General features: G+C 42.4%; 1 long non-coding RNA gene across 1 annotated transcript; it reads left to right on the forward strand.

Moving 5' to 3' along the window:
• Positions 1–15576: 15576 nt before the first annotated feature.
• On the forward strand, positions 15577–120442 carry LOC105499403 (uncharacterized). Its single transcript, XR_011624996.1, has 4 exons — positions 15577–16234; positions 65439–65595; positions 68100–68173; positions 120283–120442. It is a non-coding gene; the product is annotated as an uncharacterized lncRNA (long non-coding RNA).
• The last annotated feature ends 1454 nt before the right edge of the window (positions 120443–121896 follow it).

Below are 121896 nucleotides of genomic sequence, written 5' to 3' on the forward strand. Positions count from 1 at the left end.
ATGGAGGGGAGTATCTAATGTGGTTGAAGCTCTTGGCACCAGAAAGGCACTGAGCTGGTGCTTCCCACACCTCACCTGATGGAGTCCTCATTACAACAGCTCTGTGAAGCCAATCTTCATAGCCCTGTTTTACAGGGGAGAACCCACAACTAAGAGAGATAAAGCAAAATGGTTGGCTCTACTGGACTGATAAGAGGCAGAACCAGTATTTGAACCTGGGTTTGTTTGATTTGAAATCCCTTCACATCCAACTCTACAAAGCAGGGCATTATAGGAACCTTTTGTAACCTAAGGCAGGTGAACAGGGTGGCAGGCTGGCTGAGGTCCAGTACCAGCATTGCTTTGGGTTATAGTTTACGTTGTTTTAAAATCTGCTGCATTTGGTAAATACACATGCTGGTGGTTGAGAGACTAGTTTTGCAGAATCGAATTAAGTGCCCTTCTAGAATTCCATATGTACTCTGTGCAGAATTGGATTTCTAAATGCTACCTGACTGTGGCTTGTTACAACAGTACCTCCCAGGTGTTCCAGTGATAGTGCTGATGGCACATCCCTCAATGCTGGAGGCCAGAGGTTCCCCACGGGATGTTTCATAGAAGATCATAGAAGTCAGCTCAGCTTCTTTGTGGTCAAACCACAAAATGCTAAGGTTTCCTTAAACTCTCAGAATTCCAAAGGGTGTGGGCCCACCCTGAAAAAGAATGCTGAGCTCTGTAAAACCCTCAAGGGAGGAACAAATTCTACTTTTGGAAACTTGGGCATGAGTTGAACTCCTTACATGTTCATTATGGGGAATTGGAGATTTTAGGTGCAGGAGTTATCTATGCCAGTATGGGTGAGACTTTACTGTGCATAGGAATAAACTTGTTAAAATGCAGATTCTAGTTTCCTGGGTCTGGGGTGGGACCTGAGATGCTACATTTCCCAAGCTCCTTGGTGATGGTAATGGTGATGCTTCTGGTCTGTGGACCGCACTTTGAGTAGCAAGGGTCTACAGTATGGCACCTCTCCCCATCGTCCCTGTTCTCCTTCTCCAAGCTGAGCAGAGATTCATTTCCTTGGGGATAGTTTTATCAGGAAGAAGGGAACATGAAGAATCTTCTGAGTAAAGTATCTTAAGAAGCTTTATTGCAGCATGCTTTGGATGTGAAAAAGTGTTATAAAGACAACAACAAAAAATGTGGGGAAGGTTTGTAGTCAAATACACTTTGGAAGTGTTGGGTTTAAAAATTAAATAGGCTTCTGTGTTTCATGACTTTCCAGACCTTTAATTACCTAATGTGCATTGTGACTCTCACAGGGAAACTTTTCTTAAATTCATTTGACCAAAGAATACTACTTTTTGAGGACCCTCTTAAGAGCATAATGTTCACTGAGGCTGACTGTTTCAGACATTGACTTGGGTGGGCACATGAGAGAAGGAACTCTTCCCTAACATATTGTGTAATTGTGAATTTGCTCCCATTCTAAATAGGTTAAGAGTAATTCTGAAATAAATTGAACTTTAGAAATAAGAAAGAGTTGAGCTGTGGGATGGACTGACTGTGGAGTTACATGCACGTAGAATCCTGGGCACATATGACTTTGGAGGAAGAAAACTGATATAAATGGATGAAAAATAAGTAAAGAAAATGAAACTATTGGAACAGGGATATAGGGCAGGGAGGAGTCACCTAGAACATGCTTGCATGTGGAGAGCAGTCAATTAGGGAGCTTAGTCTATGAGGCTAGCAGGTGTGGAGTGAGGAAAGACTCGGGAAATAGGAGCCAGGCCCATTCCAGGGGATGGCGGGCAGTTGTCAGTGTTTTGGATGCCCAGTGACCGAATCCCTTTCCTTTTGGGGAGGAATTCCTGAGCTGATAAGGCAGAGTCTTCTCTTATAGAAAAGTTGAACGTGGCAGACCTGTGTTTCCTCAGCCTACTTTGCAGCGAGTTTATGGGCACATTAACCTGGGTGCCACCAGTCAGAAGTGCCTTTCCTAGATTTTTTTTATGTTTTATTTTTATTATTCATTTATTTAGTTTGTTGAGATGGAGTTTCCCTCTTGTTGCCCAGGCTGGAGTGCAATGGCATGATCTTGGCTCACCACAACCTCTGCCTCCTGAGTTCAAGCGATTCTCCTGCCTTGGCCTCCCAAGTAGCTGGGATTACAGGCATGTGCCACCACATCCAGCTAATTTTTTGTATTTTTAGTAGAAACGGGGTTTCTCCATGTTGGCCAGGATGGTCTCGATCTTCCGATCTCAGGTGATCTGCCTGCCTCAGCCTCCCAAAGTGCTGGGATTACAGGCGTGAGCCACCACGCCCAGCCCCTTTCCTAGACTTTGAAGCAGAGCCAAAACAGACACTACAGACAGACCTCCATTCTGGTGAGGGCAAGACACCAGTGACTATGCTTAGTTTCCAGAGGCAACAAGGACTGTGGTTCCATAGCCAGCATCCAGCATCCAGGGCCGACCACACACAGTACCTGGAGCTGGCCTGTGCCCAGTAGCAATTGCAGCAGCGTCTTTTGTGGCCTAGCTCTGTGGCCTGATGTGGGGCATCATTCTTGAGGGAGAGTCCTTGTACTTGGTTCTGCATCATTCTGGAAACTCTGAGCAGTCTATTTACTTTTGAGGACTTCCATTTCATCTTAGACGAAAGAGTTGGTTCCTGTTTCTTGCAGCTTAGAACCCTTACAGACACAGAGGGTAATGAAACCTCTCAACTCAGCTTCAGAGAGCTCCAGAAAGCATTTTCAATCTTGAATTAAAATTGTAGGGCAGACTTTGGCGTTTATGAAGGAAGGTCTGAGCGGCCTGAGAGTCAAGGTTCCCTGAGAACCATGGTGAGCCAATTCAGGTAATAAAGGAAGTAAAGCAACTAATATTACTGCATGAGCGCTCACAAAATGCCAACTAGATGTTCTTATCTATATGTTTCTCATAACAATCTTGTGAAATAAACATGATTATCCTCGTTTTGTAATAGGGGAAGCCGAGACACAGGGTGTGTAATCAGTTGTCCAAATAGTAGCTGTTGGAGCTGGCATTCCAACTAAGGTCTGTCTGACTCCAATTACTGCTACATCAGGCTGCCTCCCAATGGTTTGGTCTATATGTGGGGCACCTTCCATGTGTCAGACATGTGGATAATCGTCACGCATACATGCCTTTGTGGGAGTTAAGATCTGCTGCAGGAGATAGAAACTAACATGTCGCTACAAACTATGAAGGAGTGGTATAATGGGAATATATAGTAGAGAAACCTGCCCTAAATATGAGTGTGTGTGAAAGGAATTGGTTTCTCTGAAGGGATGCTCTTTGAGCTGAGTTTTGAGGGCTGAGTAAGAGAAAACTACTTTGGATGGGAGAAAGACAGAAGAGCTTTCCTAGCAGGGAGAACTAAGTACAAAATCAGACATACCCCATGCTTGGTTTGTACCCTGAGAGCTCCCTCAAGTACAGCATGCTGGCTTTGTGATTTAAATGGTCATCTGCTCTATTAAAGACAGATACAGAAGAGTAATGAAAGGAAAAGGCTCAGAGTTCCAAAGTCACAGAAGATGGAGGATAAACCTTGTTCTTGGGTAAAATGGTTCTGGAGCCACCTGTCTGCCCCAAGTCTTATCCTATCTTGGGAAACGAGCCCCCTCCTGATTTCTTTTTCTTTTTTTTTTTTTTTTTTATTATACTTGTGCCATGTTGGTGTGCTGCACCCATCAACTCGTCAGCACCCATCAACTCGTCATTTACATCAGGTATAACTCCCAGTGCAATCCCTCCCCGCTCCCCCCTCCCCATGATAGGCCCTGGTGTATGATGTTCCCCTTCCCGAGTCCAAGTGATCTCATTGTTCAGTTCCCACCTATGAGTGAGAACATGCTGTATTTGGTTTTCTGTTCTTACGATAGTTTGCTGAGAATGATGGGGGGTCAGCTGCATCCATGTCCCTGCAAAGGACACAAACTCATCCTTTTTTATGACTGCATAGTATTCCATGGTGTATATATGCCACATTTTCTTAATCCAGTCTGTCACTGATGGACATTTGGGTTGATTCCAAGTCTTTGCTATTGTGAATAGTGCCGCAATAAACATACGTGTGCATGTGTCTTTATAGCAGCATGATTTATAATCCTTTGGGTATATACCCAGTAATGGGATGGCTGGGTCATATGGTACTTCTAGTTCTAGATCTTTGAGGAATCGCCATGCTGTTTTCCATGGTTGAACTAGTTTACAGTCCCACCAACAGTGTAAAAGTGTTCCTATTTCTCCACATCCTCTCCAGCACCTGTTGTTTCCTGACTTTTGAATGATTGCCATTCTAACTGGTGTGAGATGGTATCTCATTGTGGTTTTGATTTGCATTTCTCTGATGGCTAGTGACGATGAGCATTTTTTCATGTGTCTGTTGGCTGTATGAATGTCTTCTTTTGAGAATTGTCTGTTCATATCCTTTGCCCACTTTTTGATGGGGTTGTTTGTTTTTTTCTTGTAAATTTGTTTGAGTTCTTTGTAGGTTCTGGATATTAGCCCTTTGTCAGATGAGTAGATTGCAAAAATTTTCTTCCATTCTGTCGGTTGCCTGTTCACTCTGATGGTAGTTTCTTTTGCTGTGCAGAAGCTCTTTAGTTTAATTAGATCCCATTTGTCAATTTTGGCTTTTGTTGCCATTGCTTTTGGTGTTTTAGACATGAAGTCCTTGCCCAAGCCTATGTCCTGAATGGTATTACCTAGGTTTTCTTCTAGGGTTTTTATGGTATTAGGTCTAACATTTAAGTCTCTAATCCATCTTGAATTAATTTTTGTATAAGGAGTAAGGAAAGGATCCACTTTCAGCTTTCTACTTATGGCTAGCCAATTTTCCCAGCACCATTTATTAAATAGGGAATCCTTTCCCCATTTTTTGTTTTTCTCAGGTTTGTCAAAGATCAGATGGCTGTAGATGTGTGGTATTATTTCTGAGGACTCTGCTGTGTTCCATTGGTCTATATCTCTGTTTTGGTACCAGTACCATGCTGTTTTGGTTACTGTAGCCTTGTAGTATAGTTTGAAGTCAGGTAGCGTGATGCCTCCAGCTTTGTTCTTTTGACTTAGGATTGTCTTGGCAATGCGGGCTCTTTTTCAGTTCCATATGAACTTTAAAGCAGTTTTTTCCAATTCTGTGAAGAAAGTCATTGGTAGCTTAATGGGGATGGCATTGAATCTATAAATTACCTTGGGCAGTATGGCCATTTTCACAATATTGATTCTTCCTATCCATGAGCATGGTATGTTCTTCCATTTGTTTGTGTCCTCTTTTATTTCACTGAGCAGTGGTTTGTAGTTCTCCTTGAAGAGGTCCTTTACATCCCTTGTCAGTTGGATTCCTAGGTATTTTATTCTCTTTGAAGCAATTGTGAATGGAAGTTCATTCATGATTTAGCTCGCTGTTTGTCTGTTACTGGTGTATAAGAATGCTTGTGATTTTTGCACATTAATTTTGTATCCTGAGACTTTGCTGAAGTTTCTTATCAGCTTAAGGAGATTTGGGGCTGAGACAATGGGGTTTTCTAAATATACAATCATGTCATCTGCAAACAGGGACAATTTGACTTCTTCTTTTCCTAACTGAATACCCTTGATTTCTTTCTCTTGCCTGATTGCCCTAGCCAGAACTTCCAACACTATGTTGAATAGGAGTGGTGAGAGAGGGCAGCCCTGTCTTGTGCCAGTTTTCAAAGGGAATTTTTCCAGTTTTTGCCCATTCAGTATGATATTGGCTGTGGGTTTGTCATAAATAGCTCTTATGATTTTGAGATACGTTCCATCAATACCAAATTTATTGAGAGTTTTTAGCATGAAGGGCTGTTGAATTTTTCAAAGGCCTTTTCTGCATCTATTGAGATAATCATGTGGTTTTTGTCTTTGGTTCTGTTTATATGCTGGATTACATTTATTGATTTGCATATGTTGAACCAGCCTTGCATCCCAGGGATGAAGCCCACTTGATCATGGTGGATAAGCTTTTTGATGTGATGCTGGATCTGGTTTGCCAGTATTTTATTGAGGATTTTTGCATCAATGTTCATCAGGGATATTGGTCTAAAATTCTCTTTGTTTGTTTTGTCTCTGCCAGGCTTTGGTATCAGGATGATGTTGGTCTCATAAAATGAGTTAGGGAGGATTCCCTCTTTTTCTATTGATTGGAATAGTTTCAGAAGGAATGGTACCAGCCCCTCCTTGTACCTCTGGTAGAATTCAGCTGTGAATCCATCTGGTCCTGGACTGTTTTTCGTTGGTAGGCTATTAATTATTGCCTCAATTTCAGAGCCTGCTATTGGTCTATTCAGGAATTCCGCTTCTTCCTGGTTTAGTCTTGGAAGAGTGTAAGTGTCCAGGAAATTATCCATTTCTTCTAGATTTTCTAGTTTATTTGCCTAGAGGTGTTTATAGTATTCTCTGATGGTAGTTTGTATTTCTGTGGGGTCGGTGGTGATATCCCCTTTATCATTTTTTATTGCGTCTATTTGATTCTTGTCTCTTTTCTTCTTTATTAGTCTTGCTAGTGGTCTATCAATTTTGTTGATCTTTTCAAAAAACCAACTCCTGGATTCATTGATTTTTTGGAGGGTTTTTTGTGTCTCTATCTCCTTCAGTTCTGCTCTGATCTTAGTTATTTCTTGCCTTCTGCTAGCTTTTGAATGTGTTTGCTCTTGCTTTTCTAGTTCCTGTAATTGTGATGTTAGAGTGTCAATTTTAGATCTTTCCAGCTTCCTCTTGTGGGCATTTAGTGCTATAAATTTCCCTCTACACACTGCTTTAAATGTGTCCCAGAGATTCTGGTATGTTGTATCTTTGTTCTCATTGATCAAAGAACATCTTTATTTCTGCCTTCATTTTGTTATGTACCCAGTAGTCATTCAGGAGCAGGTTATTCAGTTTCCATGTAGTTGAGCGGTTTTGATTGAGTTTCTTAGTCCTGAGTTCTAGTTTGATTGCACTGTGGTCTGAGAGACAGTTTGTTATAATTTCTGTTCTTGTATATTTGCTGAGGAGTGCTTTACTTCCAATTATGTGGTCAATTTTGGAACAAGTGTGATGTGGTGCTGAGTAGAATGTATATTTTGTTGATTTGGGGTGGAGAGTTCTGTAGATGTCTATTAGGTCTGCTTGCTGCAGAGATGAGTTCAATTCCTGGATATCCTTATTAACTTTCTGTCTTGTTGATCTGTCTAATGTTGACAGTGGGGTGTTGAAGTCTCCCATTATTATTGTATGGGAGTCTAAGTCTCTTTGTAAGTCTCTAAGGACTTGCTTTATGAATCTGGGTGCTCCTGTATTGGGTGCATATATATTTAGGATAGCTAGCTCTTCCTGTTGAATTGATCCCTTTACCATTATGTAATGGCCTTCTTTGTCTCTTTTGATCTTTGATAGTTTAAAGTCTGTTTTAACAGAGACTAGGATTGCAACCCCTGCTTTTTTTTGTTTTCCATTTGCTTGGTAGATCTTCCTCCATCCCTTTATTTTGAGCCTATGTATGTCTCTGCATGTGAGATGGGTCTCCTGAATACAGCAAACTGATGGGTCTTGACTCTTTATCCAATTTGCCAGTCTGTGTCTTTTAATTGGATGATTTAGTCCATTTACATTTAAGGTTAATATTGTTATGTGTGAACTTGATCCTGTCATTATGGTATTAGCTGGTTATTTTGCTCATTAGTTGATGCAGTGTCTTCCTAGCATCGATGGACTTTACATTTTGGCATGTTTTTGCAATGGCTGGTACCTGTTGTTCCTTTCCATGTTTAGTGCTTCCTTCAGGAGCTCTTGTAAGGCAGGCCTGGTGGTGACAAAATCTCTAAGCATTTGCTTATCTGTAAAGGATTTTATTTCTCCTTCACTTATGAAACTTAGTTTGGCTGGATATGAAATTCTGGGTTGAAAATTCTTTTCTTTAAGAATGTTGAATATTGGCCCCCACTCTCTTCTGGCTTGTAGAGTTTCTGCCGAGAGATCTGCTGTCAGTCTGATGGGCTTCCCTTTGTGGGTAACCCGACCTTTCTCTCTGGCTACCCTTAAGATTTTTTCCTTCATTTCAACTTTGGTGAATCTGGCAGTTATGTGTCTTGGAGTTGCTCTTCTCGAGGAGTATCTTTGTGGCCTTCTCTGTATTTCCTGAATTTGAATGTTGGCCTGCCCTACTAGGTTGGGGAAGTTCTCCTGGATGATATCCTGAAGAGTGTTTTCCAACTTGGTTCCATTTTCCCCCTCACTTTCAGGCACGCGAATCAGACGTAGATTTGGTCTTTTTACATAATCCCATACTTCTTGCAGGCTTTGTTCATTTCTTTTTCTTCTTTTTTCTTTAGGTTTCTCTTCTCGCTTCATTTCATTCATTTGATTCTCAATCGCTGATACTCTTTCTTCCAGTTGATCAAGTCGGTTACTGATGCTTGTGCATTTGTCATGTATTTCTCGTGTCATGGTTTTCATCTCTGTCAATTCGTTTATGGCCTTCTTTGCATTAATTATTCTAGTTATCAATTCTTCCACTCTTTTTTCAAGATTTTTGGTTTCTTTGCGCTGGGTACATAATTCCTCCTTTAGCTCTGAGAAGTTTGATGGACTGGAGCCTTCTCTCATCTCGTCAAAGTCATTCTCCATCGAGCTTTGATCCGTTGCTGGCGATGAGCTGCATTCCTTTGCAGGGGGCGATGCGCTCTTATTTTTTGAATTTCCAGCTTTTCTGCCCTGCTTTTTCCCCATCTTTGTGGTTTTATCTGCCTCTGGTCTTTGATGGTGGTGATGTACTGATGGGGTTTTGGTGTGGGTGTCCTTCCTGTTTGTTAGTTTTCCTTCTAACAGTCAGGATCCTCAGCTGTAGGTCTGTTGGAGATTGCTTGAGGTCCACTCCAGACCCTGTTTGCCTGGGTATCAGCAGCAGAGGCTGCAGAAGATAGAATATTGCTGAACAGCGAGTGTACCGGTCTGATTCTTGCTTTGGAAGCTTCCTCTCAGGGGTGTACTCCACCGTGTGAGGTGTGGGGTGTCGGTCTGCCCCTAGTGGAGGATGTCTCCCAGTTAGGCTACTCAGGGGTCAGGGACCCACTTGAGCAGGCAGTCTGTCTGTTCTCAGATCTCAACCTCCGTGTTGGGAGATCCACTGCTCTCTTCAAAGCTGTCAGACAGAGTCATTTGCATCTGCAGAGGTTTCAGCTGCTTTTTTTTTGTTGTTGTTGTTGTTTAGCTGTGCTCTGTCCCCAGAGGTGGAGTCTACAGAAACAGGCAGGACTCCTTGAGCTGCTCTGAGCTCCACCCAGTTCGAGCTTCCCAGCCGCTTTGTTTATCTACTTAAGCCTCAGCAATGGCAGGCGCCCCTCCCCCAGCCTCACTGCTGCCTTGCCGCGAGATCGCAGACTGCTGTGCTAGCAATGAGGGAGTCTCCATGGGCGTGGGACCCTCCTGGCCAGGTGTGGGATATAATCTCCTGGTGTGCCCGTTTGCTAAGATCCTTGGTAGAGCGCAGTATTGGGGTGGGAGTTACCTGATTTTCCAGGTGTGTGTGTCTCAGTTCCCCTGGCTAGGAAAAGGGATTCCCTTCCCCCTTGCGCTTCCCAGGTGAGGCCATGCCTCGCCCTGCTTCAGCTCTCGCTGGTCGGGCTGCAGCAGCTGACTAGCACCGACTGTCCCACACTCCCTAGTGAGATGAACCCAGTACCTCAGTTGAAAATGCAGAAATCACCTGTCTTCTGTGTGGCTCGCGCTGGGAGTTGGAGACTGGAGCTGTTCCTATTCGGCCATCTTGCTCCGCCCCACCTCCTGATTTCTGAATAAAGAATGAGAAATCGGCTGGGTGTGGTGGCTCACACCTGTAATCCCAGCACTTTGGGAGGCCAAGGTGAGTGGATCACCTGAGGTCAGGAATTTGAGACCAGCCTGGTCAACATGGCAAAACCCTGTCTCTACTAAAAATACAAAAATTAGCCAGGTGTGATGGTGTGCTTCTGCAATCCCAGCTACTTGGAAGCTGAGGCAGTAGACTTGGTTGAACGCAGGAGGCAAAGATTGCAGTGAGCTGAGATCCCACCACTGCACTCCAGCCTGGGTGGCAGAGAAAGACTCTGTCAAAACAAACAAACAAACAAACAAACAAACAAAACGAGAAATTGGGCTGAGGACAGCGTCACAGCAGTGTCAAACGTTTTGCTGGCTGCTGCAGGCACATGGCTACCAGTGAGGGAAGGGGGGCGCATAGCACACATGGAAGCCTGTCATCTATTTTATATGGGCTTAAGAGAGACTCAGGTGCAGCAGTCTGCTGGGTTCTATTTCTCTGGACATTGCCCTTTTTCTTTCTTGGTCTCCTTGGAGATGCACCTCATCAAGGTACATGTAGCAGGATGATGTTGTAAATATTATTCCTATTTTTATATAGAAATTTTAGGGGTAAAAATCCAAATATAAGGTCCAAATATATAGTTTTAAAAGCCAACATCCCCAATCTTTGTCTATTAAAATCCCATGTGACATTAAGGTCAAGCCTTAGAGTCACCCCCTCCAGGAAGTCTTCCTTGATTATGCCAAATAGAAGTGATGTCTCATCCTGTGGACTTCCTGACTCTACAGGGCACCACTGTTGGGGCATAGAGCATGTCTGCTTTGTATGGTAGTTATTTGGGTCTATGTCTTCTATGTCTGCTTTGTATGGTAGTTATTTGGGTCTATGTCTTCTTATCTTCGCAGCTCTAGTGAAAGTTTAATGAGTAGTGGCACTATGTACCATATGGCATTGTAATGATCAAAGGGTTTTGTACATAGGAAATGCTTTCTGAAAAAAAATTGCTAACAGAATGGCAGCTGAAAATCAATTTTTTCGCCAGGTACAGTGGCTCATGCCTGTAGTCTCAGCAATTTGGGAGGCTGAGGCGAGAGAATTCCTTGAGCCCAGGAGTTCAAGACCAGCTCCTGGGCAACATGATGAAACCCCATCTCTACAAAAAATACAAAAATTAGCAAAATTAGTTGAGCATGGTAGTATGCACTTATAGTCCCAACTACTCAGGAGGCTGAAGTGGGAGGATCCCTGGAGCCTGGGAGGCAGAGGTTGCAGTGAGCTGAGATTACACCACTGCGCTTCAGCCTGGGCAACAAGCAAGATCGTGTCTCAAAAAATAAAAATAAAAAGAAGAAAGACAACTAATTTTTAGTAAAAGCCTTCTTTTTTCATGATCATTTGAATGCCTACCATATTTATTTATATTGAGAATATTGTTATTATATTTTATTATTGAGGAGCTAAACCAGGCATTGAAAAGACAGGGCTTGGTATGTGTTATGGAGTGAATTGTATCTTCCCCCTCCAAATTCATATGTCCTAATCTCTGATACCTCAGAATGTGAGTGCATTTGAAGAGAGAGTCTTTAAAGAGGTAATTATGATTAAATGGAGTCACTGGAATGGTCCCGCTAGGATTACCAATGTGACTGGTGTCTTCATAAGAAGAGAGTAGGACATAGACATGTACAGAGGGAAGAGCATGTGGAGACCCAGGGAGGAGGCGACGGCCACTACAAGCCAAGGAGAGAGGCCTCAGAAGTAGCCAACCCTGCCCACTCCTTGATCTTGGCCTTCTAGCCTCCAGAATCGTGAGACAATAAACTCCTGTTGTTAGCCTCCCAGACTGTGATACTGTGTTATGGCAGCCCTGGCAAACTAATAGAGTACCTATGATTTTGTTTATTGCGTGGGATAATCAAGGAAACGAGCCCTTTAATAAAGACTTTAAATATGCCTCTGCAATATAATGTGAGATAGGAAATCTGGATTCAAATCCTGATCCTGCTGCTTGCTCACTGTGCAATCTCAGACAAGTCACTTAACCTCACTGAACTTTGATTTTCTCAGTTGCACACGTGTGGAAAATGCTATATTTAACTTGTGGGGTTGTGGAGATAGCTAAATAAAACAGCAGAGAGGTGCCCTCTTCCCTCACCCTCAAGGGTTACTCCTGTGGTGGATACTCACAGAATGGAGGGAAGGACCCTGGTGTCCTGTTTCCCAGCTCAGCACATGAAATTCTCTGGTTGCAACTTGAACAGCAACCTGAGAGATGAAACGTGAGCCAGCCCAGCACCCTACAGTTTGAGGCAGTGCGATATGGGTGCTTGCTTCAGAGCAAGGGCATCTCTGGTCCTGGATGTCCATTTGTAAGTTTACAGGCAGGGCAATTTGCCCATTTCCCAGTCATTTTCACAGCAGCTGGTGTCATAAATTACCACAATCACAAGTCCTCTCAAAGTGGGGCATTCCTGACACGGAATGAAGACCTACAGCCCCCGAGCATCTGATGAGATAGGATTTGTCAATAAGGGCAGTAGTCAGGCCCACGGGGGTTTGAGTACAAACTCTGGGGTCAGCAGCTGGGGCCACACCTTGGGAAACTGCCCACTTTACTTAGGTTGTTTGGAGTAAAGTAGCTCCGCAGTGGTTCTGAGGAGGAGGCTCCCGGCGCTCTCCCTAGGCGACATTCTGCTCCATGCCTGGATCTGGGCGTCCCACCCTCTCCCTGGGGTGCTGACAGGCAGAAACCCAGGCGTGTCAGGAAGAGCTCAGAGTTGGGCAAGCTGTGAGAACCGTTTCAGCTCAGGGAGAGAGGCCGGTTAAATTTTTGGTTTCAGAGGAGATACTTTCAGGGGGGTGAGAGAAAAGGGAAGAGGCCAAGATGCAAGGTCTGGCTGCCATTGGTCAGGGTCAGCCTGGGCTGTGGTGTTAAGGGGGTTTCGGCAGCCACTGTTGTTTCTGTTGCTCTGGCAACCAGAGGAGAAATACACAACGCCCAGTGCAGGTGCACAAGTGTTGAGTGCAGGCCCATTTCCTCCAATCGGCCCCAGCCAGCCCAGAGGCAGCGACCTCAGGGCTCCTCCCAGGATGGCTAGCTGAAAGTTTTGGTGTGTGGAGGCTGAAATGTGGAAACTAAATTTGGAGGGTGTTGACTACAGGGGCGGTGGGCAGCACCTGGTGGCACCCTCCCTCTGACGCAGGAAAGCCGGGCCTGGGGCTTGGATGGGTCACCTGGATCTCTTGCCTGTCCCCATTTGGCTTTCCTGCTTCTGGTGGCTGCAGCCCCAGCAGCTACATCCTGGATCCTGCTGAGGAAGCTTGGTGCTAGGTCAAACCCGTGACTTGCAGCTCCACCCTGGAGCTCTAGTGTGAATCTGCCGCTGCCTGGGAGGGTGTGAGGGTTCCCTTACTCTGGCGCCTCCCTTTGCTGAGCTTGCAGCGACCCCTGAGCCTCTCTGCTAGGCTCTCCCTCTGTAAGGGGCTCCGATTAACAGCCCTGGGGACTGGTAGACACAGGTTCAGATCTCTGTCCCTGACTGATTGACCTTCTTTGAGATTCTGGTTTCCTTACCCATGAAGTGGAAGTAGTCAAACCTGTCTCAGATTTGTGAGGAAGAAGTTTCTGTGAAAATACCTAAGGCAGCACCTGACACATAGTAGGTGCTAAATAAATGGGGTCTTTACCTCTTGCCTAAGAGCCAGAATCCAAGAGGCCTTGATTTCTGATGCATTTGCACCCTCTGAGCTGACAGCTGGGCCTATTGCCTTGCCAGGAGTTTCAGGACCAAGGCCATCCCGCAAGCCCAGTCCATCAGCACGTCCTGAAGCTCTCCTCAATATATCCAGAAACTCTCCACTCCCACCTCCCTCACTGCTACCTTATCCCAGCTCCATCACCTCTTACCTGGATTACTGCAGCTGCCTCCAAACTAGGCTCCCTGCTTCTGTCGCTGACTGCTCAACCTCTTCCTACTCAGCTGGCAAAGTGATCCTGCTATGCCAGTAGACGGTGCCTCTCCTCTGTTCAGAGCTTGCCAGAGTCTGCCTTTCTCATTCTGGGCCCCTCTCCTATTACCTCATTTCCTACTGCTCCCCTTTACTCTTTCTACTCCTGGCCTCTTTGTTGCTTCTTGAGAGTAAGAAGCACGCTCCCAAACAGGACATTTGCAAGTGCTTTTTCCTCTCCTAGGTGTCCACTCTGTTGTCCTTATGGCTCATGCTTGCTTCCTTCAGCTTTCCACTCAGCCGTCCCCTTCTGAGCAAGGGCCTCCCTGACCACCCATCTAAAACATCACCCTCAATCCCCATCACTTCCTACCTCCCTTCTTGCTTTTTCTTCATATCCCCTATCATAACCGGAAATATACATTTATGTGTTTATTTTTGTCTTACTCTACCAAATGTAGGATTACCAACATTTCCTATCAAAGTGCAGGAAATGTGGTTTGTTCCTGTTGAGTCTTCACTGCCTAGCCAGTGTTCACCTGGCTCTTTCTTCCTGTTGAGTCTTCACTACCTAGAACAGTGCTTGGCATACAGCAAACACTAAACGAATTTAAGCTGAATAAATGAATGAATGGATGGGATAGGGGAAAGAATATATATACATGTATCTACATGTATTTAAATCTACATTTGAGCTAAAGTTTTCATATATTTAGTTATATACATATATTTCTCTAGGGATACCTCCTTTGAAGAGGATATATGGATACACACACACACACACACACACACACACACACATCCTGAGTTGTTGCTTCTGTCAGTACAGTACAGTCACTACTGTATTTGGGTGGCCTGTCCTAGCCCTTCTCTCAGATGATGATAACATTCCTGGGGCACTAGCCCAGGTGTGGGGGTTGGTTGGTGTGGGGTCTGTGCAGGCCCTTCGTGAGAGACCTGTGGAGAGCTGTATTTGTGTTTGTTGTGGTGGGTGACTGAGGTAGGCTTGTCAGGGGAGGAATAGGGACATCGAGGCTATTGGAGGAGGCAGGAAGATGGAAGGGAAGTCACTGAAATAATCTTAAGGCCATGGGTTTGAAATTAGTATCTGCCCATGGAGAGGTAAATCAGAGGCATCCAACGGGGAGGAGAATAACTCTGATCAGGACGCGCTCACACAGGTTAGCGGCTTCCGGTCAGGCGCTCCCGGTGACACTCGGGTCCTTTATCCTCTCCCCCGGAATTTTCTTTAAAACACAGTGTAAAGATAAGGGTAAGAGTCACTTCAAGTAACATGAGAAAACTGTAAGGAAAGAGGAAAAATGAAAATGCTGCCAATGGCAGGAAACGGCACATTTTAATCTTCTCAAACTAAATGGACTCCACGTTGCATCTGGAATTGTGTGTGCTTGATAAACCTAATATGGAAGCCTTTTGCTAAACATCTGACAGGAATCAGCCTCTTCATGAAATGTGAAAAGATGCCCCCACCCAGTTGTTAAGAGGCTACATAAGAGAACAGAAAAAGTTTGCGCAGCTAACACAACACGGGGCTTGCCAAAATCATCCTGCCCTAATTCTCTTGTCAGCAGAGCCACTTTTCTGAAGAGCTAGTGACTCGTGACTTGGTTGCTGGATTCTGCCTGCCCCTCCTGCTGTGTATCCTCCACCCCACCCAAGACCCCTGTCCAGAGCACACCCTTTCTGTGTATTTTCACTTGTTGGGTATTCTTCAGGGCTTGAAGCCTCAGAAATTCCGTTGAGAACACAATGCTCTACGTTCAGGATGTGAATGGCTACAAATGTCGTATTGCTTATCTCGCTCTGTGCAACACCCAGCAGCTGCTGGCCTTTAACGAGGAGGCGGCACAGGGCTCAGAGAATCATCCTGTGTGTGCTTTGTTCGTGCATTTTGCAGCTGATTTAAGAGCAAGAAAGGAACAAACCCCATCTGATGTCTTTACTCCAGAGATCATCTCACATCCTTCCTAGGGCAGGAAGAGCAGGTGACTGGGACACCGGACATTTGGCAAGCTGGTGGCTTTCCTGCGTTGGCATGCTTTACCGGGGTTTTCGTGAAAAGACAATGACCTTTACAAAAAACAATGACCTTTGCAGAGATCTCCAAACCCTGGCAACTCAGCAGCAAGCTCAGTTCCAAAAGCGCTCCTATTGCCTTTCCCAGCAGAGTTGAATAATTGGAAAGTAAAGAAGGACTTTTTAAAAATCACCAAAGTTTTTGGCAAACTTTAGGAGCTCTTTCCCCCACCCTGTAATTAAAGCAGAAGTAAACAGTAAAAGAATATCAAATTGCAGCTCGCTTCAGGAATAGATGCCCAAATGGAGCTGCTGCTTGTCCTAACCTGTGCTTTGAGACAGAAGGACAACCTCTCTGGGGAGCACTCTAATGGGTCCCCAGATCTGACACAGCAAGATTAAGACCTGAAGATTTGGAGCTGAGAGAGGAGAAAGGGTGAGTCATCTGGGCATTATCCAAAGAAAGAAAAAATGTCTTCCTCTTTCAAAGTTGCCTTCTCTGCACTATCCCTGAACCCTTTCTTGTTGTTGGAGTTCATCTCCTGCGTGGTACTGCCTCACCTTGAAGGGGTTCGTAGGTCCAAGGGGCTCAAAGCAGTCCTGCTCCCTGCTACACAGTGTGTGTGAAGACTCTGTGTCAGACTGACTTGGTCTGTGTCTCACCCACTCATCAGCTGGGTAACCCCAGACAAATTACTGACCTTCTCCAATCTTCAGTTTTCTCAAGTCTACAAAGAGGAGAACAATAGTATTTACCTTACAGGGAAGACATGGGACTTAAATGAAACAGTGTAAAGTTCTTGAGGCATAAGAACCACTCAACCATTGATTTACATGTATCAATAGTTAATTTCTTTTTACTGTTGTCCCATTGTATGAACATATCACGATTTGTTTATTCATTCACCTGTTGATGGATGTTTGGATTGCTTCCAGTTTTTGGCTATTACAAATAAAGCTGCTACTATTTGTCTACAAGTGTGGTATAGACACATTTTCCCTTTTTTTTTCTTTTTTTTGGGGGGACAGAGTCTGGCTGTGTTGCCCAGGCTGGAGTGTAGTGGCACAATCTTGGCTCAACATGACCTCTGCCTCCCTGGTTCAAGTGATTCTCCTGCCTCAGCCTCCCGAGAAGCTGGAATTACAGGCGCACACCACCATGCCCGGCTAATTTTTGTATTTTTAGTAGAGACAGGGTTTCTCCACGTTGGTCAGGCTAGTCTCAAACTCCTGACCTCATGATCCACCCGCCTCGGCCTTCCAAAGTGCTGGGATTACAGGCATAAGCCACCACACCTGGCCATTTTCCCTTTTTTCTTGGCTAAGTACTTAGGGGTAGAATGGCTAGCCCAGATGGTAGCTGTATGTGTAACTTTTAAGGAAACTGTCAAGCAATTTTCCGAAGTAGTCACATCATCTGGTTGTTTCCATGAGTGGCTTATAAGAGTTCCAGTTCCTTCACATCCTTATCAGCACTTGGTATGGTCAGTCTTTTTGTTTTATCCATTCACATCGGCAAGTAGTGGTAGGTGATTCACATTTACTGTAGCTTGCAGTGAAGATATTTAGGTGAACATTCTGTGCAACTATATCATTCATTCATTGCATAGTGCACAGGCCTCAAAGCTCAAAAATTATCTGAAGACAACCTGTTGTGAACTTAAATCTTTGATGGACAGTTGGGTGCATCTGACTCTGAAGATTGAGTGAATTTCAAGTACGAGCAGTCTAACGATTCAGGGCCATAGACTGTTACAGGTAATTAGGCATGAGCCGGGCAGGAGAGGGTCCTCCCCCCACCCAGTAGAAATGTTGGGTGATGGTTTGGCAATTATTGCATTGCCTCTCTAAAAATATGTATTTGTCAGCTCCAGGGAGAGGCCATTTCCTGATGGTCCACACCTGTTAACATCAAAATGTTAATTGAATGCAGGCCCCAGGGAGAAGCAACTTCCTGGGCATGCGTGTTAAGAGACAAAAATGGTGAAGTATGATCTTCCGGGGGCACACTCCACCAGAAAAGGGAAGAAAGCCTCAGATGGGCATGTGTATGACTTCCTAAATACATTGTGCATGCTCAATTCCAAAGGGTAGGGAAAGCACTGGGCATGTGGAAAGCCCACCCTAAGGGAAGAATCTTGGGAAAGAGGTGAGCCTATAAAGTCCTAGGATCAAGGTTAAAGGCCCCTCTTTTTTGCTGTCTTCTTTTGCTCTCTTTTCTTTCTTGGACCTTCAAGCGCCTGCTTGGGTCTCCTTCAAATGAATTTTCCTCTCTTTCCTGTTCTAAAGCTTCTTAAATAAACTTCTACTCCTGCCTGGAAACTTGCCTTGGTCTCTTCTTCTGCTGTATGCCACTCAGTCAAATTCTTTCTTCTGAGGCAGCAAGGACTGAAGTTGCTGTGGATCCGTATGGATTCACTGCTGGTAACTCGGGTCTCTTCCACTGGTAACAAGACCACTTAATTTTCTTCTCATTACTTCTACTAACGCCAAATAACTGCCGTGATTTTATTGATTCACCTACAAAGCCAATAATGAGCCCTGGTTCATATCACCTTTAGCTCCTGTTACTAACAATAACAAACATCATAAGATTGGCAACGCTATTAGTTTTGCCCTATGTTTATAATAACGAGGTTAGGGAAGGTATTCTTCACTACTTTTGGGGACTCAAAAGAGAGAATCCATAGGAGAAATTTAACTCTGGTTTTAGTTCTAGAAGTAGCTTTGCTTGTCCTGAGCAAATGGTTTGTTTTTCCTGATGAACACTGGAAATTGTGCTGTTTCTTTCTTCACGCTGGTAACCAGAGACCTTTAGAGCCAAATTTGCCTTCTACTCCATAGCAAGTTTATCAGACTTTATGTTATGTGTTTAGTAAACTAACCTATGCCTGCCTCCACATTACTTTCCTATTTTAATTTTCTATTTGCTTTACTTTCCATACTAGTTAAAAGATTTTGAATTTAAATGATTTTTTTAAGCTATGTGTTTATAATCAGAATCCAAAAGGCATAATTTAAACTATCTCTCACTCTTGCTCCAAAAACATCTGTTCCCCTTTCCCAGGGGAAACTGCTTTTATCAGTTTGTACTGTGTCTTTGCAGAGAATCTAGGTGACTATAAGTATCCATGAGAATAGAAGTATAATGTATGTATGGGTGTGTGTAGTACATATTTGTAAGCAGTCTATTGAACAAGTTGAAGTCGGTAGGGTATACATAGAAAGCAACTTTATTCCCGCTCATTGTTGACTCTTGAAATACACTCTGTTGTTTCCTTGCCTGCCTGTGGATCAGTTCTGTGGCAGATACCTTGGCTTTTCTAGTTACTTTCAGATATAAATAGGTAGTCTAACTTTCCCTTAAAAAGTCTAGACTGCTGGTGAGGATGTGGAGAAAAGGGAACACTTATACATTGTTGGTGGGAGTGTAAATTAGTTCAACCATTGTGGAAAGCAGTATGGCAATTCCTCAAAGAGCTAAAAGCAGGACGACCATTTGACCCAGCAATCCTATACGGGGTATATACCCAGAGGAATGGAAATCATTCTACCATAAATACATATGCATGCAAATGTTCACTGCAGCACTTTTCATAGTAGCAAAGACATGGAATCAACCTAAATGCCCATCAGTGAAAGACTGGATAAAGAAAATGTGGTACATATAAACCATGAAATACTATGTACCCATACAAAAGATAGAAATTAGGCTAGGCAAGGTGGGTCACGCCTGTAATCCCAGCACTTTGGGAGACTGTGACGTGTGGATCACTTGAGGTCAGGAGTTTGAGACCAGCCTGACCAACATGGTGAAACACCATCTCTACTAAAAATACAAAAATTAGCTGGGTGTGGTGGCAGCTGCCTTTCTTTGAGGTTGGTGGAAGGTGAGTAGAGGGGAAAATTGGGCAGGGAATGAGGGCTCTACTGAAAAGAATAGGCCATGTTATGTATCAAAATATTTTTCCATTGGGAAAATGGGGCAAGTATTGTCTGACTGAGTTCTTGCAGAAATTTCTATAAATACCCAGAGATTTAATGTTGTGCTTGAAAGGAACTACAGAAAAGCAACACACTATTTTAACTCATTGTTTAGCATGAGCAGACTTTAAATTGCTCTAGAATGAGTTTTGTACTTTGACAGTTTTTTGGTGCACATATCATACACAAACAAAGCCAAAATGAAAAAGTGCAGAATCTGAAAAACTATATCATTTGGGTTTCTCCAGACTAAACAAATATTTCAAGTATGGCCAGATAAAAAGATTTTTCTAACCCTCCCTGTCCCTCACCCCACCTTCCTATGGGAGGACCAAATTTGCAACACAGTTCAAGAATGTTGAATTAAGAGCTTTGAATGGTTTCTATTCATGGTAAATCTCTTGGCTTTGGGCAGAGTGCAAGAACTCAACCATACCATTGGACAGGTTTGTTGGAATTCAGTCAGTGAGTGTTTCCTCTAGATTACAATTCTTTCCACAAAAATATTTTTCTAGGCAAGTAGTTCCATAATTTATTAGCTTCAAGAACCTACAAAGTCAAATGGAGATAAACTTTGATTGGGAGAAAATAAATAGTAGATTTTAGAAGATGCAGACCACAGCCATTTGGGAAAATATCCTTTGCCATCATTGCTGTCAATGCAGTGTTAGTGCTCTGAAAACCAGAACCTCTATTCTCTTTCCTTGCCACCTCACAATCTTACCTCCTGCAAGCCAGTGCACCAGTGTGACATGTAATCACAATCACGTGATCATCTACTGCTATCAAATCTTTAGTGACTTCTTTTCAGTATTGGGTCAACTGAGTCCTCAAGATCTATTTTAATGCCTTGTCTTTAAGCAGTCTGAAAAACTGATGAAAGTATCTTCACATCAGAAGCCTTGACCTTACTGAAGTTATTATCAATTTCTTCGGTGGGTCTAGAAACAACACTGCACACTCTTTGTTTCTACTCTGCAGGCTAGTTTCCTGAGGTTGGCCTTCAGTTCCCCCAAGCTTCTTGGCAATGCCTCTTCTTGTTCAGAGATTGACTTAGCCACTGAAGTTCTAGGTTTCTAGCAAGCAGGCTGGACAGAGGATCTTTGTGGAATATCACCTCTCCAGCTGATTTCTTCCTGCCTGTCTTCCTTGTTCCCACTCTGTGTTTTCTATTTTCTTGCTTTTCTCTGCTTCTACCCTCTCCTTCTTCTGCCCCTCTAGACATCAATTAAGCATTTGTAGGTGCTAAGGAAAACCCAAAGATAAACAAGACAAAGTTCCTGCCATTGAGATGCTCAATATAAAGGAGACAGTTTTATAACAGATAATGATCATATAGAATGCTTTCACCATGTGGGTGTCATTGTGCATGCCCTGTTTCTTGTTTCTAAATCCTATGAACAACCATGCCCTGTCAGACTTCAAGGGTTCCTCAAATCTCCATCTTTGTCTTTTCCTCTTCTTACTCTACATGTTCTGTCTTGGAGGCATTATTCCATCAATTACTATAGCCTTCACTACATCCTCATATCTCCTAAGTCTCCCTGTCGACCCAGATTCCACCCTTCTCTGCCTCAGATCCATAAAGTCGGTACCCAACTCAGTGACTGAGACACAGGGGACAGACATCAGCATGGCCAAAGGAATGCAAGAAGGTGGTAAAGAGAAATGCTTTTTCAATGAGTTTCATATGGATTTCCAGCAATATAGCTGGAGGAATTCAGATTCTGTGTACCTCAGTTGGCTTACAAGTACAATGGTTAGTGAATACACTTAATATTTGAACTTTAGGACTATGGCAGGTATTTGTCAAGAATGTTTTCTTTCTTACCTTGGTCCTCACAGGTAAACCTTGGGAAGAGTGAAGCTCTTTTTTTCAGGAGCCCAAAGATGGCAAGATTGCTTGGCTTTGGCCATGACCATGGCTATTGGATGAAAGGTTGCAGTGGCCCCCACTCTATAATCCAGAAGGGAAAGTTAATGGGTATCACCTCTTTTATTGTTTCACTCTTGCCAACTTCTCTGGAAAGACAAGTAACTTTTGGCTTGCTTTGCTTTGTGGGACATAGCTTTCTGAGCTGGAGAAGGCACTGCTTTTTAAATGATATGCTTAAGAATCCCTAATGCCAAAGCCACTCATATATTTGGAAACTATTACTTGAAGTCTGACTTGTAGACAGAATACTGTAACTTGATTTTTACCCTCACTATTCAGTTTCTACAAAACAAATATCATGGCTTCAGTAATGATCTTTCACGTTTTTCTAAATGTAATATCTCAACCAGCATGGCCATCTCAGCTTTATTCTAATCATTTTTAAGGTAATATACAAAACCCACCTTTAAAATGATTAATCTCTTGTGGTGGAATAATAGATGATCATATTTTCTTCTGTGTTTTCTGAACTCTTTAATTAATTTATAGCAATTTATTAATGGGAAAAATTTACAAAATGGTTTTTAAAAAATAAAAAGGGATCATTCATATTAAAAAATAAAAAGGGATCAAGAACAATGGCATGATACACAGTGTGCCCTCACCTGCAAAAGGAATGAACAACACAGTGAGATTCAGTGGGTTTTTCTTATTTTTTTTATTTTATTTCACAAAAGAGTCTTGTTATCAAAAATGACTACTGTCTCCTTCAAAGGACAAGTTTGAGAGAAAAGTTTGGGAGGCTTGTCACTTGTTTTTGTAATCCTCCATCACTTGCCACACTTTTTAAAAACATCACGCTTTTGAACTGCGTGTTTTACAATTGCCTCAGTGATGGCCAGTCATCCTTGTTAAGGGTGGTTTTGATTTTGATTGTAAGCTAGGCCAACATCTTTTTTAATTAAAGACAGTTGTAATTATAAAATAATGAGTTTCATTTTATCTGTTATTGTGTTACGTGCAGCTGTGAACTAGCTCTAGGGGCAATTGCAAAAGAGGAGTTTCTGTTGGATTAAGTACCTTCCTAGGTATTATTTTAAAGGAAATGATATTCACTTAGGGTTGGTGTGTGTTTTTAATCACTTTTAAAATAAACTCTTGAGTATTCTATGTACATTTGTTTAAGATTTTACTTTGTAACTCAAAACAATTTTTTGTGTTTGCCCTGAAAGCCTTAAATAGCAAAGTACCTAATTATAAAAATGGCATAAGTAAATAATTTTTTAAAAGTTGTTGATATTTCTTGGTGTAAGGTTACAAATATTTAAGGTAAGCGAGGATAACAGCATTCTTAGAAGTTGAGGATAACGAGACAGGGTACAAGGAACAGGAGAATGGGATTCACGCAAGTTGTACACATAACATGGCTTCTCTGCATTGGAGCCTGGAATTGCAGCAAAAAAAACATTGGCTGCTGTATCTTTAGAAACAATGAATGCAATTCTTGGTGAACACCAACGAGATGTGATTGTGCCTTTAGCACCTGGGTCTTATTCCCTTTTATAGAATAGAAAATGTGGAAAATATTTAGGAGAATTTCTCTGGAGAATGTGCTACCAGATGCTCTCAGCCAGCACAGACCCTGGAAATACATCAAGCCCCCTACCCACCCCATGTTCCCATGTGCATGGGAAACCTGTTTTCCTAACCTTCCTCCCTTCCTCCAAAGCTGGCTCTGACACCGCCCTCCGTTAGTCAACTACCGTACATCATTCCTTTGGTACTCCACAGAGAAGAAATGATTCCCATCAAATTATCGCAACTCCTTTGAAGGTGATTTGTCAGCCTTTTGTCTGTCAAGGTGAGCCTCCTCCCCAGCCCCCACCACACATTCTGTCAAGCAAGTCCATGAGAAAAAGGACAAGGGATTAAGCCAAGGCAAGGCTCTCCCACCTCCCCACTCATGCTCCTGTCCCTGTGTGAGGCACCTACCCCCGAATTTCTAGTTGAACCAGGAGTTTGGTTGTATGGTTGGGAGTTAGCTCCTCCTATGTTCCACTCAGGAGCCCAGGCTGCCAGCCCTGACCCAATTGTGGGGCAGATATGCTCTAGGGATAAAGTGGTTGTCCTCCATCTGTGGCTCCACAAATTCAACTCCACTCCGTGAAGTATATGGTGGATGCCTTCCAAGCTGTTAGATAAGTGAATTATTCAGTAATCTCAACAAAGAAGGATTAGCGGATATACTTCTCCAAACAGGACATAGTAGAATGTTGAAGGTTTTCTGGTGGGGATTCAGCAGAAGTGGAGTGGGGGTTTCTATCTGACTAGAAAAAGGAATTTCTAATACTATTTTGACTTTTTCAGTGTTTATTGACATACAATTTTTATATTATACAATGCAGAATTTGAAGTATACAGCTCAAATACTTTTTATGTATTTATATATTCATGTGACCATCACCCAGATCCAGACCTAAAACGTATTTCCATCATTGCTGAAAGTTAGCTCATGACCTTCTCCAGTCAATAACACCCCACTTTCCTAGCCCAGGATAACATTTATTCTTACTTCTATCTCCGATACTAGTTTTGCCTGTTCTTGAAATTCAAATATAATTTAAAAGTTGTCCTCCATAGTGGTTGATTTCTTTCAGTTAAAGTAATTTTTAAAAATTGTATCCATATTGTTATAGGCCAATGAGTTCATTTCTTTTTATTGCTGTATTGTATACCACAAATTGTAGGTAGTTCCATTGTATATACTACAATTTGCTTATCCATTCTCCTATTGATAAACATTTGCGCTATTTCTACCTTTTTAGTATTATAAATATAGTTTTCATGAGCATTGTTATACAAGTCTTTTGTGGGCATATGTATTCATGTATCATGATTATACAGCTAATAGTAGAATTGTCAGGTCAAGGAGTTGATGATGTTTATTTAACTCACTTAATTAGAAATCATCAGACATGTTTCCAAAGTAATTGCAACGTTCTCATTCTCACCAGCAATGTATTTGATTTCCACTTGCTTCACATCCTTGACAATAGTTGATATTGTCCTTTTTCCTTGACCATTCTGGAGTGTGTATTGTGATATCTCGTGTGGTTTTAATGTGCATTACGATGATGACTAATAATGTCAAGCATTTTTTTATACCTTTATTGGCTACTTATATACTATTTTTTGTGAAGTGCTTATTTGGGCATTTTACCTGTATTCAAGTTGGGTTGCTTGTCTTTTTATTATTAATTTAAAAAATATATTCCTGATATGTATCATGGAGAACTTAAACTACCGAATTTCAGATATCATATCTGGAATAATATGATAGATTTCAGATAGAAACGTGATCGATATAGTGGAATAGATAAACCTTTGTTAGATATTTTATTGCGCATGTTTTCTTAGTCAATGGCTTATCTTTTCATTCGTATCTTTTGATAAGCAGAAGTTGTGAATTTGTTTTAAGTACTATTTATCAATTTTTCTTTTGTAATTAATGTTTTAGTATCTAAGAACTCTGCCTGTTTCAAGTTAGTGAAGATATTTTCATGTTTTCTTTTACAAGTTTTATTGTTTTAGCTTTCATGTTTATGTCTATTCAAATTAATTTTTGATGTGATGTGAAAAAGAGGTCAACGTTCATTGTTTTCCATTTGAATATCCAGCTGTTCCCACAATCATTTATTTAGGTTAGTGCAAAAGTAATTGCAATTTTTGCCATTACTTTCCATCACAAAAACCACAATTACTTTTGCACCAACCTAATATAAAGACCTTCCTTTCTTCATTGAGTTTTATTAGTGACTTTGTTGAAAATCAATATCTGTATACAGTCATGCATCACTTGACAGGGATACGTCCTGAGACATGTATTGTTAGGTGATTTCATCCTTGTGCGAACATCATAGAGTGTACTTACGCGAACCTAGCCTACCACACACCTAGGCTATATGGAACAGCCTATTGCTCCTAGGCCACAAACCTGTACAGCATGGTACTCTACTGAATACTATAGGCAATTATAACACAATGCTAAATATTTGTGCATCTAAACATAGAAAATATACAGTAAAAACACAGTATAAAGATAAAAAATGGCACACTTGTACAGGGCACTTACAGGAATGGAGCTTGCAGAACTGAAAGTTGCTGTGAGTGAGTCAGTGAGTGAGTGGCGAGTGAATGTGCAGGCCCAGCTCATTACTGTACGTTATTATAGACTTTATAAACACTGTACACTTAGGCTAGGCTAAATTTCTTTAAACAATTTCTATCAATACTAAATTAACCTTAGCTTACTGTAACTTTTTACTTTATAAACTTTTGAATTTTTAGAAACTTTTTGACTCTTCTGTGAAAACCCTTAGCTTAAAACACAACACATTGTATAGCTGTACAAAAATGTTTTCTTTCTTTAGATCCTTATTCTATAAGCTTTTTTTCTATTTTAAAAAAAGCCTTTTTTTTTCTTTTTTTTTTTTTTTTTTTTTTGCTTTTTAAACTTTATTGTTACAAACTAAGATCCGAACACACACATTAGCCTAGGCCTACGCAGGGTCAGGATCATCAGTATCCCTGTCTTCCGCCTCCACATCTTGTCCCACTGGAAGGTCCTCAGGGGCAATAACATGCATGGAGCTGTCATCTCCCATTATAACAATATCTTCTGGAATACCTCCTGAAGGGCCTGCCTGAGGCTATCTTACAGTTAACTTTTTTAAATAAGTAGGAGTACACTCTGAATTAAAGATTAAAAATTTAGTATAGTAAACACTTATACCTGTAACACGGTCATTTATTATCATTATCAAGTATTATAAAGGGTACATAATTGTATGTACTATACTTTTTTTTTCTTTTTAGAGATAGGATCTCACTCTGCTGCCCAGGCTGTAGTACAGGGGTGCAATCACAGTTCACTGCATCCTCTACCTGCTGGGCTCAAGTGATTCTCCCACCTCAGCCTCCTGAATAGCTGGGACCACAGGTGTGCATCAGCACACTTGGCTACTTTAACAAATTTTTGTAGACAGGGTCTCACTATGTTTCCCCAGTTGCATTTGGAGTCCTGGACTCAAGCAGTCCTCCTGTCTCAGCCTCCCAAAGTTCTGGGATTACAGGTGTGAGCCACCTTGCCTGGCCTGTGCTATACTTTTGTAGGACTGGCAGTACAGTAGGTTTGTTTACACCAGCATCCCCACAAATCGGTGAGTGCTGCACTATGATGTTGCTAGGCAATAGGAATTTTTCAACTCCATTATAAACTTACGGGATCACTATCACATATCCAGTCTGTCATTGACCAAAATGTTTTTATGAGTGCATGACTGTATATGTGTTTCTATTTCTCTTTGATTTCTCTTTCTCTTTCTCTCTTCTTTTCCTCAGATCTTTTAGTCTATCTTGGTGACAACACCACAGCACCTTGATTACTATGGATTAGTTTGCAGTAAGTTTGGAAATCTGGTAGTTTAAATTCTCCAACTTTGTTTCTTTTATAAAGATTACTGTGGCCATTCTAGTTTTTATATTTCCATATAAATTTAGAAGCATCTGATGTAGTTTGGATATTTGTCCCTGCCCAAATCTCATGTTGAATTGTAATCCCCAGTGCTAGAGGTGGGGCTTGGTGGGAGGTGTTTGGATCATGGGGGTGAATTCCTCATGGCCTGATGCTTTCTTCATGATAGTGAATTCTCATGAGATCTAGTCATTTAAGAGTGTGTGGCACCTCCCTTCACTCTCACTGTCTCTCTCTCTCTTGCTCCTGCTTTTGCCATGTGATGTGCCTGTTCCCCCTTTGCCTTATGTCATTATTGGAAGCTTCCTGAGGCCTCCTCAGAGGCAGCTCTGCTATGCTTCCTGTATAGCTTGCAGAACTATCACCCAATTAAACCTCTTTTTAAAATAAATTACCCCATCTCAGGTATTTCTTTATAGCAATGCAAGAATGAATGACCTACTACAGAAAATTGGTACTGAGGAGTGGGGCATTGCTATAAAGATATCTGAAAATGTGTAAGCAGCCTTGGAACTGAGGTCGAAGAATTTGGATGTCTCAGCAGAAGACAGGAAGATGAGGAAAAGTTTGGAACTTCTTAGAGACTGGTTAAACAGTTGTGACCAAACTTCTGATAGTTATATCGACAGTGAAGTCCAGGGTGAGGAGGTCTCAGATGGAAATGAGGAACTTATTGGGAACTGGAGTAAAGGTCACACCTGTTATGCTTGAGTAAAGGGTTTGGCTGCATTCTGTTCATGCCCTAGGGGCCTATGGAAGTTTGAGCTTGAAAATGATGACCTAGGGTATCAGGTAGAGTAAATTTCTTGGTAGCAAGTGTTCAATATGTGGCCTGGCTGCTTCTTACAGCCTATGCCCGGATGTGGGAGTAAAGGAATGACTTAAAGTTGGAACTTATATTTAAATAGGAAACAGAGTGTATAAGGTTGGAAAATTTGTAGACTGGCCATATGGCAGAAAAAGAAAAAGCTTTTTTGAGGAGAGGGATTCAAGTAGGCTGTAGAACAACCACTTGCTAGAGAAATCTGCATTACTAAAAGAGAGCCAAGTGCTTCTAGCCAAGACAATGTGGAAAATAACCTCGAAAGCATTTCAGAGACCATGTGTCAGCCCCTCCCATCACAAGTCTGAAGGTGTAGGAGGGAAGAATGGTTTTGTTGTCCAGACCCAGGACCCCACTGCCCTGTGCAGCCTCAGGATATTGCTCCCTACATCCCAGCCACTCCAGCTTGAGCCTTGGCTCCAAGGGCCCCAGACACAGCTCAGGCTGCTGCTTCAGAGGGTGCAACCATACATTTTGGTGGCTTCCATGTGGTGTTAAGCCTGCAGGTGCACAGAATGCAAAAGTGAAGGAGGCTTGGGAGCTTCTGTCCAGATGTCAGAGGATGTATGGAAAAGCCTGGGTGTTCTGATCAGAAGCCTGTTGCAGGGGCAGAGCCCTCATAGAAAATCTCTACTAGGGCAATGCCAAGGGGGAATATGGGATTGGAGCCCCCACACAGGGTCCCCTCTGGGGTACTGCCTGGTGGAGCTGTGGGAAAGGGGCCACTGTCCTCTAGAACCAAGAATGATAAATCCACCAGTAACTTGCACACTCTACCTGGAAAAGCTGCAAACACTCAAGAACTGTGAGAACAGCTACCAGAGCTGAACCCTGCAGAGCCACAGGGATGGAGCTTCCCAAGGACTTGGGAGCTGACTTCTTGCACCAGTGTGCCCTGTACGTGAGACATGGAGTCAAAGGAGATTATTTTGGAGCTTTGAAGTGTAACAACTCTCCCGCTGGGTTTTGAACTTGCGTGGGGCCTGTAGCCCCTTTCTTTTGGCCAATTTCTCCCTTTTGGAATGAGAATGTTTACCCAATGCCTATATCCCATTGTATCTTGGAAGTAACTCACTTGCTTTTGATTTTAAAGGCTCATAGGTAGAAGGAATTTCCCTTGTCTCAGATGAGACTTTGGACTCTTGAGTTAATGCTGGAATGTGTTAAGATTTGCGGGGACTGTTGAGAAGGCATGATTGTATTTTGCAATGTGAGAAGGGCATGAGATTTGGGGCCAGGAATGGAATGATATAGTTAGGATATTTGTCCCTTCCCAAATCTCACATTGAAATATAATTCGCAGTGCTGGAGTTGGGGCCTGGTGGGAGGTGTTTGGATCATGAGTGTGAATTCCTCATGACTCAGGTACTGTCTTTATGATAGTGAGTTCTCGTGAGATATGGTCATTTAAAAGTGTGTGGTACCCCGTGACACACACCTCTCTTTCTCTCGTGCTCCTGCTTTTGCTATGTGATATACCTACTCCCCCTTTTCCTTCTGCCATGACTGGAAGCTTCCTGAGGCTTCCCCAGAAGCAGATGCTACTATGCCTACAGAACTGTGAGCCAATTAAAGTTTTTAAAATAAATTACCCAGACTCAGGTATTTCTTTATAGCAATTCAAGAATGGCCTACTACATTATCTTACCAACTTGTAGTTTTAAAAAGCTTGCAGGAATTTAGATTTGCACTGCACTGAATCTAATAAATCAATTAGGAGAGAAATTATCTGTTTTTTCACTCCATGAACACTTTTAATTTAGGTCATTGGAAAGGAAGAATAATATTTAATATTAAGTAGAATTTGTATGATTAGAAACAACATCACACAATTTTTAAAGCTGACTGCTTCTCTCAGAGTATGGAAGAATTTCTTTTAGGGAGAGATTTGCTTTCTTTCTTTTTTTTTTTTTTTTTTTTTTTGGTAGTATAAGGTGTGATCTGGAAAGAGAATTGAGAGACTCAGGAAGAATCAAATTGCTTTCTAAAATCAAGTAACAGAAAGTCTCTCTGGTACTTTGATGAGCGAAGAAAATAGGGGTACTCAAAACCTGGAGTGAATTGAGGATAAAACAGCCCTGGGACATTTAGGAACCAGAAGACAGTTAGAGACCAACTATGCCTTGGATGGACCCTACATGTGGGGTTACATTTCTTTGTGCTAAGAGGAAGGTGACTCTGAGAGCTTGATGGCATCTAATTCCTTCAAGAGTTGGCTGAGACATGTATTCAAGGGCACAGAGTTGGATTATATTTGGAAAACAAATGAAAACCCCTATTGCTTTTGTAATATAAGTACCAGACAAGATTTCTATAGCAGCAATCCCCAACATTTTTGGCGCCAGGGACAGGGTTTCATGGATGACAGTTTTTCCACGGACTGGAGTGGGGGATGGTTTCGGGATGATTCAAGTGTATTACATTTATTGAGCACTTTATTTATATTGTTATTACACTGTAATATATAATGAAATAATTATACAATTCACCATAATGTAGAATCAGTGGGAGCCCTGAGCTTGTTTTCCCGCAACTAGACAATCCCATCCGGGGGCAATGGGAGACAGTGACAGATGTTCAGGCATTGGTTTCTCATAAGGAGCATGCACCCTAGATCCCTTGCATGCACAGTTCACAATATGGTTCACACTCTTATGAGAATTCAGTGCCACTACTGATCTGATAGGAGGTGGAACTCAGGCAGTAATGTGAGTGGTCATCTTGTGAGTGACCAGTACCAGTCCATGGCCTGGGGCTTGGGGACCCCTATTCTATAGCACCCACTCTTTTGCTTACTGGGAGTTTCTCTGTGAACTACTTATCACCATATTGACATACATAATAATTCAGATAAAATGACCCATTAGCTCCAACTGGACACTTTGCAATTTGTTTGGATTTATAAAAGTCTATAAAATCATGTAACATAGTTCTCAAAATTTAGTATTTTCCTGTAAAACTTGGACAATGATGTGGTAGGGCATTTCTAAAATGGGTCCTGATGATTCCTACCCTCTTGGGTTCACTCCCTTGTGTAATCCCTTCCCATTATGTGTAGTCTGGGCTCAGTGACTTATTTCTAAGGAGTCAGATATGGCAAGTGTGATGTGTAGCCACATCCAAGATTTGGTTATGAAAGCTGTAATTTCTACTTTGTTTTTGTGCTCTTAACTCCTGGCTCACTTTGATGAAGCAGGCTTCCAAGGTGTGAGCTGCCATGTGGAGAGGCCCACAAGGCAAGGAACTGAGACCTCAGTCCAGCAGCCCAAAACGAACTGAGTCTTGCCAACTCCTCTTGACTGAGCTTGGAAGTTACCCATGATATGACTAGTCTAAGCTGATACCTTGATTGCAGCCTTGTGAGTGAACCAGAGCCAGAACATCCAGCTAAACCACCCCCAGATTCCTGACCTACAGAAACTAGAATAATTACACAATGGGTAATTAAAACAAATGATAATATTAACGAGTAGCATTCTTCAGAGTCAACTAAGTGTCAGGCACTGCGCTAAGTGCTTTACGTATGATTTCTCTTGTGATCTTCACAATAATCCTATGAAGAAGACAGTATATGCTCATTTTATAGATGGGGAAACTGAGGCTTAAAGTAATTGGCTAAAGTTAACATTGCAAGTTAACTGGTAAGTAAAATCAGAATTTAAATCCATGCAGTCTTGCTCTAGAACCTAGATGCTTCAACAGTATGCTCTGTTTTCTCTGCTATATTAAGTAATCTCTGTAGGACTGAACAGATTTTTTACTGAATTGACTGATTTTTTAAAAATTAGTAGACTGATTTTTTTAAAACAGCAGTTTTTCAAAAACTGCTGTTTTTGAACAAGGTGACCCCAGGCCTGGACCCTTGGTTGCTTCAGAGAAAGGCAGGCAAAAGCTAGAGAAGAGACTAGCAGCCTTGTGCAAAAAGCCTATTCCATGCAGTTAGGGTATTTGATTTAGAGCTGAAATTTGTCCTAGCAGTAGAAAAGTATTTGAAAAGGAAGCAAAAATTCCTAGGGAAGGATTAGGGGGAGGATGATTCATTAAGTTTTTGTTTCAGCTTTTATGTCAGCACGTCAGACTGTGAGGATGAAAACAAATCAAGCGCTCCCCAAGAGAATATTGTGTTGGAACAGTCTTGAATATGTCTCAGTTGGAATCTACTGAGAAAAAAAGAAGTCATACTTAAAATGTTGTGATGTAAAACAATCTTTGTGAGAAACAATATTGCTTTAAAAAAACAATTTTAGAAATACGTTTTATTTCTTTTAATGTAAAAGTAGTTATTATGATATACTTGCTATAATCAAAGCTTTAATAAACCAATTGAGAAAATTACAGAGAATAGCACCCCAAATCCCACCCACTAGCAATAACCAGATTGATATTTTTTACTGTATAGTGATTTTTGTTTTGTTTTCTAATTAAGGATATCTCTTCGTGTCAGTAACTATGTCTACATCATTGTTTTTAATGTCTCACTGTGTGTACATTCTATCACTTATGCAATTAATCCCCTGGATATTTAAGGTGTTTGCAATTTCCTGTCATAAACCACTTCATAAGAAATAAGTTCGTAGAGACATCTTGCACATTTGTCTCATTTCTTTAGAATAAATTTCTAAATTGGGGTGGTTGGGTCAAAGGGTTTGCATATTTTAGATTTTTGTAGGTCTTGCCAAATTGCCCTCCAGAAAGGTTGTACGAAAATTAATTCCCACCACAGTTTATGAGAGTGCCCACTTCCTACAGCCTTGCCAACAATGGGTATTAGCATTCTTTTAAACCTTTGCCCATCTGATAAATGAAAAATAGCATCTTATTTTAGTTTGCTCTCCTTTAATCACTGGGGAGATTAGGTATTCTTTTCTTATTGGTCACTTGTGTTTCTTCTCTGATAAATTATCTTTATATATGATTTTTTTCCATTGGATTGTTCATAATTTTTTACTTAAAAAATTATAAATTAAGGAATGTAACACTTTCTCTTTCCCATATGCTACATTTTATCCCAGTTTGTAATCTGTCTTTCTACTCTGCTTTAATTTATTTGCTTGGTTCTTGCTCTGTTGACATTCAGAATTTTCATGTCATCAAATCTATCCATCTTTATATTTATAGTTTCTAATCTTGTTATGCCCTAAAAGGCCTTTTTTTTTTGGCTAGATGATTTTACCAAGTCTAGATGGCCATTATTAAACACCCAACATTTTGAGGCAGCGTTTGGAAAGCAAAATGTGAAAGACAATAAATTATAAAAAAATGTGATTTATAGGTTTCCCCCTGGGACTTCTGTATTTGCCTTAACTCTGATGCATGACATTAAAGAAAACCCTTTAACAATTTTTATATATGTTGATTAGAATGCACATCCCTGTATAAAGTTCAGTGCGTTGAACTTGACTACATTTTTTAGTAATAACAATACAGTAAATAAGTTATAAACATATTGCTGATTCCATTGTGGTTCTAATAACAGAAATGTATTATTAAATTACTTCTATTCATGTCATGTTCTATACAAAGTTATTTCACATATTTCATTTCATTTAATTCTCGCAGCAACATTGCAAGTCAGCTATCATTATCTGCCTTTTAAGTGAGGATATTGAGGTTCAGAGTGGTGAAGTGACTTGCCAGTCACACAATCAAATGATGGCACAGCCAGGGACTCACACTTGTGTTTTTTAAACAAAAACATAGTGTTCCTTTCAGTTATCAAACTAGTAATTATGATCTTTCGGCTGCTGCATGAAGTCAGGGGGAAGTTCGAAGTTTAGTTGCCTTTTTGAAAGTTCAACAGGTTTGGTCTTACTCAAGGAACTTCTTTGGTTTTAATTTAAATTTGGTCATAAGAAGCAATTGATTACCATTTGTTACACTATAATAGCTTTCTTTTTCCTGAGCAAAGACTGCAATGCAGGACAGCTCCTTTATTTAACATATCTCATTCGATGGAAGCACGTGTCCTTTAGTGGGTGATTATCCACCTGCAGGTGGCTGTTCGCCTCTGCTTTCTCTGTGTCTTCCTCATTGCTAGAGCACCCCTCCCAGCAATGCTCGCCTCAGGAGAGCAGAAACTGTGCTCCTTTTACCAATTCACTTTAAGCAGGAACATAACTTTCACACAAACCCACATGCCTGATTGCTTCCTGGGTCAGCTTCCTGCCTAATCGCAGTGGCCAGAGTCAATTCAGCTCGATCCAGACATGCCTGAGTGTCTAGCCAATGTCTCCCAGCCCCTAGCATTCCCTTTCCCACTCTGGTGTGCTCCTTCCTCCCCCAGAAATTACCTACTCTCCGATGAATGACACTAGGAGCGTTTATTCCCTTCGGAGTGGCCTACCTCTTCTACCACAGGGGTGTGATATCCCCTTGACCTTAACAAAAAGCCTTTTTTAGGAAGGATGCATTTTTACCCAAGTCTTCATTATTTATTCTTATCCAGAGTCACCTGTCTATACTTCAATGCAGTGTGACACACGTCAGCAGAAATACCGTACATCCTTCACAGAGGAGATACTATTTAAGCTGACTCTTTAAGGACGAGTGGGTGTTTCCTCAGGCATACAAGGCAGAAAATGTCACTCTAGGCAGAAGAATGAGCACATTCCAGGAAGGGAGGAATAACACAGTCGGGGAAGATGTATAATTCCCTGTGATGGGAGCCTCAGGTGTACTTGGAAGCAGCAGGCAAGGAAAGCGGGGAGGCACACAAGAGCCGTGCAGGGCAAGGAGGGACCTGCAGCCAGTCAGGTACAGATATGATGTCTTTCTGTTGTCTCTCTACATCCTAACAGTGGGAACTGGGCCCTTCTGAAAAGAGGAGGCAGAGAAAAGGATATTGGATCACAGAACGCTCTTGGTCTTGCAGTCATACCTGAGCTTTGATCATTGGAATTGTGGTCATTATGACTTGTCATACTCTGCTCTGGTGGTCTCTTCTCCAGTTTGAACTTTGGCTCTCAGTCTTATTCTGTGGGTAGGACCACTGATAGTCACAAAGTTTTGCAATAGAGATGATATCTCGGCCATGCTCAAATGGCTTCCCATCCTCCTAGAATAAAATGCAAAGTCCATACCAGAGTCCCACATGATCAGGCACTTGCCTACTTCTCTGATACTATCTTTTATTATTTTCCCCATGGCTTCTCATGAGGACTGGTCTTGCTGTTCCTCCTGAATGCCAAGCATGTTCCCACCTGTTAGCCTTTGCATGTGCTATTTCCATTACCTGGGACATTCTTCTCCCAGGTGTCCACATGGCTTGCTCACATCATTAAGTCTGGGTTCTAATGTCATCTCCTTAGAGGGATTATCTCAGACCAATTTATCTAACAATAACTCTCTGTCCCTTCAGCTTGCTTTATTTTTCTGCATGCACTTATCACTGCCCAATATTAAACTATGCACTTCCTTATTTGTCTTTGTCTTTCTCTCTTGTTAGAATGTAAGCATCATGAAGGGAACAGTTTTGTCTGTCTCGTGCATTGCACCTAAATCAGTGCCTAACACGTAGCAAATAAAAATATTTGCTGAGTGAATGAGTGAATGAATGGTCTAGCCCCTAATCCCTTGAAGAAAAGAGCAGGGTGCAGGGCAGAGTGATCTTGGCAGAAGGAAGTGAAACCCAAGAGAATACATATTTGCAGCACCATCCCTCAGCCACAGAGTCAGAAATGATCATTTTGCTGGCTCTGAGACCTTTCCAACCACTATTACCAGGGCTCCAGGGAGCAGGTCATTGCACAGACCTTTGCTTTCTACAAAGTAGCCTTGGGTGTGCTCCACATAGTTTAAAGCCTAAGCATCAGTTTTTGCACTGTGTTTGTCAAGGAAGAAGACCTGAGTGGAAAGATTCAACCTGAAGTCATGGTGAGAAAAAAAAATGAGAGGAAAGGATTTAGATGTCTAGACCTTTTCCATTTGGAAGTGGGGCTTTTCTCTTGCTAGGTCTTTTCATCATAGAGTCAGAACTTCCTGAGCTATGCAGATTCCCCACTCAGGCCTCGCTGCTCCTCACTGGCGCTGCAAAGCTCCTAGGAGTCTGCCTGTCGCTCATTTATAGGAAAAGACCTGAGGCCATGCTTGCAGTTCATTACACACTAGCTGCGCTCTCTGAACTTGGGTTTCCCTGCAAGCCCTTTGCACAGCTCCACTCAGCTTTCCATGATTAGAAGTCCTGTTTGCTGCTTACACCCTTTCACTGTTTACAATAAATAGACAGAGGCACTTAAGGCTTCTCATGCTTCATTAGCTATGCAGATTTGACACAAGGATGGGTGAGACTGGTTGCATAGCATGGAGTTGGGTAATAGGAGAAAATGCACCCCTTCTCCTCCCCTGAGATGCAATTTCAGTTGTTCCCACAGTATGTTTTCATTGTACAGTAGATGCAAGAGCTCCAGCTAGTGTGAGAACCGAGCTCAGATAAGAGAAACACAGTGATGGCACGGTTCCTGCAGGGCTCCCATGCTATTTTCTCAGCATTACAGAAACCCAACAATGTCTAAACAGCTGACCTTGTGGTGTGTTGGTAGGTTTGCACAATTCCCAGGGGTCATATTAGCATATGCATTTCAAGGGAGAGATCAAGTCAACTCTGGAAAAAGCAAGACGTCGGTACATTTAAAACTCAACTTCCATCTACATTCCCCCTGAACCACAAGAGAGCAGTTACTAAAGTCTCCCCAGCCATAAGGCACGACTGGGTCACAGTGATGCAAGCAACTCAATTCACAGTAGCCCATAGAAGTCTTTTTTTTTTTTTTTTTTTTTTACTGTCATTAGTCTATTTGCTTTTGTATCTCCCAGAATTTGTTTGGAAATACCCCCTGGATGCTTCACTGTCTTGCATCAGCCTCTTTATTACCCTGGAAAATTTTAGTTAGAGTGGCTCAGTTGCTTGTCAGCAGGGAGCAACCATTCCTCATTAGCTGGGGTGGAGTTCCCTGGTGGTCTTTTTTACTTTTTTCCTATTCATGCACTATCCCCACATCTCCCATCTCATGTTGTAATCTCTCTGGTTACATTAAGCTTGTAGACATTTCCTAAGTTATTGCTTATAAAGACAGTATTCAGAAATTGTTTATAAAATTTTTAGTGGAACGTCATGCAATTAGCTCTAATTGTCACCTTTCCAAAATTCCCGGAGACTCAAAGGACATTCTGCTAAAATTCTAGAGACCAGAGCCAGGGCAACTCTTCTCTAGAGTGCCAGCACTACTGTCGGCACCATCACTAAGGCTGTTGACCACCACTATTATGGCTGTCAGCCACCACCAAGATCCCTGAGTAGTCTTCTTCTACTCTCTAAGCCACCTATTAGTTGATAAACTGGACCAAGTCTTAAGAGCGTTATAGAGGAGGAGCTCTGTCTGTTTTAACCAATGTTGAATAGCCAGTGCGTAGCACAATGCTTGTCACAGAGTAGATGCTCAATGAATATGTATCAAATGAATGAGTAGTTCTCTAGTCTACAGATTGCCTGTTTTTACTACTGATTTATTTGAGACCACCAAACGTGTTTGTTTCTTCTCTTGATTATAAGAATGTGATCTTCTAATACTGTCTTCAGGGATCTACAACATAGTGGTTAAAGTATAAGTTCTGCTAACCTATGGTGTTAGCAATCAGCATAGTGGTTATCCTTAGTTGGGATGGGGTGTCCAGTAACTGAATAGGGTCCTAATGAGGGCTTCTGGGATGCTGGTAATATTCTGGAAATGGTATGGGCACATTTACTTTATGAAAAGTAATCAAGCTGCACATTTTTGACTTGAACACTGCTCTGTATGTGTCCTTTTATTCATTAAGATTTTTACAAAATAAGATATGGAGTTCATTGTCTACGTTCATATCCTGGCTCATCCACTTTCTAGCTGGATGGCCTGAGACAAGTTATTTAACATTTCCTTTCCTCACTTTCTTCATCCATAAATCAAGAATAATAATATACTTATGTTATTTGGTTTTTGTGAAATAAGTCAGTTAATCTAGAGTAAGTACTCAAAAAATGTCGGTTTTTATTAGCTATTATTTTTCAGAAGTTGAGATAGTTCAAACCTCATTCATGTAAAGACTTAAAAAATACCACTGAAGGTCATTAGAGTACTCATCAGCCTCCAGGTAGCACACTCCTAGTTCCTCAAGATCCATGTTCTTCTTAAGGGTCTCTACAAATGTGCTTTTAGTTGTCTTCCAAAGTACACAGATCCTAAAGATCAGATAAGCTCTTAAGATCCATTGTAACAATACTGGTTTTCCTAGAGAAGTTCTGTCAAGCACAGAATGCTAGAATCAGAAAAGATCTTAGAAAATACTGTCTGTGCTGGGCCGGGCGCAGTGGCTCAAGCCTGTAATCCCAGCACTTTGGGAGGCCGAGGTAGGCGGAGCACGAGGTCAGTAGATCCAGACCATCCTGGCTAACATGGTGAAACCCTGACTCTACTAACAAAAAAAAAAATTAGCCGAGCGTGGTGGCAAGCGCCTGTAGTCCCAGCTGCTCCGGAGGCTGAGGCAGGAGAATGGTGTGAACCCGGGAGGCGGAGCTTGCAGTGAGCCAAGATCGCGCCACTGCACTCCTCCACCTGGGTGACAGAGCAAGACTGTCTCAAAAAAGAAAATACTGTCTGTACCGTCCCAATATAGCAGCCACTTGTTACATGTGGCTATGTAAGTTTACATCTAAATCAGTTAAAAATAAAAATTAAATTAAAAATGCAGTTCCTCAGTTGTATTCATCACACTTTAAGTGCTCGTATATCCCCATGTGACTAGTGGCTGCCATACCCAACAGTGCAGAGACAGAACATTTTCATCACAGTAGAAAATCCTATTGGATAGCACTGCTAGATCAATCTGCTCACTCTATGTATGAAAACATTGAGGTCCAGAAGTCCAGAGAGGTAAAATGATTATACCAAAATTGCATAGCTAGTTAAGGAAAGGACTAGACTACAGTTTAGGTGTTTTGATTTCTACGTCAAGATATTTTCCACTTGGTGACAAAGACACCTATGGATCCACAGGCTCTCCCCTGTCATCATTAGTATGCCACATCTACAATGTATATTAGCTTGGAGAAATAATTTTGATGGCTCCATATTATCTATGCTCTAATACCATTTTACTAACTGGAAACCGCATTTCCATTTCCATTCTAGGGTCCTTTTTTCTCAAAATCAGAGCGCCATTTTGTCACTCACACACATAGGGTAGCCAAGTTAGCCAAGTTGCAGTTAGTTAACAGTAATTGCCAATGTTTATTAAGCATTTACTATGCACCAGTCATCTCCTTTAAGTGATTTATTAGTTTGGTGCCAAAGTGATTGCCACTTTCAGTGGCAAAAACTGTGCTCACTTTGGCACCAACCTAATACATTCAACTGATGAATGTGAGGCACAGAAATGTTCTGGGGTGTGCTGAAGGAGATGGGGGGTTGGGATTTGAACTCACTCAGTCTTCTCCAGGGCCCTTGCTCTTATTCACTATTCTATAACGTGTAGAGCATTATACAAAGTTTGGTGAAAGCTAGAGCGTGAGAGCAATGAATGAGAATGCAATGTCCTCACTCAGGAAATAAATAATCCAGTTATGAGCTAAGAAGAAAGTAGCAGATCCACGTGGACAGTTTCTGTATACTTTTTAGTGTTTATAATCATACAAATACTTACGAATTTGGCAGTCTGCATCTCTAAATCTACTCTCTTTCTTCTCTTTCTTTCTTTTTGCTAAAAAACAAAACGGAAAAAGCAAAATCCTTTAATAACAAATGCCCTTCAAACAGTTGGTGATTATCCCTAAGCAGTCTACCTTTACACAGGTCTCCTGTCAGGGCCCTGGATTCATCTGGGTGTGCTCCTGAGAATCCATTTGTTGACTGGCTAGGGCTGTCGATGAATGGAGGAAGCGGAGTGGAGAGATCACTTACTGCTTTGATTATAGGTCTGAGCCCCCCCAACAGAGGTTTCTCACTAAGGCCATGGAGTTAAGTGTGTTTGTGACAAGATTTTTGCACAGATTCACTAAGTATAAATAGAGGATTTTTTTTTAAAAAAAGTAGATAGATTTAGCAGTTGATTTCATGCTTTGGAAGCAATCCTTTTCAGTTTTAAAAAAATATCCTTGCCTACACTTGCTGGTGAAACCACATTGGCACCCAGCTAGCAACAGTGATGTTTAAACATGCTGTGGCTGGCACCATTCAAACAACAACAGAAATGGCTTTAGGCTCTCAAAGCCTCTTACTGTGCTATGTAGAGTCCCTTCCAAGATTTCAAATAGATGAACAAATAATGTACCAAGATGCAATTATCACTCTGAATTGGTTCAATCATAAGATGCTATTATTGAATTATTAGTAGACTACGATTTCTATTATTCATGTTTCATCTGCTTTGGGATTTGAATTTGAGTTTTTGTGCTTAACATCTTCTGCATTTCACAAAAAGCCTCAGCCAAGGGCACTGATCATTTTTATAAGGTGTTCTGGGTCATGATCGAGTGGAATACAGCTTCTGAAGAGGCCACTTACCTGAACTTACCATTCTAGAGAATGTCACAATGTTAAGTTTACTGCTTAACACAAATCTTACTTTTTTTCTTTTCTGTTTTGGGCTAGACAGTAAATTTTGCTGAGTGTTATAAAGAAACTGAGGATTAGAATAGAGGCTTCATTAATTGACTTCCACTTTACCAACTCACCAGCTTAAGTGGTAGTACCCCATGCACAGGGTACTATCTCTCACCTTCTTGCTTGTTGCAAGAAAACTGCTCTCTGGTGGGTTCAGTACTTCAGCTCCCTCTGAGTTTTAATTAGCTGACCAATTACCTGATCCTGATTGCACTAAAGAAGAGAGCTCCAGCTGTTCTTTTATAAGTTCATAATCTTTTACTCTGAGTTTCATTTGTGAGGTCAGGAAGAAATCTGTTGAGTGTGGAAGATGGCACTGACCTAATAAGATCTTAAGCTACCAGGACATGCAAGACAGGCATTACTTAAGCAGTATGGCTATGGAAGAACCAGCCTAATTGATGGGCTGAACCAATGTGACACCCAGAAAGATGGTGCTGTGCATCAATTCTAAACAGTAGACAGAGGATGGGAACAGAGCATAGGTAGAAAAGATAAGAGTTGCAAGAATCAAGAGATGATGAAATTGAGTATCAAAACGTAGTCAAGGCAAGTGATTTAGAGCTGGACTATCTGAGTTGGAATGCCATTTGGAAGCCATGTTCCACATAGGAAAGCCTAAACAGAGTGAACTAGTACATTGGTCAAAAGGCCCATGTCAGACTGCCCTTCACGGCGTGCTGGTCAAGATGCCTCCATTACATGAATAAGTAGGCCTGAAGTAGCAGGCTGATGGTTTGGGGTTGTGTTCACTGTTTCTGGAATTAGGCTACAGAAAGTTCCATGGTGGGATATAGTGTTATAGTCCCACAGATGTTCAGGGGAGAGAGAATCTTGAAGAACATGGAGAACAGGAGTCATTGTTTCCAGAGAAGGAAACGGAGGGCAAGGAAAATGATTATGCAGAGATAAAGGGAATCAAAGTTGGGTCCTTCATCTTTGCTAAGGTTTTAGATTTCATAATAAAACAGGAAGCCCAACACATAACTGAGAAATTGCCTCAGGAAGAAAATCTGCACGAGGGTCTTGAAAAGACATAAGTTGAAATCCCATAGATAAGTCCCCAGGAGATCAGAAAGCCAGAGGTACCTCTGGAAAGAGCATAAAGGAGACATCAGAAGGAATCCAAACCAGGAGTATTTGCTACTTCTTTAGCTTCTCCAGATGAGATAAGGAGAATTTAAAAATTGGTACTGCATGGTGATTACAGCTTCCTTATAATCAGTTCCTCATGTTAGAATTACTAACTAGACATTGAGAGGACCATATTAGTTGTATAGTTTTGTGATTCCTCATAATTTTGGAAATAGATGACTATGCTAGAAAAATCACTATTGTTTAGAACTAAATATCCAGGAAATGTACAGAAGAAAGGAGTGATACCCATATAAATCCATATTCCCTTCTGATCAAATTCTGCACTAGCCACTACCAAACTGACAAACCAGTCTCATTTGTATTTCTTTGGCTAAAGTTAAGCATTAAATAATCAAGTTTTATTACAATCACTAGTTTCTCAAGTAAATATTAGGGTGTGAATTTCTACCTGAAAATATCTGAATTCATTTCTACTTCTAACACAATTCCCTGAATATGAGAAGAGTTGGGTATAATTTTATTGATGATAATTTCACACTAGGGACTCAGGTTCAAACAATGCTTTTTCCCTACTGATATCGGTAATAAAGTGTAATTTAAGTCAGTGATTAGTTTTTTTTCAATAGAAATTGGAATCGAATTATTCTTATTTTATGAACTGTTTTTCTTTGAGATATTAATTGGATTTAAATGGTTTTACTGGAAGCCTAGAAAATATTAAAAGCTCACTTTAGACTTAACCATTAAAAATGTAATTTAAAAATGTTGAAAACCTATGTGTATAAGTGATTCCAGTTCTTTGCTAGTTTCTTCTGATAGCATCCAAAACGTTTTTGCAAACCATGTGCTTCTATGTACTTATCACCTTATCTCATATCTTATGAAAGGGCAACCTGTGGGAACTATTAGGGACTCATGTTTTGCCTTCCAGTCCTCATTGAGATAATGAAATTTTTCTGGGGAAGAGAGCCCTATAGGACATTAAGCACTTATCTTTCTCCAGAGAGTAGAAAGCAGGCCTTCAAGATTGCAAGGGTAACTCATCATAGAAAAGAACAGTCTTAACTGCAGTTAGAATGGAAGAAACTGGAGAGAAAGATCAAACAGCCATGGAGGAGAATGGACATGCTTTCCTTGCCCAGCTGGAAGGTGTGATCAGGAAAAGCCACAGGTGAAGGAAGAAGGCATGGGAGGGGGATCCTGGGCCAGAAGTAAAACTCATATAAAGCTGTTACAGAGGGTGACACCCGTGCTGGTTCCCTGGCGGGATGGGAAAATCTCTGGCCCCTTCTGCTTTAGAGTGATGCTCAAGTGTGATTGCTTCTATATGCACAATGCGGGCTCATGCTTGGCTCAGTGGGGCTTTCTGTTCATTAAACCCCCTTCCACAATGCTGTTAGCTCCTGGGCTGACCAGGTAGCGGTGCTTTGGCAAATGAAGCCCCACCTAAAGATAAGGTCTGGAGGAAGGAGAGAGTAGCTTCAGCTCCTATGGCTTGATGGCTTTCTGAGAACTGTGGCTTCATCAAACACTCCATTAAGTTCTTTGGAGTCTTTCACATGACCTTTCTAAGGGGATGATTTTAACTAGACATGAGACTAAAACTAATTGGACTGTTTTAAAGTAATTACTCTGCAGTATCACTAAGGTTTATCTGGCAATTATGTCATTCAGACAACATGGCTGGTGAGCAACTGCTCAGAGTCCTGAGAAACGGAAGAGAGACTGTGCCTTCACAGAGGCTATTTTATGAGCTCAGACCACCCAGATACTCAAACACTCAGAGAATTAAAATATTTAGGGCAGATTTTGATTTAGTGAACCATGTTCAAGCATCACAATCTTACTTGTGTTTATACTGACCAAAGACCTCATTTTACTCCGTTTTCCCCCTATTTCCTAAAATGCATCATTAAAACAACGAAATTTGGCTTAGCTTGAAACCAAGACTAGACCATTAGAATCTGATTTTGAATCAAACTTGAATAAAGCATTTTTAACTTCCACTTAATGTAAACATGATGTTTTGCCTCTGCTCAAACTCAGATCTGTCTTCTCTTTCAAAAGTCTTCACGGACTAACTCTCACTAGCCCTATTCACAAATATTTAACACTTGAGCATCTGAGAACACCAAGTCCTACCATGTGTATGGATACAAGTTTACTATAAGGCTTTATTACACAAATTTAGATTTGTCTTATTACAATGCCAATTCATTAAGAGACTGGAGTCTTTCCTTTCCTTTGTGTCTACCCTAAAAATTACTTAAAGGGGAAGGAGGGAGCAAGTGAGAAAATAAGGCAAGTCAGTGTGACACTCTGAGTTTTTGACAGCTATCATCATTCTTCCCCTACTCCCTAGAAAGATAAAAACCAGCACTCCTGAAACACCTTCATTATTCCCAAGGCTAAAGACTGTCCAGGAACAGAGTGTCAGGGTTTCAAGGTAGGGGGAGAGTTGGTTGGAATAGCCTTCTGGTTCCTCCTCACAGAGCCAACTTGTAATTTTTTTTAAAAAAATCAAGACTCCATCATTCCTTGATATGTTTTACAGACTAACCTCTTCAGTAAGAACTTTCTTGAACAAAAAGTGTCCAAACGAACCAGGGCTCCAATCCTGGCTCAGAAACTATTACCATCTCCACGTTCCAGATAGGAATACACAGCAGCAAAAGAAAAAATGACTCAGCAGAACCCTTGTCTTTGTCTCCTTGTTCCTGAAGTGGTGAAGCATTAAGTAATGATAATGAGGTCAGTTCTCATTCTTATTAAACTAAATCTGAAGCGGATATAGGTAAATATTTAGGTAAAGTACATTTTTTAGAACCTAGAAAGATGTCATAAAAATATCATAGAACACTGTAAAAGAAAAATATTCTCATGGGTGCAGAATATTACAGTATCCATGGATTGGACAAAAATATTTCCCTGCATAAAATGAATCTTTTTTTTTTTTTTTTGGCAGAGTCTCGCTCTGTCACCCAGGCTGGAGTGCAATGGCGTGATCTCAGCTCACTGCAACCTCAGCCACCCAAGTAGCTGGGATTACAGGCAAGCACCTCCACACCCAGCTAATTTTTGTATTTTTAGTAGAGATGGAGTTTCTCCATGTTGGCCAGCCTGGTCTTGAACTCCTGACCTCAAGTGATCCACCCGTAGAGATGGGGTTTCTCCACGTTACCAGGCTGGTCTCGAACTCCTGACCTCAAGTGATCCACCCGCCTCTGCCTCCCAAAGTGCTGGGATTATAGGTGTGAGCCACCGTGCCCAAAAAAGTGAATTGTTTTTGTCTACATATCTAGACACAAACAAAAAACACCTCCTCTAAGGGTTTCTGATTTCATTGCTAACTTTTCTGCACTCCCACATTATCTCCCCAGTCCCTTCACCAGCATCCTTAGCACACCTATGTTGAATTACGGTTGCACATGTAGCTCTGTCTCAGCTACAGAATCAATATTCCTTAAGGGCTAGCATCTCATCTGTGAAAAGTCACTTCTATAGTCTCAATAGCAGCTAGTGCAGTCTAACGTACGCATAGTGGATGATGTCAAATTTTACTGAACTAAAGCAATAACTTCCTTGATAATGCTGTGGCTCATTGGCTAACAACTTCCTTGTTAATGCTGTGGCTCATTGGCAGCGTGGTCTCCTTCTGATGATGGACAATCAGATTGTCTATTCTAGGTATGTAGATAGTTGCCATCACTGTATATGAAAAATACCCTATTTGTTGACAACTTCTATAATCCCCTGAGGACAGCTTCAAGTGAATTCTGAAGATTAAGCACACATATTCTTTCACTCATACATTTATTTATCCGTTCACTAAAATAAATGCAGAATCAAAAAGAAGTAATAGCTGTAACTTACCTTTGTGTAATTTTATCATTCAAGCTTACTATTTTCTTTGATCATTTAACCTAAAGTTTTTTTTTTTCATAGAAGTAGTATATACTCTGATGAAGTATATACTCTGATGAAAAGGATATTTTACAAACATAGAAAATTGTAAAAATAGATACTAAAGGAATGATACCAAAGATAAATATTGCTTACAGTTCATTATATTTCTTTCCTTAGAGTATCTTTATGTGGACATGCAACATTTGAATGTCATACACACACGTAAACACACACACACACAATTTTTACATCCTAATCTTTTTTTTCTTTTCTTTTTTTTTTTTTTTTGAGAGAGTCTTGCACTGTCGCCCAGGCTGGAGTGCAATAGCAAGATCTTGGCTCACTGCAACCTCCGCCTCCCAGGTTCAAGCGATTCTCCTGCCTCAGCCTCCTGACTACCTGGGATTACAGGTGTGCATCACCACACCTGGCTAATTTTTTGTATTTTTAGTAGAGACAGGGTTTCACTATGTTGGCCAGGCTGGTCTTGAACTCCTGACCTCGTGATCCATCTGCCTCAGTCTCCCAAAGTGCTGGGATTACAGGCATGAGCCACCATGCCCGGCCCCTAATCTTTTTACTTAATGTTTCATCAGAAATATTTTTACATGTCATTAAAAATCTTATAAACATCACATTTAGTGCTGACCACTAAACATTTGTACCATAATTTGTTAGCTTTCTTCTTTGAGTGGACATTGAGATTGTTTCTAACTTCTGCCTACTATTAATTATATGCCAATAATATCTTTGGGCTTAAAACTTTGTTCAAATTTTGCTTAATTTCCTAAGATGGGATTCTCAGAAAGTGAAATTGCTGAATCAAGTTGCCTGAATTTTTTAGGGCTCTTGATATCTACTTCTAAATTGTTTTCTAAAATATATGTCAATTTATAGTGTTGTTAAGCAGAATATACTCTAAAACTACCCTCATAATATCAAACTTAGAAATTTTTTAAAGGTTACACTTGACTCCCATTATGGAACTGTGGGGTTCAATTTCACATGTAGGAACTGTGTCCTGAATTCTTTCAATAAGAGTCATTCCTGAAGCCCATTAGTTAGCTATTTAGTTAATCGATCTACTTGTTTTCATCCGTTATGTTAAACTGAAAAGGGAGGAATTTCCATGTTGATTGACAGGTTCACCAAATACCCAAGTTTACAAGAAAAACAATTCTTAGTAAAGATGTGTTTGGACCACTGTACAGAACTAGGCACATTGTAGGCATGTTTGTTTGTTCCCCTCCGATCATGGTAGAGATGCTGTTAACTCCCAGATTAAAAGCACAGAAAAAAAATTCTCTCTTAATAACATTCCACTTTGAGATCCTTGGAAGAACAATCCATCTTTACAAGTAATGAGTTTTATTTATTGTTGTTTTGATCCAATGAAGTCTTGAAACTATCCCTCAGGGCATGGAAGAGGGCCTAGAATTTTTTTCACTTCCACATTTTTGCCAAAGTAGTTAAGTTCATCAAAGGTGAATAGCCATTTCCAAGCACTCTCTCTGGAACATTATTCAAGTTCCTTTGAGAAAGACTTCAGTGTCTAAAAGATGAGGGTGATGGACCAACTGAATATTTAGCTTCTTCCTAACTATAGTAATATTCTGGGTCTTTGAAATTTTTTCTGAAGAGAGAGTTTCTGGAGGTTTAAGATTTGAGATTTAGATATGTGATTTTTGAGAGAACAAAGCAACCCAATTCTGGAAGACTCTTCGTTTACCTGCATCTTGACCTTCAAGAAAAACCTGGGCTCTGAGCACGGACCAAGTATTAAAATAGGTAGAAGAACTAGACTATCTTCTCTGGAGTTATAAAGGTGAATTCATCTCCTGAATCTAGTTGGAGTTGGAGGATAGCCATGCCAAAACCAAATGACAAGACAAGACATCGTGTGGTCAATGGCAGTTGGAATAGGACTGCAAAACCACCAACATTTATTTCTATGCAATGTAGAGGCAGCTAAGAATACTTTCAGGATGTGTAGAAGGGGCTCAGTGTCAATGGTTTCATCAGGGTCGTTGAACAAAAATCAGCCTTTGATACTCAAAATGTCAGTTGGAGAAAAGAGCACACCCTGGGATACCTGGCGACAGAACCAAATGTGAAAATCTGATGGCTTCTGACAGTGTGTACACAGACAACTTCACCAAGGCACTCTTTTGAAACTTGAAAGAGAATGGACTTCGAACGATTAAAGACAGTGCTGCTTTATCTGTGAAACTCCCTATTGCTGAGATGCAGCAGGGCAAAATTACTAGAATCAAAACAGGACAATAAAAGCATGGGCTATTCTAGGGAGGAATTAAGACATTGTGGTTTACAGCTTTTCCTTTGAGAATGATGTCTTTAGGGTCATCCTGCACTGCCTCCCTTTTCAAGCCCCACTCTTCCCCACCTGTGTTCTTTGTCCCTTTGAGGGACAAAGCATTAAAAACAGAGCCCTGATAAAGACAAACAGTCAGATCCAAAAGGATATATTCTTGTTTTCAAAACTCTTAAGCAAAAGGCCTCACACATAGTAAGTGCCTAACTGATATAATCTGGGGAAGAAAAACACAAGGAAGGTAATCTATCATGGCTGAGATTCAACATACAACAAAACTACTTATCAAAAATGAATGTAAGTACAAGCTTCTGCAAGAACTTAAAGTCTACTATTTAAAGACTTTAGTCTCAGATCCAAAATAATCAGACTTCTCTTGAAGTTATGAAAATTCCATTAACTAAAAGAACCACCTCCTTCCATTCAAGATATAGCTCTTTCTTATCCACCAAAGGACCCCACTGTGGAAGGAGAACATGATTTGCACAAACTGACTTTTCACCGCATGATTCTGAGTGGACCCTAGAAAGATTTGATGGGTGAGTATGCTGTAATTGGATACCAAGACATAAAGTTCACAAGTGAAGGATTGATTCAAGGTCAATGCCAACTTTACTGGGTGTGTTATGGATCTTGCAACATGAATGGATTCATACTGCAAAGTTTGACAGCTGTGGCGCCAGAAGATAAACAAAATTACAAGATCATTCATGAAGGCTGATCTTGCTGGAAAAATAGAACATGTGGCTGGCCAAGATCTTTCAAGATCAGGCAGGTACTGACAATGGCTTCATCTTGGAGGCTCTAAGATCCCCATCCCAAGTCACAGCAGCCTGCCACAGTCACAGCAGCAGCTTGGGCCAGCCAACTCTGTGACTGCAGGCTTGGCTTGCAGGTGTCCCAGGTCCAGTTCGCCAGAAGGCTGATGGTTCAAGGCACCACACTCCTGAGAAAAAAACACCATTAAGGAGAGTGAGGACCTACTATTAGTCCACTCCTCAAGAGAAGGGAGTGTTGGCCATGAACTAGCTTGAGAAATATGTTAGCTAATAGAAGGAAATTTTTTAGAGTAAGTCTCACAAAGGATTGGCATGGGTTACCAAGGAAGGCTACTCTGGGACAACCTGAAATAGATTTAAATTGGACAGAATTTCATAATGAAAAGATTTAAGTATTTGAAGTTTAAGGAAAGGAATCTTTCTTTTCTTCTGAATAATCTATACAGCTCTTGCTTTTTCAGGTCCATGAAGTTATTAATTTCAGATTTTCACATGAGTAACTCATATGAAACTCATGGTCCTCTTTTTTTCTTTTCTTGCTATCAAGCTGTAAAGAAGACTAATTATATATGTGTGGTCATCATAAATGTCTTTTTCTGATTAATTTGAGAAGGCCGGAATTTGAAAACTACTAATTTCACTCTAGATTTGTTTATATGAAAATGGGAGGGCTCTAATTTATCAAAATTTGGATTCTTAGGTTTTCTTGATAGCTTACTGCATCCTTAGAGTAGCTAATAAAGCCAAGGTCATGTAATCACAACCACCTGTTTGAAATTTCAGTGACCAGTTGAATGGCGTTTGACCTGACTTCCCTTGTGCGAGGAAAATCATAGCCCTAAGAGAGTCAGACTGGATCAACTTGTGGAGCTTCCTTGACAAGCCTGCACTTGGCTTCCAGGTCTACACTGCCCTTGGTCAGCACCTTGATTCTTCCCAGCACTGCACACTAGTGTGTAGTCTCTTCCCTTACTCACTATGTAAAGGGACAGCCTAGAAAGGTCAACAGAGCAAAGGATTGGGAGCCAGGAACCAGGGCTCAAGTTCTCGCCCTGGCACTAGTTGATTGTGTAACCATGAGCACATCAATTCTTGACGTGCCGTCTTCATTCACTTGCCTGTGAAATCAGGACGCTTGAATGCATCATTTCCAAGGACTTTTCAAGTGTAAATTTTCTTCAACCCAATGATTTCAAGTTTGTCTATATTGGTGGATTGTAGCCTGCTTCCTCCTTCTTCCCATCACTTTCACTATTGTAGAACTGACTTAACCTCACGGAAGAATTGCAGGAGCAGCAAAAAAGAAGGTGGAGGATCTGCTAGGGGGTTTTCTAGGTGTGCTAAAGAGACTGGACGTTTGGATGTGGAATCAATACAAATATCTTTCATCTAACTCAGAGGCTGGGAGGGCCGCTCTACATTTTCATGGTCATACTTCATGTGTCATTTTGCGACTTCTTTTCCTTTTCTTGTCTGCCCTGAATGACCAATCTAATTTGATTCCACATGGATAAAAATTTGAGGGAAGGCCAAGTTCACAGCAGGATATTAACCAAGCCTTGAACCCTTCCCAGGGATGACCCAAATTTCTGCTGAGGCTTGCGGGACAGTGCAAGAAGTATTACGTATGACTCCATTCTCAGGGGCTTACAGTTGAGTTGGGGCCATAAGACAGGTGCACGTGTAAGTTTTACCTTCATGTTTTACATAAAATTATAAATCATGATGTCTGGCTTTTTCAAGTTGATTTTGTTTTTAATGTATAGCAACCTTGGAGAGACCCTGCTGCTCCTCAGTTAGATTTATTCCAGAGTTGGCTCAGAAGAAATTGGTAAGGACAAATGTGGATTATAAGGATAGTATAGATGCTGACTTTCAGTTCTTTCACTTTTCTTCTGAAACAACAACAACAACAACAACTTCCTTCATTCATCAAATATTGGTGCATACTACACACCAGGTTTTTCTTTTTTCTTTTTCTGTTTTTTACAATAAAGCATTGAATATCTCATGTAATTTATTGAATACCATACTGAAAGTGAAAAACAGAACGGTTGTATGAGTACCCAAAGTAGTTTTTACTTAATATGTATTACTTTTGTGCTACTATAATGTTAATTTTTTGTAACTTTTTGGGCAATTTTTAAATTTTTTTTTATTTCCATGGGTTATTTGGAAACAGGTGGTGTCAGGTTTTTCTTTTTAAGGCCTGAGATATAAAATCTTTAGAGCCAGACACAAGCCTGGGCTCAAACCTGACCATTCTCGTGGTCTATGTGGACTTGAGCAAGTTATTTGTGTTCCTAAGCCTTAGGTATCATCTCTTCACAGTGTGGGGAATAGCAGTGCCTTCCTTAAACGTTGCGAATTTTAAATGAGATAAATTACATATATGCATGGCACTTGGAAAGCATTTACTAAAAGGGCTGTTGTTCGGAAGCATGTCCTTGGCTCCCAGGCAGCCTACGGTATAGTGACGGAGGCAGACATAGAAATTTATAATCTCATGGAAAGACTGGCCTGTTGACAGGTAATGTCAGGTGAACATTGGTCCTTGTTTTTCTGTATCTTTCATGTTAGGGGTCAACACTATTGGTGTTTACTGCCTGTGGGCGTTTGTGACAGGCTGGCCAGTGTCCACAGCAGGGCGTGGTAGCCTTTTCATCATCTTCCTGTATGCCTGCCAACAGGGAGAAGAGATGGAGAAGTACTTTTCCCCCCCTTAATGTGGAATCCACTCTAACAGACTCCTTTTAAGTGGCTATTTCAGGACACTTGCTTTCTTCCAGGAATGTACAAGTTCAGTTGACAGGCAAGATAAGAGAAAGTGGCACCTCCTCTTTCTAATGAATTTCCCAGCCCTCCACTGCACCTGCCAGTTCTTTCTGTCACTACAAACCTCACTTTGCAGGGGAATGGAGTGAACAGTCCCATGCAGAGGGTTTGGACTTGACATGAGCTAGTGAGTTCCAGGCTCATTTCTTTATATGCATCATATCATTTAATCTGTCATACGATTGTAATCCCCAGTCTGCAGACATGGAAACTGAAGCATAGAAAGAAAATACCATGTCCACGGTTGTATAGTTTAGAAGCTGGGAAGCCACGAATTAATACTGGGCCTAATTCAGTAAATTCTCACCCCTAGACTCAGCTGGAAAGCTTAGAAAACTCATATACACACAGACAAATATCTACCTATTTACATATGATTAGACCCAATCCCAGAGATTCTGATTTAATTGGTAGCCTGGGGTAGCCTGGTGTCAGCACTTTACACAAACTTCTTGTATGATTCTAAAGTATAGCCGGGGTGAGGACCTTTGGCTTCACTCCAAAGTCACACTCTACCACATTGCTACACAAATGGCTGATTTCGCTCCCCATCCCATCCCCATTAAAGTACCAGGAAGTGCTTCACAAACCACATGTTAGAAACAGGAAGTTTCTGGACAGGTTTGAACTCTTGGGAAATTTTTAATCATTTCCCTTACTTCTTTCAATGTACAAGCATTTCTATGCATCTGTGGCCCAAAGAGCTCAGAGAGAATAGTTACTACAAATTCCAGGGGAAGAAAAATATCTGTAAAGACTTTCCTGAATCCTCACGTTTTTGGATCTTGTTCATCAGTCAGAAACACTCTGACTGCCCATAATTTCTGGAGGAAACTTTAGCTGATAATTGGCCTTTCTTTTCATCCCTGGTTGCTGATTTCCTCTTGGATCACCTGAACTTTGGTTGAATTTCTGTGGTTCACTTGGTTACCACAGGGAATAGTGCGTGGTCCTTAGAGACCAGAACTGCAGCCTAAGTCCTAATGGTCATTTGATTTAGGGTTACATGCCTTTGGAAACAGATCAAGTGTTTGCCACTGTCCCATACAGTGAATGCCACTCTGCTTCTGTAGATACTGTAAAATTTAGTTCCAACAAAAATGTTGTATTGAGGTGGTCAGGCCCTGTCTCTCTTAGGAACTAGCCCTTAATGTGCATTAGGGCAGTCTATGTTCGTTACTTATGTCCTTTAACATTTCTTAGCACTTTTTTCTACATTTAAAAGCAGAATTTTGAAAATCCAAATGTTCCAATTGGAAGGCAACATTTTCAAATCTTTGGAAGATTATTAAGTGGTACACACTCTCGGGAATTAGAGGTAATTTCCAACTAGCTTGGCAAGTTACCATGGGCATCAACATTTCTATTAGGAAACATCTTGGAATTGAAAAACAATGTGTATAGTATTTTACTTCTATTTTAAAAAATTGATATAATGTGACCAAGACATTGTTAAAAGTTTTTGTCAATAAAGAATAGGATATGTGATTTTTTTGGCATATTTTCTCCTATAATAATAATAACAACCACAACACTATTGACAGCTACTATTTATTGAAGAGTTTCTTTATGCTTGATTGTGTACTATTTCTCTTACTGCATTTATCATTTACTATTCACAATAACTTATATAGTAAGTACTACTGTACCACTTTGGTTGCATTCAGGTTTAAGGAGCTTAAGATTGGCTTAAACAGCAAATAAGTTTATTGCCTTACATTATGAGACATTCCACAGTAACATGGCTACAGGGATGCCCAATTCAGTGGCATCAGGATCTGATATTTCTATATTTTTTCTCTGCCGTCATCAAAATGGTAGGTGGTTCTTAACCAAGCTCCCATCATGACCTCAAGCTCGCTGCTAAATCACATCCACAGGGGGCAACATCCAATCTCTTCCCTGATATGTCTCTCATTATAAACCTTTCCTAGAAGTCCCTTACTCCCCCAAACAGTACACACAATTGCCTCACATGCCCACGCCCCGAGCAGACATCACAAGAAGAAAGGAACCAACACGGTTGACTTCCAGACGAATCAAGGTTCATGGCCTCCCTGAGGCATACAGAGGAAGAAGGTTTTGAAAAAAGTCAGAGCCAGAGGGAAAACATTTTCAATCCCCTATCTAGTCAGGGCTATCAGTTAAAAGTATTTATAGGGAATTTGTACTAATATACATCAAAATTTCCCTAGGCTGCCTTAAGGACCATAGGCCAGGTAATCTGTCCCCTCATCCTTGTCACTAGGATCAGAGTTCTGTTACAAATAAGGAAGGAGAGGTTAGATTACTGTCTGCTGTATTATTATCATCCACATGTCTACAGATGAGGAAAGTGAGGGCCAGAGTGGTCTAAACAAAGGGCATATGGTTAATAGGTGGTAGAGCTGAGCCTTGAACTCAAGTCAGCTTGTCCTAAAGCTTATACTTTAGGACTATATTATCCTATTTCATGCTCTATACCACCTTTCTCTCTCTCTGTCTCTGTATTTCTACCTGTCTCTCTCTCAAGAAGTATTGTTTTACTAATAATTAAATAATGTGGATTTTTTGTTGTTGTCATTCTTCTTAAAGAACTGTCTTGCAGGATTCAATTTGTTCTAACCGTGGCTTGTCTACTCTGAGAGCCTGGGGAAAACACTTAACCTTTTTGGACTTTGTTTTCCTTATCATTAAAATGGAAGCCTCAATTAGATGAGAGCTGAGATCTTTTCAACCCTAAAATTCCATTAGTGCATGGTTTTCATGTGAATGACTATTTAAAGCAGATATTTTTAAAAAGCTTTAAGCATACAAATAATAACTTCCTCCACGAAGACAAATGTTACTCTTTCTGTAAAATGCACCTGCTTACTTACTTCTGGTGCAGACGGTGGTGTGCAAGCCTTCCCCATTGGGGCTTTGGCCCTAATATCCTAGGGTGGTGTGTCTTCTCTCTTCTCTCCATCCTTGTACTATCTGTCCCAAGGACTCAGCTCACCCAAGCGTGAATATGCCAAGAGGCCCATCTGCTAAGGGCTGAGACCTAACAGCTGCTTCACAAGGCTCACCAGTACCTCGGTTTCCATAGTGTGGAAGGAAGGACAACCCAGGTGAGCAGAGGAAGGAACTATTATCTAGGAAATTTGCCCTCTAGAACCAGTACAGACTGCTTACCTTCCTGTGACCTCCCACTGTGATCAACTTTCTCAAACCTAAGGGTTCGAAATCATGAGAGTGAGGACAACTTGGCCACCAGCACTAGTGGGACTAGTGAAGGCCCAGGCGGTAGGAGAGGCAAAGGGAAGAGGGGTGAGATATGTGTATGTGGGTGTTTTATTTTTTCTTGTTTCTAGAGAAATAAAAGGACTATTTAGATAAAAGGAGGGAAAGTTTTCACAGTTTTATTCAGACCAATATGAGAATGAGAAATTAAAATGGCAAACATCAGCAAGGCAATATTACCATTCACTTTCTTGTTGAAGTATCTGCAGACTTTACCATTAGACAAATATAATATTGTCCAACCTGTCTCCTCAAGTTCTAAGGAAGCTGAAGCGTGTTAATTGACAGCAAAGATGTCTGCAGAATCATCATTTACCCCCGAGTTAGATACACATTAACTCTATGCTAAAAGTAATTATAATATTAAATAGTTCATAACAAAAAATGAGTAAGACTTGATGAAACCTTATTGAATTTATTTGCCTCCCTCATATTAGGGCTAATAGGAGGCATGCATATGGCCCCAGAGTTAAACAAGAAAATTATCGATGCTTGTCCATTCTGCCAGGTATTATTGTGACCTGAGAGATGGAGACCTTATCCCTGGAGAGAACATTTTTTACAACATATAAACATTAGCAGACTACAATAAAATCAATACTGAAAATGCAACTTAAGGAGATGGCTTGCTCTCTCTCTCCCTCTCTCTCCCTTTCTCTCCCTCTCTCTCTCTCTCTCTCTCTCTCTCTCTGACAAAGAAGGAACTAGGGGTCCTTTATTCGGGGTGACTGGGAAGGTTCTGGTCACTTTGGATAAGAGTTGCAATTAGGCTTCCAACCCGATACCCTGAGCCAGGCACAGCTCTCCATGAGGTTTCTGGGGATAAGAGACAACACTTGCATCTGGAACCATTCATGAATAGTCAGTACAGGAAACTAAAGCAAATGTGTGCTTTTGGAGAAAATTATCCAGGTAATTGCTCTGATTTCCATTTTTCTTCCCAATACAAATTAAAACAACATTTCTGAGGCCATGGAAGAAACAAGGTCTGCACCGCATTGTCACCAAATCCTGTTTAAAAGTTGTCCCCATCCTGATGGATGGATCGAGACTTTGGATTCTGGCAGTCTTTGAAACTCACGCTGCATGATGCATGCAAAGTCTTCCTTCAGTCGAAGGATGATTCTTCAAAGGGTGATCCTTCAAAGACTGAGAAGGCAGCTGCCCCCCACAGAAGGCCCTTTTGGATTGCAGAATTCCAGGCGCTCACACCTCTGAATACAGCACGCAAGACAGCTTGGCTGCCTCCCCGCCTCTCCTGTGCTGGTACAGCTGCAGAAGGGCTAACTTTGGCAGCCATAGATCACCAAGGCTTTGTCTCAGCTTCTCTCAGAATAGCTTTTCATCAGGAGACTCACAGCATCTCTCAAAACACATGTAGGAAGAAGAAGTAAAGCAAAGACCAATGGTTTCTTTCAAGAAAGAGACTACTTGGAAGTTTTGGGTTTTGGTTTATGATTACAGTGTGTGGAACGGATCATTTCTGGTTTATGAGCAGCTTGCTGTGGTAGAAAGAGCTATGAATTTGGACTTGGAGCAATTTGGATTCTTGTTCCAGCTTTTTTCCAGCTACAGTTCGCGAGTAACTTAGTTTAGCTTCTTTGACCTTGGTTTCCTCATCTGTAAAATGAGAGGGTTTGCTCAGATGATCTTTGACCTAATGAGTCTATGAAAAGTGAATGTTGGAAGCACATGTTCACCTTCTCCAATTACCAGCTGTGATTATGTGACTGGACCAAATGGCACTAACTGTCGAAACCTTTTAGGCTGAAGGGGAAGCACTAACTGTTGAAACCTTTTAGGCTGAAGGGGAAGCATTCTGAAATGGGACAAGGGGCACCTCATGTTGAAACCTGGAGCTGGTCAACCCTCTGAGGCCGATGCCGACCTTTGCGTCTGCCTCCCATGCCCTGCTTGTTTTAGCTGGACTGGGAGAAACTAATATCAAGACAAAAAAATTCTGAAATCCATAACATTTTGATAGGTAGCTTTATGAACAGTTACAAATCAGATGTTTGCCCCCAAAATTTTAACTTTATTCTCTGAAACAGATCTAAAATTCCTATCTAGCTCACAGTTTCACAGATAACCCAGTCTCTTCCAGTTTATAACTGCCTCTTTGGGGTAAGTATTGGGTTAAGTATTTCAATGTCAGGGCCATATCTCTGTTCTCAAAGAAAATCATTTCTACCTTCTCCTCCTCGAAATGGCTTCTAGGAGGGGAAAGTTTACTCTTCTGGAACAAGGAAGCTGGGAGGGGGGTCTTTGGTGTGAGCTGTCCCGTGGATCTTCTGTGACCTCTTCCGGGATGTCCCTTGTCCTACCTTGTCCTTGGATAAGTGGCATCAGTTTCCACCAGATGTGGCTGATTCCACCTGGCCTTTGGGACCTCATGTTTGCATCTGACACTTTAATTCTGCCCCTCAATTCTGGATTTAAGATTCTGGCACTTTCTGAGTTTATTTGTTTGGACTCCAGGCCTTGTTGGGTCTACAAATCTTTCAGCCCATGTTCCCCAGCTTGGATAACAGGAAATTCTTAATCTCCGACAGGCCCCCGAAGACCGTGGGGAATTAGTGACACTATCTATATCAGGCTCTCACTTTCTGCCAAATTCTCCACATTGCAATTTCTAAATCTACTTCAGCCTTTCCCCACCCAACTCCACATTAGTGCAGGACACCTGGTGAGGTTTTCTCCTGCTAGACGGCCAAAGGCGCTGCTACCCTGACTCATTTTGAAAGATTGCAGTGATGGATTAGTGGCGACAGGCATGTATAGGGAAGATGGAAGTGGTTGCATTCCTGCCCTATATTTGCCATCATAACTTCTGCCCTTACAAGACAGTAGCTCTTGTCTTGGAATAGGCATCATTTCCCAAGCGAGGCTGGTGTGTGTGTGTGTGTGTGTGTGTGTGTGTGTGTGTGTGTATCATAACCTAGAGTAGTAGTTCTCAAATGTTAATATACAAATAATTACCTGGAGGGCTTGTTAAAACAGACTTGTGGGCCCCACACCCAGTTTCTGATTCTGTAATCCTAGGGTGGAGCGTAAGAGTTTGTGTTTCTACCAAGTTCTCAGGAAATGCTGATGTTACTGGTCCTGGGATCACACTGACCCAGAATCTCCAGGCTCTGGTGCTGTATGCAGATTGTGGTAAAAGCAATGCAATGTCTGAACACAATTTTGTGCCTGGAAACCTAAGGACGTATAGTTTTTCAATGTAAGAGATATTACTGGGGTCTGAATAAAGAATAGGCATGTAAAAATTCATGCATGAGTCACCTATTCAGATGATTACACTATTATTTTCTGATGATTCATTCTTTTCCCCTCATGCCTTTCCAGATTGCTAACCTGACCAATCCTGCATTGGAGGCAGTTATACCCAAGGTGTGATTTGGGATCACTAAAAGGAATTTCTCTAACTACTGAGTGTCTAAAATACCTAGGTTAGCTCTGAACTCAGATCCCAGTCCCTCATACTTGCTGTTTTCAAGAGCAGGAAGCAAGGGAGAACAAATCTAGTCTGTCGATGGCACAGGCTTAACAGATGAATTTCTTCTTGTATTGTTTTCTTTCTGTAATCTCCTGTTTCAAACACAAACTTGTATTGAATCTTTTTTAAAATTAACAATTTTATTTACCATAAAATTAACTTATTATAAATATACAATTCAACTATTTTTAGTATGTTTATAAAATTGTATAACAATCCCCATAATCTAATCTCAGAACATTTTTCTCACCCCCTAAAAAACATCATGCCCATACACAATCACTTCTCTTTCCACTCTCTATCCTAAGCAACCACTCATCTGCTTACTGACTCCATATTTTTGCCTTTTGCCTCTTCTGGACATTTCATATAAGCAGAACCATACACTCTGTGTTCTTTTGTGCCTGGCTTCTTTCACTGAGCATATGTTTTGGAGGTTCACCTTCATCCACGTTGCAGGATGTCTCAGTACTTCATCAAAGGCTAACTTCTACTGGGTCTTCCTTTGATGTATGCACCTCTGTCTCTCCATTTCTGCTGTAACTCTTAGTCTTGGTCCTTGTTACTCTAGTCCCCGATCAGTAGCATCAGCATCACCTGGGAGATACTCCTGGCAGAGACTCAATCAGGATCTGCATTTCAGCAAGGTCTCAGGGGATTTGTGTGCACCCTGCAGTGTGAGAAGCACTTCCCTAGAGAAGCTCTTCACCTCTGTCAGAAGCATTGTAGAGCAGCCTCTGCACCGGCCTCTCTGTCTCCTGCGGTCTCTCCACTAGGCCACCCAGCCTACGTACCATTGCCCATGTGGATGAGGAAACTGAGACTCAAAAAAGTTGTTCAGATTACCCATGAATAGCCCTCAAGTGACAATCTCCACATGCCCTCCATTTCTTAAAGAATCTATGTGACTTCTTATTAGCTGTTCTGAGTGCCAAGTCCCCATCACTCAAGTGTGATGCTCAAAGCTTGATAAAATAGCATTTTCTCTACTGATATGAGCTTCTCACCTGCAGTGTTCTAACACAAACTTTCAGTTCCTAACATGCCAGACCTTTAAATCCTGACCACACTTTAGTCAGCCTCAAATTCAAGTATCCTGTTGAGCTGTCCTTCCATGCATCTAGCGAATTCCACCCACCCTTCCATGGCTTCAGCCCCATTGCTGCCTGCCCACCCCACACAGGATCTTTCCCAACCTACAAGTTAACATTGAACTTTGCTTATTCTAAAGTCTAAAAATGTGTTTTTGTTTGTTTGTTTGTTTTTGAGATGGAGTCTCGTTCTTGTTGCCCAGATTGGAGTGCAGCGGTGTGATCTCAGCTCACTGTAACCTCAGCCTTCCAGGTTCAAGCAATTCTCCTGCTTCAGCCTCCTGAGTAGCTAGGATTACAGGTGCCCACCACCATACCCGGCTAATTTTTTTGTACTTTTAGTAGAGAAGGGGTTTCCGCGTGTTGGCCAGTTGGCCAGGCTGGTTTTGAACTCATGATCTCAGGTGATCCGCCTGCCTCAGCCTCCCAAAGTGCTGGGATTACAGGCGTGAGCCACCACACCCAGCCGAGAATGTACTTTTTTAAGAGACAGGGTGTCTCTCTGTCACCCAGGCTGGAGAACAGTGGCTTGATCACAGTTCACTGCAGCCTTGACCTCCTGGGCTCAGGCAATTCTCCCATCTCAGCCTCCCCAGTGGCAGGGACTACAGGCACATGCCACCATGCCTGGCTAATATTTTGTAGAGATAGGATCTCACTTTGTTGCCCAGGCTCATCTCAATCTCCTGGCTTCAAGTGATCCTCCTGCCTCGACTTTCCAAAGTACTGGGATTGCAGGCACGATTCACTGCACCTGGCCTAAGAATGCATATTAAACACTGAATCCTGTGGTTATTCTTCAGCTACTTATAGTAATAATAATAATTATGATGATGATAAATGATACCAAAGATTGCTGCAGCAATTTATGGTTGATTGATACTTTAACTTATTCCATTTTGATTATATAATTGGCATATCTTTTTAATATGAAAATATAAGCTCCTAGAGAAGACGGGTTATTTCTTATAGGTCATTTATAATATTTTAATTACCAGGAGAGCCCTGGCTATCCCAGTAGACACTCTGTAAATTCTTCAGGAATGAAGACCAGGTTAGAGGCAGAATGATAAAGTTCCCCTAGAATGGAAGAACTGCTTCCAATACGGAAACTGTTAAAGGTCAAATATGATAAAAATATAACTTCTACTACTATGATTGACATTTGTTGAATACTGTCTGAGATCTTTTATGCATGTGATCTTAGGCAATTTTCACTAGATCTCTATGAAGTGAGCACTATTATTCTTATTTAGGAAGGCATTCTTAGTCATCCCTGTGGATGAGGAAACTGAGGCTCAAAGAAGTTATACAACTAACCTAAGGCATACAGCTAATGAGTGGCAGGGATAAGATGCAAATCCAAGTTTCTAACTATTATGCTCTCTTTCCCTACTCTGAAGTAGTTCCACCAAGGAGTGTTGGGACCTGCCTGGGATAATTAGGGTCTTGAATAATTAGGGTCTTGGTCTTAATGATTTTTCTGAGTCAGGAAGTGTTTCCATAGGCAATATTCCTGTTTTCATTGAAACACTGGTGGCATTTAAAGTCACCATGAATTTCCTCCTTTGCATCAGAGGACACTCAAAGAGAACAACACAATGAATGCAGACGGACTCCACCAGGTTCCTTGGCCAAATTCTTCTCATTCTTTGCTTGGTGTAAGTGGCCTAGGTGGGCTGACTATTCTCTGAACATAATGCTTTGCTGTAATTTCATCTTGGGGTGGCCAGAACAAAGGAGACTCTGACATTCTGAGATTAGAGCTTTAGTTAGAAGGTAAACTGCCTCATTCAGTCAGCTGCCTACCCAAGGGTGACATGTAACTTGGTTCTACTGACTACCAATACATTTTCCATATTCTCTGACCAACCAAACCCTGAAAAATGTTTATTACCCTGTTCCATGTTATACAATTATTACTTAGCAATTCACACTTCTTTCTAATGGCCCACAGGTCACTAGGCAAGAAAACAAACAAAAAGTGGAGACTTTCTACAGCTCACATCTTCAAATATGATTTCCATCAAGCTATTCTCAGAACGACATGAAATGTTGGGGGGAATGTAGAAACTTGCAGCCATGAAAGATGGCAGAGGCAATCCAGTTCAAGAGTCTTTATGGGGATCCTCAGAGGTTGGCATTTTGTGGAGGTCCTTGCCAGCCACCATGGTATATGGGGAGTATATTGATGTTCTGTGGCTGTGAAACATATTATCATAAGTTTAGCAGCTTAAAACAGCCTCCATTTAGTGTCTCACTGTCCTATAGGTCAGAAGTCTGGCACAGCATGGTTGAGTTCTCTGTTCAGGGTCTCACAAGGCTGAGTTCTTGCCTAGAGGCTCTGGGGAAAAGCTGACTTCTGAGTTTCTTCTGTTGCACCCACAGGACTGAGGTCCTTGTTCTGGCTGGCTGCTGTGGGATGGGGGCTGCTCTCAGCTCCTCGAAACTACCACATTCCTTGCCACTTGGGCCCCTAGATCTTCAAGCCATCAATGATGTGTCAAATCCTTCTTGTGCTTCCAATCTCTGCCTTTCTGTTTGTTCATCAGCCAGAGTAAACTCTCTACTGTAAAAGGATTTGTATAATCAGGTCAGACCCACCTGGAAAAATATCCCCATCTTAAGCCCAATGAATTTGGACTTTTAAATACACCTCCAAAATTCCCGAATAGCAGTACTTAGATTAGTGTTTGAATAAGTGAGAGGAAGGAGGTATGCAGTGGGGCCGGGGCTCTTAGGGGCCACCTGAGGATTCCGCCTGTCATGGGAGAAATCACAGTGGGGCCCCAGACACCCCCACTTTGCCTCATTTTGATGGGTTTTTGTACCTTCTGGTCAATTTTTCAATGAACAGTTATTTGGCTTAAATAATTATCTGGCCACACCCTCTTCCTTCTCCACCCCATGACCTGTACTGACTCCTTCATTTCACAGATGAGGACACTGAAGCCCAGAGAGGCTATGCTGTGTCCAGGAGGCCAGTTGGTTAGTGGTAGACTTTCTCTTGCACACCAGGCCTTCTGGCTCCCAGTCTATTGCTCTTTCCACATCGTCTCGCCAGGAAGGCTGCCTTCATCCTTTCTCATCATCAAATGGCTCCGAATTTCACATTAATTACTCCTTTTTATGGTCCCTGAAAGATGAGCATTATTTATTATCCCCGTAGTTTCTGTCTAATTCAAATCAGTATGAATACTGATCTCTGAGTGGAGGTGCTGTGAGGAATCACCATTGGCGCCATTGGGAGAGCCCATTGCTTTTCTGCCAGGAGGGGAAGTCACAGGATGCTGCATGCTCCTGTGCTCCACAGGGTTCTTTTCCTACCCTGAGTCTTTCCTTCTATAGAGGAAGCGCTCAACACACAGCTCAGAAATGACAGAGACTGAACGGAGATGTGGTTTGCAGGGCAAGGAGTAAGCGGACGTTGTGTTCCGTGATATTTCTCTGAAGTCCAGCCTGCACCATACGTCTGGGCAGCGGAAGCACCCACAAGCAGTCACTGACATACCCCCACCAATGTAAACTCCCAAGCATCACTCACTCAATGGCTCTATTGCTTAAAATGTACCATTAACTCTGCTCCCTGAAGAAACAGGGGTTGACCTAGGCAGGCAGCTTGAGAACATGAGTCTTCCCCAAATCCTAGATTCTCATATTCACTCTCAGTGTTGCTCTGTTAAAACACACAGTCCAAAAATAGTCACAAGGTGGACAATCAACAGTAATTATTGTTCTATGAAAATTGGGCAAAGGCAATGTCTATACCAAGAACAGCGTCTTTGAAAATTTTTGGATTATAACCCAAAGTAGGAAATATATAGTACATTAAATTCAGTATGCTATACTCATGTATACATATAAATACCCAAACATAAATACAAATAAGTATAAATAAAATAATACATATAAATATTTATGTTTGTGTATTTATATGTGTACATGAGTACAGTACAGTGAATTTAATTTACTATAAATTAATTCACATATATTTATAGTAAATTACATTTTACTATATTTTAATTTAATATAAAAAAGCTTAAAAAAATACCCTTACTATTGGTATTTTCTATTCCAGCCTATCTTTTTTTTTTAATGCTGTTTGAGACCTGTTAATGGTTGTAGCCTGGTCAGGAAAAGGACTCCTGGAACCTCCTGGAGGCTTCATGATTTGTTACTGCTAATTCACATTCACCCACAATGAGCATCCATACACGGGTTCTGAAGATTGAAATCATCCCTGAGAAGGGAGAGTAGAATGCCAAAACTTTACTTGGATTCCAGAGCTCTGGTTCACGTCTGCAACATTGATGCAATGACATATCCTTATTTTCTGTATAATCCATTCAATTGTTGATCAAAGACTGTATTCAAGATGGCAGGCACAGTGAGCTCAATGATAACTCTAGTTTATTGAGAAACTACTCGGAATCATACATTATCTTAATTATTCCTCTTTACAATCCCAGAAAGGTGGGTATTCTTATTAATTCAGTTGTACAGATGAGAATATTAAGGCTCCAGAAGTTTGTGACCTGGCCAAGACAGTATGGGGGTTAGAGACCATTGGTCAGAGAGCAGAGCCCACGTTCTCCTCTAAGATTTGGTCATTAGAAATAAACAAATAAGCAATAAAACATGCATACATAACACTGGGCTATTGGCCTGAGCCTAAAACTTTATATTCTGGTGCCCCTGCAAATGTTTTAGGAAGATCTGTCCATTGAAAACTCTGGAAGAAGTGCCTCTGTTCCTGCCCTCCAACTTCTGGCATTCTAAGAATGACCTGGGCAAAGTTAATCAACTACTTGTAGAAGGGCTATGAGGGTGGGTGGGGCACAGAGAGGAGATGGTTTCTGGCTCCCTTCTCCCCTTCCCATCTGCCATTGGCCTCAGCTGCTGTCTCCTGACATCTGGGCCAGAGTGTGGAGTTGGAGGGAGAAGCAGAAAAATTGCAGGAAAAGGGATGAAGAGTGCAGGGTACATATGGGCTGAAAGGAGCAGTTCAGGTAGGCTAGGGTTCCCCAGAAGTAGCTCTCACCCTCTGGTCTCGCCAAGCTGAACTCTACAGTGGTATATCATATATCATATATATGATTGTGTCCAGTTTTTTATTAGCAGCCAATTTGTGCTGCTTATCATTTTGCAGACTTCTCTGTTGCTTTGTCTTTTCACAAGGTACCTTATCCTTTATCTTCAAGTACCCTAAGGTGCAAAGCACAGAAGGAGGGTTGGTTTAGAAAGACTGGGCTGTAGTCTTGGAACTTATCATTTAAAAGTTGTTTGTCTTCCTTTTTCTGAGACTGTCTCCCCATCTGTAGAGTAAGCATAATATTAACCATCCTCCTTGCCACACAAGGAGCAATTTTGCAAAATATATTAGCCCTTGAAGGAAGAAGTCATTCTAATAGTCCCTAGCTAGAACTTGAGTGACTTAAAGGTATTGGTTTAGTCAGTTTAAAGCTTTTTTTGTTGTGAGCTTTAAAAAAATCCATAAGGAGGTTAGGTTGCTTAGATAACATTTCTGTTTTCAAAGACAGCCTAAGCATTGTGGAAAGCAAGACTAACATATGTGGATTCATTAAGCCACTGCACATATGTCTTCTCAGCAAGCAGCACCAGAACAAAACAATGGCTGGTTCTGCTGAAATTGTGAGCATTCTCTTGTGTGCTGAAATTGTGAGCATGCTTGTGCGGCTAGAACATAGGGAGGAAGAAGGCATTGGCATGGGTCAAGGTGGGAAACGTGGCCAGGAGGCTCATCTTGCAGGGCCTTGTGAAGACCATGGGAGGAAACCGGACATGTTTCAAATGCAATGGGACACAAAATACATACGTAAAGCAAATAGGTGCTCTTTTTTCTGGCCATTGTAGGGGGGCAGTTTATAGGAAATAGGGGCCTCCTCCATATGAGAAAGGAGGTTGAAAAAGCTAATGTATCAGCCCCTAGGCCGCTGACCTCTCACTCTCCTGCCTCCACCCACACAGAAAAGAAGAGTGCACAGGAGCAAGGAGCGGCATGGGTGCATGTGCCCAGCGCCTCTGTGTGGGGTCTTCTCCTTCTACCATCTCATGACCCCTGGGTCTCTGCAGGCCTGCTTTCCACCCAAGGGGAAGAGAAAAGGACTGAGCAGAGGTGAAGGAGGTAACTCAAATGCATTTTCAACAACTATTTCTGTTTCTCAAGGTGAATGAGAAATCCCCTGTGGGAGGCTGAATAAATGCCTTCCAAAGGTATCCATTCCCTAATCCCCAGAACCTGTAACTATGTTACCTGATATGGCAAAAGGGCCTTTGGAGACATGACTAAGGAATGCAGACAGCCTGTAGAAGATAGAAAGGCGAGAAAATGGATTCTCCCCTAGAACCTCCAGAAGGAATGAGCCCTGCCGGCACCTTGACTTTAGCCCACTGAAATTTATTTTGAACTTCCAGCCTCCAAAACTCTAAAAGAATAAATCTGTGTTATTTAAAGCCACTAAATTTGTGGCAAATTCTTACGGCAGCAATAGGAAACAAATACATTTCCCTTCCTAGACTTTTCTTCAAACTTAATGGCTGAACCTTAAACTTATTTATTTCTGAGGACTCCAGTCTTCACAGAACCAGAGTATGGGTACCAAAGCCTCCCAGAGCTAGTTCTGGTCCCAGCTCAGCCATCTGTCTGCTTGGGTGACTATAATGGGGAGTCATGATCCCCACTCTTCTCATTGGTAAAGTAGGAAAGATAATAATACCTACCTTGTGGGGTGACCATGAGGCTCAGAGACAATGTGGTGAGGCATGAAATGGCCCCTGACACATGACTAGCCCTCATGCATGGTATTGGAAAACTCCAGGTTCAGGCAGGCAGGGTGAACAGTTTCTATTGCCAGGGGCTGGGGCATCTCGGTCTTAACTTAAGAGAGGCTAGCATCCCCCAGTTGTGGAGGGCGGGGGCGCAGGCAGAAGGTCCTGTTTTCAGTCTGTGAGCAGAGTGAGCTACACTCACTGTACAGGGTCATGCTGACCCAATCTCCCGTCTGGGAATATGACTGTACCCTCATTGTCCTTGTCCAGCCAGCATGGACACACCAAGCCTTTCTGCACTGCAGCAGCCCATGTGCCATAAGAAGAGAGAGAAGGAAGGGATGACCATATGCAGGGCATCTCCAAACCACCCTGGCAGAGCCACTGGCTACAGCAGGGCTCCAGTTATCTAGGCTCCTACCCTCATGGGGCCCTCTTCTCAGAGAACATGGGACTATTTGTGGGAGGAAGCAGGGCACACTATGCCCCTTGCTTTGGGCCCTGAATCTGAACTATTTCTGTGGCAGCTGAACATGTCCAGGGGGAAACTTCCTGGTGAAAAGGCTGTTAGCCTTGAGACAACATTTCGTGAAACAAAACACAGCAAATGTTCTCTGAATGTCACCTGAAGACCTGACTTAAGCTTCATTTCCAAGAACATATTGCCTGTCAGGAAAACAAGTGCCATATAAGGAATTCCATTAATCAGCCGAGGCAGGCAGGCGCCCGGACACACCTTTTCTGCTGAGTGACTCATCTGCAGGAGGGAGCTTGATTAGAAACAAGGGCAGCTTGCACTGTACTACCTAGTCTCGGGCTTTGGGAAGGGGAATACCCCTGTTCTATGAGACCTTCCTCATCACTCTAGAGATAATCTTGCTAATCCCTTCATGGCCAACGCAAACTGGCCAGTGCAATGGAAAACCTAATGCTACAATCTAGATTCTTGGAGTTGGGGATGACCTTGAAGTCCTTAGACTTATATAATGTTACATATGAAGAAATTGTGCCCCAGCAGGTGACTTATCCAAAGTTACCAGCTGCATGGTGACAGGTCAAAGTCTAGCTCTGACTTCTGCTAAATCCTGCCTTGTGCTTTTGCCCTGCAGCATGCTAAGCTATAATTTGAACTCTTTGGGCATCAACACTAAAATGTAGTGGTACTTAGTTGATCAGTTTAGCCAACTAGCAGAGAGTAGGCTGGAAGAGCTGAATATATTTTTTGAGGCTGGGGAAGGGTTTGGGAGGTGGGGTATAAGTGCAGGGGTAGGGAGAGACAAGATATGACTTTAATACAGTCAGAGCCTGCAAAGCACTAGGTCAAAGCAAACTTCTCCCCTTTCTCCAACTGTTCCACCAAGCTTGTTGCTAAACTTCTGTTGTCATTATTCTCTGGCCATTTGCTATTCTAATTATTCATCAACCAGTCATATTCTAGTGCTTTGAAGGGAATAGGTATGGATTCCAGACTTCCCAAAATTTTCAGAGAAAAGAACCTTGGGTACCATCTAATCCAAATGACAAATGAGTAAACTGAGATTTCAAAGATGCTAAGTGATTTGTCTGTGGCAGTGCTTGTCCAATAGAACTTTCAGCAATGTTGGAAATGTTCTATGTCTGTGCTGTCCAGTGTGGAAGCAATTAGCCTTATGTGGCCATTGAGCACTGAAAATGTGGTTAGTGCTACTGAGGAACGAGGCTTCTAATTGTATCTAATTTTATTTGATTTAGATTTAAATAGCCACATGTGGCTCGTGGCTACCATATTGGACAGCATAAGTCTAAGGTCATAGAGCTTAGATGCAACACAAGGTCTCTGATTTTAAAGCATTTTTTCTTTCCCCCACTACCCCCATGCAGAACTCCAGGTCCAGGTGGGCTTTTTCCATGGAGCCTGAGACTTACGATGCCAGGTGCCTGGACAAAGCTTCCAGGTAAGCAATAGTGGTTGCTGGTGTCCTGTGAGCTGTCCCAGAAGGCCAGGTAAGAAGGCACTTCATCCTAATATTTGGAAGTACGAGCTCCCCCATGGTGGGAGGGGAATAGAGAAGCCCATGCATTTATTCTTTCTTTAATGAAACACTGAGTGTCCACTATGGGTCGGGTGTGTGCTAGCCACTGGGGACTAAAATGGTTACTTGATATGTTTACTGATTTGGCTTCCTAAAGATGAGTGGTAAAAAGTGCCACATGAGCTCAGAGATGAGAAAGCCATTTGTCACTGGTTAAGAAGTCCCCAACTTCCTTTGGCAAATACTCTCTGTTGTGCCGCAGAAACAGATGCCTATGACAGGCTCACTGTGATCAGTACTGACAGAGCCTGTGCTCACTCAGCCCCTGCATGCAGCCTCTCAGACAACAGCTTGATTTCCTCTAGGTCCAGACTGGTTTCTTTCCATGAGGGAGTGTAGTTAAATCATTGCTGGGAGGATGATTACATGGGTTGTTTTCATTTAATTTAGAGGTCCAAGCTCCACAGAGAGTAAGCCACAACATTATTCTGACATCTGTGTAATGTAAACTTGCTCCATCCTTTCATGGCTGTCAATGAGTTCTCCGTAGAGTGCCTTGAGGAAAATTACTTACAGTCCTTGTTAAAGACTTTTAACTGCCTCTGTGTGTGCGTGTGTATGTGTCTGCACATATGCACACACGTGGGCATGGGGGCATTCATGCATTGAAGGAGTAACAATGGTTATGACATAGTTTTAAAAAAAATCCTCATAGAACTTGAATATGGTCTAAAAGAGACACAAGTATAGAAATAACTGAAATTCAAAGAAAAGTGAGATGAAAGATAGGCATGGCATTCAGTCATTCATGTTGGACAGAATCAAGGAAAAATGTATGAAACAGGGAGCCTTGGGAGTTCTTGATATATTGTCAGACAAAGATGGAGGAGGGCATTTCAGATGAAGAAAATGGCAGAAGCAAAGAATCAGAGGTAGGAAGGCTCAGAGGGGAATGACGAATATTGGATTAAAACATGGAGACTACAGATGGGGCAATAATAGAGGGCCAACCAGAAAGGTAACTTGGGGCCTGATTGTTAGGCTAAGGAATTTGGACTTTACTTTGTTGCCAAGAGGGAGCCACTATAGGTGTTTGAGCATTAGAAGAATACAATTAATCTGAGTAATGTCAACTAATATAGTGACAGAAGGATGGAGCATGGTGGGGAGAAGCTGAGGTCAGGAAATCAGTTAAGCGGCTATTTGTGTAATCCAGGAAAGAGGGGCTATGGTTCTGAAGAAGACCTGTGGCAGAGGATAATGCATAGCTAATATGTAGCTTTTTACCTGATTGAATGAAGGAAGAGGATTGGAGTAAAAAATGGTGCCGAGATTCCAAGCCTAAATGACTGAAGAAAGATACCATCAAGAGAAATATGGAAATCAGGAGGAAAAGCTGGCTTAGGGGAAAATGACCTTCCTGATGGAAATGTCCAGCAAGCACAATAAAATAGAAGATGGGCATTGAAGGTTGGATGTTGGGCCCTAGGGAGTAGGTGGGTAGAGATGTAGCTCTCAGCCTTCAACAGGAGGCTGCTGAGTTCACAGGAGTTCATGAACAAACCAAACAAGAAGAGGTGGGGTCAAGGTAAACCTTAAGAAATGGTGGAGGAGGCCAGTGAAGGAAAGAAGAAGTGGGGAAGAGCAGAAGAGCAAAACACTGCAGAGCCAAGGGAGGAGAACTTATATGGGGGGCCAGTCAATTCAGTCTATGTATTCGGCTCCTGTCGCTGAAGATTCATTGATGAACAGACAAATCTGGTCCTTCTCTCTGAGAAGCTTGCTGTCCAGTGGAAAAGACAGATGAGTCAAGTAAGAAACTAACAAATAATTGCAAATGACAATAATGGTTATGAAGGAAATAAGCTGGCTGCTGCAATAGAGGGTATTAACAATGGGTGACACGTCATTTTAGAGAGGTGGCCAGGGGAGACCTCTTTCAGCAGGTGCTGTTCCAGCTCAGATGTGCAGGTGAAGAAGCACCTGGCCAAGGAAGAAGAGTGGATGGGTTTTCCAGCAGAGGGAAAAGCAGGGCAAAGCCGCTGAGACAGGAAAGAGCTTGACACATGAGAGGGCAGCAGATGGCCAGGGTGATAGGCACACAGAGACCGGAGAGGAAGGGGACACGTGATAGAACTGGAAGGGTAAGATGGGGGCAGATGACATAGTCCATAGTAATAAAATTTGGACTTTATATTAAGAGTGAATTTCACAATTTCAGTATGAAACTGAAAACAGAACTTATGGAGAGTGAGGACAGGGAGAATACCATTGGATTCAGCCTTGAGGTGATCTTCAAGAAAGCACAGGAGAGAGATGGTGGCTGAAGTTAGTTTGCAGTGTTGAGAGACTTAAAGCATCTCTACAGCCCTTCCTGGAGAAGTTTGGCAGTCAGAGAGGGCAGGGAGATAGATATTCTTGGGAATCCCACCAAAGATCATACTCGTCTGGGACACCTAGGTGACCAGGCTGATAGGCACATGCCAGGGCTTGTTTGTATTGCTGTAGCTGAAATCATAAAGGAAAATGGGACACCCAGCCACTGCTCAAAGCCATTCCTTAAGTCCCTGGAAAGGCCTAGTAGAAAACCAGCATTCTGCATTGTACAAAGATAAGGCCAGAAGCCACCAGTAGGGTTGGCCCCTGTCTGGCTGAGTGGCTGGCTTTTGCCCTTCACAGCTGATGGCAAGGACCAGGCCATGGAGATGGATTAGGAAAGCCCCAGGCCTGGACAGCCAGTGGGGGAAGAAACTGTGCCATCCTGACTGTCACTTCACACAGTATGCTTGACTCATGGGTGTCGACAATTGCACTGTAATTGTAATTATACTAGGCAGTGTTTCATAATACCTCCTGTCAACTGATATTTCGTAAAAGGCCATGAAGTTTTAATAGTTGGCTCTCTCTTCAAGAGAGCGCTTAGCTTTTAAACCCGAGCTGAAGGAGGCTGAGTGGGATCCAGGTTATAATTATAAGGGTTGAGAAGTGGCTGGGAATACTATAAATGCCAAATAAAAAGGAAACTCACTAATATCCAGGGCCTGTTTGGGGAGAAGGGCTGATTCAACCCTCTGCCTGCTGCCCTAGCTCCATGAACTCCTGGGACAAAAAGCAGAACCAGGTCCCTAGTTGCAATGGCCTCCCAAGCAGGCAGAAAGACCAACATTTGCCTCCTTGACTCTCTTGGGAGGCCTCAGTTTGTGTGCTCGGGTTTTGAGTGGAAGTCCAGGGAGGAATCAGTGGAAGGGGCGGAGGGAGACCCTGTGCCAGTGTGCTCTGGCCTAGGGGGAGCAGCGTCTCTCAAGCCCCCTGTGCATAGTGCTGTCCTCAGCCCAGAGCCTCTGATAATACCTGGGCCTGGCCTTGCCCTAGACCAAACACACCGGGGTCTTTACCAAGGAACCTGAGTTTCAGAATTAAAAAAAAAAAAATTTCTCTGGTAGGCTGAAGAATGCATCCACCCCCAACAAAAATGTTCTAATTCCTGGAGCCTGTGATTTTTTTTTTTTTCTAATTTCCATAGGTTTGGGGGGAACAGGTGGTGTTTGGTCACATGAGTAGGTTCTTTAGTGGTGATTTGTGAGATTTTGGTGCATCCATCACTCAAGCAGTATACACTGAATCCAGTTTGTAGCCTTTTACCCCTCACCCGCTTCCCAACCTTTCTCCCCAAGTCACCAAAGTCCATTGTGTCATTCTTATGCCTTTGCATCCTCATAGCTTAGCTCCCACTTATGAGTGAGAACATACACTGTTTGGTTTTCCATTCCTGTGTCACTTCACTTAGAATAATAGTCTCCACTTCCATCCAGGTTGCTGCAAATGCCATTAATTCGCTCTTTTTTATGGCTGAGTAGTGTTCCATCATATATCTATCTCTATATATATGAATTATGATGTATTCCATCATATATATCTATATGAATATATGATGAAAAAATTGTGGTATACGTATATACACTATATATATACAAAAATACAAAAATATAATTATATATATATATACACCACAATTTCTTCATCCACATATTGATAGACATTTGGGCTGGTTCCATATTTTCTCAATAGCGAATCTTGCTGCTATAAACATGCTGTTATATGGTGAGAGGGACTTTGCAGGTGTGATTAAATTAAGGGTGTTGAGATGAGGGGATCACCCTGGATTATCTAGGTGAGCCTGATGTAACCCTTACTGGGGAGGAGTCAGAGGCCAGGGACAAGGGAAGCAGAGACGGGAGTGATGATGCCCTTTGCAAGTGGAGGAAGGGTCCATGAGCAGCCAAGGACCGTAAGTGCCCTCCAGAAACCAGAAAGGGCAAGGAAATGGATTTCTCCTACAGTCTTTAGAAGGAAGGCAGCCTTGCCGACAACTTGACTTTGGTCCAGTGGAACTGATTTTGGACTTCTGACTTCCAAAACTGTAAGAGAATAAATGCGTGCTATTTGAAGCCAGCAAGTTTGTGGTATTTGTTTCAGCAGCCGTAAGAAACCAATGCAATCTCCACAGGTGATCCTAGTGATCCGTCAGGGTTAAAGATCTACAATGGAGAATGTTGCCACTCAAAGCAGGACCAGCAGCCTCTGCTGCACCACAGAGATTATTAGAAATGCAGAGTCGCAGGACCTGCCCCAGACGTACAGGATCAGTATCTGCGTTTAACAAGATTCCCAGATGATTTGAATGCACGCTTGTTTGAGAAGCACTGAATTCTAGAAAAATGGTTTTCCACACTAGCTTTACTTTAGAATCTCCCTGGAGGTGGGCAGGAATGGGTGGGACAAAGAACTTTAAAAATGCAGATTTCCAGGCCAGGACATGCTGCTTTTGGAAGTTTCTCAGGGGCGGGGTGGGGGGCGGCACGGTGGCTCACTCCTGTAATCCTAGCACTTTGGGAGGCTGAGGCAGGCAGATCGCCTGAGCCCACGAGTTCGAGACCAACCAGGGCTACGTGGCGCTACAAAAAAAATACAAAAATTAGCCAGGAGTGGTGGCATGTGCCTGTAGTCTCAGCTACTTGAGAGGTTGATGTAGGAGGATTGTTGAGCCTGGGAAGTCGAGGCTGCAGTGAGCCAAGTTCGTATTACTGCACGCCAGCCTGGGTGACAGAGTGAAACCCTGTTTCAAAAAAAAAAAAAAGTTTCTCAGGTGGTTTTAATTTTTAATGTGAAATCAGGGGTAAGAACTAGTGATCTGGGACAAAAGGTTTTCAGATTGAATCACCAAGAGAGGTAGTTAAAAATTGAGGATTTCTGAGTTTTATCCCTGAGTGTCTGATTCAGTAAGTCTGGGTTGGGGCCTGGGAGGATACACTTTTTAACAAGGGAACTGTAATATCAGAAGTGACCTCTGGGATGGGTGCGGTGGCTCCCTGCCTGCCTGTAGCCTTGTTCTGCTCTGAGAGAGTCTGCCCTCCCTCTCTGCAATCTGCCCCACCCCAGCTAATGGCTCATCTGTTAGGACTTCCCTTTACCTACCCTAAGCAGAAAAGTTATATGATAGGCCCTCAGGAGGATGTAGTCCTGAGGAGGTGGCTGGGGAGCGGCCAGGAAGTGCTTCTTGGGAAGGCGGCATCATTCTTGATTAGATTATTCATCCCAGGTCCTGAGAAATAGCTTTCGTGGTAGCAGAGGAAGTGAACCAGCCATGCAGCCAGGTGCCAAGGAGCAGCCGGAGGTGGGGAGTGTGAGCCGACCCTGCCTTGCCCAGCCCTGCCCAGCCCTGCCCTCACTGTGCTCCTGTGGTTCCAGGCCCTAAAATTGCAGCCTGGAATGCCACAGTGTCTGTCCCATAGCAAACTGCTCCCTCCTTGCCTCCCCACTCTTTTTCAATCAAGTATTATTCTATTTTTAACATAGGTTCTGAAAACAATGCTCTCATCCAAAGGACCTGCAAATGTTAAGCACTGTGAAAAAAAATCTTACAAATCATACTGATCCCAAACCCAACCCATTCTTGTTTAATATTAAGGCCTCACATTCATTTGCTAATTACTTATTGTTTTCATAATAATATTACTGTGTTGAATCCTGGCTGTGCCAGTAGTTGCATGGTTTTGGGCAACTCATCTAACCTGCCTGAGATTATTTCTTCAACTGTCAAGGAGGAATATTTGTACTTACTTCAAAGGCTGATGTGAAGACTTAGACAATGTACCTAAAACACTGATTGAGGTAGTCTAGTACCTCAATCAATGACAGATGCTATTACTAATAATCATTTCATCTGGGAATGAGAGCCAATCAGGTAAATTAGGAAGGTTCACTTCCTAAAGTACCTTTAGAGCTAGTTGAAGTGAAGGGGGATCTTCTTCCATCTTGCAATAATTTTCTGGAGACTGGGTGTGAAATCAGAAAATTTATCTGCAACTTGAAAATAAGTGAAAGAGGTTACCAGGGGTTTAGTGCTAGGCTGACTTTCTATTGTTTGAGCTACCTTACAGCTCTAGAGATCCAGTTCTTAACATATAGGTTTTATCTGCTGGAGATGCAAATAATTTCTGTCCCTTAGAAAAGATAACCCAAAAGTTATGTTACAGTTTATGGCTCGGTTGGACATTGACCAGCTTTGTGTTTGACCTGGCAATCTTATCCTAACATTGCCTCTAAATACGTAGCTTCTCAAATGCTCTTCCATCAGTGCTAATTGGATAAAGTATTTGGTACACATTCATTTTATATTTACATGAGAATCATGATTTCACCTTTTTGAAAGCGTCAGCTTATATGCAGTTTGTACAGGGCTTGAATTCTTGGAAATATCAGTTTTGAGAGAGGTCTGAACTGGGTTCCACGTTACAGGTGTTTTTCATGTTGGAGCATGCACAGGATAAAAAAAGGCAGAGGTAGGTAGAGATAGGAGCATTTGTACATTGATTGTAAGTTATAATTTTATCTCTCACTTCTTTCTTTGGTGCCAAAGGACTGTATTCATATTGTAATTATAGCAATTATCATGTATACCATAGCTAAATATTTATGTGTCTACCTCTTCATTAAATAGTGAGCTCTTCGAGGAAAGCAATTGTCTCATGCATCTTTGTATTCCCAGCACCTAGCACAGAAGTCAGCACTTGGAAGCAAATAAACATCTAATTGAAATGAACAAAGTTGTCTAGGTCCTTGCTACTCCAAATGCAGTTGTGGACCATAAGCACCCACATCAGCTGGGAGCAGTCAGAAGGCAGAATCGTAGGCCCACTCCCAGCTCACTGAGTCGGGATTATCATTTCACCAAGATCCCTAGGTGATTCTGCACACTGTTCTAGCCGATTGTTAGTTTGGGGGCAGTGGCTCTGCTATTATGGAGAAATGAGATTTGAGTAAAGAAGGCTGTAAAGTGATTGTCCCCAGTTTTACATCAATTTAGCTATGATTGCAAAATTGAGATCATTGCCTCTAGCATATTGTTGCTGAGATCAAAGTGGGATAGATTGTGCGTCTCACAGTAGAATACCAGTTCGTTGATAAAAGCTGTGACTTTTGGAGGGCAGAGCCAGTAAGTTTGGCTTGGCAGGAGGAGTGTTATGTTCTTTGAGTTCAGCTCTACAACCGAGGGCCCCTCTGCCCTGCTTGGTTCTAAGTTGAGCCCGCGAGCCTTTACTCACTAGGAGTGTCTGACTCAATTTCTGTTGGCTCCAAGCCCAAACCAAATGAAGTCTCAGGTTGTCCCTTTGTGGAATCATGATGGTTTAATCATAAATGTGAAATCTCTATTTGTCACATCAAGGTTTAAGTTGTCAGGCATATTTGCCCAATATCCCTAAGGAAAGCCAAAGACAAAGGAAGAAAAACCAGCAGACACTTTTGGGAGTGTCTCAGATATAACATCTTTACAAGGAGAGGTGGTTATTAACTGGCTGAAATCAGTGATACCTTGCAGATAAGAATGTAGAGTTACAGAACAGGGATCTTCCAAAATATCTGCAAAGAAATTTAAAAATTGAAGAATAATAAGAAATTGACTTTTTTTTTTCCTTTTTGTCTGAGCATGCTTCATTTCTTCCTAATAAATCTGCAAGCCTATCTGTAAAAGAATGAGAGTTTTACTTACTCTCCCAACAAAGAGATTCAACAACTCAGGAACTCAGTAAGAATCAGGAGAGCAGAGTCTGGAAGTTAGAGGAAGCCTAAATCATCTCATGCAGGCTCTGCAAGCCCAAATGCTTCCAGGGACCAAGAAGAGAAGGAAATGTGAGAAGCAGGCAGCTGGGTGACATTAGGGAACTAGGAAGTGAGTGCTTAGAAAAGTCACTGACATTCACATTTTTAAAACACCACTAGATGAATAAAATAATCTGTAAGCATAATTAGGTACATTTATTTATATTTCAAAAGCCCAGGACCCAGGGAAGGAAAATTTTCTGTCTACGTTCATACAATTCTAACTTACCCATAGTAATGAATATGCCAACTGTTTCAGCTCCTGTTTACCTACTGAGGGGACATTTAGATTGTATTTGTGTACACAACTCCATGTGTGTGTGTGTGTGTGTGTGTGTGTGTGTGTGTGTGTGTGTGTGATAAACCAAACAGCTTCGATTCTTAGAACTGGTTGGAAATTATCTAGTTGCTAAAAACCAAATGCAGTAACTCTAAACCACACAGTGCTGCAGTGAGAGAGTAAAAACAAATGAACAAAACCAGCCATCTTTTCTATTCATCTGGCCCATATTTTTACAAGGCTATAAATAATTGCATTTAGGCTATAAATAATTGTCTTAGATGTTTTTGAAATTGTAATAAAAATCTGTATTTTGAAGAGAAAGATTCCTGAGTTTAAAATTTTAATTGGTTGATTATTTTAAAAAGGGTGGGCGTTCCTAAGAGGAGATGATAATTGGTGGCTGGATCATGATCTTGGCCAGTTGCTCTTCCCTAGTCCAAGCCAGAATGCACCACCAGACTTCCCTCAAACTTGAGTTTAGCAGAACGTACAGGGATTGCTGTTTCTAGCTTCCTGCTCAGTTATATCTGGAAGCTGTCCCCTGTCAGCTGTTTCCAAGCCATGTCGGACATTAGGAGTTACTCTTCTATAAGAAGGTGGAGAAGGAGGCAAGCAACCAGCCACTTAAGAGGCCATTTGAGTCTGCGTGGTACAGTAGCACCTGCATTCAGTAGACACAAGAATCCTCTGTTTAGCATGGTTCTGTGTCTATACAATATGATTTTATTATTTCCCCTATGTCAGGTGTTTTGTGTGAATTTTTAAAAATGTAATCCTCATAACAAATATATGTTAGTACAATTGACATCTTCATTTTACAGATGGGAAACTAAGGTTTATAAAGTTTAAATAACTTGCCCATGTGGTTGGGATTGAAACCCAGACCTGTCTCCACAGTCCAAGTTTTTAGGCACTAAGTTATACTCTCTATTCTAGGCCAGGCATCTAAAGGCAACCTTGATTTGCATGGTCTTTGTTTGTTTGTTTGCTTCTATATCTTCTATCAAATTGGCCATTATCCATGGGTGAATCAAAACAGCATCTTTGACCAGGACTTTGACCTTCAAATGTGGAGGATGCAGACCTTTTTTTCTAGTTACTGGGGAGAGGCGGGGTGTGTTATTCACCTGAGAACTGAGTGTTTTAAAAAAGTTTTAAGAGCTCTGCTGGTGAGCCAGTAGAAATAGGTGTTTTGCAGTACTGGTGTCTGAAAAGCAATTTTTCAAAAGGCAAATCCCATTGTTCTGTGGACTTCAGTTATAAAATCAGAGCCACATTCCCACAGGCTAGAATGGAAAAGTCCAGTTCCTGAGTCACTGGGTTGAAAAGTTTTGGCAAGAATTGGCCAAGTGACCTGGCCTGGCCCAGGGACGGCAGAACTCAGAAAGTTACACAATTTTCTCCTGACCCTGGAATCTCCTTTCCAGGGCAAACCCCATTCTTTTTCTTCCCCTTTCCCCTGCATTTTATCAAACTTGTAAAGGCCTCCAACTACCCTTTAGTAACTGTTAGCACTGCTTCCTGTGATTCCATCTACCCTATTTACAGAGTTGAATAATGGAGCAAGGGCTGCAATAGCAGTTTCATGTAGGAATAGTCATCGAATGCAGGTTTATTCTATAGGGAAAATCCCAGATTCCAGACTTAATGCCTCATTTTATGACTCCTGGTAATTTCAGATGCCTGTATATCAAATCTGCCTGAAATATATCTTTGAAGTAATGGAGAATTTAGAATGATGAATTAAAATTTGCCATTTTATTAATTGCATTCTGAGGCCATTTTCCTAAATGCAAGATTTGGGGAATTAATTCTAAGCATGTTTTGGAGTTCCAGCCAATTCAATAATAATCCAAGCAAAATAAAATAATGAAAATCCAAAGACTTTGATTATCTTTAAATTGACCTATCATATCCTTATAATTCAATTTGAATGCTTTCACTCTCTTCCCCATTCCTTATCCCAGAACAACTAAATATACTTCTTTTTAAAAAAGGTAGGCAGTATACATTTTGTCCTTGTCTATTCTACCTGAGATAAGAGTCATTATGATGAAGGGACCACATACAGAACTGAATCTCTCTGTTATGGCTAAGGTCTGCAGCATAAAATTGAGAGGACTATTGTGCAGTGTATAAGGCACAGATTTCAAAGCCAAGAGACCTGGCTCGGAGCTACCTCTTACTAGTGTGCGCTCTTGGGGAACTGTTTTAAGGTCTGTGGGCCATGTGTCCACATCCGTAAAGTGAGGGCCACAGTGCCTGCTCATATGGTGATTATGTAGGTTAGGAACTGCTGGGACAAAGTAATTGTTCAATAATTACTAGTTTTAGGAGGATTTAAACAAATATAATGGTAATTCTCAAAGTTGAGGTGGGGGCACAATACAGGCAGACTCTTTTTCTTTTTTTCTTTTTTTTTTTTTGAGATGGAGTTTTGCTCTGTCACCCAGGCTGGAGTGCAGTGGTACGATCTTGGCTCACTGCAATCTCCGCCTTCTGGTTTCAAGTGATTCTCCTGCCTCAGCCTCCTGAGTAGCTGGAATTACAGGCGCCTGCCACCACGCCCGGCTAATTTTTGTATTTTTAGTAGAGATGAGGTTTCACCATGTTGGCCAGGCTGGTCTTGAACTCCTGACCTCCTGATCTGCCCACCTTGACCTCCAAAAGTGCTGGGATTACAGGCGTGAGCCGCCATGCCCTGCACTATAGGGAGACTTTAAAGAGTGTATTTGAGCCCCTCAGTGGGCACTTTTGTACCCGCTCCTCCATTATCTCTGTCATGTATACAGGGTAACTTGGTCCTGGTTTCTTTCTCCCTTTCACCCTGCTTCTAGGAGGTTCATATGGTGGGCTAGCTCAAGGCCATACATGATGGTGAAATAAAAGAACTGAAGGGAATTTCCTTTAAATGGCAATACATTATCAAATGCCAGAATAAATGTGTTCACACTCTAAGGCACACACCCACAGATTCTCTCGTAATGATGCAAATGACTAAGAATCATGTTAACTCAATATGCTTTCTGAAAGCAGAAAGAAGTTTTTATTTCCATTGCCAGTCTATGGGAAGTTAGCATTCTGACACTTGAACCCCCTCATAAGGGCTTGATTCTGAGGGGTACAGGAAGTTGAGGGTCTGACCAGAGGCAAGAGAAAGCTCTTTAGGTGTCAGAGTGGGAGCCAGCCAGGGCTGCTGAGCCTGCCTTGCCTCATCTCAGAATTGGCATGACCTCTTGTAGGGAGGGCAAATGGTGGTTACTGAGACAGGGTGGGTGGGGTGTTATAAACCAATGCCAAGAGTTTCTAAAACCCCAAACAGTTGTCAAATAAGAATGATGAGCACCGCAAAATGCCACCACCTCTCCCACCCACACGGAGCACGGCTGCCATGTCCCTGCAGAGCTCCTGGCAAAGCAGCCAACAGCCGCTCTGAGCCTCAGGCATGGCAGGCAGTGAAGCGCTGTTCTCCCTTCTCTTTCTTAGTGGCTGGATGCTTCCCTAGGTGAACCATAACAGCAAAGCAGGCTGATGAGAACAAACTAAAATTACAAGTGACGTCTCTACAGCTGAAGGCAACATAGCCACAGCCCATAGAGGAGATAGATGAAGAAGAAAATTTATTTCTTGGGCTCACTGTTGAGTCTCCCCAGTGACCAATGCTATCTGGGTTATGGGTTGAATGACTGCACATTTAGTTAACTCTTATTGTGCCCTTTCAGTCTCAAAAAGTAATGATTTAGATAATGAATTACATAATCACCTTAGTTATGGTCATAAGCCATGGGACTTATTGTACAGTATATAAGGCACAGATTTCAAAGCCATCCTTTGCTGGCTGATGGGAAGATGTGAATAAGGCGGAAAAAGGCAGAACTTGGGCTTAGGAGCTAGGACAACTTCATAGGTGAAGAGCAATCAAATCAAAATTACATCCAGACAATGCAATGAGCTTGGATCCATGGGTATCAGCATACATCTCCAGCAGGGGCTGACATGGTGGTGGAGAGGGGCTGGAGTGTGGGCAAATGGCAGCATCGTGGCCTCCAGGGATCCCCTGGGTTTGCAGCAGGGCACCAGGCAATGGCTGGGGCTTGGGAGCAGGGCCTTCCTCAGCGTGAAGAATGCGGCAGGAACCAGGCTGGGTTAGAGCAAGGAACTAAGGCAGATTCCAGATATACATAGTGGGAAGCACAGCAGGGGTCCGCTGTGGGGAAAGCTGCAGTCCAGTGGGCTTGTGGGTCCAGCAGGTTCACTCCAGGTGCAGTCTGCTGTGTTCATGCCACACACTTACCTCTGTTATTGCATTTAATCCTCACAGTAGCCTCGAAAAGTGGGTGTTATGTCCCTTAGAGAGGTTTGGCAGCCAAAGCTCAGAGTTTCAGTGGCCTGCTGAACATTACAGAGCCAGGAAGTGGCAGAACCAGGACTATACCCCTGATCAATCCGGATGTAAAATCTGTGCTCTTTTCTCTCCACCATACTGCCTGAAAGATAAGGACTTACTCAGGCTGGCAATTTGGAGAAGAGCATTTGTGCAGAGTAATCCGAAAGTGTGGTGTATTTGGGGTGGGGCCAGCGATGGGGTATGTCTGCAACAGCAGAAGCACGTGGCAGAGACTGAGCAGGCAGGAGAGAGGCTGGACAGAAAGGGAGTGGAAACTGGGCTCTCACATGGAGGCAATGGGAAGAAGCAGAAGAGAGACAGCATCCAATGTGGGTTTCAGAAGGATCATTTTGGCAGCCGGGTGAGGACTGGACTCTCAGGGAGGGGTACAGATGCTGTAGAAGAGGAAACCCCTTAAGAGGCTAGTCCAGAGAAATCTTTCAAACGTGTGGCTAATACCAAGTGAGTCCCCAACTTTAAATGCATGAAACCTTTGGGATGAAGTAGAAGCTCCCCAGCAAACCCCATAAGCACCTTCATGACAGTCCTGCTGCCTCTCCAGACACCTGTCCCAGAGCTTCCAGCCCACTCAGCCACCCACGGTTCTGTGAATGCCTGCTGTTTTCTTTGCTGACAGTGGCTTTCTCAGGTTTGGCAAACTTACTCTTAAGCTTCAAATTTCAGGTCGAATATTCTCCCATGCGGGAAGCCTTTCTTTCCCTGTTATCTGGCGGGGATTGACCCTGCCACCCCACACAGCTCTTCAAACATGCCTTTATGAAAATGGCTTTCATCTCATTTTATAATGGCTCCCCTTCTTGTCCGTTTCTGAGCTTCTGGAGGGCAATGAGTATGTCTGGTTCATCTTTAATTCCTATTATTTAGCTTTGTACTTGGTGTGTAAAAGATGCTTCATAACCAGAACCCTCTTCCCCAGCATTCATGGAGCTGAGAGAAAGACGAAAATTAGTCACAGCTTACCCCTGTTTTCCCTCTGCCTGACACCCCCGCTCCATCTAGAACCACAGGAAATTCTGCACACATATGCATATAAACTATCTGACCCCTCTGTCCAGCCTCTGTCCCTCCCCACTGCAAACAGCCACCTGTTGCTACCTTCAAGCCTACAGGCAGGCACTCCAGCAATGCAGCACACACGTGGGGGCATGGATCTGTGGGAGAGTCCCACATCAGCCCTGGAAGCAGGCTCAGGCCATTTGGACAGGGAATCCACAGTTCTAGGTATGGAAACATGGCCTGGAATTGGGGTGTTTGGGCCCACGATGGCAATGTCCTGTAGGTCCTATGGACTTCTTGACTTGTGGTTAGCAGTGTAACCAGAGAAAGGACAGAGCCAAGCCCTCCACAGTGTGAAGCACAGATCACTCAGCTCTAAATGCTGTTTATTATGCTATAAAATATGTAAGACAGTGAAGATCCGAGATGAAATATTAAGGTGGGAGAAGTAGGGCTACTTTGAGAGAATACACTCTTTAAGAGGATGATACCACAATCCCTAGTGACCAGTTGGCTGAGTTGAGAAAAAGAGAGAGAGAGAGCATGGCAGAGGAGGTGGGGTGGGGGTGGGGAATTGAAGATCACTGCAGGTTCTGTTGGTGGGAAGAATGTATTGTGTTATTAGCTCAGAAGGGAGGAACATGTGTGAGGGTGAATTCAGTATTAGACAAGATAAAACATTTAGGGAGAAATCTTCAATAGTTGGCAATATAGCAGTCAGAGCCCAGGACAGAGGTTGAGGTTAGAAATAAGGATTTGGTAGCCTTTAAGCACTAGGTGATCTTTGAAATTACAGATGTGGCCAAATAGCCCATGGAGAGTGTAGAGTAGAAAGAGTCTGACAAAGGGAGCTACTAAACAGCTGACAAAGGGAGTCCATGAAGAAGACTGAAGGGAAGCAGCCAGGGAGATATATGGGAATCCAGTGCAGAGGGGGTGATGGAGGCTATTGGAGCCAGACAACAATTTCATAAAAGCAAAAGAAAATCACATTGCCAATCACCAAGTCAAGTATGGAAAGGCTGAAGAGTGTCATGGGATTTTAATAAATAAGAGGTTGCTGGTGACCTTCTTGAGAACAATCTCAGGGAGTGATGGCGGCTGAGGAAAGCCATACTGTATTGAGGAGTAAGTGGAAGGCAAAGATGAGACCGTGTCCGGTTAGTTCCTCAAGAAGTTGGGATATGGAAAAAACAAACAAACAAACAAACAAAAAACAGCCACAACTTGAGAATGACACATTTAGGAATGGTTATTATGTTTCCTGGTTGTGTTTCTTTTTAATATGAGAGAGCCTAGAGCATTTACATGTGGCAAGGAGAAAGAGATGAATGAGAAGGGAAAGTCAAAGATGCAGGAAATAGATGGAAACGCAGTGGAGCAAGGTTCCTGGTACAGATGGGGTTTCCAGGGGAGCAGATGGGGATTCGTGGGCAGGCGGTTTATCAGGCAGTGCTCTGGGAATCAACGCCTGGGTAAGAAGGGAAGGAAGGAGGGTGGGGTGAAGGGAGCAGTGGGGCTGTGATGCAGCCACAATAAAGGCCTCAGCCAAGTGCATGGGGAGCTCTAAAGCTGAGGCAGTCCTCAGGTTTACCCAGAGTTGGGGCCAAGGGCCCAGCCTTCCTATCCCCACATCAGCCAGTCATTGAAGCTTTGCTGCCCTGGGAAGGGAATGTGACCTGGGGCAAGGGGACTCTGCTCAGTCAAAGCACTCGCTAAGGACAGCTGGCAGCTGAGGGCCTCTGCCACAGCCAGGCTTCCAGCAGCTGAAGCCACAAATTCTCATGTCTGGAAGGGGACTCCAGGCTGCAAATGTGCATCAGTCAAGTTTTAACCAGTAAAACCGCATCAGAAGGAGACAGATATTAAGAGATTTATTGCACAGAATTGGTTCACGTGATTATGGGGACTGGATAGGCAAGTCTGAAATCCACAGGGCAGGCTGTCAGAAAAGACAGACTTGAACTCTTGGGCACGGGCCAAAGTTGCTCTGCACAGTCAGAATTTCTTCATCAGGAAGCCGCGGTTCTGCTCTGAAGGTCATTCAATAGAGTGAACCAGGCCCCCAGATAATCTGGAACAATCTCCCTTACTTAAAGTAAGCTTTAAAGTCTCAACATCCATGGCTTCCTCATTCATGTTTTCTCTTCAGGAGCAGGGGAAATGTTTCATTGCCTTTACACCTTCTCTTTCCAATCTTCCCAACTTCCCCATCTCCACCTGTTGGAGCTCCCTGGACTTCCCTCACCTTACTCCCTACCCCCTCTCTCTGCCACTACCCATCACGCACCTTGACTAGCCAGGACAGACAGCCCACCACTAAACCGCTGTCTCTACAGCTCCAGCTCCACTTCCTTCTGCCCTCAGTCCACCCTCAGAGCTGAGCGGAGGTGAGACAGGAGGTGTAGAGCTGTGGGTTGGCCTCCACCCAGAGTCCCAGACGGCTGCCCCTCCATGAGGATTCAGCTTCCACTGGAGCCTCATGAGGAGCAGAGCACTGTCACTTCTGGGGCAATGAAGAGCCTATCGAGTGTCTGTTTCAGGCTTCAGTTTAAGAGCATTAAAATTTGTCAAATGCGATCTGCTGTAGGCTGTCATTTGGAGAATAAATAAAGTCACTGTATAGCAAAGCTTGTGTTGTTTAATCACCGAGTGTGAGACTCACCTATTTTGCTTCTTTTAGACCAGAAAGTAGGCCTCTGGTAATGCACAATGAAGAAGAAAGTGCCCCCTCAACCCTCAAAATAATTAAAATGGCAAGCAAGGCAGATTGTGAATGACTTAGTTATTCTGGGCAGTTTTCCAAGATCAAAGGTAAAACTGCTGTGATGCCAAACTCTTAAATGTCATCATCTTCATAAGCAACTTCCCATACAGATGATTATTCTGCATGTAGAAGCAAGTTTGCATCATGTAGAAGCAAGTGCTATTACTGGCATAAACCTATTTTTGGCAGTTTAATGAAATCAGTCCCTTTCTCCCTCCCCATAACCCATTTCTTGACTCTTCCTCCATCTAAGAGAAACCCACCCAAGTCCAGAGCATACAGAAAAGGAATCAGGCAAAATTAGCTCTAATGGATTAGGATCAAGATTTGAGAAGCAAAGAATAAAACCTAATCTTGGTCATCTCTGGCTTGTTCTTGGTTTTAAAACAATGTCTCCTTGGAGAGCCAAGTTCCCCACAGTGGTGGAGGAGTTTAATTTTTCTCCCTACCGTGGATTTTCCTCGAGTCACATCTTAACAGGACTTCACGACTTCATGACTTCAAAACTCCTCTTTTAACAGCTGAATTATCACAGTATAATTTGAAAAGGGCCAGTAGGATGAAACAAGTCAAGGATCTGGAGGTTAGGTGGGAAGAGAAAAAACATAAAGTTAATATGGTTTTGATCACTTTGTTTTTTTGAACATGTGCTTTTGTCTACAAGTATTTTTTGCTTAGAGTAATTATAATTTTTTTTTCAATTAAAGTACAAGTTCAGCTACCTTGTTTTTCTATCATCCCCTTTATCTCTCTTTCCCCATTTTTTGGAGATGAGTTCTGGGGTAGATAAAATGTAAGATAAACACAGAATTTGAAAAGTTGATGGTTCCCTGTTTAACCTGCCAATTTGGCAGTGCTTGAAGTTAATGCGGATGGCCGTGTCAAGGGCACCAACAGAGCTAGCAGCTTCTCTCTGGCAGCCTACTCTGGAGGTGAAGCATGCGAACGCTGGGCCTCCAAAGAACAAGCCCTAGAGGCCAGAGGTGGTGGCAAAGGGATCCATCTAATTCCAGTACAGACCACTGAGTCAAACACTTGCACAAAGATGATGATCTCCGGGAACTATCCGTGCTACTGAAGCCAGGAACAGGTGGGCCAGAAAGCCTCATCCTGCCGAGCAGTCAGCTTAATGACTTAATTACACCCCCGCCTACACTGCTCTGCCTTGGAATCTAGGCTACTTAAAAGGGCTCAGCAGGGAGGTGCTCCGGCCTGGGGTGGCCAGAATGCTGCTCTGGCCACAGGTAAAGTGGAATCTAGAGGCACGTGCCAACCCTGCTTCTGTTCTGCCCTGCTGTGTGACCTGGAGTAGGTTCTGGACCCACTCTGGGCCTAGTTTCCCCCAGCGAAACAGGCTGTTCTGAGGATAAATGAAATAATGCATGTACAGTGCCTCTCTTGATGCCATTCGTCTTCCTCTGTCATGCTGTCCTCCAAAATGGTTCTGGGTTTTGCGGGGCCTGGAGACACAAGAATATTCCAGGGACCATGGAGGAGAACATCGCTGTAGAAAGACAGGCAAAGAGCAGGGAATGCCAACCCTCACATCCTACCACAGGCCCCAAACACAACTCATAATTATGCTCAGATAGTGTTTCCATTCACCTGTGTTGCTGGCAAGGAATACCAGAGGCTGGGGAATTTATAAAGAAAAGAGGCTACTTGGCTCCTGGTTCTGCAGGCTGCACACCTGCATGGCACCAGCACCTGCTTTTGGTGAAGGCCTCAGGCTGCTTCCACTCATGGGGGAAGGGGAAGGGGAGCCAGCATGCGCAGAGATCACAGGGCTAGACAGGAAGCCAGAGACAGGGGAAGGTGCCAGGATTTTTCTAACAACCAGCTCTATCTAGCTAGGATCTAATAGAGCGAGAACTCACTTACCTCCAAGGGAGGGCATTAATCTCCTCATGAGAGATCTGCCTTCCTGACACAAACGCCCTCCATTTGCCCCTCCTCTCACATTGGGGATCAGATTTCTGCACGTGGTGTGGAGAGGTCAAGTATCCAAACCATAGCAAACAGTCTTAATCTGTGTCCTTTTACATATTCGAGGAACAACCAAGCTGTTAAAAAACCCATCTAGAGAAGCGTGTCAGAGCCAACATAGCCAAATGAGGGCTGGGAAATGCAGTTTTCCCGGGATACTGAGTTTTCCAAAAATATTTCAGAAATTTTACTCTTGGAATTGTTTCCAGAACTGGTTTACCAGCCCCCTAAAAACATTAATCATACCTTAATTTTAGCCCAAAAGAGTATTACCCAATTGAGTTATTCATCCTGACAATAAATGACTTTTTAAAAATGCTGATAATGTATTTTTGAAAAGAAGAAGTTTTGCCAGTGCTCAGGAAATCCTGAACACAATCATCAAGTTCTGAAGGAAATTCCCAAAGAAGAATTTTGACTATTTCAAGTGATGGTAGCAGGTCCCAGAGGAGGGAAAGCATGGCATTGTGGGAGCACAGGGCCAGGAGCACCTGGGTTTGAATGTCAGCTCCCCATTTTCCAGCCCTTGGACATGTTACTTGTCTGGACATCAACCTCAGAATAACAATAGCCCTGAGCTTCAGGTTAAGGTAAGGATTCAATAAAGTCATGTATATAGAAGACACAGCACACAAAACATTTGCACGATCCATTTTTCCTCTTCTTATTGATGCTTTGAATACAACTGCACTCAATTAGATGTATGAAAATATTAAAAATTATAATAGCTAATGTTATTGAGTGATGACTGCGTGCTGGTTCCTACCTTAAGCGCTTTATGTGTATCAACCCACGTAGTCCTCACAACGTCCTATGTAGTAGATACTATTATTGTCCTACTGAGGGACTGAGAGGTTGAGGAATGTGTCTAAGGTCATACAGCGAGCAAACTGCAGAGTCAGGATTTCCAAACCTGGGAGTCTAGGTCCACTACTGACACGACATTTTACATACTGCCCTTGTTAGGCATTAGTCATTACTTCATTATTACACTTTATGCATTTCTCAGGGGTGTGTGGATGGGAGTGTGAGTGTGTGTGTGTCTGTGTGTGTGTGCGTGCATGCATGCACACATGATATGGAAAAGAGAATCCAAGCAGGTGGGGTGGATGACCAGGCTGGATGAGAGCTCCTCTCGATGCCTGTGTTCTGATTACACCAACCAATCTGAACACAGAAGAGTTTTTCTTTAAGAACCTTCTTGGATGCAAACAAAGCCAAGAGCCACAACAGAAGATTATCGGCTGTCGTCACCAGCAGCTTGAGTTGCAATCATTCCTAAGTATCACTTAGGACTGAAGAATATAGTTTTTGAACTAACCTAGTTGTAGGTAGTTGTTCTTTTTAGTATGCTATAATTTCATATGAGTTGTCTCATATCATCCCATTTTACTGATGATGATTTGAAGGGAAAAATCACTTGCCAAAGATCACCCAGATAATAGCTAGAGAAAGCTATTGAATCAGTTTCTACCATATTGCATAATCCCTTTCCTTCTTGGAGGAGTGAAGCTGTCTCCTAATTCCTTCCCCCTAGTTTTGTTTTCACTTTCACCCTCTTTCTGGAGGCCATATTGACACCTAGAAAGGTGAAGAATGTGATGCAGAGAGCTGCATGGCGTGAAAGAGAAAGGTGGAGGAGCAGCAGGGCCCTGGGACTGGATGGCTGTTATGGGTGGAGGCCCTGGCTGTTGGCCTTCTATATCCCATAACCAGCCAAGTGACCCATTTTTTTCCAACTCTGCCCACACAGCATTCACTGTTAATCCTGAGTGGCCATTGGCTGACTGCAGGAGCGGAGCTCTCAAATGCCCTGTGCAGCAGTGACCTTGACACAGCATAGGAAAAGCACTCAACTCTTGGCTCTGCATAGGCCTTTACCACGGCGTGGCTTAGCACTGCCCTTCCCCAGGGACAGAAGTGACCACACAATGCAGAAGAGTGATGATGGATTTCCCAGAACTCCAGGCTCGCTCATTCTCTTTCCCTCTGACTCCAGGTCAAAACCTATACCCAATTACCAATTTCATGCCATTGTTTCTGATTCTTCAGACTTAATATCTGTCTCATATATATGTATTTATTATTATTATTTTAATTACAGATGGCTCAGTCCTGAGCACCATGCATCTTGTTGGGCAATCAAGGAGCTTGCCTTTGTGCAAATAAGCTTGGAAAATGAAGCTGGGTGGATGTGTGGAAATATTCTAGGTGCAAACAGGACTTGTTTACATAAATTTCGCCCTAGAAAAACATCTGTTGGAAAAGCAATGGCTTGGAGCTGTAACATATAAATATACTTTCTCTAACTCTGTTGATTATGTTCAACATAATGTTAGTATCTTTTAATTAAGCAATTCTTATTTATTACATTATTATTATTATATGTTATCTTATTTTTAAATCATCTCATCTGTTTATCTTGTCTACTTAGCTAGACTGTAAACTCCCTTGGGGGCATTAAAAAAGTCTTTCTCTTGTGTTTCTCAATAATCCATGACATAACAATATAGACAATTTTCATTCTTTTTGACCACTCATCATCTGAAACTTCTTCCTCTCTTCAGGAAATCCTTTCATGTGACAGAGCCCAGCTCCTCCTGTAGAAGCTGAAATTCCAGACACTGGACTTCTCAGTCTCGCTTTTCATTAGATATGGACATGTGATCAAAGTTCCACCAATCAGATGGTCTTTGAATCTGCTAGTGACATAAAGAAAGGAACATGCAGAATCCATTCTGGTGGATTTGAGACACAATGGCAGCTACATCCAGTTTCCAGAGGCAGTAGGGCCAGTGGTTCTAGCATCAGCATCCAAGAACACTTGATAGTGCAGATAGTTTGAGCTGCAGTGTCCAGGCGCAGTATGGCTGCTATGGTGTCCTCAATGAATGAATCCTGCAGCAGAATTTACAGTGTTGTTCCTGGCTGCACAGTCTTCAAGCCTTTTTCTCTGGACACTCTAGGAATTATTTGAGTTTCCCAGTGTCCTTTCAATAAGTAGAGCCTATTTCTGTTGCTTGCAACAAAGCATCCCAAGAGATACAATGTTAAATGACTAAGAACTTTTGACACTTTATGAAATTTCAGAAACCCCTCCCCCAAAGAATATGTGTGCAAATAGAGAGGCACAAATGGACACAGACTATTTAGGGAACAAGGAATAGGAAAGTTTTGTTGAAGCAGAAAGTTCATATAGAAGAATAATGGGAAATGAGTCTTCCAAACTAGACTGTAGATACTGTGGAGGACCTTAAAAAGCAGGACTAAAGAATTTGGGGTTAGCCTACAGGATTGGGGAAATGTGTGCAAAATTAGAGAATTTGGAGTTGGGGCTATTAGCAGTCACTTCAGAGTGTCTTTAGCACAATATTCCACCCCCCCCCCCAATGATGGGTAGAACCTGCATATACAGAATATTAACATGGAATACGGGATTGGAAGTCATATATGTTTGGGAAATAGTGGCTTGATTGATATTTAACGATTTCTCTATCCTGATGAACAAAGTGAATTTCCTAGAGGACACATTCAGCAGGCAACCCTTCTTTAACTTATTGGATCCTGGGATTTATACTCTTTGAGCACGTGGGCCCAAGAGGCCAAAGAAGCCATCCTTGGAAAGGCTGTTTTTTCCTCGGGGACTGCTGGTTAAGAGAATGAAAGGGATGCAGAATGAGCAAGGGGGGCAGGGAAAGGTTCAGAACTTGAAGAGGCCTTAAAAGAGTATATGCGCTGAGACACAGGCAGTTAGGAGAAGGGGAAACTGGAGGAAACAAGTTTGAAGGAGAGAGGACAAGTTACCAAAGACCCTCTTAATTTTATAGAGAATCAGCCTGGTTTCCAGCTCCTGGCCTAATTTTAACAATTCAGCCTAATGCTTTGTCAGCCTCATGTGAGTAGGTCAGATACTTAGGGATTCTCTCAGAGATACTCTTGGGGCATGAAAAATGTAGATAATAGACCCTCTGCCTTGAGCCACTAGGCAGCTTCCAGGAAATAAAGGCAAGGGGGCAAAGTTAAACTAGATGCAACCTGTGCCATCCAGCAAACTTTCTTACACCCTGGTCACTCCCCAAAGCTACCTGAAGGTTCCATGAAATACTTCCACCAACTGCCTGCTATTGCCAGGGTTTGCAGGATCTAGGCATATTTGAACAAAGTTAAAATGATGACTGCAAAGACCACAACAGTTAGGAAAGCTTTTCGTTGTAAGAAACAGAATACTTGACAGGCTTATACCATAAGGACATTTCTTAGTTGCAAAACAAAAAGTCCAGAGGTGGGAGGTCCTGGGGTTAGTCTAAACACTTTCTAACATTTACATGTGCCATCCCTAGCATCTTGGCATTTGGTCTGCACACTTATCTCCTCATGACTACCATATGGCTGCCAAAACTCCAGGCATGATGACCCAATTCAAGGCACAAAGAAAGGAAAAGAAGAGTTATTTCAGCACCTCTCCTTCTTTTTTGTCTGTCCCTTTCATCTGGAAAATAAAATCCTTCTCTAAAGTCTCTCAGTAGACGTCTCTTCATGTTTCCTTGGCCTTTTAGTACGTGAGCACTCCTGGCACCAGGGCGTTTAGAAACACTGGGGTTTTGTTTTAATCTATAATGGAAGATAAGCAAGGGAGCAGGGGAGTAGAAATGGGTGCCTGATCAGCCAAATAATAACAGTCACTATGAAGGCTATGTAGAAAACAACTATAACAAAAAAGCCTATGATAAGCCACTAAGTAAATAAAAAGCAGGGTTAAACCATTGTATATACACTATGGTTACAATCAAGCAATAGTATAGATGAATGAAGGGAAAAGACTAGAAGAAATTAGTTAAAAAAAACACATGAAATTTTACCCTTCTAAAAATGTTGATGGAAAGAGGCCAGAGGCCCCATGCAGGGGAATTAATCCTGATTTCCATGATCAATCCAATGGCTTACTTGAGTGAACTTTGAGTAAGTCAGCCCAAATGCAGAGCATGTGAGCTGCAGGAATACAACTGCAAGAGCTGATCATTGCTGCTGCTTGTGGCTGCTTCCTGACCTCATGCTGAGCCCCTCTATTGGCTTTTATGTAACTGTTCCCATGCACTGTATGACCTCAAGGTGAACACTGGTCATAGCAACTGTCTCAGGGGTGTGCAGTGGTCAGCTTCAATACAGGAAGAAGTTTGACAAGTCTCTGAGCATTATTTTTTTATTAGTCTAATAGTACAAAACTTGGAAACACAAACAGATTGGACCAGAGAACCAGCGAAGGGGTGCCAACCTTTTCTCAGTTAGCAAAATATGTGAGAAAAAAAAAAAACAGACGCATATTACCCATGATAGTAATTTGTCAATGTACTATTTTAACTGGTCACTTCTCTGTGATTTATTTTGGATGGCCAAAGTTATCCTTAAGAAATAACCGGATAGTAGCCTGGACAATTCAAGGCCCAGTGGTGACTGGATACCTATAAAGAAAGGGGAGAGTCTCAAAGAGTCTCAAAAGGGAAATGACCTTTGGCCCAGCGCCATGCCCTTGCCCTTGCCCTGAAATCCTGCTTGGAGCAGGGTCCAGGACTGAACACACTTCCAGATGTAGCTGACCTGCTAAGAAAAGTGTGGGATGAAGGCACTAAACAATGCATTAGAGGACATCTAATTTCAGCAAGTCTTTAGAAAAGGGCTTGTAGCACGTTATTGTGGCTCAACTGGGTGGCATCTGAATTCAGGAGAGAAAATTCTTCAAGTTAGGAGATTAGGGTCACATTCTGATGTTGCCAACTGTATGACCTGAACGTGGCTGAATCTCAGTTTCATTAACCAACCACATATAGGATGTGTAATACACACCTCACAGGCTGGTCTTAAGTATGAAGTTTGATCGCTGACAAGAGTGAGAAGAAAATGATTACTACCTCAGTTTCCTTATCTGTAAAACGGGGATAATAATGTTATAATACTTACATTAGAAGGCTGCTATGAGGACTACATGAGTTAATACGTGAAAAGTGCCTAGAATAGGGAAAGAAAGAATGTAAGTAGACAGGATGTAAATACCTAGAATATAAGTGCTCAGAAATGTTAGCTGTCATTCTTCTTTTATTTCTATCATCATATATTAACTTTTAACTATTTTTTCTTAAGCAGGAAACAAGTTTATCTAACAATCTTTCTTATTATTCCCTCCAAATCTCCTTAAAATCTAAAACCCAACTTTCAAAACAACATTATTTTTCTATTTAGTTGTTGAGGTTTACATTGGTCTAGTAGCAGGTTGCTTGATCCTTATAAACCCATTTGTTAAGTCTTTCTCAGAACATACATTTGGAAAACTATTAAATGAAAACATAAGCCTTTTTCCCCCACTGCAACTATACATCTATTTTTTTCATAATTACTCAAACCTGGAATTAGCCATCGAGTTTCAATAGTCTAGTATATTAAATCCTGGGACAGATTTTGATCCTTCCTGCTTATACACCTCTGTAAGTGAATCACTGAAAGAGTGCTCTACTGCCCTTGCGTCTCTGTTATGCCTGTGTTTCTAACCAGCCTTTTATGTATTACTGAGTTTTCTTTTATCTTCACTTTTTTGTGTGTGTGATTTAGTCAAGACCAATGGTCACTATCTCTATTCCAGGTATCAGAAAATAAGTGACAGAGAGGTGGAGGCCTTAAGTGACTCGCCCAAGGTGCCACGTGTTGCTTCAGTAGTGGAGTTTGGACTCAAGCTGATCCTAGGGGTGGGTCCTCTGAAGTACACCAGTCAATCAGAAGGGACTCCTCTGTGAGTTTTGTTCTTTAAGTTTTAGGAAATAAGGGCCGGGAGTGGTGGCTCAAGCCTGTAATCCCAGCACTTTGGGAGGCTGAGGTGGGTGGATCACGAGGTCAGGAGTTCGAGACCAGCCTGACCAACATGGTGAAACCCTGTCTCTACTAAAAGTACAAAAAAAAAAAAAAAAAAAAAAATTAGCCAGGCATGGTGGTGCGCGCCTGTAATCCCAGCTACTCAGGAGGCTGAGGCAGGAGAATCGCTTGAACCTGGGAGGTGGAGGTTGCAGTGAGCCGAGATAACGCCATTGCACTCCAGCCTGGGCAACAGAGCGAGACTCCGTCTAAAAAAAAAAAAAAATTTAGGAAGTAAGTCTATAGTCTGGGTTGGAGCTGGCCCAAGGAAAGGGTCAAACTCTGTCTTGAAACAGGAGGTCACAGGAGCTGTGTACAAGTGACACAGGCCATTCACACACACTTGGCTCACAGTGTAATACTACAGACTTTCAGAAGAGTGGAAGAGCTGTTCAGATAAAAATCTTGGAAGGAATGACACATAACATATTAGAAGATTCCTCAGTATTTGACATATGTGAGTTTCATCTGCAATGATTTGGCAACCATCATTAATTTTCTTTCCCATCAGTAAATGGTAACCTCATAGGGATGGCATTTTTCTTTGCTGCTGCTAGGAAGGGCCAAGGTCACATTCCAGAGAAGGATGCTTGCCTTGCAAAGCATGCCATTCTTGAGGCAAGATAAAGAGAGAGTTAATATTTGAAGACATTGTCAACTTCATTGACAGCTAATAAACTTACCTATCTTTTATTGTTGCTGTAACTTGTCCCCTTTCCCAGAAAAGTGTGATAAGAAGAGGAGTAAGACTGCTCAGACTAATGAAGGAACAACAGTTTGATAGTATTCAATTTAGGTTTTCACAACTACTGTTTGTATTCTGGGGCTGTGCGAGTTTTAGATGGCATCTATTGAGTGTCTATTTTTGAAATGCAGTGTGATTTATTCAAATTTTGGACATTCTTTCTGCTTGACAATGCTGGGGGGTAAGGGAGATGGCAAAAAAGAATCAGGAAGGATGTCACTTGTGGTTCCTTCTAGTTTTGCTCACGCTGCTTAAGTTAAGGAATCCTCGCTCAAGTCAAGGAATCCTTGACTTTTAGAGCCAAATGAAAGTTGAAGTGCCATAACCCAACTCACTCCATTCTTTATCCAGCTCAGAAACTAATTACACTACAACCCTAACAGATAGCTCTACAACTCTGCTTGGTGTCTGCAGTGACAGGGAGATGAATATTACAAGTGACTATCAATTCAATTATTGGAACCATCCTACTGTAAAAAAAAAAAAAAAAGTTATTTTCTTTTTTTGACCTAATTTGACTCTTTGCAATATGCCCCCATTAACTCTAATACTGCCCCTAGAGTGAGAGAGAGCAGTATAGCAGAATAGCAATGATCATTCTGGCTCTGGAGCCAGATGGCCTGAGTTCAAATTCAAGTTATTCCACTTCTTTGCTGGGCGCCTGTGCCTCATTGTCCCCACCAGCAAAATGTTAATTCTGTTGGTGCCTACTTGATAGGGTGGTCATGAGGAAGAAATGGGTTCATATATGTAAAGAATTTAAACAATGTATAGGACTTGGTAGGCACACAATTAATGCTAGCTATTGGCAACATTATTTCATCTCATATACCTTTTTTTGTTTTGAGACGGAGTCTCGCACTGTCGCCAGGCTGGAGGCTGGAGTGCAGTGGCACAATCTCGGCTCACTGTAATCTCTGCCTCCTGGGTTCAAGTAATTCTCCTGCCTCAGTCTCCCAAGTAGCTGGGACTACAGGCAAATGCCACCACACCCAGCTAATTTTTGTATTTTTAATAGAGACAGGGTTTCACCATGTTGGCTAGGATGGTCTCAATTTCTTGACCTCATGATCCGCCTGCCTCAGCCTCCCAAAGTCATATACCCTTTCTTAAAAAAAAAAAAAAAATGCTATTTGAAGCACTGCACTGAGTGTATTCTGAAGCTCTGTTCAGTGAATGCCATGATTGGTAAGTAACATCTGCCACTGGTAGAAGGTAAAATGATGTCGCATATGTCACATACTTGCCATCTGTCATCCAATCCTGTTTTCTCATGACAGTTTTAAAAATGTTAAATAAAATAGGAAAATTTCCTGTCTCAGCCTCTTCTCATCCAGGCTAAAGCACCTAGTAGAAATACTGAAGTCTGTAACTTCTGGCTGATATCAAAAGATGACCCCTCCAGGCATCCTTGAAGTGGGCTTAAAATCAGAGCAAGAGAGAGCATTTTATTTTTTCATTTATTACCCTCTATTAAATACCTCTCAATACCCAAGAGTGCCATCATTATTTGAAATCTCTCTAAAACACTGATTTTTCACAACTTAATAATGAAATTAGTTTTCTCCTACCACCCATTGCACACACATTGCTGTTGGCATGTAGTGTGTTGCTGTGGAGAGAACATTAGATGGGGAGTTAGGGAGTGTTATGGCCTGAATTATGTCTCACCAAAGTTCATATGTTGAAGCCCTAACGCCTAGTTGGACTCTATTTAGAGACAGAGTCTTTAAGGAGGTAATTAAGCTTGAATGAGGTGATAAGGATGGCACTCTTCTTCAAGAAAACTGAATACCTTGTCAAAGGGGAAGAAACCTTATGAGGGCATGCATGCAGAGGAAAGACTAGGTGAGAACACAGCAATAAGGTGGGAATTAACAAGCCAAGGGGAAAGCCTCACCAGAAACCAACCCTGCTGACACCTTGATCTTGGACTTCTAGCCTCCACAACTATGTGAAAAGTACTCTCTTGTGTAAGCTGCCCATCTGTGGTGTTTTGCTGTGGCAGCCCTAGCAGACTAATAACAAGATGAGATCTAGAGCTCATTTTGCCACCAAGAAAGTACGTGACCTTCAAGTATTCAAGCTTTCCAAATTTCAATACTGGAAAGTGTTTTATCCCTTGAGAATTAATATCATATGCTTCATCTGAGTTCCTGCCTTGAGGTGGGTGGTGTGCTTTGGATGGTGGGAAAATAAAAGTTTTGTAGCAGATTATCTTGTAGCCTCAATTCTGAATCCTGTGCAGCTCCTCCAGCCTAGAAACAGTCCAGGGGAAAATATGTCCTTGATCCTTGAATCCACAACTTCAGTCCTTTCCACATTAAACAAGTCATCTCACTTTCTTCCATGGAATTAGGAGATCTCGGCCCCCATCACAAAAACTCTGCCCAGACTCCTCATTTTTCCTCTTGCCCCATACCAATCCCCAAAACAATCTAATTTTCTAAAACAAGGAGAGAAGGATATGAAAGAGAAGTAAAGACAGATAACTTTTTCCTAAAGACCCTGATCTTAACTTGTTTAAACTTTGTCCAAAAAGAATCTTAGGATCATGAGAAATCCTTGGTTAAAAAGAGCCTCAGAGGTGTTCTGGTCCAACAACTCAGCCAATTTAACACACCTAATGTTGACTGAGGACTTATGGGTAATAGTCATAATTATTATGTATTTATACCCACTGGGAAGTCAAGAAGGATTTAGGGTAGCTGGAATCACAATAACAATGGCTCCCAACTAGCAATCTGATGTTTTCTACAACATCTCAACCCAGCAGTCTAATAGTACAAACACAAATACCCAAGCATTAAATGTTCTTCCATCTGTGGACCTGTCTGACTACAGTCAGAAACTCAGGACCTTCCCAAATCATATGATTTCGGTCCTACTTTGAAAGCAAAGGAAATGAAGTCTAGAACAATGCAGTGATTGTCTTAGGTGTTGCTGCTAGTGAGTGGCAGAGTTTGTGTTCAGATTCTTGTCTTGCCCCCACCCTAGGGCTCCGTGGGACCCTCCAGTCTATAAGGTCATCTAGTCTGTGATCATCCCTGGGTCGCATCTGCACATTCCCATCTGGTGTTTCAGGTCATGCCTTTGTAGCCATATTTAGGCAGCATGGACCAGCCACCTCACTCAGAGCCACCCCAATTTGACTGTCTCACCAGGACAAATGGTGAAGAGTGGGTCTAGTTCATAGCCTTGGACTCTGTTTTTGATACAGAAGATATTTTTATCTTCTTTTCCCTGATTTTGTTCCCAGTTTCAGGATACTAGAAAGTCCCTCCCCACCCCACCCCAATCTAGCAGTCTTTTCAATTAATAGGACTTGGTCGCTCCTAAGTCTAGTATTTAGATCTCTATTTTAATACACTCTTCACCTGTATATTCTCATAAGCCATTCAAGTACCACAAATTTTAGGATTACTCAGAGATTGTTTGACTTAACTAATTTATAGAAATATTTTCCCAAATAAACAAGAGTGAGTTTCTTCCAAAATAAAAACAGACTTTACTTAGAAGTCAACCAGAGTTTCTAGAACAGGATTAAAGTCAAATGATGCTTTTGACTTTGGCACTTGGTTGCTTTCTTGTCTCTCTGACCCTTTCCCACCCCCACTCCCTCACTGAACACTCCCATTGGCTCTTCCTGCTGATAGTGACTTTAAAAGAATCAACCACAGTATTGTTATCAGCCCTGTGGTTTCAGTTCTCATTTGTGCCTATATTTAGACTGGAAGAAAATAATCTCTTTCCAGTGCCCTGGAAATAAGAGACTGTTTTTAAGTGAGTTAATGGATCACCTACATTTGGAAATCCCCTGTAAATGATGTCTTTTTGCTATGAAGGAAGACATGCTAAAGCTTATGAAGTGAGGAAGTTGCTATCTGGTGGAGTGATTATGACTTTGATAGTCAGATCATAGGTATATGACCACTTAGTCTCCATATGCATTGGGCCAGGCCATAGGGCAAGGGCAGGAGCTTGGGTGCACGACTGTATGTGGGAATAAGCATCCCATTTGTACCCTAATAAGAACACAGGTCCCTGCTGCTCGAGAAGAGTGTTGATAAGCACAGTTCCAAAGAACAAGTACCAAAGGATGTCTCCCCTAAATAAGAACCAAAGTCTGATATTGGACTTAGAAAAAAAAAAACATGAATTAGAAAGAATCATAGGTTGTAACAGATACCTAACCCAAACGTATCATTTTCGTATTTTCCTGTACTGGCTTTGAAGAATTATTTTTTTTCTTCCTTTATACCATTTTCGCTGAACAAAATTCTTCCAACAATTGGAATCGGAACAGTTGGAATTTTTCTCTAAGAAAATTCTTCCCATTCTCAACCATTCTTGAGTGGAAGGGAGAGAGGGTGTCTATCTTTTTACCTTATGAATGGGAAAATCCATGTAATAATTCAGAGTAGAATAAATCTGAGTATGTGGTGGGGAGGAAGCATCATAAGGTGTTTTCAGGGTCAGCCTTCAGTGAACATGCAAAGAATGCAATTTGTCCTTCCTTTCTTATACTCTATGCTCTTAATTCACTTAAAGGCTGTCCAGGACTCCATATGGAAAACCTCGTTATCCCTCCATTCTGCTTCCAGGAGCCCCTGGTGTGATTGGAGGGAATCTGGAGAAGACACAATGTCCCCAACTCCAAAAATCTTGACTCCTCTCAAAATTGGTGACACTGAAAATCACTTATTTGGGAAGGGTTCCTTAATGGCTTACCTTTTGTTCAAAATGTAAGTCCTTAGAGGCCTGGGGCATTAGGCCATTAGCAGTAAAAAAAAAAAAAAAAATTGGAGGGAAGGGGAAGTGGAAAAAACTAGTGCTGACTTTAAAAATTGTAAATATTGGATCTTGCCTGAGACTTTAGGTACTGATTGCTGGCTTCTTGACCTGATTCACCTTTCAGATATTTCGGCTTTATCTATCTCCAACAGTCTGACTCTCAAATTTAACGAATCTTACACTTCAGGGCCACTCACTTACAGGGGTGCCTTCCCAAGACCTTGGGAGAAGCCCTAGCTATGTGTTCATGTGGTTGTGCGTTTTTGTCGAATTTGCAAATACAGTATATTTTTACTTTACTTGGCTAATACTGCTGTCTGTTTCCACTCCAGTGTCCCCTCCCTTATACTTGATGTCCTGTGAGGGATTGATATGGAGGGAAGGATGAGGAATTATAAACACATATTCACTTGTAATTGAATTAATGTCTAAACAAATCTTTATTTTGATGCCTGTCTACCTTCTTGCAATTTTAAATTATTTTTCTTATTGAGGTCCCCAAATTCTTCAGGCTCCACAAAACCTGAAGGCAGATGTCCCTGAATTCTAGGCTTCCTGCCATCACATAGTTATTGGTCTCATTTCATCTTCGCCTTCTATGCTGATATTCAATAACTTCTACCTGTTAAACAAATAATGTTTGGTTTTCCTGGTCCCCCACCATGGCCTGACAAAAGTACATCATAGAAAAGGGACAGCAAATGAGAGAGATGCTGAGAAAATAGTTAATTGAGTGAAGAGGAAGAGAAAAGAGAATCCAGAACATAGATAAACTGACAAGTTTTCTCATACATCCTGGTGTTGGTGGCAATGGTCAAAGGAGAGGGTCTTCATGCCTGGAGGATCAGAGGAGCAGACTCATCAACTTCTGTTTGTTTGGAAGGCCGAAATGAAACATTGCCACGCTGGTTGAGAACTGAGTGATATTCCAGCCTGAGATGGAGGTGGGGGGAAAAAGGGAGGAGGCAGGATAGGGAGCTGAAATGAATTAAGGAAAACACATGCTCTTCCGGAAAGGAAATGGAGTTATGAAAAGAGATGGAAAAAACAGTTCTTCCAGGATAATGTCTTTTGTTGGTCCCCAACGGGAAGCTCAGTTGAGACATGAGGAAGCTGGAAGAATACGATGGAAGCCCAGGTTACCTGACACAAGGAAAGAGGGCCGAAGGGAAAGGCGAACAGTAGGGGACAGGGACCAGGGGTCACGTTTTTCTTGGCATTGAAATATTTTCAAACAAGTTATTTTTCAAAAGTTTCCAAGGAGGATCCTCTACCAGTTTCCAACCTCCATTTGGGATTTGAAACCTACAGGAAACAAAGACCCTTCCCATGACCTCTTTTCTTCCTCTCTAAATTAAATTTGGATGCAGAGAGCTGGTTAAGCGGAGGCTGGAGCCTTCTGCTGTGCCCGAAAGGGTGGCCTCTCCCTGATACAGTCTTAGGGGCTGCTTCTGCTCCCAATTAACAGTTGTTTTGGCAAGTTTGGGGACATCATTTTGATTTTTGGCAAGTCGTTTAAAGATCTGGCTTTCAAGTTCTTCCATCTGTAAAATAAGGAATTTGGACTAAAATCATTGGTTCTTAACATTGTGAGGGGTGGGGAAGGAATGGTTAATGACTCTTTTTGGAAGAGGCTGAAAGCTACAGAATTACTCCCCTGAAGCATGCACATATGTCTGCTCACATATAATTCTGCCTACAATTTTAAGGGTTTGTGGACCTCACAGTAAACAGTTCTCCAGTGTAGTTATCCTCCTGGCAGAAGGGCTATACTTCTTTACCCCCACTGAACTCAGGCATTGGCCAATGGGATGCAAACGGCCCCCCTTCTGTGTTGAAGAATTAAGAGCTTAGCTCTCTTTTCCTTCTGCATTGAGGCCAGCAATATTCCCGATATTGCATTTCTATCATGTCCAGGAGTGAGTATGTTGATGGTGCAGGAGCACCGTCCCAGCCAACCCTGTATTATCATGTGGTATGAGTAAAAAATGAGGCTTTGTTGCTTTGAAGCCACTGAGATTCTCGAAGTGTTTGTTACCACAGCATATCCTAGCCCAACAGGACTGAGAGAATCCTTGAGTCCATTCGTGCACTCTAGAGCTTTCTATGAGCCTCAGGTTATCAATTCTGAGTCTAAATCATTTCTAACATCTTTTTATTTCTGAAAATTTTTGAGTCTGTGAGACAAAACTTAAACATGCAATTTCAGGTTTTTGAATTACCTGAACTTCCACTCTGCCTGGTTCATAAGGAATGTCCATTTGGTTGAATGGAATGTCTCATTTTGGAGTCAAGCGATCAAATTCGCAATTCAAATGGAAGACTCACCTGGCTCATCTTCACAAGGCAGTGAGATATTAAGGGGTGGCCCAAGGTCTCACAGGGGGTCTCCTAGTGACAGATAATGGAGGGGATCCTTTCAGCCCCAGGCCTGCTGTGGGTGCTCCCTAACTGTAGTCTCATTTGCAGTAGAAGGAAAGAGATAAATCAAGAAAACAAATAAAAGCATACTTCTGAAAGCTTCAGATGACAAAAGAAGCCAAGTTAAGAGGCAGGATGTCTGCACTTTGTTTCTATTTATGGAAGACAAAGTTTAAACAGAGCTCTCCATTCAGAATCCCTCTGGCTATTAAAATTGCCTTCCAAGTTATTATCAGCAAGGAAACGGACAGCATTTAAATCTTTCCCTGTAGTGGGTTTGTATTTGGAGATGTTTCACATGTGTTTAATTCACTGATCAATTTTACCTTGTCAAAACAGAGAATGGTCTGTCAAAAACAGGATGAAGCTCATTAGTGAGATGCAGGAGATAGCACAATGGAGGGAGAATAAACAGACTACCCAGAAAGGAGGAAACAAGACCCTATTCAGGAAGCAAGTGGGAATAGTAGAAAATGATACAGTAGCCAAGGCAGACCAAAGGCTAATGGACTGTACTGCTACTTACTAAGTGATACTGAACAGGGGAGAAAAATGTCCATGATTTGCCATGTGATGGTAGTTCATGGTGTGGGGCCTGATAAGTCAGCAAAGCAGATTAACGGATTTTCTCCATTCTAGATGGCATGTGATTTTCCTAGTTAAACATTTCTAAAGTCAGGTCTTATCATAATTGATGTGTAGATCTTATAAGGTAGAATTTTTCCTACTCTTCACAGATGTAATTGACGATGGGATGGTTTATGACAAAGTGTATGAGAGAGAGAGAAATATGAAAGTGGAGTCCAAATAATAATTAAGAAGTCAAGATATTACATAGCACAGAAAATCCAGGCTTAAGATTTTAAATGTCATTTATTTTTGGACTGGATTATACCTTCGTGTAATTCAAAATTCAAGTTTCAAAAGAAATATGGCAAAAGTCTCCCTCCCAATCTTGTCCCCCAAATGTTCAGTTCTCCCACCTGAAAGCTATTGTTACCAGTTTCTTGTATATTCTTCCAGAGATGGTTTATTTATATGTCAGTGAGGATATATATAATTCTCCCTTTACCTATTCAAATGATAGAATACTACATACACTTTTCTTTCTATACTTTGCTTTTCTTTCAATGCAACAATATATCTTGGAGATTATTCTGCAGAACATCAAGAGTTTCCAATTCCTCTTTTACAGTCGTATAGTGTTCCATTTTATAGAACTACAAAGATTTATTTAGCCTGCCTCCTTAAAATGGACATCTAGATTGTTTCTCATCTTTTGCTATTACCAACACTACATTACAGAATGACATTGTATTCATATCATTTTGTACATGTGTGAGTAGGAGAAATTTTAGAAGCGGAATTGCTGTGTCAAAAGGTATGTGCATTGGTATATTTGATAGATATTGTCTATTTGCCCTCCACAGAAACTGTACCATTTATATTCCTGTTAACAATGTATGAGAGTGTGTATTTCTTCACATCCTTTTCAATATTGTGTTATAAGTTTTATCTATGAGAGTATCTATTTTTCTACATCCATTTCAGTATCATGTGTTATCATGTTTATCTTTGACACTCTCTCAGGTAAAAAATGTAATTCCAACGTACTTTAAAAATTTTTAAAATTGAAATATATTTACAAAGGTATGTTGGTCCTAAGTGTGTAGCTCAATGTCTTCACAAATAAGTGTGACCAGCACCCAGGACAAGAAACAGGACAGGACTGACAGCCCAGTAACCTCCCTTTTATACTTCTTTCCAGTTCATGTAGTTTTTGCTTTTCTTTCATTATGAGTGAAAGTAGCCACCTTTTAAAACTCATCTATTTTGAAATAACTGTAAATTGATTTCACAGGAGTCAAACATCTTTTCTTGTTTTTAACAGCCATTTATATTTCCTTTTCTATGAATTGTATGTTCCTATCTTTTGGGCATTCTTTGATTTTTCTCCTTAATTTGTAGAGGTTATTTTAGAGATAAGGGCATTTCAGTCCTCGGTAGGAAAGATCTGAGCATTATGCTGAAATTCATCAATCGTGGTTGACCCCTTAGAATGGATATTAAGCATTTGGAATTTTAGAAAGTCAGTACTGGGTAAAGCAGTTCAATGATCACTATAATCAGCCCAGACAATCTTTCCCTGCAGTTGACCAGAGCCTATGCAGCCATTTCCACTCTCCCTTTTAACTTACAAGCTTGACCCTCTCCACCTCCATCCCCAGCCCTTCCCTCTGTCACCTCCCACCCCAAAAGCCTTGTGTAAGTGGGTTCTTCTGTCAAGTGAGTGATGGCTCAAGTATCAAGCAAATATTTTTCAGGTTACCAATAGAAAACGCGAACAGATTAAAGGAAAAACCCCATTAAACAGGAGTATCTGAGAAGACTCTGGGGGAACATTTGGAAAAGAGACTCTTCTAGGAGACAGTTGCCTGCTCCCAGATCACTGGTGTCTTTCCAGGCTGTCCCATCCAGCTCAGTCCCCCACATAAAACCACAGCATCCCTCCTTGCCTGGTTCAGAAAGGGCCTCCCAGGGACTGTCCTCACAGGAAGAGAGTTTCCCTTAAAAACAAAAGCAAGTAGGAGTTTTCTGCTGCATGTTTGTGCCTTTTTTCCCCCACTCCCTCTGACTGGACAGTCACCTCACGCCACATGCTTTCCAGCAAACACTCATCACCCGATAAATCATGTGACCCCTTCTGTTGATTTAGAGGTGCTGGCTGACTGGGGCCTCTCATCCAGCCCCTGCTCTGTAACCAATTGCAGAGTGGTTTTCATCAGAAAGGGGAACTTCTGAGGACCAGATAAGGCAAACTATTCATTTGCATAGAAGAGCTCCCTAGGCCGTTCCCTGGGATGCCAGGAGAATTAGGGAAACCTTAACACAGTTTATGAAGCTGCCAAAAAGTGTGTGCTAGAGAACACCAGCTCTGGTTAGTTCCTGCACAGGATGGAGTAACTGTAGGAAGTCTTCTCTCAAACGTAACTTGAGGTTCATTTTTGACCCTCATTTAGCATTTTAGATTCTGGAATCAACAAACATTTTTGCTGAGTGCTTTGGCAAAACCACAGGCTGAACTATTTTAACTCTGGTTTGTTTTTTTTTTTTTCTTTTCTTTTCTTTTCTTTTATTAAGAGGCTACTTATAATGAGAAGAAGGTGGAGTCTGCTTTTGACCAAATGAAATGCCTGGCTCCAAGGGCAGGACAGCATATCTCAGAGTGGACTCAGGAACTACTCAGTCAGTATGGCCATAAAGCAAGTTCTCCAGGCCCCGTCCCAGACCTGAGGAATTAGAATCGCAAGAAGTTAGGCTCCAGAAACATGCTTTTAAACCAAAAAAGTTCTTCAGGTGAATGTTATGCTTATTGACATGTAACAGCTCTGCTTCTAAAAGCACCGTTCTGATGAACCAGAAGTGGCTCATAGCTTCTTGAGCCATGAACCATCAACTGTAACATGACAAAGTTCCCGTGTGGAGAGGAAAGAATCCTTCACCTTTGATTTGCCTTTCTAGGTCTTTCAATCTCCCTTTAATCCACTCGATGGCTAGTTTTTCAAGATAAATGGAAACTTTATTCAGTTCGTTGTTGCTTTTAAGTCCTTGGCCACTAGGAGAGTCCATGAAGGGCAGATATCTTGTGATAGAAGGAGTGAGCACTGAAAATGCGTCCACATAACAGATTTGTGACCTGCAGATCCTGAATGGAGTAGGGTGGGTGGGGTAGGTAGAGGGAGAGAACCAAGTGTTTTTCTAGGCAGTTATTCAACCAAACCATCACTTCAAATATCCAGACGTCATTTTAAAGCCTGCTCCGACTCTTGCCTCAGGATCCAGTTTCTTAGCTTTGAGTGAATGAATTGAGGACAGAGAATCTGTTACGAGTGACAGCTGCCTATTACTAAAAGCCTTAGGAAGACCTGACAGCATCAAAACCTCTTCACCCGAGCTGATCTTGGAGGCAAGGTCACCGCAGCATTACTGCCGCGCAGGAGCTTTCCTGTGGGCTCCTGAATGCAGCCCAGGATGGTGACCGAGCAGTGGCTGTGTGGTGCCCCAGGGACACTGAACACTAGGCTTTGGGGGGACAATCTTCAGCAGAGATCCAGCACCTTGTTCACTTTTGGCATCAAAACAGTGAAGCACATTTGCACAGGGACGATGAGGGCTCAGACACTATCAGTGGTGACCAGCATGGATAGAAGACCACAGGGTGGATCACAGGAAGACCACACTGTCCTCAGTGTTCAGGACTTCAAAGACTGTATAATGGAAGCTGCTTTTAGTTAGTGAGTAACAGAATACCCAATTAGAACAGCTTTGAACATCAAGGGTTCATCGTGGTACACATCAAGAGGTTCCAGAGAGGTAACCTCAGCAACATAACGCTGTCAGGAGGCCACGGCTCTTGGTGATGCTCTCTTTTCCCCTCATAACAACAAGACGGCTGCCGCTGCAGGTCCAAGCATCGTGCCTCACATGGATGTGCTCAAGAGGCAGGAAAGAATGGGGTTTTGCCTCACATGCCTTTGTTTTAATTAAATAGGAAATTCCCTTCTCACACTCTCCTCCTGAGGTAGGAGGTGAGGCTTGGACACTGGACCAAACTGAGGACGAGCTAAAACAAGGACAAGGCAGAAGCAGCTTTCCATAAAACAGCCCACCAGCATGCCATGTAAGTTTACCATCGCCATGGCAACAACAGGGCATTACCACTTCTTTCCATGCCAATGGCCTGATGGTCCAAAAGTTAGCACCCCTTCCCTGGAAATTTCTGCATAAACCACCCCTTAGTCTACATGTAATTAAAAGCAGGTATAAATGTGACTGCAAGACTGAACTGAGCTGCTACTCTGGACACACTGCCTATAAGATAACCCTGCTTTGCAGGGGCAGTCACAGAGCTGTGACGCCACCACTTCAACAAAGCTGTTTTCTTCTACCCTACCACCAGCTCACCCTTGACTTCTTTCCTGGGCAAAGCCAAGAACTCTTATAGGCTAAGCGCCACTTGGGGACTCACTTGCCGTGCGTCACTCTCGCCCTATGGAAGATCCCAGAAATCCACAGTCACATACCCATCCCACACTCCAGGTGAAAGGAAGGGTAGGTTTGCTGCACAGTTTCAGCTTAAACTAACCACGTTCCATTTGCCTGGGCTTGGGGAAGGATCCACCTTCCCTGAGTATGTTGCTGTCCCACAGTTGAATAAAATCAGGATTTGAGCAGCAAAACAGAAAAGTTCAATGACTTCTAAACAGGCCATGGAAGATGGACAAGAACCTGCCAGAAGGATCTAGCATTATCTTTGGTAAGGACTTCCTTCCTAATGACCAAGAATAAATTTCCTGCCCTGGAGAAAAGGGGATGCAAAGTAAGATTTAATTTGATTTTAGAAAATTGAGAAGTGGCATTTTTCATCTGAGTGTTTTGTTTGGTTTGGTTTTCCGGGGATAAAATTTGGTTTATGTCTCAGAACTTGGGATGTCTGAGTAAACTCTTTGGCTTGTCGAGAGGTCCTGTCCCTCCAGCTCCCCAACAGGCCTTCCCTGCTCATATTTCTCCATCAGCCCTTGTGCTGCAAGAAGCGTGGGTCTGGGTCAGACATGTGTGCATGCATTGGCATTTTCCACTGACGGGTTCCTAGTAATTTTTTAGTGAGTTTCTGAAACCTCCAAGCTGGACTTTTTTGTTGTCGTTGTTTTACTTTTTTGAAGTTAATAAAGCCTGAGTAGTGAATGAGGCCATCTTTAAAGAGTCATGTGTACTCAGCAACTTTGGTGTGTTAGTTTGTCTTCCAATCTGTCTCACTCGGGGTGCTTATCTCTTAGAAAGGGAGATTATTACCACAGAGACTGGGCTGGAAACCGCTTCGCTGACAGGTTTAAGAGTCTTAGCAAAATAAACAGCCGAAAAGGCAAAACTGTGTGCAAAATGGCAGGCTTCATTCTCTCTATGTGGCTCAGCTGGGTAGAGAGGGAGCTGGAATCAAAACAAAACAGAGAGCATCTCAACAACACTCTGAGAGGTTGAGCTTCATGTGGGAGGGTGGTGGGGTGGGGGCGAGCGTTGGCATTTCCTTCTGACCAAGTAGTTCTCTCCTTTTATAGAGACAATTGCTAAACTGGCAAGCCCGTCACCATACCTGTTGATCTGGTTTATGATTCATGCCTTAAAAAACCCTAGAGTTGTGATGGTTCCTCTTCCTGTTTTTCATACCCAGAAAGCTGTGTAAGTAATGGAATTCTGCTGTTGAGTTTCTCTGGAGCTTGCTTTGCAGGACCAGCTGAAGATCCTTTTCCTTGGATTTGGCAAAATCCAAACTAAGACCAATGCATGCAAATTTGCAAGCAACTTGAGAACAAAAGAGTATCATTTATTTTTCTCTCTCTCTTCCCAGCACCTCTAGCACAGTATTGGGAAAATACTAGGCACTCCATAAATGTTAATTAAATGATCAGATGAATAAACGGATAACTTTGCTGTCTCCTTGTAACAGTACTCTAGAGTATTGGGAAGTAAAAGTGTTTCCACATATAAATTTATTCTTCTTGTTTTAATGCTGGTGGCAAAATTTCCAGCTAACTCAGAACAAAAGAGCAAATTAGAATGCTTGACTCTTACCCCAGGATCTATTAGGAAGGAGAGAACCTATTTAGGTGGGACTTTGTTGATTGACGAGCGTTCAAGAACAATTAGAACATTTGTCAGTAATTGAGGTTTTGCTATAATTCTTCCACTTTTAAAACTGTTTGGGAGATTCAGGTAGAACCTGCCATCTCTCCCAAAGTTCAAGAATTCAAGGCAGAACTCAAGTGACTTTTGCAGTTGAGGGAATAGATGGCTCCATCTCTTTTTGGGACATCTAGAGTTTGCGTGTTTCTTTTTGACTCAGGTCAAGAAAGACCCTTTTCAAAGAGTGCATAGCCCATGTAACCTTAGGAGTTTAAGGTAGGAGTTCAGCAGGAATTTGAATCCTGACTCCACATGTCACTATGCAACCTGAACGAGGGACTGTCCTTCTCTAAGTCTTAATTTCATCGTCCATAAAAGGGGGCTCTAAAAGACAGTTGTGAGAATTAAATGGGATAGTATGTGTAAAGCATGTAGCACAATGCCTGGCCCTCCATAAGCTCTCATAAGGGAGCCATCTGTCATTTTTATTATTGCCATCACTATCATCATCGCCAGTTTCCTGTACCAGAACATTGTACAACAAACAGGTTTGGATCAAGATCATTTTAAACCTCTTTTCTGAGAGCATGGATCCTGAATCCATGAAAATGTATTTAACTTGGTCATCAACCTCAATTTGCTTGGTTGCTGTACATGTGGGCTGAGGTTAAGTCAGTCCAGGATAGATTCCCAGGAAGGGGATGCACATCCCAGCATGGTCACTGTCTGGCCTCAGCAGCAACTACTAAATGACAATGCTACTCCACCTATTAATTTTGTTTTCAAAGGGGCAACTTAGAGAACATCTGATTACAGTCACACTGCTTACTTTTTTTTTTTTTTTTTTTTGAGACGGAGTCTTACTCTGTCACCCAGGCTGGAGTGCAGTGGCACGATCTAGGCTCACTGCAAGCTCCACCTCCCGGGTTCATGCCATTCTCCTGCCTCAGCCTCCCGAGTAGCTGGAACTACAGGTGCCCACCACCATGCCCGGTTAATTTATTTTTGTATTTTTAGTAGAGACGGGGTTTCACCGTGGTCTCAATCTCCTGACCTCGTGATCTGCCCGCCTCAGCCTCCCAAAGTGCTGGAATTATAAGAGTGAGTCACCGCGCCTGGCCACACACTGCTTACTTTTTAACTATCAGTCCCACCCATTTCTACCAAAAAATTAAAAAATACAATGAAAACTAATAAAAGACATTATATTTAAAGATAGCCGTTGCTGGAAACCACCAACCCAGCATTGGAGAAGTAGCTGAGCCAGAGGAGAGACCCTGTAGCCTGACTGATGTAGATTCAGACACCAGCTTGGCATCTTCTGGTCATGTGAGCTGGTGCAAGTCACTTGACTTTTCGATGCCTCCATTTCCTTATTTGTAGAATGGTGATAATAATGCTTATCTAACATCTCTAAGGGTTAGACATGGTACATAGAAAGCATTCCTAATAAAGAGATTAGGTGCTCAATAAAAGTGGTAGCTGGTTCCAGGATTCTGGTTATTATTCAGTCCCTGGTTGTTATTAAATCCAAGACTTAGGGAAAATGGCTCCTGGAAGCATATTCATAATGATGCTCAAATCTACTTATGGTAAGCCAGGCAATCCTCTACACCCTTTACATATATTAACTGGTTAAATTCTCTCAACAATCCTATGAGGCAGGTAATATTATTACCCCATTTTACAGATAAGGGAAATGAGGCACAGAAAGTCCAAATGCCTTATCCAAGACCCCAAAACTGGTAAACAATAGCAGGTATCATCTCAGGCAGTGTGATGCCAGAGTTCCTGCTCTTGGCCACTCCTCCAGGCTACCTCTCTTAGACGACCCAGAAAGTGATGGGGTAGAGGACAAGCCTGCATCTTCCCCTCCACTTGGTCTGTTGAATGGCCTAGAGGCAGAGACATTCCCCTAGCATATCTTAAACAAGGTCAGAGGAAGAGTCACACCCTCCCATAGGAATTTTCCAGCTTCCCACTAGACCTATTGGGACTAAATCTAAGAAAAATGGATAATATATCAATAGCAACTTAAAAAAAATTTTTGGAAGGAAAACTCCCTGGCAGAAGTCCAGACTTCTGAGATAAGAGACCCCAGTCTTATTTTGGGCCATGTGGCTTAATGAAGAGCCTCCTAACTTTAAAGTCAAATGAACACATAATCATATGTTAGTCCTGATATTTTTTGGCCATGAGACCTCCCTCAGCCTTAGTCTCCTCAGCTGTGAAAAGAGTTTAATAAAACTTACACTGTGGAGTTGTTCTGGGCATTAAATGAGATAATACATTGAAATTCCCTGCACAATACCAGAAATACCGTTGGCTCTCAGTGAAGGAGCATCATACGCTCTAATATGGTTTGGCTGTGTCCCCCCTCCAAATCTCATCTTGAGTTGTAGTTCCCATAATCATAATCCCCATGTGTCATGGGAGGGATCCAGTGGGATCATGGGGGTGGTTACCCTCATGCTGTTCTTATGATACTGAATGAGTGTCTCATGAGATCTGATGGTTTTATAAGCAGCTTTCCCCCCTTTTGCTCAGCACTTCTCCTTGCTGCCACCATGTGAAGAAGAACATGTTTGTTTCCCCTCCCGCCATGACTGTAAGTTTCCTGAGGCTCCCCCACCCATGCTGAACTGTGAGTCAATTAAATCTCTTTCCTTTATAAATTACCCAGTCTTGGGTAAGTCTTTATAAGCAGTGTGAGAATGGACTAATACACTCCCCCATTTCAGCCACCTTGCATGATGACTTTCAGAGCAATGATTCTCTTAAGAAGCAATTGAGATTTTTGAACCACTCCACTTGTCTCTGAAATTGGGACCCGTCAGTTCAGAGACTAGACATTCTGCTCTATGACCACAGCCTTAAACTTTGTCCTGGCCCTTCTGGCTTCTACCACCTCTGACACCTACTGTCAGCCTGATCTATGCCAGGCCTAGCATCCATGGACTCCTCTAACCGTGCTCTACTTCTTTCGGGGCAGTGGAGAGGAAGGTTCTATGCCAGGCCTAGCATCCATGGACTCCTCTAACTGTGCTCTACTTCTTTCGGGGCAGTGGAGAGGAAGGTTCTATGGCAGGGAAAAACTTCTGAATATAGAACTTGGAGACTGGCCAGGGCTTAAGTTCTGCATCTACTACTGACCTAGGAAAGTATCCGTCTCTTTGCCATTTGGGACTGAATTCCTTTATCTGTAAAATGGGGAGGGGAAAGTATTAGACTGGGTATCACTGAAGCCATGCCTAGGCCCTCTTCAGACTAGTAACTTCTTCCCTATCTAGGTCCCTAGCACCCCAAATTCACTGACTGGGAAACTTCATGGCTTTATAGCCTAGTGTTACTGGGTTTTCTGGAGAATGAAGGAGAAAGAGAAATGCAAAACAGCATTGCAAGATGAATATCCCAGGCTTCTGTGAACTCGCTAATAAAATAAAATCATGAATCAGTCTCTCTCACCCACTCCCCCCAAAAAAGAACATATTTCTTTTGAACTTCCTGCAGTGGCAAAGAAAAGCCTTTACCTTCAGAGCCAAGGCTATTTGTATACTGTCCCTGTGTCTTTTCACCCAGAGCTCATCGCACAGACAATAGCAAAGGCAAACGAAAAGACAAGCTATTGTTTTGTTGTATTTATATCCTGATGTAGGAAACAGCATGAAGATACTGTCAAGGAAATTCAGTAAGTCTCGGTTCTAGGGTATGTATACAGTTTTGGTGCCAAAGGCAGCAGGGCCAGATGTTGGAGGACATGGTCTCCCTGAAAGAACAAAAGAGAAGTATGTTGGGATTCTACAAGGGAGGAAAAAAGCCAGGAGTAATCACGCAGGTACCCACCAAGTAAGCTCTTGCAGAGGCCTGGTGGCAGCCTTCTCTCTGGGTGTCAATCCAGACACTGCTGCCTGACAGCTATAAGATCTTGGACACAACTGTAATCTTTCTGTTCCTCAGTTTCTTCATGAAATGAGACTAATAACAATGCCTAGTTCACAAGGCTTTAGTGGGAGTTAACAACTTAGTATATATAAATCACATAGAACAGTGCCAGATATATACTAAGCACTCATTGTTAGTGAATGTTCTCATTTTATATATATATACATATATATAAATTTATACATATATATATATATATATATATATATATGTCTAAGAAGTTCTGTGATCCCAGAGCTATAATTATAAACCTTTACTTCCATTTTAGGGAGACTGAGGTTCAGTTGAATTATTGTTGGCTCTGATACTGGACAAACTTGGATTCTGTTACTTATCAGCCCTGATCTGGGCAAGGCTGCATCAACAGTGGAGTCAAAGTGGCTCAAGGCTTAGGATTGCTCAGAAATATGGTCCTGCTCCAGGGAATCTAGGGATGCTGTATTGTCTAGACTTGTGGGACCCCCTTTAAGCCTCTTTCTTCCATCATCATAGTCATACCATCATAAGTTATCATTCTCATTATCATTGTCATTATTTTGATCAACTAGTTAGCCTCTTTCACTTACCTTAATGTTATGTAGGTTCATTTATGTTGTATTTTATATATAATACATGTTGGATTATAGTTTGTATCAATACTTCATTCCTCTTCATGACTGAATACTATTCATTGTATATACATACCACATTTTATGAATCCATTCACTCACTGATGGACAACTGGGCTGTTTTCACTTTTTGGCTACTGTGAACCATGCTGTTATGAATATTGATGTACAGATTTTTGTTTAAATACGTTTTCAGTTCTTTTGGGCATATACCTAGGAGTGGAATTTCAAGGTCATACGGTAATTCAAATTTCAGCATTTTGAGGAACCATAAAACTGTTTTCCATAGTAACGGTACCATTTTACATTCAGCAGGACTTTGATGTTAAAAGAAGTAGTCCTGGTGGTTAGAATTTTCTCCTTCCTGACTCAGTGGCGTGGAGGAACTGCCCAGTGGATGGGAGGGACAGTAAGTGGGGGCCTGGACCTCTCTGCTGCCTCATTAATCCTTAGTTGTAGGAAGGCACTAACTGGGCTCTTTGCAAAGCACATTTTACTAAAACAGTGGGGAAGCAGGAGGGGGATGGGAGAGAAGTGGACAGAAGACTCTGAACGTGACCAAGTCTAAGCAAGAGGCCGTTATATAGACCATTATGTGTAGACGGCTTTGAATCCTAATCACTTTATTCAAAGAGAACCTTGCTATTCTTGTGCATTTATTTATGGTAGTAATTGCCCACAATCTCGAGGTCTCCAAGATATTTGGTGTCCATGTCCTATAGCAACTTGAAGGGGAGCATGTGTCAGAACCCCCTTAGAGGAGCAGGGGCAGATCAGGTTTTCCAGGAGCACTTGCCATAGAAGCCAATAGGTTGGGCAAGGAAGTTACTGGAGTGTCTGGAAGAGCAGGACATTGAGGGAAAGCACAGAGTGTTGGAGCCAGGGAGGCTCTGCCATTAGATGGGGAGAGGCAGAGTGCAAGCAAGAGATAGAGCAAGCCATTAGGAGTCAGAGGCCAGGTCTGCAATCCTATAAGGCAAAGACAATGGGGTTCCGCAAGAGGCATTGACCATGGATGGGACTGGGTGGCCAGGGCTCATTATTCTCAGGGGTTGTCCCATTAGCTGTGAGGACAGTCAGAGTGGAAGAGGCAGAGTCTGGGCAGGCAAAGAACAGCCTTTCTCAATAGGTTTCTGAGACAGCTTATTAAATGTGTGTTCAGGGGATTTTTAAACTTCACCCAGATATTTTTTAAAAGATATTGACAACAAGAATATATTATGAAACCTGAACCCTGTAAAATGCAAAGTGTTCCTCCTTTGAAAACAGTCACCACAGTTCATGTTCTATTCTGTTCTGTTTTTTTTTTTTAATATATAATTTCAACTTTTATTTTAGATTCAGGGGTACATGTGCAGATTTGTTACATGGGTATATTGTGTGATATACATGTGATGCTGAGCTCTGAGGTAAAATGATCCTGTTACCCAGGCAGTGAGCATAGTAGCCAATAGTTAGTTTTTCAACCCTTGCTTCCCTCTAGTATCCCCCAGTGTCTATTGTTGCCATCTTTATGTCTATGTGTACCTAATATGTAGCTCCCACTTATAAGTGAGAACATGCACTATTTGGTTTTCTGCTCCTGCATTAATTTGCTTAGAATAATGGCTTCCAGCTGCATCCATGTTGCTGCAAAGGACATGATTTCCTTCTTTTTCATTGCTGCATAGTATTCCATGGTGTTTATATACCAGTCTTATATTGACAGACACCTAGGCTGATTCAATGTCTTTGCTGTTGTGAATAATAGCAAATTTTATGTGCTTTACTGTGAAGCACATAAAAATGACTGTGTCTTTTTGGTAGAACGATTTCTTTTTATTTGGATATATACCAGTAATGGGATTGCTGCTGGGTCGAATGGTAGTTTTGTTTTCTTTGAGAAATCTCCAAACTACTTTCCACAGTGGCTGAATCAATTTACATTCCCACCAGCAATGTATTTGTGTTCCATTTTCTCCACAGCCTTGCCAGCATCTGTTTTTTTTTTTTTTTTTGACTTTTTAATAACAGCCATTGTGAGTGGCGTGAGATGTCATCGTGGTTTTGATTTGCATTTCTATGATAATTAGCAATGCTGAGCATCTTTTCACATTTGTCGGCTGCTTGCATGTCTTCTTTTAAAAAGTGTCTGTTCATGTCTTCTGCCCACTTTTTAACAGGGTTGTTTGTGTTTTGCTTGCATAGCTGCTTTCCATGTTCTTTTCTATGTTATCTAGAACTATAATGAAAGTAACTACCCAGCACTTTGGGAGGCTGAGGCAGGCGAATCACTTGAGGTGAGGAGTTCAAGAGTAGCCTAGCCAATATGGTAAAACCCTGTCTCTATTAAAAATACAAAAATTAGCCGAGTGTGGTGGTGCACACCTGGATTCCCAGCTACTCAGGAGGCTGAGGCAGGAGAATTACTTGAACCCCCAAGGTGGAGGTTGCAGTGAGCCCAGATCGCACCACTGTACTCCAGCCTAGGAGACAGAGGGAGACAGAGTGAGACTGCGTCCCCCTACCCTCCAAAAAAATAAAAAAGGAACTGGGTCTAAGACAGGGTACCCAATCTATTTCTAAGAAGATGCTACTTCTCATTTTCTGGAAACACTGTAGCAAAGAGGAAGGGACAATAATGTTCCATAGTGGGTGGGTAGATATAAAAACCCCAAGATGCTCATTTCAGACCCAAAGTGACTACTGCTTGCTGCCCTCACCTTTCTGTGCTGGTAACACTACCAGCCCCTCCAAGATGTGGGTGATCTCATGAGTGTTTGGAAGAATCCCAGGACCAGGCTGGGGGATCGTCAAAGCTGTCTGGATCAGTCCTGGTAGATCAGGAAGCCGTACTGAGTAAGGCTAATGCCAGGTCTCCAAACTGCCACTGAGCATCAGGGGTCCTTCTCACAATATCTTTCTTTCTCTAGGTCAATAAATGATTCTGTCCCTAGAAACAAGAGCAATGTTTATAGAAGAGTCAACTCAGAGACCTTGTGCCGGTACAAGAGGACTATCTCATCCTGCTCCCCTGCAGGCACTAAATGAGACAAAATTCCTTCTGGAGTGCAAGTCCAGAAGGCTGCCTATGCTGTTAATGGCGGTATACTGAGTTAAGAGTAGTCGGGGAGATGGGAATATTGGGTCCACGATTCTGCCTGGAGGGAAGATTGTGGTCTCCTCAGTCCCGTGGGGTAGGGGTCCGGGCTGATGATAGCGCCTCCTGGTGCAGAGCATACAAACAGCTGAAGATCTGCCTGGATCCCCTACCCCTCTATTTTTTCCTTGTGGGAACTCTGTATAACTTGGAAAGAGCGAGGACATCCTGGCTCGCAGCTGGCCAGCTCCACCTGCGACCTGGACACCCCCGCCCCTCCCTGCGGAGCCCGGCGAGTTCACAGGGCTGCCTCCGCTTCTCCCAGCGTGTCTGCTCTCCTGGCCTGGCCTCCAGACCTTTTCTCCACGGGCAGCGATTTCCAAGGCTCTCTCAAGACTCCAAACCACGTTGTTTGGGAGTGAAAAAGTGAAAGCACACATCGTGTCATTAGAGCAGCAGGGACCAGCTGCTGGGTCAACACTTCCGAAAACAGCGCTTCCTGGGGAGCGACCGGGGCATCTCAATCTACGGTTTGACCTCCTGCCAATTCTCATGGTGTCTTTATACATTTTAACACAAAAATAAGATGTTTTCACTTGAGAGCGAGAGGGAAATGAACTGTTAAGGTGCTCTGTAAGCCAGAGAAATGAAGTTGGGGGGTAAATTTTAGGGACCCCCGACCCCCTACCGAGGGAGGATGCGAAGTCTGCGCCTGAAACGCGAGCGAAACTCCCGCGCGCTTCCCGGGGTGACGCACATGTCTGCGTTTCTTTTTGCTTTTGACCAAAAGTCGCAAGAAGGGGCCTCCTCAGGGGACAGTCGGGGGCGCTGTGCCAATCGTTCCTGTCCCCCGACCCAAGTCAACCGCAGCCCCAGGCCAAGGCCGCCCCGGCCGGAAGGGCCAGCTGGTGGGGGCCGTGGGGGGCTGGGGACCGCGGGTCCGCCTACCCCGCCTTCCTGAAGTGGAGAGTTTCGGCCCCAGCCTAGCTGGCGTGGACTCTGCCTGAACCACGCCTGGGATGCTTTTGCCAAAGGAAACTTGGGGGGTGGGGGGCGGGGCGGGCGACGATCCCCCTGCCCCCCCCCGCCCCGTCCTCCTCGGCCGGGAGCCGCGCTGGGCCGGGGTCAGCTGGCTGCCTTTGTGGCCGCTTCCCAGGAAGGAAGAAGCGTTGTCTGCAGATCAGTTGATCCGCGGGCTTTCCTGTGCCGGAGCGCCGCCGTTTTCCGGGGACGGCTGCCACCCCCGTGATTCCCAGCCGGGGTTGCCGGCGGTGCGTGAGAGCCGGATAAATAGGCCATTGTGAGGCCGCTCAGTTCCAGGTTTCTTATCACAGTATCCACCAGTGAGAAGCAGATTCCGCCCCGATGGAGCTCATCCCAGCTTCTCTTTTCTTTCTCTGCACAGTTACAGCCATTTCTATTTTTTGCAGTTGTAAAGGGAATATTCAGAAAGCAATTTATTGTGTACGACAGGGACTTAAGGGGGCGTGTCTGCAGACTGTGTTCCCACCGGGGCTGGGGTTCGCAACCTTGAATTTAGCTCCGTGGGCTTTGGTGTGTGAGGTTTCTACCGGCCCACCGCCCAAGGCAGGCATGTCCTTAAACACCAGCTGCAAGTATCAGGAGGGCAAGTCCGTAGGTCTCTAGATCCAGTGGTTTGGCCTTTTGGTGTTTGTTTTGTTTTGTGATAGCCTTGATCTGCTTTATGGACACTGAACATTTGAAGGTCGAGGGAACACGAGTGAAAACAGGTCAAATGAGGGAGTCTCTGAGGAAGACTGGTGGTTTGGGAAGAGCGGATGCTGATGGTGTTGAGTGTCCGTTTTGTTTTTGTTTTTCTGCTGCAGCAGTCGCAGGGCTGTGGAGGGGTTGGGGTTTCCTGGTGTTTAACTTACTGGATAGTCATTGCTAGGCAGAGCTAGGTTTATGAGCCTGTGACCTGTGTTCAGAAGCCGACTAGTTGGATGTTCTACTGACACCATCTTGACATACTTAATAATTTTTGAAAAGGACTCTGCATTTTCATTTTGAACTGCGCCGGGAAATTATGTAGCCAGGGCTGTTAGTAGGCTCTCAAATTCATTTGAATACGCTTGAATAACGGTTTGAAAAGTTCCCATTTGAGATAAGGGCCTGCGGTTAGTTGATAAGCTGCTGAAGATGATTCTCTTAGTTTTCAGAATATCTACTATGGCTGTGCTGACGGATTAGAGCAGGTTCCACAAACTAAACCAGGCTGCCTGGCGTCGTGGGCATCTGCAGGGAGCGGCACCAGCCCCCTGCCAGATCAGAAGAGTGCAGCCAGGCAAGATTAGCTTCGTTCTGCCTGCTCAGACTTCATCCTTTAGAAAGCATAGAATGTGCACCCCTCAAAGACCTAGCGATTTCCTTAATAAGATGCTTATATGTGCTGTTATTGCTTCTCTTTTCTTTTCCACTCTGAAATGCCTGGCTTCCAGGGTTGAAAGTGGATTCATCCTATCGAAAATATTCTATCGTTTTGGGGCACTGTGTTAATACTTCCAGCACCTGCTGGGGACTGAGTGTTTGCATCCTCCCGAGATTCAGATATTGACGATCTAACCTTCAATGTGATGGAATTTGGAGCGGGATCTTTGGGGAGTTATTAGATTTAGATGATGGCATGAGGGTAGTGCTCCGTGATGGGATTAGTCTCTGTAAGAAGAGAAATGGAAACTAGAGCCTTTTCTCCCTTCACTTGTATGAGGACCCAGCAAGAAGGTCGCTATCTGCAAACCAGGATGAAGGCCCTCATCAAGAACAGAATCTGCTGGCACCTTGCTCTTGGACTTCCCAGCCTGCAGAACTGTAAGAAATAAAGGTCTGATGTTGAAACCATCCAGCCTACGACATTCTGTTATAGCAGCCTGAGCTGACTAAGACAACCCCTAAACAACTCTTGAGAAATTACTCTAAATCAGGGACTTTGCATTTCTCAGAGACAGGGGAAGGGAAGTTGGCAATAGTTCTAAATAAGGAAAATGCTATCTTTTTAGAAATAGTTTGTGTAAGAAACAATTATTTTGGTTTAATGCAAAAAATATTCCCTTCAAATGAATATGTGTTTACTTGCTTACTCCTTCACTCATTAATTTCTAGCTTCACTTTTCATTTACTCAACAGCATTCATATAGGACAGGTAATAGAGGAGACGTTGTGACATTACAATAAAAGAGAGAATTCCCTGCCCTGGAGAGGCTTTGGAATAGTGGAGATGTAAAGAAATAAAGAATACAACGTAATGTTACAGGTGCTGAAATAGATACCTATCAGGATATTTTAGGGCCACAAAGGGGTTATTTGAATCACTTCCATTTGCTCATCATTAATGAATTCCCTAGGGTGTTTTTTTATGAGCCTTATTATTATTATTATTAAGGTGTTTTGGAGACAGAGTTTCACTCTGTGGAGCTGGAGTGCAGTGGTATGATCTCGGGTCACTGTGACCTCCGCCTTCTGGGTTTAAGCGATTCTCGTGCTCAGCCTCTCAAGTAGGTGGGACTACAGGTGTGCAACACCATGCCCAGCTAGTCTGTGTATTTTTAGTAAAGATGGGGTTTTGCCATGTTGGCCAGACTGGTCTCAAACTCCTAGCCTCAAGTGATCTACTCACCTCGGCCTCCTAAAGTGCTGGGATTACAGGCATGAGCCACCATGCCTGGCTGGACTATTATTAATATTATGTGTAATGTTATCTATTACTTAACAGAAAATATAATAATATAGTATAGTATTAATATTAATATTTGTTAATTTTAATTATTAATTAAAATATTTGATTTTAATATGAATTAAAATGCTATTTATTAATATCTATTAATAGTATATATTATTGGTAATAGCATTCATACAGCAAATGACGTGTTCACTGTGCTAAGCAGTGTACCTGCATTTTCTCAGTTTACACTCATGATTAATTAGGTTCATTTAGAAACTCTATTGTATACAAGAAACTGAAACTGGGACATTAAATAAATTGCTCAAGGCCACACAGTAGCTAGTGTAGAGTCAGGATTTTATCCAGCTGGTCTCTTCCAAAGTTTGCCCTCTCCAGGCTATACTGTTTCCAGCAACACAGCTGCAGCACCATGTGAAATCAAGGTTTGTACAAAGCATCAGAAAAATGCCATCTACAATTTCACGTGATCGTTTCCCTTTTCACAAAGTGCACTAAGACTGATACCTCCAAAAGAGAGAGGTTTGCTCCCTCCTCACTAGAAGCTTCATGTTTTTGCATCAACAGGTTGCGGATGCCAGTACCACAGACGGTTCTCGGAGGATGCAAGTAAATTTCTAGAATGTGGGGTAGAACGAAGAACAGTGTTCCATGGCTTCTCAGAGGAGATTTTTATGGGCATGCCATTGCTTCCAGGTAACTGGTAAATTCTACTCCTTGTGGAAGATTCTCTATCTCCATGCCTACTTCTTAGGAGGCAGATTTAGTCTATTTATTTATTTATTTATTTATTTATTTATTTTGAGATGGAGTCTCGCTCTGTCGCCCAGGCTGGAGTGCGGATGTGCGATCTCTGCTCACTGCAACCTCCGCCTCCCGGGTTCAAGCGATTCTCCTGCCTCAGCCTCCGGAGTAGCTGGGACTACAGGCAAGTGCAGCCACTCCTGGCTAACTTTTTGTATTTTTAGTAGAGCTGGGGTTTCACCATGTTAGCCAGGATGGTCTCTATCTCCTGACCTCATGATCCGCCCGCCTATTCCCAGGAACCCCTCTAGGCTGGTTGGCACTTGTGGCCCCAAGTAATAAAGATCATATGAGTTTGAGCTTTTGGAGAATTTCCCTGAGTCTTAACACACTTACACACAAAGTTGCAATAAGAAGGGGATGGCAGAGGGCGGGTATGGGGGCAGAACAAAGTTCTTCAAGTAGCCGGGGATAAGATCACAGAACATCAGAGTCAGTGTCAGAAATAGAATTCAGGTCTTCTGATGTGTTCTGTAGCACGTTCCCTTCTGCAAGGAGTAACCTCCTTGGAACCTGAAACAGGGTTGGCTTAGAGCAGAAGCAAAGCAAACCCTGGCTTTTTTCTTAAGGGAGATTTTTTTTTCCCTTTTTTTCTATTTTGGAATCTAAAGATAGATAGATTCCTTGGCTGGGTGCTAAATGCTTTCATTAGGGAGAGGCCCTATGTGGCTAAATTCAGTTCCTCCCACCTTGAGATAGTCCTTTTGCTCTGACCTTGACCTGAAGGTTTAGCAAAGCTGTGAAATGGAAAGCAAGTCTGGAAAAGACCAAGCAAAGAAAGAACGGAAAGAAAAGACTCATTCAGGGTGACATTGTGGGGCAAAAGGTGTCCAATTACCAGGCTTTGTATTGCTGCTTGGGTCCCAGCACACGGAAGAGCGACCTAGGTTGGCCTTCTAAAAATTCATCTTGTTATTATTTAAGTAGAAAACATAACCAGTGATACCACTGGAATCTGATAAGGGTTTTCATACTACATGGCTAATGAATATTAACCCTAGTTGTAGATAAAAGATGACAGATTTAGAGAGCTCAGAAACAAGGTAACATGTAAATAAAACCTCTACTTGTATAACTTTTTGGAAACACTGTGGCGGCTTTCTGCTATCTGGCCTGGAATCACTAGGTCACCAAGGAAACTGTGTAGATGGGTGTCTTTGCTCCTTTATTCATCATTGTTAGTCAGTGAAAAACTGTGGTTCTTACTCTGTGCTGTGGATAAATAAGATACAAGCTCATCTGTCCTCGGAGAGCTTATGATGTTGAAGGAAGATCAAAAGGAAAAAGTACATGAACTTGAGACTGAGACACGGCAGGGGCGGTATGAGGGACCGATGGGGCTGGGACCATAGGCAGCTGTCTGCCTGGGTTGCTTTG

The sequence above is a fragment of the Macaca nemestrina genome, chromosome 6 (genome assembly GCF_043159975.1).
Source record: "Macaca nemestrina isolate mMacNem1 chromosome 6, mMacNem.hap1, whole genome shotgun sequence".
NCBI classification, from domain to species: Eukaryota; Metazoa; Chordata; class Mammalia; order Primates; family Cercopithecidae; genus Macaca; species Macaca nemestrina.